The 140,773-nt window shown below is 47.7% G+C and overlaps 4 protein-coding genes, 1 long non-coding RNA gene and 1 pseudogene across 20 annotated transcripts in view; 3 read left to right on the forward strand and 3 right to left on the reverse strand.

Moving 5' to 3' along the window:
* Positions 1-27,423: 27,423 nt before the first annotated feature.
* LOC101012938 lies at positions 27,424-29,200 on the reverse strand. Its single transcript, XR_639088.3, has 2 exons — positions 27,746-29,200; positions 27,424-27,567 (listed from the first exon to the last, which is right to left on the reverse strand). It is a non-coding gene; the product is annotated as an uncharacterized LOC101012938 (long non-coding RNA).
* Positions 29,201-29,389: 189 nt separating this feature from the next.
* Positions 29,390-33,532, forward strand: TOB1 (transducer of ERBB2, 1). The gene is made up of 2 exons (XM_009190248.3): positions 29,390-29,684; positions 31,583-33,532. Exon 2 carries the CDS (start codon positions 31,728-31,730, stop codon positions 32,763-32,765), a length of 1,038 nt encoding a protein of 345 aa, XP_009188512.1. The 5' UTR covers positions 29,390-29,684; positions 31,583-31,727; the 3' UTR covers positions 32,766-33,532.
* Positions 33,533-52,787: 19,255 nt separating this feature from the next.
* On the reverse strand, positions 52,788-94,606 carry WFIKKN2 (WAP, follistatin/kazal, immunoglobulin, kunitz and netrin domain containing 2). 7 transcript variants are annotated; one of them, XM_031657550.1, is made up of 4 exons: positions 94,349-94,606; positions 76,979-78,027; positions 59,240-60,718; positions 52,788-55,643 (listed from the first exon to the last, which is right to left on the reverse strand). In XM_031657550.1, exons 3-4 carry the CDS (start codon positions 59,447-59,449, stop codon positions 54,123-54,125), a joined length of 1,731 nt encoding a protein of 576 aa, XP_031513410.1. In that variant the 5' UTR covers positions 59,450-60,718; positions 76,979-78,027; positions 94,349-94,606; the 3' UTR covers positions 52,788-54,122. The 7 variants fall into 7 exon arrangements, 6 of the variants coding, with proteins under 6 accessions (XP_031513410.1, XP_031513408.1, XP_031513409.1 ...); XM_031657548.1 differs by lacking the exon at positions 94,349-94,606 and adding an exon at positions 84,926-85,126 and having other exon boundaries at positions 76,979-78,543; XM_031657549.1 differs by lacking the exon at positions 94,349-94,606 and having other exon boundaries at positions 76,979-77,162; positions 77,724-79,353.
* Positions 94,607-96,709: 2,103 nt separating this feature from the next.
* LOC110741607 lies at positions 96,710-98,131 on the forward strand (annotated as a pseudogene).
* Positions 98,132-125,059: 26,928 nt separating this feature from the next.
* Positions 125,060-131,273, forward strand: ANKRD40CL (ANKRD40 C-terminal like). Of its 2 annotated transcripts, none has more exons than XM_017950574.2 (4): positions 125,060-125,146; positions 125,597-125,736; positions 129,022-129,197; positions 131,109-131,273. In XM_017950574.2, exons 2-4 carry the CDS (start codon positions 125,697-125,699, stop codon positions 131,250-131,252), a joined length of 360 nt encoding a protein of 119 aa, XP_017806063.1. In that variant the 5' UTR covers positions 125,060-125,146; positions 125,597-125,696; the 3' UTR covers positions 131,253-131,273. The 2 variants fall into 2 exon arrangements, with proteins under 2 accessions (XP_017806063.1, XP_003912794.1); XM_003912745.4 differs by having other exon boundaries at positions 129,037-129,197.
* Positions 131,274-136,094: 4,821 nt separating this feature from the next.
* Positions 136,095-140,773, reverse strand: part of LUC7L3 (LUC7 like 3 pre-mRNA splicing factor) — a 34,383-nt gene continuing 29,704 nt past the window's right edge. For 6 of the 9 annotated variants that reach the window (XM_017950570.3, XM_009190239.4, XM_009190237.4 and 3 more), the window contains one exon: positions 136,095-140,773. This exon is cut by the window's right edge and continues 790 nt beyond it. Coding sequence is in view for 1 of the 9 variants with exons in the window: in XM_009190238.4 (XP_009188502.1) it covers positions 140,078-140,111 (34 nt within the window). In the remaining 8 variants the exon portion in view is untranslated. The other 3 variants (XM_009190238.4, XM_009190240.4, XM_003912744.4) reach the window with 2 other exon arrangements.

A 140,773-nucleotide genomic window follows, 5' to 3' on the forward strand; every position in this document is an offset into this window, starting at 1 on the left:
ATGGTGGCTCACGCCTATAACCCCAGCACTTTGGGAGGTCAAGATGGGTGAATCGCTTGAGCCCATGAGTTTGAGGCCAGCCTGGGCAACATGATGAAATCCTGTCTCTACAAAAAATAAAAAAATTATCTGGGTGCAATAGTGTATGACTATAATCCCAGCTACTTGGGAGGCTGAGGTGGGAGGATCACTTGAGCCCAGGAGGTTAAGGCTGCAGTGGGCCATGATTGCGCCACTGCACTCCAGCCTGGGTGACAGAGCGAGACCCTGTCTAAAAAAAGAAAAACTACAATATCTGCCCTCAGATAGCTCATAGTCTGGTGAGGGAGACAGATGACAGATTTTTAATGAGGCAAAGTCTAACAGTGGCCTGTTACGTCTCCACAGAGGAGACGCGCGTAAGTGACAGGAGACAAGATGGGGCAGGGTAGTTAGGGGAGATGATATTCGGACTAAGCCTTGAAGGAAGAGTAGGAATACTAGTCAGACAAGAAATGGGGAAGGGAAACTGACTCCAGGCAGCGGGAGCAGCCCGTACAACAATCCTTGGGTGCAAAGAACCATTCCATTCCAGGAAGAGCAAATTGTCTGATGAGGCTACAGCGTGAACACTCTTGGTAAGGAGGCAAGTAAAGAAACTGGAAAGGCAAGCAAAGCCTCGCACCCTGAAGAGACACAGGTGGCAGGTGAGGGTCCCAAGCCTGTCCCAAATCAGGATGCAAAGCCACGGAAGGCTGCAATCAGAGGAGTGATCCTATGCATTAGCGTCTTTGTTCTGCTCACTCTGGAGGCCACATAACTAGAAGGAGGCTATTCCAAAAATGCAGGCAAGACATTCTCACTTGGAGACGTGCAGAGGCCACAAGAAAGGTGATTCCACGATCTAGATCCACATGCAAGCTGGCAAATACATCTTATCCTGCAATACATGCTCACTAAGAAGTGGCATTTGCCGGGTCCCTATCTTACTGACTTTAAAAGGAAAAAACTAGCTGAAGTGGCATTTGAATACTTCCAGTAGACCACCGGGGCACCTATCAGAAGTGTCCCAGCAAATATGGGCACAGAGGTGAATTCTGGAATGAGGGGAGGTCCACGAGATTATACCCTAAAAACGTGCTTTTGTTGTTGTCGTCGTTTGAGAGCAGGTCTTGCTCTGTTACCCAGGCTGGAATGCAGTGGTGCGATTACGGCTCACTGCAGCCTTGACCTCCTAGGCTTAAGCAATCCTCCCACTTCAGCCTCCTGAGTAGCTGGGACCACAGGTGCACACCACCACGCCTGGCTTATTTTTTACTTTATTTTTTTGAAGAGCTGGAGTCTCATTTTGTTGCCCAGGCTGGTCTTGAAGTCCTGGGCTCAGGCAATCCTCCCACCTTGGCCTCCCAAAATGCTGGGATTACAGGCATGAGTCACCATGCCCCACCCCAAAAACGTTAACAGAGATTATTTCTGAGTGGCAAGATTATAATTGATTTCTTTTTTCTATAATAAACATGACTTATTTATATATAGTTTTAAAGAATAAAATAATTTCTTTTTAAAAAGGATCAACCCAAGAACTTTGGATTACAGGGGAACTGGCAGAGCCAGGCCAGGCACTAGGATGGACCATTCAGAGGTCTAGATCCAGGGTGGGGTCAGCGAGGGTGAGAAGACTTCAGCGCGGAGGGAGAGGGAAAGAACCAAATCCGCCAGCATGCGGGCTCAAGAAGGAGAGTAAGTCCCTCCATGTTAGAGGAAGCCAGCGCGAGGGAAGTGGATGTACCCATTAGAGCCAGGGATGACGCGCCAGCCAGGCATTTGGTAGAGGGATGGGGAGCGCGTGCTCAGCGCACAGACAGATTTTCAGTAGGTGGCTGAAAGACGCGAGGGGAAAGATTGTGTAACTGAGTTGTGCGGAAGGAGAATAGTGGCCTATTGTTGGAGACCCGATAAACAAATTGAGAGCGTTCATCTTGCGGGTGTGGGCCTGAAATAAGTTCCAAGACAGCTTAATGATCCATCACAGGTTCTTTCCTGGGAGTGAGTCACCAGCACATTATATTAACCCAGTTCACCCTTGGTTGCCCCAGCGCCTGCAACAAAGCAACCGAGATACCGCAGCTGAGCTGCTCCCGTCATGAAGCCTCTGGCCTATACAATGGGGAAGATAAAACCAGCCAGCCTCATCAATCGTCCCTGGGCAGGCCAGTCTCCTCTTCAGTCCCATGTTCAGGGTTTACATAATTAGGCGCCTGATGGAGGCGAATGTCTGGCCCACCAAAGGTCATCATTGTGCAGCACTCTGTCGGGGAGCAGTGAGGTACAGCAGCCCGGGCCTGCTCCGCACAGCAGCAGAGCCTGTGAGGAGGAGCCTAGCTTTTGCAGAAGCGCATTAATCAGGTTGGAAACCCGTGGCTTGGGAATTAGAGCCAATTGCAGTCATGTCAGAAATGGAAATAAGAAACTCCTGGATGAAATGGAGGAGCCAGCAACCCTGTAACCAGAGGTTCTGAATTTCAATTTGGGGTCCACTCTGCAAAAGCGGAGGGATATTGAGCAAATCCTTCAACCCCTCAGTGTCTTTGTTTCCCGGACTGCAAAATGGTGGTGACATACCAGTTCCCCTTATCTCAGGGACCAATCAGTTTACACTTTGAAGAGCTTACTCTGTGTTCGGGGCACTATTCTAAGGCTGTTACATGTCTATTAACTCTATAATCAGCAACAACCCTCTGCAAGGTAGTGCTATTATTATTATTCTCCCTCCGTTAAAGATGAGATAACTAAGCTATAGGGAATTTAAGAAACTTGCCCAGGCTGGGCATGGTGGCTCATGCCTATAATCCCAGCACTTTGGGAGGCCAAGCTGGGAAGATCACTTGAGCCCAGGAGTTCAAGACCAACCCTGGCAACATAGCAAGACCCCTATCTCTGGGGAAAAAAAAAAAAAAAAAAAATTAGCCAGCTGTGGTGGTGCACGCCTGTAGTCCCACCTACTTGGGAGGCTAAGGTGGGAGGATCTCTTGAACCCGGGAAGTCAAGGCTGCAGTGAGTCACGATTGTGCCACCGCACTCCAGCCTGGGAGACAGAGCAAGACTCCATCTCCAAAAAAAAAAAAAAGGTGGGGGAAGGAATTAAAATGAGAAAGAAACTTGCCCAAAGTCACACACAATTGTGGAATCCAGGCTTCAGCTTCGGTAGCCAGCCTTTAGAGTTCATGCCTCAAACCTTCAAATGCAGCATGCACTTCACTTCCTCCATCGGCAGTAAAATGCTTTACAAATAGAGCTGGCTTTATTTTTTTCAGCTGTTACTGACATTTCCAGAGTGTGGAATTAAGTGCCTTAGGCCCTGCTCACAGCATGTTTGTGGTTGCTAGGGTTTTCATGCAGGAAAGGTTGGGGGTGATGGTTGTGTCTACTGTGTACTGAGGGTCTAATGTCACTTCTTACAAAGCCATGCAAGATGAGGGAGCTGAGACCAGGAGAACTAAAGTGACACCCCACAGCCACGGAACTCATAAACTGAACATCTGGGATTTGAATTTGAGTCTCATCTGATTCCGCACTTTCCATGCAGGGCTTCTTAGACTGTAAAGAGAAGCTGGGTAACTTGATAGTTAAGAGTTGGGCTCTAGAAACTGAGTTCATAGCCCATTTCTGCCACTTCTTAGCTGTGTGACCTTGGGCAGATAACTTTGCCTCTCTGGGCTTTGGTTTGCTCATTTGTAAAGTGGAGATGACAATAGTATCTACTCATAGGGTTACGATGAGGTGCCTGTGTGTTAACACAAGGACAGCACGGGTCAGTGGCACATGGTATGCTCTCAGTGGTTATTAACGTAACAATCCCAGGCCTGGGGCAAGAGCGCAGTACTTGACTCAAGGTTTGCATTGCTTAGGGGAGGCATGAGACACAGAAACCAGAAAGATTCACACACAGGTGGGGAATTTTTTCAGGGAAGACCTGACCAGGAGGCAAGCAGTAAAGGAAGAACTTCTGGGAGGGTGGAATGAAGCCCAGGAGACTCAGACGCGATAAATGGGAAAGAGTCCAGTTGGGCCGGGGAGTTAGTGTCGGGGACCCAGAGTTAGGTGGCACCTAGTGCTCCTTCCTAGGGTTGTGCACAGTGTTCGGAGGGTCTGACAGTGTCGGTGGGAGGCCCAGACAGTCAGTTTAAGGGTCTGGAAAGGGTTTGACAGTGAAGAGTACAGACATGGCCACTGGCTAAGAACTTTGAGGCAGGACTCTACTTTCTGGATAAACAAGGGCCAGGGAAGCAATGATGTGAGCTGATGGGGCTGGTATCAACTAGCTAATCTAATGAGCTAAGTATGTTTATTAGAGTAGGAGCTTGGTAACAGGTAAATCTTATTAGCCTTTGTAGACATCACTGCGCCAAGACTGTGACAAGGAGAGTGAGGCCCTCACCTTAGGCACAAAATTTAAGGGAGTGCCTAAAAAACCCAATACTCCAGATAAATAATATTTTAATGCAATATTTTCAACATCCAAATTAGTGCAAAAAATCCATGAGAAGTAAAATATCAAAATAATCAATGAAGACAGAACCTGTATTATTGATTTTTCCTTTTTCCCCAGGCTTCAGTAGGTCCAGCCAGGCACTGCAGACAATGCCTCGAACACACACGTTTTGGTGAGTCAGATCGTGGACCTTTTGGCTTTTATTTCTTAGAGATGAGGTCTTGCTATATTGCCGGGGCTATTTACAGGCGTAATCATTGTGCACTGCAGCCTTGAACTCCTGGGTGCGAGGGATTCTCCTGCCTCAGTCTCCTGAGTAGCTGGGACCACAGGCATGGACCAGCATGCCTGGCTTAATCGTGGGCTATTTATGTATTTATTATTTATTGAGACAGAGTCTCACTCTGTCACCTAGGGTCGATCTCGGCTTACTGCAACCTCTGCCTCCCGGGTTCAAGGGATTTTTGAGCCTCAGCCACCTGAGTAGCTGGGATTACAGGCATGAGCCACCACACCCAACTGATTTTTGGATTTTTGTATTTTTAGTAGAGACAGGGTTTCATCGTGTTGGCCAGGCTGGTCTTGAACTCCTGGCCTCAAGTGATCTGCCTGCCTCAGCCTGCCAAAGAGCTGGGATTACAGGCATGAGCCACCGCGCCTGGCCAATTATGAGCTTTTTAGACGTCAAGGCTCAGGCAGACCTTGGTGCCTTGTTGGCAGGAAATCGAAAGCTTGTAGGTACTAGATGGTGGAGGCTTTGACCAGTTCTGCCACAGTAGATTCTTCTAAAGCCAGCTCCCAGGATAGGGGCCTTTCTTTCCTTATGAATGACCAAGACCATACTGGCTATTTCAACCGACTAGCGTTTTCTTCTTATTTGTAATCAATAGCCTCATTTTCAGCATCCTGGTTCTTCTTTTTTATGTAACATAAAATAAATAGGGTCCCACAAACTTTCTTTTTTTAAAATCACACCTTCTTTAAATCTCATACACCATCTATATGCAGGACTCAGAGATCATCCTCCTTAACCTCAGGCAGCTTGACTGTCATTTGGATAAAGCTAGGAAAGAATGAAGAATGTGATTGGGTGTTAGTAGGTACCAGATCTCCGAAGGAGAGGGGCCTGCAAACTTCTAGGCAAAGTCAGCCTCCAAGTAGGCAGCCAGAGTCCAGGGAACACATATTTGCTGAAGGTCCACAGAAGTCAGTGGGTCAGATTCCTAGCAGCATTGGGAAAAAGGGACATTTTGCAGCAGTGACAAAGAGAGTTCGAAATGGAGGTTCCTTCTACCTTAGTGGAGAAGCACTTTCGTTTGCTTCCATTTAAGACAGCAACTAATCTCATGATATGACCTGCAGAAACCTGTAGTAAGGGAGCCATTGGAACTGGCTTTCAGGTGACAGTGGGATCTGTGAGAGCCCAGAGCAGAGAGAGCCGAATCAAGATATCTGGCAGACAGTAAGTGGGCAAGAGGTCAAAACAGGGGAGGAGTTCATTAGTGTATGCAAAAGCTTAGGCTGAGCTTGGCCCAAAGTGCATGCCATATAAGTGTCCTTGTGATTGCTGATGGCAAGGATAATGGTGTTATTTTGGCAGCCAGGATCTGGGTTTCAGGGACAGGATTTCTTAGTTTCTTATAGCAGAGGTAACCAGACTGGGATTTGATGCTTCGTCAAAATTTTTCGGGCTGGATGCAGTGGCTCACGCCTGTAATCCCAGCACTTTGGGAGGTCGAGGCAGGCGGATCACCTGAGGTCGGGAGTTTGAAACCAGCCTGACCGACATGGAGAAACACTGTCTCTACTAAAAATACAAAAATTAGCCAGGCGTGGTGGCGCAGGCCTGTAATCCCAGCTACTCAGGAGTCTGAGGTTGGAGAATTTCTTGAACCTGGGAGACTGAGGTTGCAGTGAACTGAGATTGTGCTACTGCACTCCAGGCTGGGTGACAGAGCGAGACTCTGTCTCAGAAAAAAAAAAAAATTTCCTCAAGTCGGGGAAGCAATATTGTCAACTTTAAATTTAGCCAAGTGAGGCAATTCCTTTTTTTTCTTTTCTTTTCTTTTTTTTCTTGAGACACCATCTCTGTCACCCAGGCTGGAGTGCAATGGCATAATCTCAGCTCACTGCAACCTCCGCCTCCTGGGTTCAAGCAATTCTTCTACCTTAGCCTCCCAAGTAGCTGGGATTACAGGTACGTGCCACCATGCCTGGCTAATTTTTGTGTTTTAGTAGAGATGGGGTTTCACTATGTTGGCCAGGCTGGTCTCGAACGCCTGACCTCAGGTGATCCACCCATCTTGGCTTTCCAAAAGTGCTAGGATTACAGGCATGAGCCACCGCTCCCGGCCTAGTGAGGCAATTCAAACAACCAGAAAAAGCCCTATCACCTCCCATCAGCATGCCTTCATAAAAGAAAAGCCATCTTATCACCAAAAGTAAAACAGCCATCATATCAGAATTTAAACTAGAAACAAAAATTAACATTACTAAACACTCATTTATGGTTTTTTTTGTTTTGTTTTTTGGTTGTTTTTTTTTTCCAGTTTGTAGCTGATGAACAAAAACTTTGTCATGGATCAGGGCTGATGGGCAGAGTTCAGGATGCATTCACGCCCAGGGCTCCTCTGCCTAGGCCCGGGGCTACCTTGTGGGGCTTGGTTATGAGGACCATGGCCAAGGCTGGGTGGCCAGGGATGAAGTGTCTGTCCTGGCCGGAGCACCTGTGCTGACGTAGCCCATCCACGCCATCACAGTGGGCACCTGTGCAGTCCTTCTGGGAATGCTCCCGGTCACTCGTGGGGGTGATGGTTTTCCCACTTCCAGCCCAACCTGCTCCCACTCCATTCTAGGGCCCCCTGGGTCCTCTCCCTCTGGCCTTTGGGACCTGACACCTGAACTCGCTTTCTGCGGTTTGCCCTTTGGCATTCTTCAAGGGCTTTGGCTGATCCTGCCTTCTGACTGCTTCTACTCCTGCCCAGTCCCCACCTCTGGACCCCAGCCTGGGCTTTGTCCTCAACTGTCTGGAAACTGCTCAGAATGTTAGATCTTAAATCACCTCTTGCAGCTACTGCAGTGTGGACTCAATCTTTTTTCCATTCATGTTCTGCTGTTCTGCAACTGGGCTGAAATGACTGCACAGGGGGGTGAGGGAGAGAAGAAGACTGAGTCTCAAGTGAGGACGCAATCTGGAAAACAATAGGCCCCAGGACAGGGAGCAATATGGGCAATTAGCCCAGGTCTGTGTTGAAGTCTGTCCCTTGGACTTACCTGGAAGCTGTCTAAGGCAGGATGTATTCAGATCATCTTTCCATTTCTTAAATTTCCTTCCTCCTTCCAACTCTCCATGTTCACCCCTCCGCAAGAAAACTAGTAAAGCTCATTTACAGTATATTCGTTGCTTTGAATTTTTTTTATTATTTAGTATTTTGAGACAGAGTCTCTCTGTCACCCAGATCGACAGGGAGCCCGATCTTTGGTTCACTGCCATTTCCGCCCCCTGGACACCTCCCTCAAGGAGGCTTCAGTGTGACAAGGAAGAGGTCACACACACCCAGGGAGTTAGAAATAACTCAGAAAATACAGCGTGCTTCCAGAAAAGTCTGAAGGCTGGGCTAAACTGGTTTCACCTCCAAGCGATTGGGTGATGGCCCCTGTGGGTCAGTCCAGCCTGGGAAAGAAATCTCCCCACCGGGACTCCAGCTTGTCCCATTCAGCCCTTAACATAGCTCTGAGCTGGGGGAGGAGTCAGCATCGCCAGCACCTTTTGTTTTCACAGGTTTTTTTTTGCCTTTAATTCTCCTTTTGTCTTGGTCTGCAGGTGCTCTTCTCCCTGACCCTCCTTCCATATTCATCCTAAATGACAAGACCTTTCCTTAAAAACAAGCATCTTCTTCTCCCATCCTAAGACAAGGCTGCCCTTTGTGTGTTATTTTCATTAATTTGTTGATGCTTGTTTTCATGCTGCATTTTATTGGGCTTGTACTTAATTTGCTGAAGCACAAAGGTTGTTTAAGCAGAAGGGCACAAGAAAGTGGAAAACTCCTGACCTCAAGGGATCCGCCCACCTCGGCCTCCCAAAGTGCTGAGATTACAGGCGTGAGCCACCACGCCCGGCCACAGGTCTTCCTGCCTCTATGATCACCTTCTCATAACCTTGAGACCACTGCACCTTGATGAAGTTCAGTTAATCTACAATGACTGTAGCCATTGGAGTGACTCCAGGTGAGACCAATAGAACTCTCGAAATAGCCAACACACAGCATTGTGAGAAACAATAAATCATTGTTTTAAGCCATTACGTTTTGTGGTGGTTTGTTACACAGCGGATAACTAAAACAACCTCAAAATCTGGATAACATGTTAGGGCCTGCCTGGAAAGCTGGCTGCCCCCCTGCTCTTCCTCGGCCCATGGTGGGAACCCTTGGCTATAAACAAATCTTTACAGAGTTGATAAGTGGTCAGGATTTAAGGCAGTATTCTTCCCAGGTACTCGTACAACTTCAAAAAAATAAAATTCTAAGAGTGGGATTTCAGGCCCTTATCAAGGACATATTTATGGCCAGGGACCCTCCTGTCCACTCTTCAGAAACCACATCTTGGCTTTTTCCTTCAAGAGCTTCCAGCCACCTGTTAAAGATCTGCCTTTCCCAGATGAGAAGGCAAGTCTAATTCAGAGGAGATTGAGCTGGTTGATAATGCAGAAGAAATTTCAAGGAGACTCTGAAGCACATCTAGCCTTCCTTGTAGCCAAACCAAAGGAAATAATCTCAAACCCCAAAATATTACAGAAAAAAATAAAATCAAGAAGGATTGCAAAGATGACAAAATGTTGGGTCATGCATTATAGATCATGCATTATATATAGCAGTTACCTATAGATAGTAAAAAGTCACACCTGTAATCCCAGCACTTTGGGAGGCCGAGGCGGGTAGATCACTTGAGGTAAGGAGTTTGAGGCCTGCCTGGCCAATATGGTAAATACCCATGTCTACTAAAAAGACAAAAATTTGCTGGGCATGGTGGCATGCACCTGTAGTCCCAGCTACTCAGGAGGCTGCGGCAGGAGAATCACTTGAATCCGGAGGTGGAGGTTAAAGTGAGCCGAGATAGTGCCACTGCACTTCAGCCTGGGCAACAGAGTGAGACTCCATCTCAAAAAAAAAAAAAAAGCATATGGGTTCCCCTAGAATTTGACCTCTTCTGAGGTCTTTACATTGTTCTGAAAGGGTCTGTTTGTGTTGATTTCCCTAACTAGACTGTAAGACTCTTGAAAACATCATAAAGTATTCCTTGGCTGGGCAAGGTGCCTCACGCCTATAATCTCAGTATCTGGGAGGCCAATGTGGGAGGATCAGTTGAGGCCAGGAGTTCGAGACCAGCCTAGGCAACAAAGACTGACTGTTCTCTATTTTAATAAAAGAAAAATTTTTCATCTTTATGACTCTAGAGCCTAGCACATTAGCACAGGGCTTTGCACAGAGCTGGCACTCAATGAATGCTGTTGAGAGAAAGCACAATTTAAACCTGAAGAGCAGGATGGGGAGCTTAGAAGCCAATAAGTCCCATGGTTTTGAAATTCTGAAAGATTTGAAACGTCCCTCAGCAGAGGAGGGAGGAGAGCAGGGGTCTAAGCCCATGGGAAGTGCTGGCCTAGCCTGGTGGACTCTTGTCTCCCTCAGCCTCGCCTCAGGCCAGGAGTTTGTACTTTCACCTGGGAACTGGTGATGTCAAGGCAGCTGCGAATCCTGAGTGCAGTGCCACCCTGAGCTCCTGTGACCCAGCGACCTCTGCTCAGAGAGAGGAGCCTTTGCCTGGCTTTGAGCAAAGTGGAACCTGTCTGTGCCCCAAACCTGGAGCTCTGAAGACTGAGGACTTCCAACCCCTCAAGAGTACCAAGGCAAAGCAAACAGCTCAGAAGCAGCACAGGGAGGTGGCACACCCCCAGACACTTGTCAACTCGTCATTCTCACTGATGGGTGCCTGCTCCCTCAACTCCTCCCTCCAACATCCACCTTTGAGGCTGGGGTCCTGGGTGCTTCAGGGGCTCCCAGACCCCTGCTGGGTGAGTGTGGTGGCCCTGAGGAGCGTGTCTCCCTTTTTCTACGACTCTAGCTCTACCTTACACATCTGGGGACAGGGCCAAGAAAGGGGTCCGTTGAGTCAAATGAACCCAACAAGTCCTGGTCATGGCCTTTCCAACCAGAAGCACCTGCCTGGCCCCTGGAGACCTTGCTCCCTATTTCCAGGAGGAAGGAAAGCAGGGGGAGAGACGGAAAGAGGGAGGGAGTGGGGGAAGATTGCCTAACACCTTCCCAGGCTCCCCCACTACCTACACAAGGTTCAGTCCTTATTTTGGTATGCAGAGCTCCTCCCAGGCTGAGCTCACCCACAATCGCAGCCTTATCTCTGCCTCTCCCTACTCTGACCTGACAACCATGGGAGTCTGCCTCACACTTGTGTAGGGGCTGAGTCTGGAATGTCATTTTCCCTTCCCTGCCCATGAAGCAACACTCTCCCTTCAAGGCTTCTTTAGGCTCTGCCCTGCCTTCCCTACCTCCCAGGCAAAGACAGCCTCCCAAACCCCCACAGCACCTGTTGCCCCTACCACAATCTGTCTGGTAATACAGCCAGATCACTCACTCATTCATTCACTCACTCATTCATTAAGTCCTGTATGAGCCAGGCTCTGTGCTGTGGTCCCAGGATACTGCAAGGAACAAAGCAGACACAGATCCTATCCCTTTGGACTTCAGTGCTCCGTGGTGGAGACAGCTACTGAATAAATAACTGCATAGGAAAAATGGGAGCAAATAGCTGGGGGTTTGCTGTAATAGGACTGGGGCAGCTTCCCCTGAAGAAGGGAAATAAAAGCCGAATGCTAAGCTCCGTAGGGATGATTGAGGTGAGAGGAGTAAGTGAGAGGCTGCAGGCAGGACTAGCAGAAGGCCCTGAAGTGGGAGGGAACATGGTGTATTTGAGGAAGTAAGAGAGGGTGGAGGAAGGTTGGGCAAGCTCTGGCCTGCTGCTGGGTAGGCAGGCAGGGAGCAGATCCTCAAGGGTCTGTAGACGGCAGTGAGGGCTTTGGTCCTCACCCTAAGAGTCATGGGAGACACTGATGGGTCCAACCCAATGGGGGCAGGGCGAAGGGAACATGACTGATTTGCAATTTTTTTTTTTTTTTTTTTTGAGAAGGAGTCTTGCTCTGTTGCCTAGACTGCAGTGCAGTGGCACCATCTCAGCTCACTGCAACCTCTGCCTCCTGGGTTCAAGCAATTCTCATGCCTCAGCCTCCTGAATAGCTGGGACTACAGGCATGTACCACCACACCCAGCTAATTTTGGTATTTTTAGTAGAGACAGGGTTTCACCATGTTGGCCAGGCTGGTCTCAAACTCCTGACCTCAAGTGATCCCCCGCCTCAGCCTCCCAAAGTGCTGGGATTACAGGTGTGAGCCACCGCGCCTGGACTGCATTTTTTTTTTTTTTCTAATAGAGTCTTGCTCTGTCTCCCAAGCTGGAGTGCGGTGGTGCGATCATAGCTCACTGCAGCCTCAAACCCCCGGGCTTAAGCGGTCCTCCTGCCTCAGCCTTTCGTATACCTGGAACTACAGGTGCATGCCACCATGCCTGGCTAATGTTTTTTTATATTTTATTTTTTGTAGAGACAGGATCCTGCTATGTTGCCTAGGCTTGACTTGCATTTTTAAAAGATCCATCCCTTGGCTGTGGGGTGGAGAAGGTGTTAGCAATGGGGGCAGGAGTGAAGGCAGGGAAACCAGTAGGCGGCTGGTGCGGTGGTCCAGGGAGGAGGTGCTCATGGCCTGCAGGGTGGGGAAGGGACGAGATCAATAGGTAGGAGATCAGGCGGATGGGTCCAGCTTGAGATTAGGGACAGAGTGAGCAAAAGGGGGTGTCCCAGAAGACTCCTGGGTTTCTGGCTTGGGAAGTGTCTGTCCCACTAGCCTGGGGCTTACTCAGCCTCCTATTCTCCTGCACCCAGCAAGCAGAGTAGTCCTGTGAGCGGTGCTTATGGAATGGGAATCCAGATCCTGGGAAACAGGACAAAAGATCTAACTCTCTATTAAGGAGTATGTTAGGATTGAATTAAAGCCATGTTAGCCAACCATTTACAGAGTTCTTATAATAAATAGGTATTTCAGAATGCACAAAAATCGATTTCTGTTCACAGAAGAGACCTAGAGAAAAAAACAAAACATCTCTTCCAATGTGATAAATTAATGGTTTTGGAATGTGGGGCAGATAGGTGTGGTGTGTGCATTCTGTTCTCATTTTTGTGAGAGATAATAAAGGAAGCTTTTGGAAACAAACACTACATAAACAAAGAAGTCAGCCCCAAATATAAAGATGATATATGTATATATTCAAATTATACAAAAAGTATATATAATACATAAATATAATAAATGTTACAATATATTTAATATTTGATTTTAGGCCAGGTATGGTGGCTCACACCTATAATCTCAGCACTTTAGGAGACCAAGGCAGGAGGATTGCTTGAGCCCAAGAGTTCAAACCAACCTGGGCAACATAGAAAAAAAAAAAAATTAGCCAGGCATGGAAGACTAGACATACCTCTAGCCCCAGTTACTCAGGAGGCTGAGGCAGGAGGATCACTTAGAGCCCAGGAGGCTGAGGCTGCAGTGAGCCATGATCATGCCACTGCACTCCAGCCTGGGTGACAGAGTGAGACCTTGTCTCAAAAACAAAAAACAAACAAAACAAAACAAAATTTTCTTTTTAATTGCAAAGGTAACTGACCACTGCGGAAAATCCAAGCAACATATAAAGAGAGGAGCCAAAAGTGAAGTGTCCCTTCACTCACCCGCAGAGCTACCCCTCACCAAATGTAACTACTTTCTTCTATGCACCAAAACATGTTTTCTACTTTTTTCTTTTCTTTTCTTTTTTTTTTTTTTTGAGACAGTCTCACTCTGTCGCCCAGGCTGGAGTGCAGTGGTGCGATCTCGGCTCACTGCAAGCTCCCGCTCCCGGGTTCACGCCATTCTCCCGCCTCAGTCTCCCGACTAGCTGGGACTACAGGTGCCCGCCACCACACCTGGCTAATTTTGTTTTTATATTTTTAGTACAGACGGGGTTTCACCATGTTAGCCAGGATGGTCTCGATATCCTGACCTTGTGATCCGCCTGCCTCAGCCTCCCAAAGTGTTGGGATTACAGATGTGAGCCACTGTGCCCGGCCTACTTTTTTTCTTTTCAGAGACAGGGTCTTGCTCTGTCACCTAGGTTGGAGTACAGTGGTGCAATCATACTTCGCTGTAATATTGAATTCCTAGGCTCAGTAGATCCTCCTACCTCAGCCACCCAAGTAGCTGTGACTACAAGTGGACGCCACCATACCTGTTTTTTGTTTGCTTATTTTTATTCTTACCATCTGTCTAACCAGATGGATTAAAAAAATATATTTGTAGAGACACGGCTTCATTGTGTTGCCCAGGCTGGTCTCGAACTCCTGACCTCAAGCGATTCTCCCTCTCATCCTCCCCAAGGGCTGGATTGCAGGTATGAGCCACTGCACTCAGCCTACTTTTAATAAAGGTGAGATTACTCTTTTTCTGTGACTTTCTTATCTTCCAAGGAGATCATATCATGTGACTAAGCCATAGGCTCTACAGCAAAATGGTTGAGGTTCAAATCTCAGCTCTGCCACTTACCAGCTGTGTGCTTTTATATGCAACCCAGTGCATACCCCACTGTGCCTCAGTTCCCTCATCTATAAAATAGCATTAATTATGGTATCTTCTTCATAGGGTTTTTGTGAAAATTTAAATGTAAGGCAGGAAGAACAATGCCTGGTACATAGTATTTTCTCCATCTATGTGAATCCAACTCACCAACAGCCACGAAGTACAAGATGCATCAAAATTATTCAACCATATTAAAAAGTATTATTCTTCTAGGCCAAAGGCAGTGGCTCATGCCTGTAATCCCACCACTTTGGGAGGCTGAGGTGGGTAGATAACCTGAAGTCAGGAGCTCGAGACCAGCCTGGCCAACATGGTGAAACCCCGTCTCTACTAAAAATACAAAAATTAGGTGAGCATGGTGGTATGTGCCTGTAATCCCAGCTACTTGGGAGGCTAAGGCAGAAGAACTGCTTGAACCCAGGAGATGGAGGTTGCAGTGAGCTGAGATTGTGTTGTGCCACTGCACTCCAGCCTGGCAACAAAGCAAGACTCTGTTTAAAAAAAAAAATATATATATATATATATATATATATTCTTATTCTTATTCTTATTCTTTTGAGACAGGGTCTCATTCTGTCACCCAGGCTGAGGGAAGTGGCACAATCACAGCTCACTGTAGCCTTGACCTCTCGGGCTCAAGTGATCCTCCCACCTCAGCCTCTTATGATATATACCTCTTATTTCCTTTTCTTGTGTTATTAAAATGGCTAGTTACTCTAGGCTTGTTTAATAATGGCAATGGCACCAACCCTGTTTGTCTCAATACTGACTAATGGCAAACGTATCAACCCTGCTTGTCTCAGTATTTTAAATATTTTTAAAATGTTTCTAGGCTGGGCACAGTGGCTCACGCCTGTAATCCCAGCACATTGGGAGGCAGAGGTGGGCAGATTACTTGAGGTTAGGAGTTCGAGACCAGCCTGGCCAACATGGTGAAACCCCATCTCTACTAAAATACAAAAATTAGCCAGCTGTGGTGGCAGGCACCTGTAATCCCAGCTACTTGGGAGGCTGAGGCAAGAGAATTGCCTGAACCTGGGAGGCAGAGGCTGCAGTGAGCTGAGATCACACCACTGCACTCCAGCCTGGGTGATAGAGTGAGACTCCATCTCAAAAAAAAAAAAAAGTTTCTAACATTCCCCCATTAGTACAACCTTTGCTGTAGGTTTCTAATGGATACTTTATCAAGTTAAAGACATGTCATTCTCTATTTCAAAACAAAAAAAGAGTTTTGTTTTGTTTTTAATCATGAAAGAGGATTAGATTTCATTAAATGCTTTTTTGGTTGCATCAGTTGAAAAGGTCATTCCTCCCTTTTGGTTTATTAATATAGTGAATTGCATTAACAGACATCCTAATGTTCAGCCATCCTTGCATTATACTTTTAGTACACGGATCCAATTTGCTAATGTTTCATTTAGGATTTTAAAATCTGTATTCATAAACAAATTTAGCCTTTGGTTATTTATTTATTTATTTATTTATTTATTTATTGAGAAAGGGTCTTACTTTGTTACCCAGGCTGAAGTGCAGTGGTGTGATCTTGGCTCACTGCAGCCTCGACCTCCCAGGTTCAAGTGATCCTCCTGCCTCAGCCCCCCAAGTAGCTGGGACTACAGGTGCACACCAGCACACCCGGCCGATTTTTGTATTTTATTTTTATAGAGACAAGGTTTTGCTATGTTGCCTAGGCTGGTCTCAAACTCCTGAGCTCAAGCCATCTGCCTCTCTCGGCCTCCCAAAGTGCTAGGATTATAGGCATGAGCCACCGCGCCTGGTTTTATCTTCTGTTGTTGTTGCTCAAATCATTGTTCACTTTGATATCAGTGTTATACCAACTCATAGAGTGAGTTTGTAAGACCTTCATGCTTCTCTAAGCTCTGAAAGTTCAAACACAGGAATTTTTTTGGCAGAGCTTACCATAGAACCACCTTGGCTTTGTGTCTTTTTCAGAGGTAGATGTTAAACCAGTTTTTTTCCCATTATTGGTGGTCTATTTAGGTTTGATACTATTTCTTAAATCAATTTAGATGATTTACATTTTCCCTAAGCATTGTAAATTTAATGTAGTTGTACACAGTATGCTCTTAATCATTTAATAAGCTCTGTTTCTATTTTTTATTTTTGTAATTTTTAAAAATTTTTGTAAAGGTGGGGTCACACCATGTTGCCCAGGCTGGTCTCGAAATCCTGGGCCCAAGCGATCCTCCTGCCTTAACCTTCCAAAGTGTTGTGATCACACCATTGTACTCCAGTCTGGCCATAGGTTGAGACCCTGTCTGAAAAAACAAATGCAAGTAAAGAGATGTTTTGCTATATTTGTTGTTAATTTCTAGCTTTGATGATCTATGAACAGTATGGGTCATAAGGTTTTTATTTGGGGGAATTTACGTAAATTTTCTTGGTTACATATTACACAGGCAATTTTAAAACTAGTTCATAGGTTGTTGAAAAGAATGTCTATATGTGGAAAGTCCTATAAGAACACCGATATCTACTAAGTCAAGCTTATTAATTATGTTAGCCAAAACTTTGTTACTTAACTGATATATCAATTTTTTCTCCTCTGAGTTCTTTAGTTATTTCCTTCCCCTTGGTCTCTCTATTCTTAGTTTCTGGAATCCCCGTGTTGGTCAACATCAAATCTCTTGGAGCTAGTTTACATGTCATTTAACATTTTTTCATTTTAACCATATCGAGAATAGAAGGATAATGATTTGGCTTTAGACTCCAAATGCCACTGAGCATGTGAAATCAGCTGGCGATTGATTGTATAAGTACTACTCAAACGATAACATTTAACAGGTTAATAAAACAGCACAAATTGCGGAAAGCACATTGGGATGCAAATGATCAAATAGCAGAATGCTGAACTTTATGAAGTCAGTTCAGTCAAATATTTACTAAGCATTCTGTGGATGGTGTAGGCACAGGGCAGTAGAAGCTACTGGCCTGCTCTCATGACAATGCAGGCCTCTTGGAGAGACGGGACACACACCCATGCAATAAATACAGTTATGCAACATGGCATAAATTCTTTGACCAGCGGGAGATGGGAACCAATGGGTGAATTCTCCCCTTTCTTTTCTCACATATAAAGGGATACAGTTTATAGGGCTTCTTGGAGGACTAATCCATGGAATCAAACCATTGTAGTTAACAGCAGTTGGTTTAATAACGCAACCTGGAATAGGTTCTCCTCCTCTGCTGTTTTACTCTCTTTGCCCCTCTCTCCTGCTTCCTGGGATTTCACTCCCTATTAAAGTGGTAGCAAACTGAGGTCAGGAGTTTGAGACCAACCTGGCCAACATGGTGAAACCCTGTCTCTTCTAAAAGTACAAAAATTATCTGGGTGTGGTGGTGGGCACCTGTAATCCCAGCCACTAGGGAGGCTGAGGCAGGAGAATCCCTTGAACCTGGGAGGCGGAGGTTGCAGTGAGCTGAGATCACACCACGGCACTCCGGCCTGGTTGAGGATAGAGTAAGTCTCTGTCTCAAAAATAAAATAAAATAAGGCCAGGCACGGTGGCACTCGCATGTAATCCCAGCACTTTGGGAGGCCAAGGCAGGTGGATCGCATTGAGGTCAGGAGTTCAAGACCAGCCTGACCAACATGGCGAAACTCTGTCTCTACTGAAAATACAGAATTAGCTGGGAGTGGTGGTGCGCAACTGTAATCCCAGCTACTCAGGAGGCTGAGGCAGGAGAATCGCTTGAACCCAGGAGGCAGAGGTTGCAGTGAGCCGAGATAGCGCCATTGCACTCCAGCCTGGGTGACAGAGTGAAAATAAATAAATAAATAAAAATAAAAAATGAAGTGGTAGCACAAAACCCTTTGCCTCAGGCTCTGCTTATTTAGGAACCAATGCTAAGACAGCCTGTAGCTGAAAGTTCAGGTAAAGTTGATTCAGGCGCTGCTCAAAAGGCTGTTTCTAGGACTTGGTGTTTCTTGGTTTTAACTGGGTTAGCTGCATTCTCTGACAGGCACTCTCCTGGTAGTACTAAGATGGCCCTGGGAACCTCAACAACGAAGACCTCCAGGTTCATATTTCATGGGAAAGAGTCCTTATCCCAATACCTCAGACAGAAGTCCCAGAATTGAGTTATTGGCTCTGACCAGCCATCCCTAAACCCATCACAGTACTTAGGAGAATGCCATGCTTTCCCTGGCTTTTGCCTTGGCAAGAGTCCCAATGGAAGCTCATGGATGAAGAGTGGGAGAGGTATAGGTTCTCAAACAAAAACCGCAACTGTTGCTAGAAGAAAGGGGAATAGATGTTGTCTAGGCTAATAACAAGGAAAGATAGAAGAAACCAACCCTCCTGGTACCACAGTAGAATTTTCTACAGAAAGGTTTTAGTGTTTTCAGAAACCAAAAACTTTTTTGACTTATACCTTGCGACATAATTTTTTCTTTTTTCTTTTCTTTCCTTTTTTTTTTTTTGAGACAGAGTCTCGTTCTGTCACCCAGGCTGTAGTGCAGTGGCATGATCTCGGCTCACTGCAACCTCCACCTCCTGGGTTCAAGCAATTCTCATGTCTCAGCCTCCGGAGTAGCTGGAACTACAGGTATGCACCACAGCAGCTGGCTAATTTTTGCATTTTTAGTAGAGATGGGGTTTTACCATGTTGGCCAGGCTAGTCTCAAACTCCTGGCCTCGAGTGATTCATCCACCTCAGCCTCCCAGTGTTGGGATGACAGGTATGAGCCACCGCGCCCAGCCAAAACTTTTCCTTTTGTTCCCAAGTGGATAGAAGTATTGGTCTTCAGGTGGGGTCTATGTCTTCCTTAAAAGACAGTAAGTATTTCTTCTTCAGAACAAGCAAACAATTGAAGAATATTCCATTGGGTGATAAAACTACGTCTAGCAATTGAACACACATTGGCAGGGCAATTCCTGAGTATCAAGTACTGTACTAGGCTCTGGGGCATTTAGGGATAAATAAAATGTGCTCCAAACAGAATTCCAGTCATGTCATTTCCCAACTGAAAAATCACCCAACATCTTCCCATCTGTTAAAGGCAAAATTCCAGATTTCCTAATACAAGACCCTTGGTAATCTGGCCTCTGCCTACCAACCAGCCTCCTCTCTAGATTCTCACCCCGGAACCATCCACAGCAGCCACTCTGAGCCGCTTACCCTTCCTCAAATATTCTGTGTTCTTTCACTGGATTAAGCAGTGACCTAGCAAAGCCATCAGTCAATACTGATTGACTGCAAGGCACTATAAAGCTCGTGTAAAGGTACATGCTTTCTGCTCTTAAAAAGCTTAGAATCCGGCCGGGTGCGGTGGCTCATGCCTGTAATCCCAGCACTTTGGGAGGTGGAGGTGGGCAGATCACGAGATCAGGAGATCGAGACCATCCTGGCTAACAAAGTGAAACCCCGTCTCTACTAAAAATACAAAAAATTAGCCGGGCGTGGTGGCAGGTGCCTGTAGTCCCAGCTACTCGGGAGGCTGAGGCAGGAGAATGGCGTGAACCTGGGAGGCGGAGCTTACAATGAGCTGCGATTGTGCCACTGCACTCCAGCCTGGACGACAGAGCGAGACCCCGTCTCAAAAAAAAAAAAAAAAAATGCTTAGAATCCAACAAAGGCTAGGACATAAACACACAGAAGGCTAAATAAACTAATCATTAAATAATAATATAAAACATCAAGGCATGGGATTTTAAGAGGTGTTTTGAAGGTGAAAAGAACTGAGTTGGCAACACCATATCTGACAGAAGTGTTAATAATACTTGTTTGTAGTTTAAAAGCAATTTCACATGTCTTTTTGCTTGAGCTGAATCAAATGGTACTTGAATTTCTGCCAGATGTAAGAAGCAAAGAAGGAAGAGGAGGAGGAGAGGAGGAGGAGAGAGTAGGGAAGGAGGGGAAGAGGGAGGAGGAGAGGAAGGAAGAAAATATTCACATTTATCGGGGGCTTGACGGTTCATAGAGCATTTTCACAAGTGTCACCTCATTTGATTCTCACACAACTCCGAGGGTAATTATTGCTTCTAATTATTTATAAGACGAGGGCTGAGACTCCGAGCAGCCATACCTAACTAATACCAGGTATGGCAAGACCCAAACACAAATTCTCTGATTTTAAATTCATAATTTTTCTTCTATGCTCCACTGCAGCTGAGATAGGAAGTGGGGGCCATGTTGGGACATCCAATGTCGATACAATGGGCAAAGTCTTAAAAGGGAATATTTGAAGCAGTTATTAGTAAACAGTGTGAAATGTGACAGAAAGATCAAGAAGACAGAGGCCTAAGTAAAGACCATTAGAACTGTTTTTGTTTGTTTGTTTTTGAGAAAAGGTCTTGCTCTGTCACCCAGGCTGGAGTCCTGTGGAATGATCGCTTTGCCACTTGGAACTCCTGGGCTCAAGGGATCCAAACTTCCTGAGTAGTTGGGACTACAGGCGCTCGCCACTACACCCTACTAATATATATATATATAAAATATTTTTTTTTGTAGAGACAGGGGTCTCGCTATGTTGCCCAGGCTGGTCTCAACCTCCTGGCCTCAAATGATCCTCTCTGCTGTCTCAGCCTCCCAAAGTGCTAGGATTATAGGTGCCACTGTACCTGGCTTGCTTTTTTTTTTTTTTTTAAAGCATTTATTGACAACCCAGGAGTTGGTCAGAACCTTATAAAGTGAAATAGTAGATCAAAAATCAAGGTTCTAGGCATCAAAATCACATGTTTAAAATGTTTGGGCAAGTTCTTTTTTTTTTTTTTTTTTTGAGACGGAGTCTCGCTCTGTTGTCCAGGCTGGAGTGCAGTGGCCGGATCTCAGCTCACTGCAAGCTCCGCCTCCCGGGTCCACGCCATTCTCCTGCCTCAGCCTCCCGAGTAGCTGGGACTACAGGCGCCCGCCACCTTGCCCGGCTAGTTTTTTTTTGTATTTTTTAGTAGAGACGGGGTTTCACCGGGTTAGCCAGGATGGTCTCGATCTCCTGACCTCATGATCCGCCCGTCTCGGCCTCCCAAAGTGCTGGGATTACAGGCTTGAGCCACCGCGCCCGGCCTGGGCAAGTTCTAGAGTGAGGTTTATGACCAGCATCCTGTTCAGCCACATATCTGGTACACAATATGCAAGATACTCATACAAATTGAAGCAAAACATAAAGACCTCTAAGAGAAACATGGAGAAAAGGCATAGATAAAAAATTTATAGAAACAGTAGTACACGGAGCTGACAAACATGTCAAACTCTCTTCATCCTACATGTAATCAAAGAAATAAAAATTAAACAACAGATATCATTTTACCTACCAAATTAGCCAAGGATAGAAAAAAAATTTTTAGTAGGCAATGCTGGCTAAAAATGTAGTGATTTTGCAGTGCGTATCCTCTGGGAAGGTAAAAAAGTACAATCTCTCTGGAAAGTGGATTGTCATTATGTTACGAGCCTTAAAAAATGTTCCTTCTCTTCCACCGGCTAACTTTGCTTATGGAATCTAGCCCGGGGAAATAATTAGAGCGGTAGTTAAAGATTTACATATGAAAATGTCTGTTAAATATGTTTGTTTTTAATACAGAAACGGTTTCAACAACTTACATGCCCAGCAATGGTTAAATAAATCATTCTAAATCCATAGAGTGGAATATAATATGCAGTCATTAAAAATGATGATTGTGACAAATGCTTGATGTCAGGAGAAAATAGGAAAAATGCAATGTTAAGTGAACTGCAGGATAGAAAATTGCGTATTTGATAGAAACTCATTCAGAAAGAAATGGAGCAAGATGGTTAGCACTGCGTGGAGAGATTAAAGATGATTGCTATTTTCTTCTTTATTTCTATGTGTTCCAAATTTGCTATAATGAGCATTTCCAGGTTTTATAATGAGAAAGAAGCCCTGATAATTTAGACTAGAGGAAAAAAATTTATTTTGGCTTTTTTGAAAAGTTCAGTTTTCCTTAAAAGATGTAAAATTAGTGTTTTTGCTGAAAATACTTCAGCTGCAAGTCATGGAACACTTAATGTCGGTTAAAAAGCAGACCAGACCTAGGCAGTGACTAGCATTGGTGAGAACCCCTATCCCTGTGATTAACTTGCATTTTATTCATGGTTTATTCAGCAGGAGCTGCTGCAGCTCCTGCCATGAGATCCATGTTCAAGGCAGGAAGAAGGGAGAAGTGACCCAGTGGTGATTTTTTTAAATGGTCTCAAATTCTTTGGCACTCCTCCTTGAGAGGTGGCGGTTATGTCCCCTCCCCTTGAATCTGGTTGGTGGTTACTTTGACCATTAGGGTATAATGGAAGTGATGCATCGTTACTTATGAGACTGGGTCATAAAAGGCCATGCAGCTTCCATGGGGGCAGCTTCCATGGTGGCCAGGCAGGGTAGCTCGTGCCTATTATCCCACTGCTTTTTGGGAGGCCAAGGCAGGAGGATTGTTTGAGGCCAGGAGTTTGAGACCAGCCTGGGCAACACAGGAAGACCATATCTCTACAAAAAACTTAAAAAAAAAAATTGTTCTAATTTGTAAAAAGTTCACGCTCCAGAAACTCCTCTGCTTCCTCTCAGCTGCCACGCTGTAAGAAGCCCAAACCACAGGGGAAATTCAGAGGCCATGTGGAAATGCTCCAAACAACAGTGCCAACTAAGCCCAGCCCTTGAGTCACTGCAACCCAGGTGCTAGACATGTGCTTTGAAAAAGCCTCCAGATCCGTGCTGTCCAATTCAGAAGCTGCTGTCCACATGTGGTTATTTAAATCTAAATTTCATTAAAACTAAATTAAAGTAAAAATTCAGTTCCTCAGTCACACTGGCCACATTTCAAGTGCTCAAGAGCCACATGTGGCTATTATATTCGACAGCATGGATACAGCATATTCCCATCACTGGAGGAAGTTCTGTTAGACCTGCTTCAGATGATACTTGAGCATTTGAGTCTTTCCAGCTGAGGTTCCAGACATTGTGGAGCAGAGATAAGCCATCCATCCCCTTGTGCCCTGTCTGAATTTGTTTTTTCTAGACGGAGTCTCTCTCTGTCACCCAGGCTGAAGTGCTGTGATACTATCTTGGCTCACTGCAACCTTTGCCTCCTGGGTTCAAGTGATTCTCCTGCCTCAGCTTCCTGAGTAGCTAGGACTACAGGCACAAACCACCATGCCTGGCTAATTTTGTTGTATTTTTAGTAGAGATGGGGTTTTGCTGTGTTGGCCAGGCTGGTCTTGAACTCCTAACCTCAAGTGATCTGCCCTCCTTGGCCTCCCAAAGTGCTGGGATTACAGGCATGAGCCACCAGACCAAGCCTGAATTTCTTACCTACAGGATCCAAGGGTTTAATAAAATGGACCTTTTGTGCCACAATAAATGGGTATTTTGGATAGTTTTTCATGCAGCAGCAGTAACTAGAACAAACCCCTCTGATAAGAAAAGCATTAGCACTCTCAGAAACCATCCCAGCTGACTTCTGTTTACGTCTTATCTGCAGAACAGTGTCACAATGCCACCTCTACTGCAATGAAGCCTGGGAAAACATGCATTTAGCTCTTCTAGCCTCTTAGGAAGACAGGGGAATGAGGATGGGACATGGGAAACGGGTGAGCTGGCAACAGTGTCTGCCACAATTGGTTATATATATAAAATTACATTCTATTTTAGTTAGCAGAGCTGCATAATAACATATGCAACCCATGCTTTAAATGTATTTAAAGTACTCTAATAACATTTGCTCTCAGATTACTTTATATAAATGTTCTTTGTACTTAGAATGTCATGAACACTGTATCACTCCTAGAATCCGCACTATAATCTCTTTACTGAAATCAAAATCTTCCTCCTTGGCTAATGGAAAGAAATTGCAATATTTGGTTTGGATTTTGTTCATCAAGATAATAGAAAGTGAGCAAATTATAAGGAGATATTCTCCTATCAGACCACGTTGCTTTAGTAGGCTTGTTCAACGTTATCTAGTTATCTTTTAATTACAAATGTCTGTGTGCCAGTGTCTTCTGGAGACTACATAGCCCTCCACTACAAACCCATGTGAAAAGCCACAGGAAACCACACTGAGGTTTCCTCAGACGTACTGGATTGCCTTTTTTTGAGAAATGTTTAGAAAAGAACTGGTTTACTTGGTTTTCAATAACTCAATGATTAGCGCATGATTTAACAAGTTAATGTTAGGCCAGGCACGGTGGCTCACATCTGTCATCCCAGCAGTTCAAGACCAGCCTGGCCAACATGGTGAAACCCCATCTCTACAAAAATACAAAAATTAGCCAGGCACGATGGCAGATGCCTGTAATTCCAGCTACTCAGGAGGCTGAGGCAGGAGAATCGCTTGAACCTGGGAGGCTGCAGTGAGCTGCACTCCAGTCGGGGCACAGAGTGAGACTCCATCTCAAAAAAAAAAAATTAATTTAAAAATGTGTGTGCTATGATTTATGTTGCATGACCGTCTAAAAAGAAAGAAATAAAAATCACGATAAGAACATTATGGGTTTTTGTTTGTTGTTTGTTTGAGACAAGGTCTCCTTCTATTGCTCAGGCTGGAGTGCAGTGGCGCTGCTCACTGCAGCCTCGACCTCCTGGTCTCAAGAGATCCTCCCGCCTCAGCCTTCCAAGTAGCTGGGACTACAGGTGTGCACCACCACGCCCAGCTAATTTAAAAAATAAGAATAAAATAAAATAGAGACAGGGTCTCACTATGCTGCATAGGCTGGTCTCGACTCCCCCTGGTCTCAAGAGATCCTCCCACCTCAGCCTTCCAAGTAGCTGGGACTACAGATATGCACAACCACTCCTGCCTTTTTTTTTTTTTTAAATAAAATAGAGACGGGGTCTCACTGTGCTGCATAGGCTGGTCTTGAACTCCTAGGCTCAAGGGATCCTCCCACCTCAAGCCCCCTAAAATGCTGGCATTACGAGCATGTGAGCCACCTCACCCTGCCTGTCTAATTTTCAAATAAAGGTAAAAGGTTGATTCCTTAGAAGTGAAATGAGTCGGCTGGGCACGGTGGCTCACGCCTGTAATCCCAACATTTTGGGAGGCCGAGGTGGGCAGATCACGAGGTCAAGAGATCGAGACCATCCTGGCCAACATGGTGAAATTCCATCTCTTCTAAAAGTATAAAAATTAGCTGGGAGTGATGGCACACGCCTGTAATCCCAGCTACTTGGGAGGCTGAGGCAGGAGAATCACTTGAACCCAGGAGGCGGAGGTTGCAGTGAGCCGAGATTGTGCCACTGCACTCCAGCCTGGTGACAGAGCGAGACTCCATCTCAAAAAACAAAAAACAAACAAACAAAAAATGAGTCTTAATAATTACACACCATGTGATAGCTATTCTCCTGTAACCCTGTCTCAATTTACAGGGAAACATAAGAATTAGAAAGCTTAGGATGTCTGTATCTCAGAAGTCAAGGGGTGTGTGTGTGTGTCCTTGCGTAGATTAGGTAATAATTCAAGGCATTTTCAAGAACTGTATTTTACAAAGATATTGGAAGTTATTTTTTACCAAACGATTACCTTTGTTGTAAGGGCCCACTGGGAATTGTGTAGAATGTAGGGATGTGAAAGGCAAAGGCTGTAGTTTCTAGTGACTGTCATTTGCTGAGAGAGAGGAATACCTCTTGACTGTGATACACTTGGAGCCTAATATCAAATTCTTTCTTCCTCCATAAGTCTAATTCCCTGCACAACTAGCAGTTAGCCCTCCACTCCCCTGCACAATTCCAAAGTAAATGTTAGATAGTAATAAGCCATATGCAAAACTTGGATAAAGAACATTTTATACCTCGTGACTGGCAATGTTCAGAGATGTGAATCGGTTTTCCCTTGTATTTGCAGTCCATATATATATTTTTATTTTTATTTTTATTTTTTTGAAACAAAGTTTTGCTCTTGTTGCCTAGGCTGGAGTGCAACGGCGTGATCTCGGCTCACTGCAATCTCTGCCTCCCAGGTTCAAGCGATTCTCCTGTGTCAGCCTCCCGAGTAGCTGGGATTACAGGCATGCGCCACCATGCCTGACTAATTTTGTATTTTTAGTAGAGACAGGGTTTCTCCATGTTGGTCAGGCTGGTCTCGAGTTCCCGACCTCAGGTGATCCACCCACCTTGGCCTCCCAAAGTACTGGGATTACAGGCATAAGCCACCACGCTTGGCCTTGCAATCTGTATTTGAAAAAAGAGCTGCATTATATATGTTAGGAACATTGAGTTTTAAGGGCAGATTTTTTTTTTTTGAGAGAGAGAGTCTCACTGTGTCGGCCAACTGGAGTGCAGTGGCACGATCTCAGCTCACTGCAACCTCGGTCTCCGGGGCTCAAGCAATTCTCCTGCCTCAGCCTCCCAAGTAGCTGAGATTACAGGCGTGTGCCACCACACCCGGCTAATTTTTGTGTTTTTAATAGAGATGGGGTTTCACCATGTTGGCTGGGCTGGTCTCAAATTCCTGAGCTCAGGTAATCCTCCCGCTTCAGCTTCCCAAAGTGCTGGGATTACAGGCATGAGCCACTGCGCCCAGCCGAGTGTGGAATTTTTTTTAATTGAAGGAGACATTAGACATGATCTAATTCAACCCTTTTTATAGGTGAGAAAACTAAAAGTTGATAGAAACTGGTGTGAAACTCAGATCTCCCAGTATCCACCCTTCATTGCTTTTTCCAGTATGCCATGGGGCCTTCGTGTGTGTGTGTGTGTGTGTGTTTGTGTGTGTGTTTATATTTGGTCAGACATCTTCTTACACTCCTGGGCTAAGCAGCAATAACTCATAAATTTTTGACATCTACATTTCTGACTTAAAAATGCTTTTAATGCTACTGATATTTAATCAGTACCTATCAGATGACTGCTCTCATATTTTAAACCTGGAATTACAGATTGAAGACACTCAGAAAAGAGAACTTGTACCTTCTCTTGAGAGAATTCTTGAAAAGTACAGATAAGTTTGACAAAATTACAATTCATGTATCTTTACACATTTTAATCTCAGCCACGCCTAATATGCAGCCCCCAAATATAAAATTACTAATCAACACACATGGTCCCGCAATTCTAGATGTTTAGTATAGTACCATTATTTGCCTAATGGTAAGAGAAGTTGTGCTTCTAGAACACGTGAAAAATTAAGTGTTTCTTTTGATAAGGCATTCCAAGAATATCCTATCTAGTTTCTTGAAATTTCTGTGCTTAATTAGAAAATTTAACTCACTTTTATTACAGATGGAATTGTCATTACAGAAAACCAAAAACAAATAATAAAACTGAACAAATCATTTATATTTGACGTTTTGATGACATTTCAATGCAGAGGAAGGGACATTTTCATTTAAATGCTTTCACAGTTTTGCCATACTTTCACAGTTCAATTCCACTCTTGTTTGCAACTAAAAAACCCAAACACTAAAAAAAAAAAAAAAAAAAAATCACATTAATCATAATTTAAGGACTTAGTAAAACTATGTTTTAGGAATTTGTACAACAAACATGAAATAAGTCACCTGATCACTCCCCACCCTCAGCCCATTCCACAAACCCATCTTCCCTCCCCTTCTCCTACGCATTGAGCCTTCAGAAATACCCTTTCTCAATGCGGTTCCTTCTAAAAGGGAGAGGCGGGAGAGTCAGGGTGGAGAAGGCGGCTCCAACCAGATTTTGCGTCCATAAAGTCGAAAGCTTCTAGGCCTGACATGTACAGCGGGTTTGTGCCCGAGGAGCACAGCTGGTCTACACGGGCCTGCACCGTAGACACCCTACTCCTCGGTGAGCTGCGGTTTAACTTCCTTATAGCAGGTTGAGAGTGCAGGCCCCGTTTGGAGGGGAAGGCGGCGCCCCAATGGGTGTTTTCCCAGGAAGTGCTCCAAGAATGGAGAGGAAAGGGGAAAGGGGAAAGGGGAAGGCCAGGCGATGGGCGTTTCATTCATTGCTTCTTTCTCCCCATCCCCTCCTTGGTTCCCCCCCGACTTTCCCCTTTTCCCAGTCGGAGTTTGACGTCGGTCTCCTGGATACCAGGCAGCCAATCGCTTGGTTGCGAAGGGACCAGCGCGGCCAATCAGGCGTCGTTGCTACCTGTGAGTAGTATTTTTAGCTGAGAGGGACGCTCGATTCCACTCTCGATGTAATTTCGTGTATTTCTCTGGGGCAGGTTGTGAAAAAGGCACTTACCGCCCCCCGCCACGAGTCCCTCTCTTACCCCACTCCCTAGGTACCCGCACATATTTCAGCAGAGAATGATCTTAAACGCACTCTACAGGCAGGCACCGCGTTTATTCTGTGTACCTGCGTTCCAGCAAGCCCTAGAAATGCACACATGCGTGTGTGTGTAGACATGGACACAGATACATACGCAATTTGGCCTCGTGTCGCCACACCCTGGGCACGGCGTGGGCTGGGACATTTGGAATAAACGGATCCGAGTCGCAGCCAGGGTCTCACCGGGAGGCCTGAGGCTGCGGAAGCAGTTAAACTGCCGGCGGGGCGGGAGCTGTGGCGGCCTCCCTTCCCCACCCCCAGCCCGGCTCCACAGCTTTGGGTTCTGCAGCTGCCACTGTCTGGGTGGCCGTTGGCCTAGGCCTTAGGGTGATTAATATTCAATTAATCGGGTGCACGAATCCCGGTCACAGTTTGCCCTTTCTCTACCCCGCCCTGGGGTGGGCTGGAGGCTGATTTAGTAGCTATTCCACGAGCGGGATCCTCCTTGGCTGCAGCCCCACGCGGAAAGGGCATTTTCTGGGTACCCTTGCCGCCCTCCCAGAGTCCTGGGCTCCTCCAACCCCGGTTCTCCTCGGCCGCTTCGCCACCGGCTTCGCCCTCCTCCCCGTCTGCCCGGCGCCCTCTGCCTAAACCGGGCGTCAGCCGCCCTACCCCACCCCTTTCTTTTTGGCACGTCTCCCCCCATAGTCTCTTTCCAAACGTTCTCTTCATTCCGTCCCCAGTGCTCCGATTGTCGGTTCATTGGCCCTCCTGGAGCCCGGAGGGTGCGGCTTCCCCACCCCTGCGTCCACCGCGCGTCGGGACAGGGGCAGGCGGGACTTGGCCAATGGCGTCGGGGGGCAGGGCAGGGGCGGAGCCGGCCGGCGGGGGACCGGGGTGCGGGGCGGGGAGCGCGGGGAATGGCTGCGCCGCCGGAGCTGTGTGACGCTTGGCGGGCGCGCGCACCCCGACGGAGGGGGATGGGGGCGGGGAGGAAGCCATAAAACGAGAGGCGGGGCGCGCGCCGCGGCAGAAGGAGCGAAGCTCTGGCCCGGCGTGGAGCGGGCGCACTACGGGGACGCTGGGCCGGGCACCGGGCTGTGTGGAGAAGTGAGCGCGCTCGTCTGACCCCCGTGCCCGCCACCCCGAGCCACCATCGGCGAGCTCCCAAGGCCCGCCCGAGGCCTCCGTCCTCTGCCCTCAGCCCCGCAGCGGCGACGTCTTGCACTCGGCAAGCTCGCCGCTCCCGACCCTCCCGCGCCCCCGCCCTGCCGCGCTGCTCCCCGCCCAGCCGCGGGTCTGTGGTCCAAGCCGCCCCGAAGCAGCCCGTAAGTATCTCGGGGCGCCGGGCGGGGTTGGCAAGGAGACAGGAGCCCCGGGCCCAGGCGGCGGAGGAGGGGCTGCAGCGGCGTCGAGCTCCGGGCCCTCGGGAGCTCGGGGACTGCGGGGTCGCGGCCCTGGGCGCCGAGGGGCCAGCGCCGGGACCCGAGGGGAGCGGCTCCGAGGGGCCACCGACGCGTCGGGCTCGGCTCGGGCAGTTGACCGGGGACGGGCGGCCCGGGGCGTGCTGACGGGAATCGGGGGGTTGGGGCGCCCGGGGGAGCGACGAGCTCGCGGTGGAACGCTGGGGTTCGAGGGGCCGGTGGCCGCGAGGCTGAAAATGGTGCCGGGGAACCGGTGCTCCCCCAGGCTCTGACCGGGTCCCAGGAGCCCGGGGCGGGGGCCGCGGGGCGGGGAGCGGCGGGTCGGGTTACGGCGGGGGAGGGGAGCGGCTGACCCGGCGCCCCGACCTGCTCGGTGCTGGGTGCCCAGCCGGGAGAGGTTGCTCTTCCATTTCCCGGGCCTTCCTCCTCCTCCTCCAAGGAGGCTCGTACTCTCTTCCTCCTCCACCTCCACCTCCTCTTGCTGTTGCTGCTGCTGTAGCGCTTGGGCTCCAAGGGCTGTGAGCAGAAATCTAATGAGATCTAACTGGCTGTTTATGTAATTCTTCACACTCCTGCCTGTCTTAAGGCGTTGCTTTGTAACTACCTTCCACCGAGCCTGAATTTTGCTCGGCTGCACCTTCAAGCAATTGGGCTTAATCAGCTGCCTCTGCCGGCACTCAGGCTTTTGACTTGGAAAGTGTTTGTAGTTTGGGGGTAGCCAGGGATTCTTTTTCCCTTTGTTACCACGAATATGGAAAATAGAACAGACGAATTAAAACCAACTTGATTTTTAAACGTCCTTTTAAATCAACTTCAGTGTGCAAATAGATCCCTTTCACAAATATCTTCTGTTTGCCCTTGATCTTTTCTTATCCCCACCCAGTGCTGATCCAGCAAACGTTTAAAGGTCGACCTTACCATACTTGCTTCTCCGGCTGTTACCGTGAGAGGGAGGGAGGGAGGAAGGGAGGACGGACGGAGGTTTTTAAAAATCAGACTAAAACTCAGAAACCCTGGCCTTTAAACAGAATAATCAGTAGTTTTAATTTGTGTCGTTGCTTTTGTTATACTTGCTACCTAATAGGTATTTTCAGATTTAGAAAAATACACATTGAAAACAAAAGACCCAGAGAAGCTGGATTTGGTTATATTGTGTGCTCTTTATACACTTAAGGCCGAAACTATATAGAATAATTTGGTTCATAATTATTCACTAGGATGAAATTCATTTAGTACTCAGTGTCTTTAATTTTAGCATCATGTACTATGGAAATTAAAATGATTTTCCTAACTTACCAGATTTTTAAATGTCAATGACAGAGCAGATTTAAATAGTATATGTCCAAAGTAAACTAAAACGTGGATTCACTTCTAAGTTGGTGAATAACAATAAAAATTACTACCTAAAAGTGGCATCTATATATATGGGGGTGGGGGGAGGATGCTGAGTACAATAAATATTCTTGTGAGAATTGAGGGGAGAAGAATACATGTTGTAGTGATATTTCTTCTTAGAACTCTATTCAGAAACAGGCTTTTAAAAACATTATTTCATCTGTAAATCTACATTTTCCTGTGTGATTTTAAACTTTAATCAACAATTTTCTATTTTATATTTTGTACTATTTACAGTTTTCAGGCTTTCTGTCCTAGTAGACATTTTCTTCTTCTTTTTATCCTTAGCAAACTAACACTGGATATTAGACATTTTTTAAGGTGAAATTACTTTGTGGGGGGAAAGGTCGTGGGACTTATATTACCTTTATCTTATTTGGATATGTTTGCTTTTGTTTTGTTTTAAGGAACAAGATCACTCAAGGTGAAGGATAATCTACTAATACCAGCACTTTGAATGAAAATTTGTTTCTCTGCCACAAACTGAACATTTTTTTTTTTTTTTTTTTTTTTGGTGGGGGAGTTGAAACCTAATTTTGTGGCGTAGCAGCTATGCAGCTTGAAATCCAAGTAGCACTAAATTTTATTATTTCATATTTGTACAATAAGCTTCCCAGGAGACGTGTCAACATTTTTGGTGAAGAACTTGAAAGACTTCTTAAGAAGAAATATGAAGGGCACTGGTATCCTGAAAAGCCATACAAAGGATCGGGGTTTAGATGTATACACATAGGGGAGAAAGTGGACCCAGTGATTGAACAAGCATCCAAAGAGAGTGGTTTGGACATTGATGATGTTCGTGGCAATCTGCCACAGGATCTTAGTGTTTGGATCGACCCATTTGAGGTTTCTTACCAAATTGGTGAAAAGGGACCAGTGAAGGTGCTTTACGTGGATGATAATAATGAAAATGGATGTGAGTTGGATAAGGAGATCAAAAACAGCTTTAACCCAGAGGCCCAGGTTTTTATGCCCATAAGTGACCCAGCCTCATCAGTGTCCAGCTCTCCATCGCCTCCTTTTGGTCACTCTGCTGCTGTAAGCCCTACCTTCATGCCCCGGTCCACTCAGCCTTTAACCTTTACCACTGCCACTTTTGCTGCCACCAAGTTCGGCTCTACCAAAATGAAGAATAGCGGCCGTAGCAACAAGGTTGCACGTACTTCTCCTATCAACCTCGGCTTGAATGTGAATGACCTCTTGAAGCAGAAAGCCATCTCTTCCTCAATGCACTCTCTGTATGGGCTTGGCTTGGGTAGCCAGCAGCAGCCACAGCAACAGCAGCAGCCAGCCCAGCCGCCACCGCCACCGCCACCACCACAGCAGCAACAACAGCAGAAAACCTCTGCTCTTTCTCCTAATGCCAAGGAATTTATTTTTCCTAATATGCAGGGTCAAGGTAGTAGTACCAATGGAATGTTCCCAGGTGACAGCCCCCTTAATCTCAGTCCTCTCCAGTACAGTAATGCCTTTGATGTGTTTGCGGCCTATGGAGGCCTCAATGAGAAGTCTTTTGTAGATGGCTTGAATTTTAGCTTAAATAACATGCAGTATTCTAACCAGCAATTCCAGCCTGTTATGGCTAACTGAAAAAAAGAAAATGTATCGTACAAGTTAAAATGCACGGGCCCAAGGGGGATTTTGGTTTTTTTTTTACCTCCTTGAGAATTTTTTTTTTTAAGCTTATAGTAAGGATACATTCAAGCTTGGTTAAAAAATAATAATAATAAAACATGCATCATTTTTCATTTGCCAACCAAGCACAAAGTTATTTTATACTGACTGTATATTTTAAAGTATACTCTCAGATATGGCCTCTTACAGTATTTAAGATATAGCAAGGACATGGCTGATTTTTTTTTTATAAAAATTGGCACTAATAAGTGGGTTTATTGGTCTTTTCTAATTGTATAATTTAATTTAGTACAAAGTTTGTAAAATATCAGAGGATATATATATATTGTTTCTACGACATGGTATTGCATTTATATCTTTTTACTACAGTGATCTGTGACAGCAGCAGCTTCATGTTGTATTTTTTTTACTGAAATTGTACAATATCCATCTTAAAGACATCAACTATTCTAAAAATTGTGTACAGGATATTCCTTTAGTGGTGGAATTAAAATGTACGAATATTTGCTTTTTTCAAAAAAATGTATTTTCTGTTAAAAGTTTAAAGATTTTTGCTATATATTATGGAAGAAAAATGTAATCGTAAATATTAATTTTGTACCTATATTGTGCAATACTTGAAAAAAAGGTATAAAAAAGTATTTTGAGTCAGTGTCTTACATGTTAAGAGGGACTGAAATAGTTTATATTAAGTTTGTATTAAAATTCTTTAAAATTAAAAACGCCTATTGTGGTCTTTGTTTTTAAGTGTTTTCTAAAGATCGACCTCTGGAGTTATTCCGTTGTAAATGCTAATGATGGAAAAAGGCCTGACTCATGGAGTCAGGAAGGAATAATGGAAAGCAGTTGCTCTACTAATGCACCAGATCGTGGTTTGCCACATAAAAAATGCTATCAAAACTATAGCCTGACCAGTGCTTGGGACAACTTTATTTTTTTTTAACAGCCTTCTTCAGCCCACATTTGTCTACCCCATGATAGAGATGGTATGGTAAGGTTAGCTATACAGCAAGTTTCAAAATGTCATGCTGACATGGGGGAGTCAGGTGATAAGATGAAATTTCTTCGTGTAATCTGAGATGATTTGTTTGAAATTTATATGGAGAGAGCATTGGATCAGTTTTCTGTTTTTGCTCGGACAAAGTGGCTGACTGAACTTTAAAAAGAAAAATTTACATCAGTTTACTAATCTTTAAAGTTTAGCCATTGCACGTAGCTAGAGAACTTAAGGTCAAAATCTATTCACAGTTGGACAGATTGTTAGATGTTAGGATTTTCATTTTCCCAGCAAAAACGCTTATGTATTTAATTTTTTGTGAGTGGCCTGCTGGTTTGAAGGATTTAGAGAGATTGACATTGTATCAAATTGGAGAGACTTGGTAAGGATGGAATTTTTTAAAACTGAGGAGTTGGAAGACCACTAAAGTTAAATGAGTCATTTCACTAAATGTCAATCGATACAGTATTGACATAGTATTGGTGAGAAAAGTTAAAAATGTCCATTGATACAGTGTTGACACAGTATTGGTGAGAAAGCTGTCTTAAAAAACTTTATATGTACTTTTATAGTAAGAAACCAGCACTGCCTGGGTTACCAGTGAAATAAATTTGGTCTCATGAGCTTTTTGGACACCAGTCTACAAAAGCCTTTTGTCATTTACCCATGCAGTGTAGAGCAATAAAAGGTTTTAAGGAAACAAGCACTGGAAATAACAGAGCTAAGCTGTTTGTCAGCTCCATGGTGAGGCTTTTGTTCTTTAGTGGACAGAATGAGGCTATGAAGAAGTATTGGAATACTGGGTGCAAGCAGCAGAGATCTGGTCTGCCAACACCACTTACATGCTTTTGTGATCACGAAGTTTGAATAGCTGTAAGAACAATCGGGGTAATGGCTTTAAGCACTAGTTTCTGCTACAGACTTTGATAAAGTTACAGACTTGGGAGAAAACTCTGCTTATAAATGAAGAAAGGCTCAAGTATAATGTGCTTTTTCTGAAAATCATAAGGCAGTTGGACAGTACATAAACAATAGAATTTTTTTTTTTTTTTTTTTTTTGAGATGGAGTCTTGCTCTGTAACCCAGGCTGGAGTGCAGTGGCACCATCTCGGCTCACTGCAACCTCCGCCTCCCGGGTTCAAGTGATTCTCCTTCAGCCTCCTGAGTAGCTGAGACTACAGGTGCCTGCCACCACGCTGGCTAATTTTTGTATTTTTAGTAGAGACAGGGTTTCACCATGTTGACCAGGCTGGTCTCGAACTCCTGACCTCAAGTGATCCCCCGCCTCAGCCTCCCAAAGTGCTGGGATTACAGGCGTGAGCCAATGCATCCGGCGAGGACTTCATAATTTTTAAAAAAATGAACAAGGGCCCTGTTTTCATGCCCTTTTTGTTCATTAGGAATGGGAATTTTTTAAAAGGTGCTTTTGTCTGGCACATCTGAGAAAAGCTTACATCTTAGTTCCAAGTCATTTTCTCCCCATGGTGCTATCACGCTTTTGACTCTGTGTGGAGACTGTTTCGGTTGACAATTTGATGAATTCATTATTTTCATAGGCCTTTCCCATTTTTTTGACTCCTATAACTACAGATACTGTAGCAGCCTCTGAGTACCCTCAGTGTCCAAAATGTTGCCTTACAGATTTCATAGCTCATGGATGAGTAAGGAATATTATACCAAAAAAATGGCTTTCTAAGTTTAGTGTATTCCTTCTCTGCCCTGCCTTGTCTTTTCTGAAATCAGGTACATTGTGAAATCTCCTTTTTGCCTATAATAGATGGCAAATGTAAATATAGGCCTTCTTCAAAATGCCTCCTTAAATATAACAATATATACTGTGATTAACTTAGGTTTTAAAGGTGAAACTAAAGGTACTCTGAGTTTAAAATGTTTTTCCAGGGCAGGTGCTGTGGCTCATACCTGTAATCCCAGCACTTTGGGAGGCTGAGGCAGGTGGATCACTTGAGGTCAGGAGTTTGAGACCAGCCTGGCCAACATGAAGAAACCCATCTCTACTAAAAACACAAAATTAGCCAGTGTGGTGGCGTGCGCCTATAGTCCCAGCTACAGGCTGGCAGGGTGAGGCAGGAGAATCGCGTGAACCCAGAGGCGGAGGTTGCAGTGAGCCAAGAGTGCGCCATTACCTTCCAACCTGGGTGACAACAGCCAAACTCAGTCTCAAAAAAATAAAATAATGTTTTTCCAATTGGGTGTAAATCCCATTCCCATATACATGTCTTAGGTACTGGCATTTTAATTGAGAGACTTAACAAATCTTCAGGACTTTGATTATTTTAAAATAAGTCACTGTAACACAGAAAGAAACAAAGTATGTCTCATTGGACATACTTAAGCTAATGAAGTAAAATGCCAGTTGGTAACCTTCCTTTATATCCTTTCCCTACACAAACAGAAAATAGCATAGGCATGGAACATCAGATATGTATCCTTGCTTGACTGGAAATGCATGTTTTTGTCAGATGCTGGGTAACAACTCTAGTGCAAGAACAGATACAAGGAAAACAGAAGACAAGTATGTAAAATGGTCACTGCTGAATAAAACCCATTGCGTTGTTAAGTGTATCAATCAGTTGATGCTTAATCAGTTTGGCCCAGGAGGTCATTTGAGATCAGAGTGCTTTAGTTTTTATGGTATATTAGGAAGATTACATCTTGTTGTTTAAAGGATTTAGGATCAATTATCTGTGGGCATACAATTGGAAAATTAGCACATTTTCCAATTGCATGCCCAGTTTGAAGCCATTTTTGAGTGGCTTATGTAAACATGTAGTTGGAGCCATTTTTTTTTTAATCTTTTAAATCAGGAAATAAACATATAGCACTTACTGTGTGTCAAGTGTAGTTCTAACCCAGTTTACAGACTGGGTTGGGGGCAGAGGGGTGGGACTGAGGCACAGAAAGCTTCACTGACCCAAGATTGCATGGCCAATACATGGCGGACTTGGCGATTCAAACTCAGGTAGTGAGTTCCAGAGTTCATGCTCCTAAGCACTATGCTTTGTTCCCTCAGATTAGTTGTTATTCTGATTTGAAGTCAGGGTAATAGCACCATTTTTGATGTATTAGCTATGTAATTTGCAGAATCTTTACAAAAGTGTTAATGAGAAGGGTCTAGTGGAAGGCTGTTAACCATGCTCAGAATATGCCATGATGATGTTTTGAGTGAGACTTTGTATTTCCATTGGTTATAAACTGAACTCATAGGCAATAGGGAAATGTTTTTAGAAATCATTGTTATATCAATGCTCTAGTTTTTTTTTTTTTCTTTTCTTTTTTTCTTTTTTTTTTTGAGATGGAGTCTAGCTGTGTTGCCCAGGCTGGAGTGCAGTGGCGTGATCTTGGCTCACTGCAACCTCCACCTTCCAGGTTCAAGTGATTCTCCTGTCTCAGCCTCCTGAGTACCCGGCTAATTTTTGTATTTTTAATAGAGACAGGGTTTCACTATGTTGGCCAGGCTGGTCTCAAACTCCTGACCTCAGGTGATCTGCCCGCCTCGGCCTCCCAAAGTGCTGGGATTACAGGCGTGAGTCACTGCACCCAGCAATGCTCTAGTTTTGTTGGTTTTCATAATTCAGTCATATAAATTACATCTCTTTTCAGAACCACTGGATGATTCCCTGACTGTAGATTTAGTGGCCGGTTACAAGTAAAGTTGTAACCGTTAACCTCCTGTGGCTATTTTCACAACCATTCCTTGTCTGTGCTTATTGATAAACACTCTAAAGCAAGGCCAAGTGACCTACCTTCAAACAATGTGTTTCTAGTACCTATGATTTGTTTTTAAATTACTTTGAAAAGCTACCTTAAGGATTTCTGTACATATAAATATTGTGATTCATGGTCTTTTTACTTTTATTTCAAAACATTAAAAACTTTTTTTTTTAAATTATAGTTTTTAAAGTAGATTTGGGGTCTCACCATGTTGCCCAGGCTGATTTTGAACTCTCCCAGGCTCAAGTGATCCACCCACTGTGGCCTCCCAAAGTGCTGTAATTACAGGCGTGAGCCATCATGACCAGCCAGTTTTAAAACATTAAAGAAACAAATTGACTTCTCATTTCAAACTCATTCTGAAAGCCTTTCTTGAAAAAAAAAAACCAATTTGGTTTAAAATAAAAAGTCACATTTTAGAAGCATGAGCTGTTGTGGACAAGCTTACATACCTTTGATTGTTGCTATTAGTTTTGAACATGTTTGCACAGTAAAGAGAAAAGCCCATTTTAAAAATGGCTCAGGAGAACTTCTGTAGTTTTTATGTGGATTAAATCCTGTTATACTAAATACTATTTACATTGTTGGGTTAGTTGGCGTTTGACTGGAGCAAATATGGCTGACCCCTTAAGTGAGCTTTAGGTGGTTTAGATTGGGCTGAAAGTCTTATTAATGGAATTTGAGTTGTAAGTATTAATAGTAAAACCTATATTAACCATTTCTCCGTATTTGAGTTTTAAGATTTTATATCTTAGAGGACTTGGTTTGTATATATAGTCTGTTAGTGAGAACTTTGAGATTATCTCACAACTAGGCAAGCCTCAGATGAAACCATTTAATCAAGAGGCTGTCCCTGTCTAGTGGCTAACTGAAACTATGGGTCTAAATTCCTTGCTTAATTGTATTAAGTCATTTGATTCAGATGGCTCAGTTTATTCATCTGCAAAATGAGTACAGTGATACCAATATGCTTCCTTGAGGAGCTATGAGAACTAATCATTTGCTATTAAGAGTTGTCAGTGAACTAATAGAACATGTGTCCATAGGGGCTCACAGTATTTAGAAGCCATCAAGTCCAGAATTCTAGCCATGTTTGCTGCCCTTTGAAATCAGGAAAGTAAGTGAAGATCATAACTGCCTTCTTATATGCACATTTTGCTGTCAGTTATTTGAGTCAACAGAAAATTGAAATTCTACAGTAATATTCTAAAAGCTCATGTTTCATAAAATACATATAATTATTTTCATAAACATAAATATCGTGGAGTTTGCATTTCTAGTTTGGAGGCACTGAAGGAAACCAGTGCATTCTTTTTCACACAATTGGCAAGTTGATTATTTCATACAATTGGCAACCCAGTATACTAGTTGACATTTCCTCTTGGGAGCAGCCATAAGAGTTTGCTAAGTTAAAATGTCCATGCTGTTGTGAAAAATATTGACATAGTTGTTCTTATTTAAACAATATTGCCTGAGGAATAGTAGTTAAAATGTAACTTGGTGGTGGATACCTCATATGGATAATGGTGCTAGCTTTATTTTAGTGCAGGTAGAAAAGAAGAGGAGGTTTGCTTTACCAAAGGGAAAAACATAGAGGACTTGGAAGGAAAAACACATTCCGTCTGGCATGATGAGTACTTACTTCACTGATAAAATATGACCAGTGTGCAGTACAGAGAACAGGTGTAAAATATTTTTAGACAAACCTTGGCATATACCGTAGGTCGCATCCCTTCTGCCTATACACTCTTCAAGTGTTTCAAAAAATAATTGTGGAAAAACCACATTGACAAAATGAGCTAGACATTGATTTTATTTTATTTTATTTTTTTGCACTGAATGTTAAACATAAACTTCCTTCCCAGCCATCAGGTTGCAGCTATTTTTAAACGCTGATTCTCCACATGCCCTTCTACAGCTCTTGAGGTCTTTTTTCCTCTTTCTTAGTGCTAGTGAGAAAGCTGGAAAATTATGGTGCACACCCTTTTGGAGTGGGAAGGCTGACTTAAAACAATTTCATGCTTCCTTTAGGCCAGAAAGAAAGAGTGTCAAGAATGGACATGGCATCAGTCTAGCTTGTTTTCTAGCAAATGGTGAGTATAAGTGGATGACTTCTGGATACTGATAGAAAGGAATACTATCAGTATCATGTCAGTATGGTTTAAGAAATGGAATTATTGGCAGGGTGTGGTGGCTCATGCCTGTAATCCCAGCACTTCGGGAGGCCGAGGCAGGCGGATCATGAGGTCAGGAGTTTAAGACCAGCCTGGTCAACATGGTGAAACCCCATCTCTACTAAAAATACAAAGATTAGCCAGGCATGGTGGCATGTGCCTGTAATCCCAGCTACTGGGGAGGCTGAGGCAGGAGAATTGCTTGAATCCAGGAGGTGGAGGTTGCAGTGAGCTGAGATCGCACCACGGCATGCCAGCCTGGGCGACACAGCAAGACTCCATCTCAAAAAAAAAAAAAAGAAAGAAAAGAAAAGAAAAAAGAAATGGAATCATCGCGCCCTGCAAATATTGTACATTTTAGTACAGGGTCCAGATACCTTGTGACACAGGTTCTGTAGTTCTTAGGCATAGGAACATCTTTTTCTGTTTTGCACTAAATGTAGGTATTCCTTTCAGATGGCTTTCCCTTGCCACCCCTCCACTAGCCATCAATGCATTTCTTTTTTCTTTTTCTTTTTCTTTCTTTTTTTTTTTTTTTTTTTTGGTGGGGAGATGGAGTCTCGCTCTGTCACCCAGGCTGGAGTGGCACAATCTTAGTTCACTGCAACCTCTGCCTCCCGGGTTCCAGCGATTCTCCTGCCTCATCCTCCTGAGTAGCTGAGACTACAGGCACGTGTCGCCACGCCCTGCCAATTTTTGTATTTTTAGTAGAGATGGGGTTTCACCGTATTGGTCAGGCTGGTCTCGAACTCCTGACCTTGTGATCCACCCGCCTTGGCCTCCCAAAGTGCTGGGATTACAGGCGTGAACCACTGCGCCTGGCCCCATCAATGCATTTTTAGTAAAGATGAAGGTTGAATTTTGTTTTGTTTTGTAATGAGAATACCTGTTCTTTCTTCACTCTGATTATCCAGATTTGCCTACTGCCCTCAAAGCTCTTTTTCCAAAAAAAACTCTCCTAGTTTTGCAAACTACCTGCCATTCTAAAGTTTTGTGGAGCCCCGGTGACTTACTTTATTCTAATTTCTTTTTATTTCCAGAAAACATGATGGGAATCTCTTAAACCATTTTAATACAAGGCTTAAGATAGCTGCAATCTTTGCAGTCAACCTTTCTAGAAACTAAGGTGTCACCAGAGGCTCTTTATAGATTTTGAGAACAACCAGTTTTCACACAGCTATAAAGGATTTTACCTGGGGAAATTCTGCTTTGTGAATCTTGAAAAAGTCTGGAAGAAAGGAAGGAAACTTTTTTTGGTGACTTAGAAAGAAGATTCTTGTTTATTTTCTGAACCACTAAAGTTCAAAGAACTTTTTGTGTTCCGTGTAAAAGAAATAGCTGAAAGTGAGAGCTTTTCTCCTCAGGAGCATCTGCCAAAGGAGAAGGGTCTGGCAGTGGGCAAGGGACCAGGGTGTATGTCCTCTATCTGCTTTTGCTTCCAGGCCCTGGGAAAGGTGGAAAGGATAGTAAAGGAGAGAGCTTCCGCATACACTGCCTGACAACTTGCCCTGGAGATCAGTTTCCCCGGTAGGAGGCTTTGCAGAAGTTCTGACACCACAGTTTCCTGAAGACTGTATGTATGCTTTTTTCCAGATTTTCAAGGAGGATGGGGAGCTGCTCCTATGTAAAGCACTGGCCATTTGAAGGATGCTTTTTATACTATCACAAAGTCTGACAGAATCCAGAGGGAATGACGAACCCCAAAAGCTCAGTAATAATAATGGCAACCCTTATATGCATCTACTATGTGCTAGATACTGCCCCATTTAAATTTAGTTCAGCTTCATAACAACCCTTTGAAGGTTGTACTGTTTCTCCCATGTACAGATACGTAAGTGGAGGCAGAGAGCTTGCAACAGTCACAGCCAGTGGAGCTAGGATTTGAACTGTGGGATTCTGTTTCCAAAGTCCATGGTCCTTAACCATTACACTATCCTGCTCCTTTGGTTGACCTCAACAGGTCGATTTTCTAAAACGAGCCACACTTGGTTGTTCAGAAGTCATCTAAGCTGCACTTTGTGCCTGGTCCCCCTCTCCTGCAAACCTCACTTGTGATTGTTCGCTCAGCAATCCCAAACTTATTTTACTATCAGCCTTTGCCAGGCACAATTAGGAAAGGGAAATCGGCTACAAAAACACAATGGAATAAGATATGAGTTTGAGAGCTACGTGCTAGCTTTACTTACTTACATCACTACTGCTCTCTGGATGATTAGATTTGTTGAGAAGCAGCTATACGCACTTCACATACTGAAGTCTTGGGTCCTGAGCTTTACTAGTACTTGTGGTAGCAAAAGGGTGATGTTGACTCAAGTGGCTGCCCTGGGGTCAGATTCCATTCTTGTCTCTAAATTCTTTCTCAAACAAGGTGAGATATGATTAGAAACAGCTCCTGTATTCATCCACTCAACACATTTATTAAGCATCTCCTGCGTTAGGAACTGGTAGTGATATATATAATCCTTCAGAACCGCTGAAGGAGCTTACGCTCTAGCAAAGAACAACACACACGCCCAGATAATCATAACACACAGGAATATGTAGGGATATGAACCAAAAAAAGGGAGAGACTGTGCCTATCTAAGAGATTCTAGATCTGGGAGGAGATATCAAGCTATGAAGAATGGGTACAGTGTCCACTGGAAGCACCTGGAGAAGTCTGGGCTCCCTCAAATTCCCAGCTCCAGTAAAAGAACAGGGAGTTGAGAGGAAAACCTTGGTCCTGGTGTGTGTGTGTGTGTGTGTGTGTGTGTGTGTGTGTGTGTGTTCTTCATCAGATGTATCCACAGTAGGAAGAATGTGTGCTGCTAACCCTTGGGGAAAAAGGCAGAGGAAATCAGAAATAGAAGCTCTGCTGCCAGTCCATCTCTCCTGGGAGAAGCTGCTTTGAATTTGAACATTTTAACTTATTTTTTCACTGTTTCAAGCTTTGTACAGAAACATTATGAAAGAGAAATAGTTTAAAACTTCTTTATTCATCAAACCCAGGAGTGAGATGGGGAGGACCGGTAAGAAGTCCAAGGAAGGAAGAGGTGGGAGTGAGAGGGGCGTCAGGCTGTGTCAGAGGGATGTCAAATTCCTTGCTTTCAAGACAGTTTCAGTTTCATGCTTAATCTAGAAACCTCCTCAGGCTAGAAGCTCCCTCTAGGGGTCATCTCATTTGTTTTCCTACCTTTAGTGACAAAGCCTCTTTTGGTTTTGTGATGTCAGGGCTCACAGCAGGTACCACCCTTCCAGAAGTTGGTGGTGGTGGAAAGTGTGTGTTCATTGCAGAAACTCAGACACCCCCAGCTCACTCCCAGTTGCCACTCCCATCGCCACACCCTACCCTGGCCGAGGTAACAAGTCTGTGGAGCTCAGTAGTTTCCTTTTCCAGTTTGGCTTTTTGGGCACCTGTAATATCTTCCGGTTTGAACATAAATCAAAGAATGAGGCTTTGAAGGGAAAGCTTTGTACAAATTTCAGCCAGAAATTAACATTCCCAAATAACTTTTCGCCTGGGTCGCTTCCCTGGGCAATGTCCTTCCCCAGGCTTCCCTAAGTTCTCTGTGGCTGAACACTCTGTCATCCACTGAAAATACCACCACAAGCTGGCCAAGCTCCTTCATGTGACCTGGGACTGTTCAGGGAGCATCACTACTCTGTACGGAGCGTGGATCCTGCTTTGGCACAGAAGACACCAGCGTCTGACCCTTGTCTCGCACCCACTTGACCAGCAGGGACACATGTTTCCACTATTTTCCCTGCAGATGTAAGAATGCTCTAGAGTGGTGTAGGGGGCTTCATTCAGCCTCCAAGTAACATTACTCCTAGTGATCCTCTATGAGAAAGAACATGGGCTTTGGGGTCAGAGTTGTTTTTTTTTTTTTTCTTTGAGACAGAGTCTTGCTCTGTCACCTGGGCTAGAGTGCAGTGGTGCAATATCAGCTCACTGCAACCTCCACTTCCCAGGTTCAAGGGATTCTCCTACCTCAGCCTCCTGAGTAGCTGGGATTACAGGCGCCCACCACCACACTTGGCTGATATTTTTGTATTTTTAGTAAAGACGGGGTTTCACCATGTTAGCCAGGCTGGTCTCGAACTCCAGGCCTCAGGTGATCCGCTGCCTCGGCCTCCCAAAGTGCTGGGATTATAGGCGTGAGCCACCATGCCTGGCCTGGGGTCAGACTTTGAATCAAATCCCAAACTCAACCTTAAGTAGCAGTGCACTGTTAAAACGATTCCACCTCAGATTTCCTATCTGTAAAAGAGTTCCAAATTCTACTTGTTAGGGTTGGTGTGATGAGTATGTAAGATAAATAAAGCATTCAGCATCATCCTCTTCCCTACATTGAATAACCTGAACTCTCTTTACTCTGGTGAGAGAGGGCTCAAATCCTCCCCTTCTCCCGCCATGGCTTAGCCTCAAGGACATGTGCTCAGCCTATTTAGGGGAGGTCAACTGGCCATAAACGTGCCTTTTCATGAGAATCCTAGGAAGTAAAACTTCCTGGTATATTAGCAGGGAGAAGGAAGGACACAAAAATGAGACGAAACCAGACTTGACTGCTCTTGAATCTGTGGTGGAAAATATCACAAATGGGGTTGAGTATGTGGCCTTTGGAGTCCTGTAGACACACCTAGGTTTGGGAAAATTTTTCAATCTCCCTGAGCCTTGGTTTCATTATCTCTGAAATGGACAGACTATTAAATGGAGGTGAAAATATATACACATGACAGGGTTGTAAATATTTAATGAGACAATGCATGTTGAACACATATTAAGTGCTGTAAGCTCTTAGTAACGGAAATTATTAACCCTGCCAAAAGGGCATCTAATTGGTAAAGGGTGCCCACCTTCTATGAGGCCCGGGACAGGGATGGGTTGCCATCTGTGTGAGTCTCACTAAAGCTGTGTTCTAGTCATCCATAAACACCAGCTTCAGCGCTTATTAGGGTCACAGGGTAAAATTGCTGGTTGTAATGATTGTGAAGATTGCTTTGAGTCTGTTATTGATCATACTAGGGTTCTAAGGCTGTTTCCCCTTTTATTCTGTTGCCCCTTGTGGTACATTGAGATAGAGAGTGGCACTTGAAATAAAGGGTCAATGAGAGATTCGTTCTGTGCCCCAAGGTACTGGAGCCAAGAATGAAGGGTTCAGAATGTTCTTAGGGCCTCCATGGAGGTCTCAGAGGTTCCCCATCTCTAACCAAATTACTACACTTTATCTCTGCTTCCTGGGCCTCCAACTGCACAACCCCAAGTGTGTGCGTATGTGTATGCGTCTCCCTGTCCCTCTTCTCCTTTTTCTTCTTGTTCCCTCCCTCCTCCTCTCCCCCCCTCTTCTCCAGCTACCCTCCTCCTGGACTCTTTCCTTGTCAGCAAAGGAGACTGCATCTGTTCTGGCTTTGCTCTGAGAGAGGGGTCTGTTCTCCCCTCCTGGTTCTTGCTCCAATCATGGGCAGGGACATGCAACAGCAATTATCACCAACAAGCTGAAGCAATGAGGCCCAGGACCGGCTACCCTGGAGAGGTACTATGGCTACCATTATTATTCTGTGCTATAGATGATAATACTAAGGCACAGAGACGTTAACTACTCAAAGTCACAAAGCCAGTATTTGAGCCCATGCTCTGCCATGACTGTGATCTTTTCTCACTGCCACCCACCCTGGATAGCAAGGAGATTTGGGGACCTTGAGGCCTAAAACATCTGGTCCCTTATTAATTTATTAATTAATTTATTTACTTATTTATTGCTTAATATGTTGATTGTCTTTATCTGAAATATCCTCATAGAAAATTGTTGTCTCGGGTCGGGAGTGGTGGCTCACGCCTGTAATTTCAGTACTTTGGGAGGCTAAGGCAGGCAGATCAACTGAGGCCAGGCGTTCGAGACTAGCCTGGCCAACATGTCGAAACCCCGTCTCTACCAAAAATACAAAAATTAGCCTGGTGTGGTGGGGTGTGCCTTTAATCCCAGCTACTGGGGAGGCTGAAGCAGGAGAATTGCTTGAACCCGGGAGGTGGAGGTTGCCCTGAGCCAAGATCGCACCACTGAGCTCCAGCCTGAGTGACAGAGCAAGACCCTATCTCAAAAAAAAAAAAAAAAAAAAAAACAGAAAGAAAATTGTTGTTTGGTTTAGTCCCCAGCAGCCTGCTCCTTTACTCTTGTGAGAGCAGGCTCAGAGAAAACAAGCTTGCCTTCTTTTGAGCTACCCAATCTTTCTTCTGGGCAGGGGACATTTGGGGACAGTTCTATCTCTACTTTTTAGCTTCTTTCTCGGGCTTCTTCTCATGGACTGGTGATATGGTTTGTATCTGTGTCCCCACCAAATCGCATGTGAAATTTTAATCCCCAGTGTTGGAGGCGAGACCTGGTGGGAGATGATTGGATCATGGGGGTGGTTTCTCATGAATGGTTTAGCACCATCCCTCGGTGCTGTTCTCGTGATAGTGAGTAAGTTATTAGGAGCTCTGGTTGTTCAAAAGTATGTAGCACTTCCCCCCTCTCTTTCTCTTCCTCTTGCTCCGGCCATGTAAGACGTGCCTGCTTCCCCTTTGCCTTCTGCCATGATTGTACGTTTCCTGAGGCCTCCCCAGAAGCAGAAGCCGCTATGCTTCCTGCATAGCCTGCCAATTAAACCTCTTTTCTTCATAAATTATCCAGTCTCAGGCTTTTCTTTATAGCAGCACAAGAACAGACTAACACAGCTAGAGTCTCTTGTATAGCAGCATGAGCTTCCTTACACATGTCCTCCACCATGTCTGGAGTTATGCTGTTCTTTATGTGTTGAGAGAATTGTTTCTTGTAAGTATCTTTGTCTTCTTCCATTAGGTAATGCATCCAATCTGCAACATTCTGACCCATGATGTACTTCTGATGCACTTCTACATTCAATTCCTTGCTTTCAGAATCATAAACAGGGAATCATTTGGTACTGTGAGGGCTAGACAAGCCTCCATCCACAGCTCCCTTCAGGGCCCCAAAAACTTTATTGCCAATGGTAGTTCTGGCAAAGCCTGCATCCAAATAGCAGGTGAAGGCACCGGGCTGACTATCAATGCTTTCCACATTACAATTCATCTCTGGTCACCTTCACTTGGCCATCATAGATCTTGTTCATGCCGAACCTATTGAGAAGCCTGCGGGCCAGCACTGGCTGGTACAACAGGCTGCAGCGTCATCTGTCAGGCCAACCTTCACACTGCATTTTGGCAGTTCATGTGTGTAAGCTGTATAGACTATCATATCCCCTTCTATATGAGCATAAGTAATCTGACAAATGATATCTCTACTAGTTACATGACTTTTCCTGTATTTGGGCATGTTGTACTTGTTTTTATCCTATATCACCAAGTGTTTCCAAGGATAGCAATCAATTTTACCCTCTTGTCATCTTCTAAATTTCCCGTGCATCTCTTAAAGTAGGCCTTGTTCTTGACATCTTTAACCACCCCCATCCTGCGGAACAGAGCCCCAGGCCCTCTTTTTAAATGCTTATGCAGCTCACTTATAGCAGCAATGACCACTAACAAAATAATTATTAGACTTTTAGTCAGCACTTCCATGCAAGAAACGAGATGACAGCTGCAGCATTGGTGTCTCTGAAGAGCTGCTGAATAACTGGCCTGGTGGCAGACTGATTCCTGGGAGGCAGCAGCCGTCATGGGCACTGTGCTGTGCCATGGGAGGACTTAGCCTCTCATTCCCACTGTCTCCTTCCTATCAGCAGCTCCCCTACCATATTCAGCTAAAAGTTTGGAGAACTCATCTTCACCTGCATGTCGTGACTGTTGGTATTGTGTGTGTGTGTGTGTGTGTGTGTGCGCGCACTTATTTGTGTCCCTCTTTGGGAACTCTGGGGTATTGAGGGAGGCCATCAAGAACTTTATTTGCATGAAGATGTGTACCTGGCCGAGCGCAGTGGCTCACGCCTGTAACCCCAGCACTTTGGGGGGCTGAGGCAGGCGGATCACCTGAGGTCAGGAGTTCGAAACCAGCCTGGCCAATATGGCGTAACCCCATCTCTACTAAAAAATATGAAAATTAGCCGGGCGTGGTAGTGGGCGCCTGTAATCCCAGCTACTTGGGAGGCTGAGACAGGAGAATCACTTGAACACAGGAGGTAGAGGTTGCAGTGAGCCGAGATTGCACCATTGCACTCCAGCCTGGGTGAGAGAGTGAAACTCTGTCTCAAACAAAAAAAAAAAGAAAAAAGATGTATAAGCCTTTCAGGAGAAAAGATGAGGGGATACTGAGGCTGAGACCAGGGTCATGAGACAATGGGAGTAAAGAGAATTTCGTGTCAATCTTTTATAACAGGGGTGTGCAATAGAATTTCCGGTAATGTTGGAAATATTCTATCTGTTGTCCAATATGGCAGCTACTAGCCACATGAAACGTGGCCCTTGAGACATAACTAGTGTAACTGAGGAACTGAATTTTATATTTTTATTTAATTTAAATTCATTTACATGAATTCAGTACTAACAATATTGGAGAGTATGGCTTTATAAAACTTCTATAAACCCTTGGTACTCCCAGAGGTCAAGGACCAGTTGGAAGTGGTGGTTATGGGTGTTTAGAAGGGGGAACTGCCATTTGGGGTCCTCAACCTTTAACTGCGATGGTTAAAATACATATGTGACATCATGAGAAGAGTATAGGCACCGAACTCAGACAGACTTGGCTTTGAATCTTGGCTCTTTCATTGAATGACCCTATGGCCTTGGGTTCTTTAAACATTTAGAGTCTCTGGTTCAGCACCTATAAAATAGCACCTAAGAGGGCCTCTTTTCCTCCATAAAGCCTATAGGGCTTGCCTCATTCATTCATTCATTTATTCATTCAACAAACACCTAATGAACATGGTCAGGTTTGTGTTTGGCGTACAGGTGAACAAAGCATGGTCTTTGCCCTCCTGAAGGTTGCAGCTTAGAGTGTGATCTGCCAAGTGGTGAAATAGTAAAATAATATGGTGCCTTCAGAGGGTTGGGAGGATTCAACTGGACAGTCCACGTAAAGTGCCTGGCGCAGGGGTTAGCATCCTCACGTCCACCCCACTGCTGGCACTGTGCTTCTCCCCTGCCCAGGGTCCTTGAGAAAACCCCAGGCCCCTCCTCGCTTCCAGGCTACCCACACAGAAAGGAGATAAAGTCACCACCCTCTGCTCTCGCTTAGACTATGGACAGAATTGGATGCATCCCTCACACCAAAACAGAAAACAAGTTATCGGGGTGGGTCCACCTCCTCCGGTCGGGTCTCTGGCAGTGTCCTCAAGACCTGAAAAGGGCCAAAAGCACACAAGTGCCTGCTTTGCCCCTGACAGACACCTGGGAAGAGGCCCCACCTCCGGGAGAGGCTAGTCTGTGTTGGGCTGGGTTCTGCTTTCCCTCATCCAAGTGGGGTTGAGGGTGGCCAGAGTATTGCTGGAGACCTAGTGGAGTTCCGTGTCCCGGGGTAATTTGGGATGGAACCACAGGGACTCCAACGTGACCCTGAAATGGGTCGAGGGCCTCGGGAGCCTGGGAGGCAGGCAGGAGAGGGGTGAGGGGTTTGCCTACCTGCCCACCCTGCCCTCTCCCTCAGGAGATGCCGGCTGGAGGTTTACTCTTCCTCCTGACACAGCCTGAGTGAGAAGTGTCACCTGACCTCAGGGCACATTCCAGAATGAGGCCACAGCCAAGAATAGGGCCCAGGAACCCTGCCACCCTTCCTGCCTGCATTAATCACAAATTATCCAGAGTAGGAGGGAAGCTTCAGACTCCTCGGAGAGGTCGGAGGAAGAGGAGGAGGAGGAGGTAACAGGAGGTGGAGCTGGAGAAAACAGGGAGGACCCCAGAGAGGCCCCTTCTAGGCTTGTGGTTGTTCAGCGCAGCAGCACTGCATGGCCCCTGCTCCCAGGACCCTCTGTTTCACCCAGCAGGCCCCTCCATGAGCTCTGAGAGCTGGGCTCACAGCTTCCTGGAGGCCCTAGGCAATGATTCTGATCTGGATCAGCACAAACACAGAGGGAGAGGGACTCAGAGAGGAGTGCTCACACAGCCGGGGGACAGCAGAGGCTTCCCCAAGGAGCTGAGTCTTGAAGGATGAGTAGGCAGAAGGCTGATGAATGTAGGCCAGGACTGCTTGTGTGTGTGATAGAAATACTTGTCACACGGGGAGGTTGTAAACAGCCCTGGGTGGCTTGTGTGTGCTGACGGGAGGCAGCCTCTTTAGAGACATTTGGGGTCCTAATGAGACTCCAACTGCCCAGCCCAGAGCAGGGTGTGTGTGTGTGTGTGTGTGTGTGTGTGTGTGTGTGTGTTGCGTGCTAGGAGAAACAACATAACATGAGCATTATGAGCTCTGGGCTGGGCGTGGTGGCTCACGCCTGTAATCCCAGCACTTTGGGAGGCCGAGGCAGATGGATCACCTGAGGTTAGGAGTTCGAAACCAGCCTGGCCAACATGGCAAAACTCTGTCTCTACTAAAAATACAAAAATTAGCCAGGCATGCTGGCACATGCCTGTAATCCCAGCTACTCAGGGAGGCTGAGGCACAAGAATCTCTTGAACCCGGGAGGCGAAGTTCGCAGTGAGCCGACCTCACATCACTGCACTCCAGCCTGGGTGACAGAGTGAGACTCCATCTTAAAAACAAAACAAAACAAATTAAAAACTCTGAAGTCAGACTGGCAGGATTCAAGTCTTGGCTCTGCCACTCACCCGATTTGGGGCAGGTTTCTTATCCCCTCTAGCCTTAGTTTTCCTACCTACAAAATAGCCTTCTGTCTTCTCCAGTTGCAGTGGGCCTTACAAGAGCTGGTACCTGGCACATAGGACGTGCTCACGCATGTGGCTGTTTTACAACAGGACAAGGGGACGGAGGGAGTTCCCCACGGCTTAAGGCAATCACCAAGGCTGTGGACTTATTCTCCCCCTTCCCTAGTCGGGGTCCACTCCATCCCTGGTCTCCAGCCCCACTGTCCGGGGGATGACATCAGACTACAGAGCAGCTGGCTAGACAATGGAGCAGAGTGTCCTAGCAGGCTGGAGGTGCTGGGGGAGGGGGAGGGTGGAAAAAGCCAAGCTGCCCTGCCCCAGAGGCCCTGGGGACTGATCTGGAGACAGGCCGCTCAGGAATAGGCCTCTGAAGAGGCAAACTGAGGGTCAGAGCAGGAAGGAGAGAGCCAAGTGCGTGCAGGAAGGTGAGGAGTGAGTATCTCGGGCAGACAGGAGACAAGTGAGTTTAGCCTAGATAAAGGGGCCTCATTTTCGTTATGTCCCGGGACCTAGGCTGGGGCCAAATCTCCTCGATTTGACTGAGCAAAGCAACCTCCCGAGACTGGCTGGCAACCAGGCCCCGGGAGCTCCATCCACCCTTTCCTGAGCTCCTGCTAGATGCCAGCCTTTGTATAAGGCCTAGGGTAACAGAAAGAAAGGACTCTGGCTTGGTTTCAAGGATAGAATGCCAGGTAGTAGGTCAGAAGTTATAATAGGTTCGAAACCACCCATTCTCTAAGTGCCCATATTTTCTGAACCCCACCTCAGCTTATAGTGGTGCTCAGTTTGGATATACTCTGTGAGCAACAGAATAAAACATTTGAAGCTGCAAAGCCCAAGACCCAGAAACGCGAGGGGAGGGCTTTCAGTTCTAGGGTCTGTTCTGAGTGGAGAGCTGCTGAGGGTGGGAGGGGGCAGCCACTCGGCACCAGGCCCTCCTTCCTGGGCTTTCCAGTTGTACCCAGTTAACAGGGCCCAGCTCCCGAGCCTCTTGTATAGAGTGATCTTACTACCCTCTGTTCTACAGATGAGGAAACAGAGACTCAGAGAGATCGCAGGTAAGCAGCAGAGCCTAGATTCAGACCTAGGCAAGTCTGACTTCACGGGCTGAGTTTTCTCGCTCTGCTAGGTGGGGCTGGAGTGTGACAGGCACCCCAGGTCTGGGGCTGTGAGTGGGCAGTGGTCTGGTTAGAGGCCCCGAGATGGGATTTTCCTGAACCTCACACCTTCATCGGGGAAGCAGACATGCGACTGGGGACCCTGCTGTCCCGGCCCAGCTGCAGTGCTCAGGTCCCATATCTGTGCAAATGGGGGTGAAAGGGAGGTGACAGGCGCTGGCATGTGGACACTTGCCCCCACAGCTTGCATGGCAATGTGCTGGAGCTTGAGCTGGAAGCAGGTGCACAGAATGTCCCTGGGTCTCTGAGGACAGGATGAGACCATCCTCACCTTCCTTGGTTACCTGACCTGAGCAGGGTGGGGGCCCGTGGCTGCTGCCCACACCACTTTGGTGGCTCAGTTTTGTGCTCAGTGTTCTCCCGATGTCAACTTGAGAAACCTTGGATCCTCTGCCTCTGTTCTTCCTGCTCCCGACCTCCTCCTCGCACCCTTATTGCAGATGAGATGGGGTGGGCCAGGCTAGGCTGGGCCTGGATTCTTCTTTTGGGTTGGGGCCCAGGAAAACATAGGCAAGTGTGCAGGGGAGTGGTGCCTCTTGGGGACAAACAGGCTGTGGGGTGTGCCACGGCTTCAGGGCTCCTGAACACATCTCCAGGGCTGGGGAGCCGCTGTGGGCCTCCCTGGGGCCAAAGGCACTGCTGTCCCCATTCTGGGAACTGAGCCCCATGACCTGAGCATACCTAGGGCTTTGACGCAGAGTCTTCCTGGGACCAGGCCTCACCTAGAGGCCCCCTAGTGAGTCACAGCTGGCAGCTGTCCTTGCCTGCTCCGTTCCCATCTCCTCTACCTTCTCGCCTCTGAACTTGACACCATTGGTGGCAGGGTCTGGACCTGACCAACTGTGCTGTCACGCTGGGGTGACAGCAGGTTACAGATCAGAACACCTGGACTGGGCCCCACCCCTTCCCGCCTTTGTGTTCTTGGCAAGTCACCTCACCTCTCTGACCTCAGCTTAACTCACAGAGCTGAGCTGAGCAGCAGTTAAGGGGCCTTGGAGCTACAAAGGGGGCCCAAATATTACCAGCGTCTCTCCAACCCCCAAAGATGCTCCCACTGGCCAGACTTCCCTCTTGTAAGGTCACCAAAGCAAATGACACTACCCATCTCCCTCCCTTCCCCATCATAACCCAAATGAAACACACAAGCAGGGCCATTGATACTATGAGCTTTTAATTAGTATCTTCTTCCTTATATTTGAGGAAGAAATGAGGACGCCCCACAAGGACCTTCTTCAGCTTGGAGGGGCAGGGACAGAATAGGGCAGAGGAGGGTAGTGGGGGCAGATGCAGAGCTGACAGTGCGGCTTCCCAATCCTCTCTCTAGTGGCGGGATGGCCAGGCCTACACAGGAAGTCTGGAAACACACAAAAAAATCACCAACGAGCTGCCACATCCTTTGCCCAGGTCTCACAGAGAGCCTCCCTCCAGGTTCCCATGGGCTCCCGAGGCCGCCACCAGATGGGAGCATTGAGCAATGTTCCTTTTCCTTCTCCAGCCACCTCCCTCCTCTCTCAGTCCTTTACTACCCCCTTCCCTGCCTGCTTTTTCCTCTCCCTTCATTTCTCCTGCTACCAAACAGATCCCGGGGCTTTTGTCTGCTCTATGTTCAAGGAAGCCAGTGGATACGAAAGCACACCATCCATCAGATAGAAACTCCAGACAGCTGTGAGTCCAGCAGAGGGGTGCGTCTGGGGGCCCCAGGACGAGGGCATCTGTGTTGGGGCACTAAGAGCTGGGCAGTAGCTAACATCTCTCTGTGGTCCTGGCACCCAGTAAGCATTCAGAGAACGTCCACTGAGTTCAACTGAACTAGATCGACAAACCAATGCAGCCAAGGAGAAGAAATATGTATTCTGCTGGTGCCGTGGTGGCCTCAGCGGCAAGTTGACCACCACCCAAAGGCACCCGTTCCAGCAGCTTCCACTCAGGGCAAGTCATGTCCTGGGCTGGACTCTGCCTCCAGCTTGCCACTGCCCATGCCCCTAACCCCAAGTGGCCTCTGCTCACAGCAATCGAGGATGCTGTGGGAAAGGTGTCCCATTAGTCCCTGGGCCCTCCTATCTCTCCCCACCTACCCCCTTTGCAAGCCAATCCATTCAACTGTTCCTGTGACCAGCACACAGCGACCATCGCTTAAACCCTTTCTGGGAGACTGGCTGGGGGAGGGTGGCTGGGAGAGCTAGGGGTGTGGGGCCAGTGAGGGGAGGAGGAGAATGTCTGAGCAAGTTGGTGGTCAGGAATAACTTCCGTGTGTCCACTGACTTCTCCTTTTGTCCGCCTGAGCTAAAAAAGATATGAACCCCTTATTGAACCCAAAGAATAGACGCTGATCTGAGACCCTCTGTGGCTTTTTCTCTGACACATCGGTTGACGTTTCCCGGCTGGCCCAAGCCTGTCTAATCTGACCTCGCCCAGTCTGCTGAGAGGCATTGGGGTGGATAGGTGGAGGAAGGCCAGGGAGGGGGCCAAGGAGGTGGGGGAGCTTCAGTGCAAGCCAAGAAACTCCTTGAGGACGTCACAGGTCTTCTTGTGCATGACCTCGCGGAGCTTCCTGACCCGGCGGGCACTCGACGCGCCCACAAAGCTATCGGGGCGCAGCATGGCCATGCCGCCGTCCACCTCCCCCATGATGATGAGTGGTGTCTCGCTCACGGTCACGTTAGGGCAGGGGCATGCCCAGTCCACGTGGAGCAGAGTGACCTCCAACGGCTCCCGGCCCAGGAACTTGAGGCCCATTTTCTCATCCTTTAAGACTTCGTCCACAGTCACCAGGGCGCGGCCTGAGTCAGGCTCCTCGGTCAGCTCAGAGACTCGGCCCAGGATGACAAAGTCGCTGCGACAGAAGCTGGTAACGAGCTTCTGCCTAGGCTTGCAGGCCCGACAGCGCTGGTTCCCTCTAGGGAAGGGGCACGACTCCTCACAGGCCTCACGGCTCTCAAAGTTGTTGCCATTGCCCTCGCAGCCACCATAGACAAAGGACTGGCACTGGCCCGTCTGGCTGTTGTAAGCCCAGCGAGGCGCGTAGGCTTTGCAGGGCCCCTGCAGGGCGGGCAGGCTGCACGCGGCCAGCGGCCCACTCATGCAGGCCAGCATGCAGGCCTCATAGGTCTCAAAGTGGTTGAGGTTGCGGTGGCAGTGGCCAAAGGTGAAGGTCAGGCAGTTGTTGGCCTGGGCGTCGAAGTGCCAGCGGGTCTGCTCTTCACCACAGTCCTCGCTGTCGGGGGGCTTCAGGCACTCGGCTGCTGGGAAAGCCGTGCCATTAGGGCTGCTCTCTGAGGTGGCCGCAGCCTGATGTCCCCTGACCACCGACAGCGGGAAGTCGGCCCTCAGGACCCCGGCCGCGTTCCTGGCCGTGCAGGTGTAGATCCCAGCATCCTGCAGCTGGGCGTTATAGATGACCAGCTGGGCAATGTTGGTGACCACCACGTTGCCACGCACATGGTTGGGCCGCATGACCACGTTCTCCCGATCCTCCAACTGCTTCTCCCAGGTGATCTCAGGCCGGGGCCGGCCCACCACATCACAGAGGAAGCTCACCGTCTCACCCATGGTGACCGACTGGTGCACAGGGTGGTTGAGCAGGGCCGGGGCTGCCATGTCCAGTTCAGGGGTCTCTGGGGAGGCTGTGGTGGGGTGCATGGTGGTCTCAGGTGGTGGGGGGCTGGTGTTGGGCCAGGTGAAGTGATAGCGGCAGGTTACAACGGCCAGCGTGATGCCTTTGGAGCAGGCCTCGGCATCCATGTAGCAGCGGTTATAGTAGGTGAGACCGTCCGAGGCACAGGTAAAGCTGGGCTCCTTCTCACAGCGGTCTTTGCATTTACACACGGGCTGGCCATCCCAGATGTCACACTCAGAGCCCTGCTGCAGACACATGAAGTGGTCACACGTGGCCTCCTTGGGCATGCCCACTGGGCCCTTCTTCCCTTTCACGTCCATGTAGCGGGCCGCCACACAGCTCTTGGTCCCACACACATTGGGGCAGCACTTCTCATAGGCCTCACACTCCTGAAAGAGCCAGAGAGAGTGGCCTGAACAGGGAGGAGGAGGAAAGGAGGGGCTCCCTATCCTACCCCATGGTTTATGGGGAGGTGAACTAACAGGTACTCCCTATCTAGTGGGAGCAAAACATTTGAAAATAATGACGAATGCATACATAGCATCTCCTACGTGCTAGGCCCTCGTGTAAGAACGTTGACATCCGTGAGCTTGCTGTGCTCATCACAAGCCAGAGGAGGTTACAGCCATTATCTCCACTCTACAGACAATGACTGAGGCACAGAGAGGCTAAGTAGCTTTCCCAAGGTCACACAGCTGGCAGGGTCGGAAGGGGTGGGCCAAAGACTCTAAGAGAAGTTTTCCTACAACCATTTGACAGATGAGACTGCAGAGACTCAGAGAGGCGATGCCCAAGTTCACAGAGATGGGAAGTGGCAGAACAAGGCTCCAAGCTCCCAGTGGAAGGGATCGATAAATGGCGTTTTTTTTTTTTTCTCCTGCATCATATAGCACAAATGAGGTCTAGCTTGAACAAGTAGGCCTGCCTTTCATCTCTTTCCCATGGGAGCGAGGATGCCTTGCCGACTGGAAGAGGTCACGTCAGAGGCTGAGAAGGGAATGCCCCGGGACTTTATCTGAGGTGATCCACACCTCTCCTCCCCTCAAGGAGACCGACACACACGGGGAACAGAGGCTGTGAGAGGGCCCAGACCGATCCACAGCCAACAGTCAGGGCAGGCATGACAGGTCCCGCACGCTGGGTCTCAGAGTCACAGGCTCTGCCAGGCCCAGGTGTCAGCTCCATGTAGGACCTTTCACGGGGAAAACAACAAGAAAAAATGTCCCCTTGTGTGGCAAAGGTCAGCAAGGCCGTCAGCGAGGACTTGCCAGGCCGTAATCCCCTCTGATTTTCTGTGGAGCCACGTAAAGCATTAGTTTAATTCCTCGAAATTAGCAACATGCTCCTAGAGCCGACACAAACAAGGATTTCACGTGGTGTTTTCGACAATAACACATCGTACCCACTGGGCAGGCAGGCAACGCTCCTAATCCTCCACCAGGTAGTAACTCTGTGAATTACTCCCCACCAGGGCTGGCCTCTTGTCATTCCAACTTTTATTTCAGCCTCTTTGACATTCCACATCAGCTAAGAGGGGGGAAGTGTCCCCCCACCCTGGCTGCACGGAGCCTGCCTGCTTGACTTGTTTACTGTTCTACCTCTTTCGGCTCAGAATGGGGACTTTGTTTTGCAGCCCTTATTTGGCATAGTCTTCTAGGCCACACCAGGGGAGGCTTTGGGACAGGGATGGGCAGCTCTCAGGAGAGGGACCCCGCAGGGAATGGAGGGCAGGAAAGGGAGTGGGAGCAGGAGAACCTTCTCCTTGGCCTGAGCCTCATCCCATTCCCTAAGACGTTCAGGACCCGGAGGTCCATGAAAGCCTGGGTCCTTGGGCACCAGAAGAAAGGTACTTCTGGCCACAGGGAACCTAGAGGGGGTCCTTAGAACACTTCCGTGTAAGGAGGTCAGAATCTCCCCAAGGGCTGTCTAGATCCGCAGCCCTCCACAGGTGCCTTCTCCCCAAGACACACAAAATCCACCAGAGTCTCACCATCCCCAAGCCCTACCTGGTTTATCAGACCAGCCTGTGCCTGCAAATGTAGCCAACTAATGGCGTGACCTTGGCCAGATGGGAGCAGCCACCACTCCTCCTGACTTCTCATCTTCCTTTCACTTGGCACCACCATTGCCCACTGGAGGCATCTGTCCTGGGAGGCCTAAGAATTGTCCCTGGGCACTGTGAGGTTGAGGCCACTCTCTGCAGGTCAGCCCTCTGCTCTCCTGTGAGTAAACCAGGCATCTACGGGGGCACCATTGTCTCTCGTGTTCCCTAGAGATGCCCCAGCCTGGACCTGGAGCCCGGGGAGACTCGGTGCTGCCCTCAGAGCCGGCCAGGCTGGGCAGGAAATAGCTCTGCCTGGAGCAGGTACAGGTCCCACAGCCTGTTGCCCCAGAGGGGGCGGGCAGGAATGGCCCTAGGGAATGACTCGGGAACTAGAAGAGAACCGGCCCTGCCCTGTGGCATTGCCCTCTGATGCAGAGCAGAAGGCAGGAACAAGGAAGCTGACAGGCTGAAACGTGGTTTCCTTCCTCCCAGGGACACCACAGCATCCATTCAGAGCTGCTCCTGCTTGGCCTGCCATCAGCCTGGTCTGCTCTCAGGCTCAGGGTCCAAACTCCTGGGGAGGTGGCCTGGAGTCCAAGGCAACCAAAGCTTTGTTGTTAAACATGGGTTCCAAGCCCACCGTTCCCTCACTGGCCATGGCACCTGTGCCCTCCCTGCCTGACTCTGTGTCCACTCTCTCACCTGTGAGTGGGCTTCTGATGCCCACCATGCTGACCTGTCGTGTCAACACACATGACATGCCTGGCACGGTGCTGGCCCACAGCAGCCCTCAGCATGCATGAAGGAGGAATCCTCAGGTTTCAGTCCCTGATGAAGTGGGACATCGCTCCCACCTCTCCTTCCAGGCTTCAGTGTTAATAGACAGGATGGTGCCCTGTTTCTCTCCAGGTGGATGGGGCCTGTGTTCCTTCACCTTCCTGGGCCCTGCAGGGCACTACTGCATGGTCCCCACCCTGTGGCTCCCACCCCCATCACTCACAGGCTCACATGGTCCATCTCTGGCTTCTGGACCTCACTCACCTGGTCCGCCTCACACTCCAGCTTCTGGATCCCACTCACCTGGTCCGCCTCACACTCCAGCTTCTGGATCCCACTCACCTGGTCCGCCACGCTGCGTGTTGCTTCTGGATCCCACTCACCTGGTCCATCTCACACTCTCGCTTCTGGACCCCACTCACCTGGTCCATCTCACACTCTCGCTTCTGATCCCACCTGGTCCACTTCACCTGTGCTTCTGGATCCCATCACCTGGTCCTCACACGCTGTGCTTCTGGATCCCATCGGTCCGCCACGCTTGTGGTTTTTTCGATCCACCACCCGTCCACCTCACACCTCGCTTCTGACCCCACTCCACATCCCGGTCCACCTCACTTCGGCTTCTGACCCTCACCACCTGTCCCCACATTGTGGCTTCGACCCAGTCACCTGTCCTCACTGGCTTCTGGACCCCACTCACCTGGTCCACCTCACACTGCGGCTTCTGGACCCCACTCAACTGGTCTCACCGCCTCACACTCCCGCTTCTGGACCCCACTTACCTGGTCCATCTCACACTCTGGCTTCTGGACCCCACTCCCCTGGTCCATCTCACACTCCCGCTTCTGGATCCCACTCACCTGGTCCATCTCACACTCCCGCTTCTGGACCCCACTTACCTGGTCCATCTCACACTCCTGGCTTCTGGACCCCACTCCCCTGGTCCATCTCACACTCCCCGCCTTCTGACCCCACCTCACCCGGGTCCTGGCCCCACACTTCACCTCCTCTGGATCCCATTCACCTGGTCCATCTCATACTGCGGCTTCTGGACCCTACTCACCTGGCCCTCCTCACACTCCCGCACAGTCCCCACCCCACGGCTCCCACCCCCATCACTCACAGGCTCACGTGGCCCATCTCTGGTCTCTGAACCCCACTCACCTGGTCCGTCTGACACTCCCGCCTGCAGGTGCTCTGTGCGTCCACCCAGAGGTTGGGATTCATGTCGTTGGGGCAGATACCGGCGTGGGAATAGCGGATGGGTGGCAGCGCCAGGCTTCGCGGGGGCACCCCGAGCAGCAGCAGTAGCAGCAGCAGCGCTGCCACCTGCTCCCAGCGAGACCAGAACCGGCGACACCTTAGGGCCCACATGGTGCAGGCTGGGGCGGCTAGAGACCTCCCCTGAAACGATGCCAGGATCTGGGGCCCACCAGGACCTTCCTCTCAGAGGCTGCAGACACCTGCCCTCCCCACCCCAGCAGGTTCCTGCTCAGGCTGCTGCTCAGGCTGCTGCCGCTGCTGCCTCCACCAAGTCAGCACAGCCTGCAGGGCTGTGCGGCTTCAGATAAAAGAAAGGTCTTTGGAAGGAAGCTCCCTCTCCTGAGTGTGCAGGGAGAGGAGCCGCAGCAGGGGCCCGCGCCCGGATTTATATCCTGGGCGCGCCACCCGAGTGGGAGCCAGCTAACCTGATGCCTGTCACAGGCAGGCTGCTGGCGCCTCTGTCCCGTGGCTGATCACAGACTTATTGCAGAAGGGGAAAAAAAAAAAAAAAAAAGAAGCTGGAAGCAGTTTAGGCAGCGTATCTGGCACGGTGGGACACCTGCTTGTTTTTGACTCCAGGAGGCCTTTAACCCCTTCAAGGGCCAGAAATGGCATGTGCTTTGCGGGGAGCTGGCTCCAGGACACGCAAGCTCACTCTGAAGGAGGGCTTGTTTCCCTTTCCCCCACCTCCTTGGGGCCGGGCCCCCTCCTCCCCTTTGGCCACCTCTAAAGAACACACAATCGCTTGTTACGAGGAGGGACCTGCAGCCGCCGGGTTAGCATCGCCCGGCTTGATAGTACATTTGAGAGCAAATGACGTGGAAAAACAACAAGTTCACGGCCATTCCAGGGCGGGCCTGCGCCGCACTGTGCCCTGTAAGCCGACTCCCACCCCGGCCCCGGCCCTTTGTAGGGGGTGTGCACACGGACAGTTCCGTATCTCTGTGTCCAGGGCAGTTTGCGTCTTAAGTTCCAACTTCAGTTAATTTCCCCCAAATCATTCCAGAGACACATACCAGATATGCTCTGGCTCCCCCGGCGGCTGGGACGGATCACATTCCTCCCTCTTCCATCGACACACCAAGAAAACCTCCGCGGTCACAGTGTCTCGGGACTGTGCCGGAGTCCAGCTGCCCTCGCTGACGACCACAGTGGCCACTCTTCGGTGAGCTCCTTCTGAGCTGCCAGCCGTGTCTGGCCTCCCCCACTTCCCAAAGGAGGTCTGTGGTCAAAGAAGGAAAGCGACTTGCCCAAGGTCACATACACTGAGCAGTCCTGGTGGCACCAGCTGTCAGATGCACTGGGCTCTTCACACGTGCGGGTTCTCTGAATGCATCATCTCATTTAATCCTCACAACAAACTGCACCTCCATTTCAGATCTGAGGAAAGGACGCACAGAGAGGCTAAGCAACCTGCCCATTTCGCACAGCTACCCCACCACGGTACAGGAAACAGGGACACCAGCTTGCTGGGTGTGGGCAGGGGCCTTTTAAAACCACCCCTCCCCCATCCATCTGTCAGAACTGCTGTCAAGGCACAGCCCAAACTCTGGTTTTCACAGACTGGACAAGAAATTTTTGAAACATCAGGGGCTATATTTGTGGAGGGGCCGGGAAGAGAGCCAGAAGCTGCCAGGGGCTGGGGGCGATTTCTCCCCCATTTGGCAGCAAATGGCTTGTATCTAAAATGCCACAGAGCAGCCTGCAGTCTGAGTGTTTTCGCGTTGGTCACTCGATCCCGGGGGTGGGGGGTGGAGGCGCATAGAGCCCCGAAAGAGAGGTACCTTTCCAAGGCCAAACCACAAGGGCCTTGGGGACAGTAGGTGGGGTGGCCCCCACACGCATCAGAGACATAAGGGATCCTGAAGGTAATCTCGCTTTACAGCTAAGGAAACTGAGGCCTGAACCCAGGCCACTCCTTCCCCCACGTCCACTTTCCCCTTCAGGAACACAGCTCCCCGTCTCACAGGACTGTAAAACGGCCATGGGACCCTTGCTTCCACACCCAGACCCTTCCCCTTCCCAGCCGGGTGGGCGCTGCCTTCTCCTCGCCTGAGCTGGTTCCTTCCCGTTGTGCGGCCATTCTGCAGGATCTGTCTTTTCTGCTTATGTCAAATCGCTAATGAAGGGTGTCAGATCCTAATCCTCTAAATTATTGGAATAAACTTCCCTTCGAGGCCAGTCCCCGTAATGAAGCCAGACAGCGGGCGACGCCGGCTGCTTTGAATTCCCTGTAATTTCATCAGCCCGCGTTCCAGCTGCTCTGCGCGGGGGCCTTCACACAGCCCTTGGACAAACGTGGTTTGCGCAGCCTCCTTTGATAGCACAAAGGGAAATGGACAGTGACACATTTCTAAGCAGGACTTAGAAAAACTGTCACAGCCCCATTAGGCCAGGACAAGTATCCAAGGAGAGGAGGCTGATTTCTGGGCAGTCCCAAGACACCATTAGAGGGCGTGGGAGAGATGAGAGAGGGTGGGAGGAGGGGAGGTGCCCAGCAGAGGTGTGGGGGTGCTGAGGAGAGTGGGAGAGGGGCACAGGGCAGGGCAGGGGAAGCTTGGCCTTCCCACCCCCACTGCTGGTGCTGATGGAGAACGCCCCTGCACCCAGCCGGGTCCTGTCTCAAGCCATGGGCCTCTCCTTTCCGGGCCCGGTTCCTGGACATTCTGCCCAGAGAACTCTCAAAGCAGCATCGGGGAAGAGAGGGGCCCAGAACACCCTGACTCTCCCTCCAGCCCTTCCAAGTCTCCCACCAAAACACAGCTCAGAATAATAAATAACATCTGATCGGCCTGGAGCCCACACAGCGTTTTCACCTGCACATTGCTGCTGACCCCACCGCAGCCCCAGGAGGGTGCTCTCTGGTGCGGGAGAGGAAACCAAGTCACAGAGAGGTTAGGCTGGGCCCTCCTCCCGCCCACTCCAGGCCTATGGCCTCCACACACGCCGTGCAAGCTTCCAGCCCCTCCAGAAAGCGACCCCCAGCCCACGCTGGCCGCCCCACCCACTGGCTTGTTTATAAGCTGTTTGGGAGTGCTTTGAAGTTTCCTCCTCCCTCCCAGAGGCCCTTGGAACTGGCTCCGGATCTGCCTCCTTCTCTCTCTCCCCTCGGTGTGTCTGTCTGTCTGTCTGACTCTGTGTCCCTCACACTCTTCCCTGTGGGTGGTGTGGGCCCCACTCTCACCAAACCCACAGTACCAAAGGTGGGCCCAGCGGGAGTGGCTCAGCGGCACATGCCCACTGTCCACCGGGTCTCCTCCACTCGGGCCACTGGGAGCAGAGGCTGGGCTGGGTCTCCTGAGCAGAGGCCTGGCCTCGGGCATGATCTGCCTTTTCCCCTTTTCCCAAGAACACCAGGCACAGCTCTCCTACCACTCAGGATGAGAGGTCAGAGAGCGCTGGGCTCAGCCCCATCTTGGAAGGGCCCCTCCACCCCCCACCACTGTCACAGAGTGGAAAACCACGGACTCTTCACGCCTCCCAGGGTGGGTTCAAACCTGCTCTAGGAGCGGTGAGAAGAGGTCACCAGGTCACTCTGGGTGACCCTTGACCTCAGGTTCACCTTGACATTAACAACTCCTGAGCTGCTAGGGTCTTGACAGGACAGCACAGCTGACACCATTTCCCAAGTCAGCCAACCCCCAGCAGCCATGATGGGGAGGCACAGAGGTGCCACAAGAGTATCTTGGGTGCCACGTGGCTTATGCACACCCCACACCCACACTCCTACCTCACACTGCACGTGCTCCCTCTCTTTCTTTCCAGAAAGGTTTTTTAGAGTACCTACTGTGTGCTAAGTTCTGGGCACATCGAAACCAGTAACAGGCCGGGCATGGTGGCTCACACCTGTAATCCTAACACTTTGGGAGGCTGAGGTGGATGGATCACTCGAGGTCAGGAGTTTGAGAGCAGCTTGGCCAACATGGTGAAATCCTATCTCTACTAAAAATAAAAATAAAAAAAAAATAGGCCGGGCGCAGTGGCTCATGCCTGTAATCCCAGCACTTTAGGAGGCCGAGGCGGGCGGATCACGAGGTCAGGAGATCGAGACCACCCTGGCTAACACGGTGAAACCCCGTCTCTACTAAAAATACAAAAAATTAGCTGGGCGTAGTGGTGGGTGCCTGTAATCCCGGCTACTCTGGAGGCTGAGGCAGGAGAATGGCGTGAACCCAGGAGGTGGAGCTTGCAGTGAGCCGAGATCACGCCACTGCACTCCAGCCTGGGCGACAGAGTGAGACTCCCTCCCCCCGGCCAAAAAAAATAAATAAATAAAAATAAAAATAAAATAAAAAAATAGCTGGACGTGGTGGTATGAGCCTGTAGTCCCACCTACTTGGGAGACTGAGGCAGAAGAATTGCTTCAACCCAGGAAGCAGAGGTTGCATTCAGCCAAGATCACACCACTGTACTCCAGCCTGAGCAGCAGAGCGAGACTCCATCTCAAAAATAAAAAAGAAAGAAGAAAAGAAAAGAACAACCATCTTTGTCCACAGGGCGGGTACCGTCTAGTCTAGAAAGCCAGCATGCAGAAATAAGAACGGGGAATGCTGGTGGGGAGCCCTCTCAGCGCTGGGGAACAGAGAGGAGGGAGAGGCCTGGGGTCTGCTTTTGCACATCCATGACATTGGGTGGGGCCTGAGCAGAATCTCAAAGGAGAGAGGGCGTTTCCTACACCTCTCCTTGGAAAGGCCTGGCCCACACCACAGTCTCCTCCGCCAAGGCCCTTCCTCCACAGCGCCCAGGCCTCCGGAAAGGGGAGGTGACAGGGACGTCAGCAGGTTTAGGAAATGGGGTGGGGGTGGGAGCTGCAGGTCTTGCAGGCGCTGCACGGGGTGGCCCCAGCAAAGTACACCCCAGCGGCCCATTCTGGTCTACCCTGCTTGGGCCCCAGACCTGAGCCAGCCACATTTTCTCCCAAATGGATGGGGGAAGCCAGCCCCCCAGGAGCCCCTCCCACCCTGATCTTGGTCATTTAAACATGTTTGGGGAGGAGGGGCAGGAATTGGGGTGCTGAGAAAGAAGGAAGTCCTAGTCAGGGTGCTGAGACGGCAGCCCAGGTTGCCTCAGCTAAAGGCAGTGATTAGTCAGACCTAAGCCAGAGAATTCAATAAAGCCAGCGGCTCATTACCCAGCTGGGGACCCCCTGCCTGCGCGGCCTCGGGCCTGGGTTACATTACAGGACTGCGTGAACTCTCCCCTCTGAGTGAGGCTGCACCGGGCCTTGGAATAATTATGGGGCCTCAGCAGATGGTGGAGATGGATGGGGGAGGCCTTCAGCTGTGAGACACGTGACCCATCTGCATCTGTGTGGAACAGGACATGGGAGGGTCCTCGCTGAGCAGAGAGGTAAAGCAGGGCCCGTCCTGAATCCAGATCTGAGAATGATGGGGTTGTCAGGGGTGGGGCATGGCCCAGTGTCCCTGGCCAGCTGGGCCTCCTTGGAGACCGTTGTCTGGGCCAGGGAGGTCTACAGGTGCAGTGAGCCTCTAGAAGCTGGAGTCCTGCAGTCTGTGTGTCAGGAACCCAGAAGAGGAGGCACTTCTGGGACAGCACAATTCTGGGCTCCTTTGGGCATTCGAATGTCTTCCTAGAGGATTTGGAGCCTGTGTCGGGCTCCTCGCCCACTCGGGAAGCTCCATGGTGCTTGGGTTGAGCACTGTGCAAGGAGTCGGGGCCCTGGGCTCTCCTGCTGGTTTGCCATCATTTCACTGTGGGACCACCTCTATTTCCCCATCTGAGGCCCCTTCCAGCTGCCTCTTCTGTGATCCCGTGTCCTGACTCCTCCAGCTTTGCCTTGATTGAATCAGCTTCAAAAAGCCATGTGCAGCTCTTAGCCAAGACAAACACCGGAGTGCAGAAGGCAGAAGGCCGTGGGGCTGCGGGGCTGGGGCCGGCTCCACACCCTGTTCTGCTGGGACACAGCGAGGGCGGGTTTCCACTCTTCCCAGGCCTGCAGGAATGCCACAAACAGAGGCACGGCCTCTCTCCGGCTCGGGTCTCCCCCACCCTAAATGCTTCCCCAGCTACTCTACTCGCCACACTCTGGAGCTCCTGCCTTCCTCCCTTCTCCCTTTGAATGACAGGGAAATGAGAAGGTCTGAGACTCTTGGGCCTGTCTGCTTCCCTGCCTGCTGCTGGGCAAAGGAGGACAAGCTCTCTAAAGTCAAATGCACCTCTCACACTCATTCCAACAATACAAAACGTCCAATGAAGCCTGGGTGCGGTGGCTCACACCTATAATCCCCGCACTTTGGGAGGCCAAGGTGGGCAGGTCACCAGAGGTCAGGAGTTTGAGACCAGCCTGGCCAACATGGTGAAACCCCGTCTCTACTAAAATTACAAAAATTAGCCGGGCATGGTGTCGTGCGCCTGTAATCCTAGCTACTTGGGAGGCTGGGGCATGAGAATCACTTGAACCTGGGAGGAGAAGGTCATGGTGAGCCAAGATCGTGCCACCACACTCCAGCCTGGGTGACAGAGCGAGACCCTGTCTCAAAAATAAAAATAAAAAATAAAAACAGAATGTCCAATGGCTGCGTGGGGGTGAGCTGGAGTGGGGGTGAGCTGGAGTAGGGATGAGAAACAGGTTTCTTTCTGACTGATCGTGATTCCAAGACTTGTGGCTTAAAGATAGCTTCCCCATGCCTTCGAGAGGAGGCCAAAGCATTTTTCTGGACTGCTGTGACCTTCTGCCTCAGTTTACTTCTCCGGTCTTATCATTTGTCCCTCTTACTCTCAAACTCTGGAGGCTGCAACATCGTGCTTCCTGACCTTTAAAAGCTCTCCACAGTACTCCCCCTTCCGCCTCACACGACATTGTCCTCTGTGCTAAACAATCTCACCCCTGGCCCGCTCTGTCTTCTCCCAGCCCACTGCTGCCTGACCCACTTCAGAAACAACATCTTTCAGGGGGCCCTCCTGACTTTAAATGACAAAGCAAAACAAAACAAAAGCCATAACTGGGTTGTAAAATACAGGTAAAGTTTAAATGTTCAATGTAGCGGGCTGAGTGGTGCTCCCCCCCGGCCCCCAACCCCGCCAAATAGATCTATGTTATAACCCCCAGAGACGGTGGCCGTGACCTTATTTAGGAAAAGGGTTTTTGCAGATGAAATTAAGGATCTTGAGATGAGATCATGCTGGATTACCGAGGAGGGCCCTAAATCCAGTGACGGGTATCCTTACAAAGGCAGCGAGAGAATGGAGACACAGAAGACGGGAAAGTCATGTGCAGATGGAAGCAAAGATTAGAGCGATGCACCCACAACCCCAGGAACACCTGAGCCCCCAGAAACTGGAAGAGGAAAAGGAGTCTCCCCTAAAGCCTCTGGAGGGAGCGTGGCCCTGCCAACATGGTGGTTTCATACCTCCAGCCTCCAGAACTGTTAGATAATACATGTGTGCTGTTTTAAGCCACCAAGTTCCTGGTCATTTGTCAAGCAACCCCAGGAAATGAACACACCTGCCTAAAACTCTTCAATGGCCTCTCCTGGTCATAATTAAATGCCACAACTACCCTGAGTTGCCCCTTTTAGGTTCATCCTAAAAATACTCAATGAACTGCCTCTCCAGAAGTGTGTTGTTTTCTGAGAACTGTGCTTTTTTAAGCACTGAGTTGATAGACTTAGTGTTTTAAAAATCTTTAAAAAAAAGAGCTGTGGTTGTTGTTGTTTTACTCTTTAACAGAAACCGAGAGTCAAGATGATCTCAATGTAAAGACACTCGGTAGAATGTGGGTGGCCAGAACAGTTGAGAACGGAGCTCAGCTGCTGAGAGCTTTGATTCACCCCACAGGGCCGGAGGTGCTGGTGGCATGGGACGAACTTTTGGGAGGCAGGTACTGAGCGAGGGGCTGAGCTGAACGGAGCCCACCTCTCATCTGTAATCCTTAGGGAAGAAAACCCCTCTGTGGCAGGGGCTTTCAAATGTTTCGAGTGCAACACATAGTGAGAAATACTCTTTTTTTTTTTTTTAATTTGAGATGGGGTCTCGCTCTGTCACCCAGGCTGGCGCAATCTCTGCTCACTGCAACCTCCACCTCCTGGACTCAAGCGATCCTCCCACCTCTGCCTCCTGAGCAGCTGGGACCACAGGTGCACACCACCATGCGCAGCTAATCTTTTGTATTTTTGATAGAGATGCGGTTTTGCCACGTTGCCCAGGCTGGTCTCGAATTCCTGGGCTCAAGAGATCGCCTGCCTCAGCCTCCCAAAGTGCCGAGATTACAGGTGTGAGCCGAGGCACCTGGCCAGAAATACATTTTTCACTGTGATTCGGTACACATATTCATGTGAATAACTGAAACAAAAGTTTCACAAAGCCATAGTTGCCCTTGCTATACATGATGCACTCCATCCACTGGTGTGATTTTGCTAGGGCCACCCGTGCAGAGCCGGCAAGACCTGCAGCTCCCAGCCCCACCCTGTCTCCTAAACCTGCTGACTCCTCTCTCATCTCCACTTTCCAGAGGCCGGGGTCCCATGGAGGTGGGGGCCTTGGCCGAGGAGGCTGTGCTTGGGTCAGGCCATTCCAAGGAGAAGTGTGGGAAATTCCTTCTCTTCTTTGCATGCAGATTCCAAAAGTCGAAGATCACTTGGGAAAGTTAGGAACAACCAAAGGCCAAGGGTTTGGGGGCTTCTATTGTCATCATCTAAAAAGCCAAGGTGGCAGGATACAAAGTTAATATACAAATGTCAGTTGCTTTCCTTTATATCAGCAATGAACAATTGGAATTTGAAATTAAACAGAAACCACTTACATTAACATAAAAAGTACTTAACGTATACATCTTTTAAAAATATGTACAAGAGCTATGCAAGAAAAACTATACAACTGATAAAAGAAACCAAAGAAAATCTAAATATGGAAAGTCATATTCCAGCTGGGTACGATGGCTCATGCCTGTAATCCCAGCACTTTGGGAGGATAGGGTGGGTGGATCACCTGAGGTTAGGAGTTCAAGACCAACCTGGCCAACATGGCAAACCCTGTGTCTGCTAAAAATACAAAAGTTAGTCAGGTGTGGTGGCTCACACTTGTAATTCCAGCTACTTGGGAGGCTGAGGCAGGAGAATCGCTTGAACCTTGTAAGGTGGAGGTTGCAGTGAGCCAAGATTTAAAAAAAGAAGAAGAAAGACATGTTCCATGTTTATAGATTAGATTAGATTCAAAATTGTCAAGATGTCAGTTCTTCCCAACTAGATCTATAGATTCACTGCAATCCTGATCAAAATCCCAGGAAACTATTTTGTGATATCAACAAAATGATTCTAAGTTTATATGGAAAGGCAAAAAACCAGAACAACTAACACAATCCTGAAGAAGGGAAATAAAGTTGAAGGACTGACGTTACCCAACTTCAAGACTTGCTATATATTAAGCTGCAGAAATCAAGGCAACATGGTATTGGTTAAAGAATAGACATATAGATAAATGAGACAGAATACAGAGCCCAGAAATAGACTCATACAAATGTAGTCAACAGGTCTTTGACAAAGGAGCAAAAGCAATTCCATGGAGAAAGAACAATCTTTTCAACAGACAGTGCTGGGCCAAGTGGACATCCATATGCAAAAAAAAAAAAAAAAAAAAAAAAAAAACAGTCTAGACATAATAGACCTTACATCTTTCACAAAAATTAACTAAAAACGAATCAAGGGCTAATTGTAAAACACAAAACTATAACATTTCTGGAAGATAACACAAAAGAAAATCTAGGTGACCTTCATTTTGGCAGTGACTATTTATTTATTTATTTAGAGATGGAGTCTTGCTCTGTCACCCAGGCTGGAGTGCAGTGGTGCAGTCTCAGCTCACTGCAACCTCCATTTCCCAGGTTCAAGCGATTTTCCTGCCTCAGCCTCCCGAGTAGCTGGGACTGCAGGTGGCCACCACCACGTCCAGCTAATTTTTGTATTTTTAGCGGAGACAGGGTTTCATCATGTTAGCTAGGCTGTTCTCAAACTCCTGGCCTCAAGTTATCCACCCGCCTCAGCCTCTCAAAGTGCTGGGATTACAGGTGTCAGCCACCACACCCAGGAGCAATGACTTTTTAGATACAATAATCAAAACACGATCCATGACAGAAAAAGATTGATGTTACTTTTGCCCTGCAAAATATATCATTAAGAGAATGAAAGCCTAGGCAACATGGCCAAACCCTGTCTCTACAAAAAATACAAACATTAACCTGGCATAGTGGCACCATGCCTGTAGTCCCAGCTACTTGGGAGGCTGAGGTGGGAGGATTGCTTGAGCCCAAGAAGTTGAGGCTGCAGTGAGCTGTTATTATGCCACTGCACTCCAGCTTGGATGATGGAGTGAGACCCCGTCTCAAAAAAGAAAAAAGAAAAACACGAGCCACAAATTGGCAGAAAGTGTTTGGAAAGCATATATCTGATAAAGAACTTGTATCCAGAATTCTAGAATATGTAAGAACTCTCAAAACTCAACCAGTGAAAAATGGGCAGAATATTTGAACAGACACTTCACCAAAACAGGTATATAAATGGTAAATAATTGTAATAAAAGATGTTTAACATTGACCAGGTGCCGTGGCTCATGACTGTAATTCCAGCACTTTGGGAGGCTGAGGCAGGTGGATCACTTGAGGTCAGGAGTTCGAGACCAGCCAATATGGCGAAACCCCGTCTCTACTAAAAACACAAAAATCAGCTGGGTGTGGTGGCTCACGCCTGTAATCTCAGCACTTTGGGAGGCTAAGGCAGGAGAATTGCTTGAACTCGGGAGGCAGAAGCTGCAGTGAGCTGAGATTGTGCCACTGCACTCCAGCCTGGGTGACAGAGCAAGACTCTGTCTCAAAAAAAATAAAAAATAAAAATAAATAAAAGATGCTCAACATCATTCATCATCAGGGAAATGCAAATTGAATACACATAAGAAATCATTACACACTAATTAGAATGGTTAAAATGTAAAAGCCTGGTCATACTAGGTATTGGCAAAGATGTGGAAGAACTGAAACTCTCATACACTGTTCCTGGGAAAATGAGTGCATTTGGCACCATTGTAAATGGTACAATTACTTCATAAATCAGTTTGCTTCTTAAAAAATAGGGAAGTTAAACATACTTCTACCATTCCCCTCCTGGGTGTCTACACAAGAGAAATGAAAGGATGGTTCACAGAAGGCTTGAACATGAATATTCATGGCAGCTTTATTTGTAATTGCCAGAAACTACAAACAACTTCAAAGGTGAATGTTTAAACACATTGCAATGTAGCCATACAATAGAATCCTACTCAGCAATAAAAAGGAATAAACTACTCATACATGCAATAATACAGGTGAATCTCAAAATAATTATGCTGAGTGAAAGAAAATTGACCCAAAAGAGTATACTTTAAATATGTGCAGTATATTGTTTGTCGGTTGTACATAAGTAAATCTGGTTTTTATTTATTTGCTTGTTTGTTTTTTCTTTGAGACAGGACCTTGCTTTGTCACCCAGGCTGGTGTGCAGTGGTACAATTATGACTCACTGCAGCCTTGACTTCCCAGGCTCAAGAGATCTCCCAACTTCAGCCTCCCAAGTAGCTGAGACTACAGGTGCATGCCAGCATGCCTGGCTAATTTTAAAAATTTTTTGGCAGAGATGGTATCATTATGTTACCCAGGCTGGTCTTGAACTCCTGGGCGTACGCTATCCTCCTACCTTGGTCTCACAAAGTGCTGGGATGACAGGCATGAGCAGTCACACCCAGGCAAATCTGTCTTTTAAAATGTCAAACTCTGACCTTATCTATGAGTCTGCCTTTTCTGACCCCATCCAGCCTCTCGGTCCTTATTCTGTCCCTCTCTGCTACCACTCTGCTCCAGCCTCATTGGCCTTCCCTCTCAAACATGATGGCTGTGTTCTTACCTCAGGGTCTTTATTATTAATATTATTTTATTTTTTGAGATGGAATCTCACTCTGTCACCAGGCTAGCATGCAGTGGCGTGATCTCGGCTCACTGCAACCTCCACTTCCTGGGTTCAAGCGATTCTCCTGCCTCAGCCTCCTGAGTAGCTGGGACGACAGGCGTGCACCATGACATCCAACTAATTTTTGTATTTTTAGTAGAGATGGGGTTTCACTATGTTGGCCAGGATGGTCTCGATCTCCTGATCTTGTGATCGGCCCACCTCAGCTTCTCAAAGTGCTGGGATTACAGGCGTGAGCCACCATGCCCGGTTGCCTCAGGGTCTTTGTAATGTGTCCTTTCTGCCCAAAGAGCTTTTCCCATAGTGGTGTTTTCTATTCATTCAAAGACTTCCCTCACTTCCTTGTCCATTGTTACACACACACTCATGCCTAGATTTTTGCCACCCTTTCCCCAAGTCACATGGCACTTCACCCTGTTTTATTTTCTTAAAAGCATTCACCATTGCATCAAGTGAGGTTCTTTTGGCTGCAAAAACAGTAATGGAACACTCACCCAAAGTATCTCACATGTCAAGGGGTCCAAGAATGGGCAGTATCAGGGCTGGTTCAGCAGCTCAACAACACTAGGGCTTCAGGTCAGCCTTCCTGGAATTCTCTTGATCTTCTCCTCATAGTCACAAGATGGCTGCCATCACCAGAAGTGCTCACATGACAACGTTCAAAGGCAGGAAGACAAGATGTGGCAGAGGCCATTTGTGCACACCAACCATCCCATGTGCTCCCTACATTTCCCAGCCTTCCTTGCAGTTAAGTTGAAGCCCTGTAACTAGTTCTGGCCCATAAACTGTGACTGGAAGCAATGTTGGTGGGTAGAAGCCCTTAGCAGGAGCTTGAGGTCTTCATGCATTGCCTGATTCAAGCTCCCATGCTGGTATTTGGTGATGCCTCCAAACTATTTACTCTCCACATGAACACCAGTTTTAAGGGTTATAAGATGATGAGATGAAGATGATGATAAGGGAAAGCCACTGCTTTGCCCAGGAATATGTCAGACCATAAGGCATGCACTCAAGTTAGAATTTCAAGGTTTAAAGTAAGCAATTATGGATAAGCCCTGGGAGTGTTCCTATGGGAAGCTCTTCCAAATGCAGCCTGAGGCTCTCATCTCTGGTTCAACAGTGCCAAATTAGGCATCGTGGTGGATTAAAGATGGCCACAAATTCTTTGCCATTCCTTCAGTAGAGAGATGGGCTTTCCTTCAATCTGGCTGGTCCTACTGACTTTGGCCAACAGAATGTGACGGAAGTATAACTTCCAGGTCAAGCATTAAAGATCATGACTTCCACATTTGCCCCTCTTTGAAGGTTTCCTCTTAGAAGCCAGCACTGTGTGAGAAGTCCAGCTACCATAAGACCACCATGTCATGAGGAAGTCCCAGCTAGCCACTTAGAGAGAAATACTTAGTGGATCTATGGAGGGGCACCAAGATACCAGACATGTGAATGCATTTTTTTGGACCTTCCAGCCTAGCCCAGCTACCAGCTATGTAGTTAAATGAATTTAACTATTATGTAGTTGAATGAATGATCCCTAATATTTTTACCATTAGAAGTAAAGGCAAAAACCACAATTACTTTTGCACCAACCTAACGTCACATAGAGCAGAAGAACAGCCCAGCTGAACTCTGCCCAAACTTCTGATCCATAGGATCATGAGCAAATAAAATGTTTTATACCACTAACTTTTGGGATAGTTTATTACAGAGCAATATACAGACTGGATGTAGTGGTTCATGCCTATAATCCCAACACTTTGGGAGGTTAAGGCAGGAGGATCACTTGAACTGAGAGTTTGAGACCAGCCTGGGCAACATAGCAAAACCCTTGTCTCAACGACAAAAAAAATTTCTTTTAAATCTATTTAAAAACAAAAAATAAAATGTAGAGCAATGTACAAATGGAATAGATATGAGGGAACTGTGGTGGAAGCCAGTTTCAGCTGCTCAGCTTCACTGCTCATGATGAATCAGGAGGCAGAGACAAGAATCCTGCCAGAGTTCTCTTTAAGATATAAGATAGAATATCTGGGGCTCTTCTCAAAGCCTGTGCCCCTGGCAATGCTCATGACAGGGGTCTGAAGTGTGGGCTTAGAGGAAAGCACCATCAATAGCCTCTAAGCAAACAGACCATGATTATGATCCAGACCATAATGTTGGCTGGAGTAGACTTGAACTATGTGGCCAGCTCGGATTCTAGGGAACAGCATTAGAGGTTAAAAGCCCTATTTCCCATTAAAAGCAGAGGTCAGGTAAGGGCTTCTAGAGGAAGTGACATCAATACTGAGACCTGAAGGATAAATCATAGTTAGCTGGACAAAAAGGGGACATTATATGCAAAGGCTGTGAGATGGGAGGTGGCACAGAGCATTGGAGGAACTGGAAGACAGCCAGGGTGGCTGAAGAGGAGGGAGTCCACACAAGTCCAAGCGGGACTCAGAGGTAGAATCTCTCACCCATGCCTACACCACCATCAGGAAGGAGGCTTTGATTTTACCATCTATTTTAGAAAGGCTTGCTTTGCACTTTGAACTCTGCTTTGGGTAGATCTTGGGAGTGAAGATTTGAGGGAAACAACAACAACAGAACAGTATGTAGCTAAGTGAAGAGCTAGACCACAGAAAATATATATTAGTCACCACTCTAGCTTGTAGCAAGCAGATTGAAAGTCTCACAGGAGGCCGGGTGTGGTGACTCACGCCTGTAATCCCAGCACTTTGGGAGCCCAAGGTGGGCAGATCACGAGGTCAGAAGTTTGAGACCAGCCTGGCCAATATGGTGAAACCCTGTCTCTACTAAAATACAAAAATTAGCCAGGCGTGGTGGCAGGCACCTGTAGTCCCAGCTACTTGGGAGGCTGAGGCAGGAGAATCGCTTGAACTTGGGAGGCAGAAGTTGTAGTGAGTTGAGATCGCGCCACTGCACTCCAGCCTGGGCGACAGAGCGAGACTCCATCTCAAAGAAAAAAAAAAAAGTCTCATGGAAAAGGTTCCTTTGTCCCCCTCAGAGGGTGTGCAATGGGGGTGTGACTCGCTTCTTCAGTGCCCCACTGCTCAAACCTCTAGGGGAACATACAGATGGGCAGGCTGTGGGGCTCTGACCCCACGGCAGTATTGAGGCGTGAATGTTTACAGCCGAAGCTCCAGTGGGCGTGTGTTACAGGATGCTCCTTTAGTTTTGCCATCTATAGGCAGCTTGGGTTAGTCAGCTCGACTAGACCTTCTACTTTGTCACTAGGACAGAGGATTTTCTGTATCCCAGGGTTTCTTGCCTTGGTATACCAGAAGCATCAGATCACATGTGGGCTTGGAGAATGAGTGCAAGGTTTTATTGAGTGGAAGTAGCTCTCAGCAGATGGGGGAGCCAGAAGGGAGATGGTTTTCCGCTGGAGTAGGGCTGCTTGGTGGCCCAGGCTCTCCTCCAACTGCCCCAGCCAAACTCTGTGTCCTTCTGCTGGTCAGTGGCCTGCTAGCATGCCGGTGCTAGTGCATTCCTCTTGACATCCAGCCGCCTGTGTGTTCCTCGGCCAATATGCTCCTCTCGATGTCCAGCCGCTTCTGTCTCTGCACTGCTAGGGTCTCAGGTTTTTATAGGCACAGGATGGGGGTGTGGTGGGACAGGGTGGTCCTTGGAAATGCAACATTTGGGCACGAAAGCAGGAGTACCTGTCCTGACCTAGGTCCATGAGGGTGGAGCCCTAGCCAGGGACATGCCCTTCCTCTCCCCAACACTTCCCTTCCCCACTTCCGTATCATTTAAAGGGACCATGCTCTTCCCTTCCCAGCACTTCCATATCAAAAGCAAAAGAACCCATGACTGTCCGCATTTGGGCCAAGTGAGCATAAAATAGTAGAGTGATAGAAAGCTACTGCATGTTTCATGGTGGAATGATTGGGGGCACTGCTGGGAACACAGGATGGGCAGAAAATGGGCCAGGCTCATTCATCAGGAGCCACCAGGAGGACTTTCTGCCAACGAGGAGCCGGGGGAAGGTGCTTCTCTCCCTAAGTCCAGCAGGCAGACACCATGGTAGACGGCAGGAGAGGTGTTTCCCAAAGTTTGGAGAGGCTCTGTTCCTAACTCTGAGTCGGCAGAAGGGAAACAGGAGGGAATTGGAGGATAAAGAGGGGGCCCATGCAAGGGAGCCAGCCCCTCAGTGCCTGCAGGGCACAGGGCAGGTACAACCTGACCACTGTGGCCTCAGGTACATGAGGATCAGAAAGGCAAAGACCCCACCATTGAGGGCAGAGGGTGTTAGGGTGCTGGGGTGAGGCCTCAATGCCTGAGTATCCCCTTCCCTCTGGCGTTTCTCAGGGAGGGAGTCATCTTCGTGCCTGAGCCCTGCCCCCAATGCACGGACCCTTAATATGGTAGACCCTGATGAACCATGGGGCTTAGGCTGGCAGGCTTAGGCCAGGCTTCAACCTTCCAGCTTCCTTCCCCAAGGGTCCAGCCACAGGTGGAGAAGATAGGCCAGAAAAAGAGGGTGGCCAGCCCTTACACTGCCCCAGCTACCTCATCACTGGGACAGTGGCTCCAGGTCTGGCTGCCCTGAGGGAGACAGGAAAAAAAAGAGAGGACATAGAGGGAGGCCTCTATCAAGGCCACATGCCTCTGAAGATCCAGTCACCGCAACCATGAGTCAACTTTGGGTGATGGATGTTCTTGACCTCCACCAAATAAAATGAGCCACCCTGCCCCCACCACCCCCTCTCCACCTTCCACCCTGTCACAACTGAGGAGCGGTCCCTCCTATTTAAGGTCAATGCTGCCAACAGCGTGTTGGATCCCAACACTTCCCTTTCCTTCCACCTCCTTAGGAACTTCATACCATCAATTACAACTTCTCTCTCCCAGATACCTGCCACCTTTAGACACGTTCATATCTCATCCTCAACAGATCATTACATCATTCCCTCCACCCCGCATTCCCCGTCCATGAACAGCCCTGCCTCTTTCTACCTTCCAAGTCAGTCTGCTCCATTTTCTCACCTCCCAAGTCCCTGAACTCATTCTTCTAAACTCTGTGATCCAGCCTCCCACACATCACTTTGCTGACAAGCCTGCTGCTAAAGTCACCTGCTGCTAGTGACTACCATGGTCTTAAATGACACAAACAGTCCTCGTTTTCTTGCCTCTCTGCAGCTTGTGACCTGTTGACCACATCCTCCTTCCTGACCACTCTCCCCCTGCATCTGTGCTATGACCTTTTTTCTCCTGGCTTTCTACCCACTTCCCTGGTAGTTTTTTCTTCATCTCTTTTACAGAAGCTTCCCCTTCCACCCAGACATTGCACCCCAGCCCCAAACAATTAATATATCAGTTGCCAGAGCGGTTGCTACATGTGGTAGCTTTAAGAAGCTCCTAGGTGGCCGGGCATGTAATGACTCATGCCTGTAATCCCAGCACTTTAGGAGGCCAAGGTGGGTGGATCACTTGAGGTCAGGAGTTTGAGACCAGCCTGGCCAACATGGTGAAATGCCATCTCCACTAAAAACACAAAAATTAGCCGGGCGTGGTGGTGCATGCCTGTAATCCCAGCTACTCGGGAGGCTGAGGCAGGAGAATCTCTTAAACCTGAGAGGCAGAGGCTACAGTGAGCCGAGATCATGCAACTGCACTCCAGCCTGGGCGACAAAACAAGCCTCCTTCTCAAAAAAAGAAAAAAAGAAAAAAACTCCCGGGTGATTCTTACCTACAGTCAGGGTTTCGAGCCACCGCCTTCAAAGTTGTATCTGCAGCTCCTGGAACATCGAAAGACAACTCTGCTACCCTAAAGGCATCCACCCAGATCCAGTGATTCCTTCTCCATTTGCATATAAGCCATTCCGGAGACTGACACAGAAGTTATGCAGGGCCTTCCCATATCTGTAAATAATCTGAATACACATTTCCATAGTGGACTAATTAGGGAAGTAGTTCTCTTTGCGACCTTAGTCATATATCTAGAAACAAACTTATATTTTAATCTCTTGAATCATGAATTTTAAAGATAATCTGGAATGCTAAAATGCCTATGCCCAAATTATGATGCTTTGGTTCAGTTCTCCACTTCCCTCCACCCCCCACCAGAATTGTCACTGCTCTCTGCTTTCGGACTTCCTATTCCTGGGGAGTTTTCCTGCTCATCCTGCTAGTCTCCACTGAGAAATCACCTCCTCCTGGTGATTCCCCAGATTCCAGCCAGGTAAGCCAGGCATCCACTTTTGTGATCCTACCCTGAACTGAGCGTAGCGTTTTGCTTTTCCTAGCATTCATCACGTTGGAATGTATTGACACGCCTCCCTAGCCAGACCTCAAGGCAGGAACCGTGTCTTATTCACCCGGGCATATCTGGTGCCTGGCATAGGGCGTTCCATAAAGTTCTGTTGAACAAATGAATGAATGAAGATTTCTCAGGTGTAAACACAGAATAAGCCGTTGCTCTGTGGTTGGTTTACCTGAATGGATTGTTGAAAAAGAGAGATGAGCCCGCAAGCAAGACGCTGCAGCGCAGAAGGCAGAGGTGTGGTGTCTGCCGAGCATGAACTTGAAGGAGGGCCGTGTGGAGTCCCAAGCCTGGGCATGAGAATCACCTGGAGGCCTCATGGACTCTGCCATGGTTCCACTGGGATCCTGTCCAGGAATTTGCCTTTTCACACGCTCCCTGGGTGGTTATGAGGCGGCCAGTACAGCACTAGCTGCATCCCAAAACTGGGGAGCCGTCCAGACTCCCCAAGAGCAAGTAATCCTCTGCAAAGTAAACTGAGGAAGAAGACACTGCAGCAAGGTGGAAATTCACAAGCAGCCCAAGTAGGAGAAATTCACAACAGCCCGGGTAGGAGAAAGGACCCTGGAACCCGACTTGTCTCAGCGCCCCCTGCTGGGGGGAGCCCCGCATGGGCTCAACCCGGTGTTGCTGACGGCGGCACCGCGGGGCACGGAGCTCTCAGCCTCCCCTGACGGAGGAGGGGACCTCCTGTCTCCCCGGGGAGGTTTGAAGAAGCTGCCTGAGGCATAAAAAATGTGGGGCTGTGGGACAGAAAGCTCGGACACTGGATAATCTCACCCCTAATGACCCCGTGGCTGTCAGCCCTGCAGCACTCACCTCAAGCCCTCACCACGGTGTGGGAAACCACAGATGGGGTTGACAGGTGACTCAGGGGCTGCAGCACCCCCAGCCACACCCCAAGGAGCTGGCATCGTTGTGCTCCTGGTTGAGTTTTTCCAGCCCCCAGCATACATCTGCCCTGCCATGGAGCCTCCACTCCCTTCCAGTTCCTTCAAAAACAGATACAGAAATGTGGTCCATCCACACAATGGAATATTACTCAGCCTTATAAAGGAAGGAAGTTCTGATACACACCACAACGTGAAGAACCTTGAAGACATTATGCCACGTGAAAGAAACCAGACACAGAAGCCCACATATTGATTCCATTTATGTGAAATGTCCAAAACAGGCAAATAGGTGGAGACAGAAAGCAGGTTAATGGTTGCCAGCAGCTGGGGGAAGGAGGGAATTGGGCAGGGAGGCCTGTTGATGGGTAACAAGTTTCCTTTTGGGATGGTGAAGATGTTCTGGAACTAAATCGTGGTGATGGCCACACAATGTTGTGAATGGACGAAATGCCACTGAACTGTACAACTTAAAAGTTACCACTTCAGGTAAATTTTACATTATGTGTATTTGACTGCAATTAACATAACAGATATGATTGCTCAGGCTTAGATGGTCCCCTGGCTCTAAGAGGACACCGAGGGCTTGGGCACCAATGGCCACCCAAAGGCAACTGTATAGAAGTTTAGCCCAGGGGCAGTCAGTTCCCCAAACCAGGTCAGTGGCCACAGCCCTCGGAAACAGGAAGTACCACTGTCCCTCCCAGCCACTCACCATCAACAAACCATGTTGAATACCCATTCTATGCTGCTCCAGAGACAAGGAAGAAGCAGGGAGGAACAAGTGTGGAAAGGAGAGAAGTGAAGATTCTATTTGGACAAAGCTAAATTCAAGATGTGAATTTTTGGCTGGGCACAGTGGCTCATGCCTATAACCCCAGCAGTTTGGGAGGCTGAGGCGGGCAGATCACCAGAGGTCAGGAGTTCGAGACCAGCCTGGCCGACATGGTGAAACCCTATCTCTACTAAAAATACAAAATTAGCCAGGTGTGGTGATCAGCACCTGTAATCCCAGCTACTGAGAGACTGAGGCAGAAGAATCGCTTGAAGCCGGGAGGCAGAGTTTGCAGTGAGCTGAGATCGCACCATTGCACTCCAGCCTGGGCAACAGGAGTGAAACTCCGTCTCAAAAAAAAAAAAAAAAAAAAGGATACTAATTTTTTATTTTATTTATTTTTGAGACAGGCTGCTCACTGCAGCCTCAGGTGAGACTCTGTCTCTACAAAAAATTAAAATATTAGCCAGGCATGGTAGTGTGCACCTGCTACTTGGGAGGCTGAGGTGGGAGAATCACTTGAACCCAGGAGGTTGAGCTGTGACCACGACACTGCACTCCAGCCTGGGCAACAGGGCAAGACCCTGTCTCAAAACAAAAGAAAGGTATTTACAGCCATGGCCTTGGCACTGTCACCAGGTGGGTGAAGAAAAGGGCCTTTCCCACGGTCCAAGACACTACTACATTTAGAGGTCTAGAGAAGAAGGAAAAATAAGCAAAGGAGAGGAGGAAAGCCAGGAGATGGTGGAATCATGGAAGGCAAGGAGACAAAGCACTTAGAGAAGGAGAAAGTGGCCATGCTTTGGTTAATGCTGCTAGGAAGTGAATAGAGGAGGGCAGAGTCGTGGTCCCCAGGTTGGAAGAGGGGATCCGCGTGCAGCACCAAAAGCTTATACAGTATGGGGAGATGGGCAGGCTCTCCTTATGAAAAATAACATAAACTTACAAGTAAAAGTGTGCATTAAAGTTTTTAGAATACAAAAAAATTCACAAATTACACATTTTAAAAAACTGATAACACAAACCTCACCAAATCTAGAAAATTAACATAATGTTTGGTTCTTTTTTTTGAGACGGAGTCTTGCTCTGTCACCCAGGCTGGAATGCAGTGGCGCAATCTCGGCTCACTGCAAGTTCTGCCTCCCGGGTTCACGCCATTCTCCTGCCTCAGCCTCCCGAGTAGCTGGGACTACAGGTACCAGGTACCCGCCACCACGCCCAGCTAATTTTTTGTATTTTTAGTAGAGATGGGGTTTCACTGTGTTAGTCAGGATGATCTTGATCTTCTGACCTTGTGATCCACCCGCCTTGGCCTCCCAACGTGCTGGGATTACCAGCATGAACCACTACACTCATCCAGCAAATTCTTTATTGCAGGAAAATCTGTGAATCCTCCTTTCTTCCTCCTCCCTATCCAAGAGACCACCAGATCCTACTGGTTGTGCGTCTAAAATATCTGTTGCCTGTCTTCTCTCTGTCTTCCTTGTTATGAATTAGTTTACGATGCCATTGCCCTGTCTGGGATTGACTCTCCTACTCATCCCTCTCCACTCTGGTTCCTGCATCTCTGCCACCAGGAGTCATCGTCTTCCCCTGAGGACCAACCCCAGGGCCTCTTAGCTTCATCTTCCTTCTCCTCCTCCTCCCAGGGATCTGCTCCAAGATGATGGATGTGACCAGGCCTCTCTGTGGGAGCTGCCACCTCCTCCTTGCCGTGTGGCCTTGTTTCTCTCCTCATGGTCACAACATGGCTGCAGCAGTTATTCTGTCTATCTTTCTATCTATCTATCTATCTATCTATCTATCTATCTGGCCTATCATCTATCTATCCACCATCTATCTATCTAATATATCTATCATCTATCATCTATCCCTTAATCTATCATCTGTCTCTCTAATCTATGATCTATCTATCCATCACCTATCTGTCTAATCTATCATCTGTTATCTATCTATCTAATCTATCATCTATCTATCCATTATCTATCTAATCTATCTATCATCTATTAGCTATCTAATCTATCATCTATCTGTCTATCCATCATCTATCTAATCACCTATCTATCATCTATTATCTATCTGTCTATTATCTATCATCTATCTAATCTATCATCTATCTATCTAATCTATGTATCTATCTATCTAATCTATGTATCTATGCATCTATCTATGTATCTATCATGTACCTACCTATCTATCATCTATCCATCCACTCATCCATCCATCTATAATGAATTTTACTCACATGAAGGTAATAAACACTCAAGACTCATCACTTCCTAATTCTTCTACCACCTGGAACTAGAAAATGAATAAGAGTGAGCATACTGTCAGCAGAAGGGATGTCTACACTAACAGATGTTAGTTAGCATCATTCAAAAGTCCTCCTGATCTGGCTTCTGCCTACTTCTCCAGCCCCATGTCACACCCTCGCCCTGTTGGACACAGTTCCACGCCATACTGATCATCCTTCAGTTCCTGGAATTCGTCAAACTCTCATTCACCCCTGGGTGTTTGCACGTCTTCCCATCCTGCCTCTGACTCCTATCCTCTGCTGGGTCTTAGTTCAAATGCCACTTTCTCCAGGAAATCTTCTGCGACCTTCAGACTGGGCTGTTGACCACCTATGAGCTCCCATATCTGTCTCTATCTTATTTAATACATAGGTATTCGCCACCTCGTCTGTGCCAAGACCTTCTGCCCTACTGCTTGTTCTTGTCTGTTTCCCGCTGGAACATATGCCCTGCAGGGGCCAGCATTGCATGCACCTTCCTCATCAGCACGTCCCGTGACAGCTAACGGTACACAGAGCACAGGCCACAGTGCCACACATTTTTGTTGGAGAATAAAAAAATGAATTAATTGTTTTAGTTGAGGTGAAATTCACACAACGTAAAATCAGCCATTTTAAAGTGAACAATTCATGGCAGCGCAGAGTGGCTCATGCCTGTAATCCCGGCACTTTGGGAGGCAGGTCACCTGAGGTCAGGAGCTTGATACCAGCCTGGCCAACATGGCAAAACCCCGTCTCTACTAAAAATACAAAAATTAGCTGGGTGTGGTGGTGCACGCCTGTAGTCCCAGCTACTCAGGAGGCTGAGGCAGGACAATTGCTTGAACCTGGGAGGCAGAGGTTGCAGTGGGCCGAGATTGTGACACTGCACTCAAGCCTGGGCAACAGGGTGAGACTCTGTCTAAATAAATAAATAAAGTAAAGAATTCAATGGCATTTCATACAGTCACAGTGTTGTACAACCACCGCCTCTGCCTAGCACCAAACACATCCATCACCCTCCAGGAAACCCTGCATCAATTAAGCTGTCACTCCCCACTCCTCCCTCCTCCTGGGTTCAAGTGATCCTCCCACCTCAGCTCCTGAGTAGCTAGGACTATAGGCATGCACCACTACACCCAGATAACATTTCGATGTTTTGTGGACTATGTTGCCCAGGCTGGTCTCAAACTCCTGGGCTCAAGAGATCCTTCTGCCTTGGCCTCCCAAAGCACTGGGTTTACTGGCATGAACCACTGGGGCCGTCTTGTTCTTCATTTTTAAAAGGAGACAAAAAATAAGGCAGTTGTGTCACTTTGCCTCTGAGTCTGAGGGTCTGATGCCTGGAACTACAGGAACTCTCTCAGGCCAGGAGCAGCGGCTCATGCCTGGAATCCCAGCACTGTGATCCCAAGGCAGAAGGCTCGCTTGAGCTCAGGAGTTTGAGACCGGCCTCAGCGACATAATAATACCCTGTCTCTACAAAAAAATAAAAAACATCAAACATCAGCTAAGCATGGTGACACGTGTTGTAGTCCTAGCTACTTGGAAGGCTGAGGTAGGAAGATTGCTTGAGCCCAGGAGATTGAGAGATTCAGGAGCAGTGAACAAAGATCGCTCCACTGCACTCCAGCCTATGCAACAGAGCAAGACCCTGTCTCAAAAAAAAAAAAAAAAAAAAAAAAAAAACTGTCCTTGAGTCCAGGGGAGCAACCCAAGAGGAAAGACACGAGGCAAAGGGTACAAGGGACCAAATGAGGTTTCAGTGGTATCACAGAGCTGCTACCTTTACCAACCTTGGACCTGCCCTCACTCCAGGCAGGGTTTCAAATTTGCAATGGTTTCATATATGCAAGCGCATCACCAATTCATCTATCCACGGGTGTTCTATGCTGCCCTTTGCTCTGTCACTCCCCGTCTGTGGCCCTCAGGTCCCTCTGTTGACTCTGAGCATCCTTGCAGCAGCTCTGGTTCCTCATCACTGTTCCAAGCCTCTCCCCATCCCACGCTTGTTTTAGCATCACAGTTACCCCTCTCCTGTTCCACTCCATCAAGAAGGAAGTCACCATGAAGCCCCACAGAACAGTGTCACCAGGTCTATACACTGGGTATGAAATGGGTAAGCTTGGGTTGTGCTACGTGGGTGTGGGGGAAGGGGATTCACTTGGAGTTGATAGATCCCTGCACAAGGAGGAGACCTTTTTGGTTGTCACTCAACTGGAAAGTTGTTCTCTTCCTGCCATAAGTCAGGGTGGTCTACACAGCCCCTCCTATGGCTGGGAGTGGAGCAGAGACAAAGCCCAGAGAAGTGTCCAGTAGCTGGAAGCCACAGCAGGGGGGAGAAAATATTTTACCATGCTCAGCCTCCTGCGGATGGGGTAGGAAGCACAGCCCCCAGAACATCAGAGCACAGTGGGTGAGACTAATCACGTGATGAGGTTGGGGTTGTAGGAGATCAATGCCAGGCGGCTAGGAAGTGTCTGTGCTGTGCTTGCCCAGTGCAGGCCACTGAGAACAGACAGAAGGGTCTGTGGACAACACAGAGCCAGGAGAACCAAGGATGAGAGGATCCCAAAAGCCAGCCTGGATGGGGGCAATTTACTCAGGCTCCTGTGCTGCAGCTGTGCTGGTCATTTCTGGGCAAGTGTTTGCAGTTAAGACCCAAACTGCCTTCCCAGTTACTTGAAATCATGCAACTATATAGTGTGCATTGGATCAGCCATGCTCCTGGAATCTCGTGGAGTCCCCCGAGTCCCTTAGGCAGACTCACCAGTTATCTCTGACCACCCTCTTTCCCTCTTTTTGCCTTCCAGCCAGTCACCAAGTCTTCTCAAGTCTGCCTAGGAAAACACGCACACGGCCGGGCACAGTGGCTCACGCCTGTAATCCCAGCACTTTGGGAGGCCGAGGCAGGCAGATCACCAAAGATTGGGAGTTCGAGACCAGCCTGACCAACATGAAGAAACCCCGTCTCTACTAAAAAATACCAAAAAATTAGCTGGGCATGGTGGCGCATGCCAGTTATCCCAGCTACTTGGGAGGCTGAGGCAGGAGAATCACCTGAACCTAGGAGACAGAGGTTGCGGTGAGCAGAGATCGCACCATTGCACTCCAGCCTGTAGTGCAATGCAAAACTCCATCTCAAAAAAAAAAAGGAAAAAGAAAAACACACACACACACACACAGACATACAAATGCACACATATATACACAAATGCATGCACACACCCACCCACACACACGTATATGTACACATGGATACAAACATACAAATGCATGTATACATATACACACATACAAATGTGCGAATACATGTACACACATACACAATTAAAAGCAAATACACACATGTACACAGGTACATACACATATACACACACTTAAACACAAATATGTAGGCATGCACACACATACATACACGTGTGCTAGGCACATACTTGGGGTGCTGGTTAGAAATGGAGATTCCTTCATCTCACCCCATCTAGGCTGGAGGATCGGGAAGCTGAGAGGAAAGTCGAAATCTATCTTAGTCTGTTTCTGCTGCTATACCAAAATACCATAGACTGGGCAATTTATGAACAACAGAAATGTATTTCTCGGCCAAATACAGTGGGTCACACCTGTAACCCCAGTGCTTTGGGAGGCTGAGGCAGGAGAATGACTTGAACCAGGAGTTTGAGACCAACCTGGACAACATAGCAAGATCCCATCTCTATAAAAAAATTTTTAAAAAAATCTTTTTAAAGGATTGTATTTCTCACAGTTCTGGAGGCTGGGAAGTCTAACTTCAGGTGCCTGCAAGATTGGTGTCTGGGGAGGGCTACTGTCTGCTTCCAAGAGGGCGCGTGTTGCTGTAACCTCCAGAGGAGGTGAACGTTGTGTCCTCACATGGTGAAAGGGGTGGAAGGGCAAGGGGAGCTCTCTTCAACCTTGAGCCGTAATAATAATAGGCCCTCAAGACTTAATCACCTCCCAAAGGCCACACCTCTTAATACTGTTGCATTGGGGATTACATTTCAACATGAATTTTGGAGGGGACACCATCATTCAAGCCATATAAAAACTTCCCTTTCAGAGCCCCAAAGCTGCTCCTGTGCCACACAGCAAACTCTGTACATAAACAGGCCTCCAGATGGCATGGCACTTTCACAGCCTCCATTCTGAACCACTAGCCTTGACCTCCCTTCCTGGTTTCTAAATACCTATTCTACTGTCAATAGCCTTATCCCACTGTAGCCTGACACTTGGCCTTGTTTCTCTGAAAACTCTTTCCCCTTCCCCCACAATCCAGACTGTAGCTCTGGCTCCAAATGCCTTTATCTCCTGGAGAGGCGCAAGTCTACAAGTGCACAGTCCCAACAGTACTGACCTCAACCCTACAAGCAGGATTTTGTTCCCTCAGAGAACCTATCAGTGTTGCCTGGCTGGGAACAGAGGATCCAGTGAACTGAAAGAACATTGCCAAGTTCACCCACCTCCAAGACAGCAGCAGGAAGGATCTCTCCTGGCCCCATTCCACAAGGGCTACCGTTCACCCAGATTAGCTTCTCTTGGTGTGAGTTGGAGTCCACAAAGTTGAGGTCTCTCTCTCGCTCTCTATCTCTCTCTCTCTCTCTCTCTCTCTCCAAGTACCTAAGGCAGAGGTTCTCATGCGTTAGTGTGCTAGAGATTCCCTCAGTATCTTCCCAGATCCCTGGCCCTGCCCAGGCAACCAACAGACTCTCTGGAGCTTGAGAATCAGGCGTGTGTGTTGGACAAGGGGAGCAGGAAAGGGAAGAAGACAGAGTTGGTGACTTATACGGCTCGGAAAGAACCCAGGAATCTTTGTTGAGGTTGTCGCTGGGATGGTGGTACAGATGTGGCTGGGGGAGGCCCGGCCAGCTCCTGTGGGACTGTCTCACTGGGTGCACGGGACACCTAGTGATGGTCATCAGTGTGCCAGCATGGAAGAAATCTTCCCGGGGCGTATGGCGTGGACCAGCCAGGACCTCTCAGAAGCCAAAAAAGGCCCAGCCCACTCCCTTTTCTGAGGGTCCTAGTATATTTTTTAAAGTCAGGACATTTCAAAACAGAGTTTCTAAAACGATGGCATATTTTAAATGTTTTAGTTATTAAATTAGTGCTTTTGATGCATATATACACAAACAATGAAATATTATCTCTGCCCAAAAAAAGTATGATAATATAGTTTTGAGTGATGCAAAATATCAGGTTTGCAGAAAAATTACATTTATTTGACATTTTTCTTTTTCTTTTCTTTTCTTTTTTTTCTTTTTCTTTTTTTTTTTTTTTTTTGAGACAGGGTCTTGCTCTGTCACCCAGGCTAGAGTGCAGTGGTGTGATCATAGCTCACCACAGCCTCCACTTCCTAGGCTCAGGTGATTTTCCTGCCTCAGCCTCCCAAGTAGCTGGGACTATGGTGCTTGCCATCACGCCTGGCTAATTTTTGTGTTTTTAGTAGAGATGGGGTTTCACCATGTTGGCCAGGCTGGTCTCGAACCTCTGACCTCAAGTAATATGCCCGCCTCAGCTTCCCAAAGTGCTGGGATTACAGGCATGAGCCACTGTGCCCAGCCTAATTTTACATTTTTAATAAGACAGAATTTTATACTAATGATGGTTTCATGATAACTGTATTAGTTTCTGGTGGCTGCTGTAACAAATTGCCAGAAACTCAGTGGCTTCAAACAACAGAAATTTACTTTCTCACAGTTCTGGAGGCCAGAGCCTGAAATCCATTTTTACTGGACCAAGGCTCATGGGCAGAATCCATCCCTGGCTCTTCCAGCTTCTGTTGGCTCCCAGCACCTTGACCACATCACTCCAGTTTCTGCCTCTGTAATTTGTTGCCCTCTCCTCCTCTGCCGCTGCCTCCTCCTCCTCCCCCTCCTCCTCCTCCTTTTTCTTTTCTTTTTCTTTTTCTTTTATTTTTTTTGTTTGTTTGTTTGTTTTTTGAGTCGATGAGTCAAGGTCTGGTTCTATCACCCAGGCTAAAGTGCAGTGGTCCAACCTCTGCCTCCCAGGCTCAAGCCATCCTCCCACCTCAGGCTCCCAAGTAGCTGGGACTACAGGCTTACACTACCTAACCTGGCTAATTTTTGTAATTTTTGTAGAGACAGATGGGGTTTTGCCATGTTGCACAGGCTGGTCTTGAACTCTTCACCCAAGCTATGGAACCCACCCATTGTGCGGATAACCGCCTCACACACATCTTCTCCCGAGTCTCCAAGCTGCAAGCCCCCATGTGTTTGTCTGAAGGAAGCTCATCTTTTTTCTTATTATTGTGGTGAAACACACATAATATAAATTTGACCATTTTAACCATTTTAGGTATGCAATTCAGTAGCATCGAGGACATTCACATTGTTGTGCAACCATCACCACTACCTAGTTCCAGAACTTTTTAATCAAACCCCAAAGGAAATCCATTAGCCATCACTCTCATTCCCCCTCCCCACAGCCCCTGGCAACCATGAGTCTACTTCCTGTCTCTGTGAATTGCCTATCTAAACATTTCACAGAAATGGAGTAATACCATATCGGCCTTTTTGTGTCTGGCTTCTTTCATTTAGCATGAGGTTTGTAGGGCTCATCTATGGGTGTCAGTACTTCACTCCTTTACATGGGTGAATAATATTCTGTTGTTTGTAGGGTTTTTGTTTTTGTTTTTGAGACGGAGTCTCCCTCTGTCACTCAGACTGGAGTGCAGTGATTCGAACTTGGCTCACTGCAACCTCCACCTCCCGAGTTCAAGTGATTCTCCTGCTTCAGCCTCCTGAGTAGCTGGGATTACAGGCACACACCACCACGCCCGGCTAATTTTTGTATTTTCAGTAGAAACAGGGTTTCATCATGTTGGCAAGGCTGGTCTCAAACTCCTGACCTCAAGTGATCCGCTCGCCTCAGCCTCCCAAAGTGCTGGGATTACAGGCATGAGTCACTGCGCCCTGCCTGTTGTTTGTAGGTTCTACATTGTGCTGATCCATTCATCAGTTGATGGATATTTGGGTGGTTTTCTACTTTCGGCTGTTCTGGCTTGGAACCCCACAGCGCCCCCTCTAGACCCTCCATACTCATCTCTGAGTGGGGCAGCCAGCGGGCCTTCGAGCTTCTGTGCCAAGTCAAACAGAGCTTGACCCTAATCCAACACAGAGAAAATTTGACAATGCTAAGCCAAGTTCCTTGGTGAGGCGCACATTTGCCTCTTGGTCTGCCACATGCCCTCTTCAGGGAACACCCCTTCCTCCTGGAGGCGGCTTCCCCCCCCCATTCCAACCACGTGGCCCTAGGGGGGCTGCCATGCCCCCAGAACTCTACCTGATGGAGGGTCTCTGCAGCTCGGCCCTTCCCACATGCGGAGCAGCCAAGTGTGCAGCGGCAGTTTTTGGTCGATTCTAGCAAATTCTCCCTTTTTGCTCAAGCTGGCTTATGTTGGATTTTGTCACTTTCAAGCCAGAGTCCTCACAGGGGTAGCTCCCGCCTCCCACCACAAATCCCAGGTGCTCCCTGAAGTGGAGAAAATGGGGCATCCTGCCTTAGCCCAGACTAGCAATCCCCCCACTCAATATAATAATTCTGTGGGGTCCCCAGGTGTTTCATTTAACTTTGAGCTTCCTGGATGAACAGCATGGAGCTCCAATATTCATAAAACTGGACCTCTGGGGACACACCCAGGCTTGTCGAGACCCTGGAGGTCAGAAAGTGCAAGAAAGTTCTCCAGATGCTCCTTGGACAGTTTGCACCTGGTAACTGACCCTTAGCTTGTGGGATTTCCCCCATTCCATGTCATTTAGAGGCTAATGAATGGATCCTGCAGGGAGTTGCCATTCACCTGGATAACATCCTTGGGTGCCATCCAGTGGGTTCTGGAAAAAGTTGCTGGCTTAGGCAGCATCGCCTCCAAGCCAGGTGATCCTAAGGACTGTGTTCCCACATGCAGAACACCGGGCCCTCCTCTGTCCAGCCAGGACTTCTGTGTGCATTGAACTGGGTATTGACACTTCCTAGGTAGCTTCCCCAGTGTCTTTGATCAGCAACCCTCCTCACCTCCTCCTCAGAACATATTGTGCGATCAGAAAGTATAAGATTTCCCTTTTGGGATGAGTAGTACAGAATGAGGCCCAGTGTGGTGGCTTACACCTGTAATCCCAGCACTTTGGGAGGCTGAGGCGGGGGATCACTTGAGGTCAGGAGTTCGAGACAAGCCTGGCCAACATAGTAAAACCCTGTTTCTACTAAAAATACAAAAATTAGCCAGTCATGGTGGTGCGCACCTGTAGTCCCAGCTAATCAGGAGGCTGAGGCAGGAGAATTGCCTGAATCTGGGAGGCGGAGATTGCAGTGAGCCCAAATCATGCCACTGCACTCCAGCCTGGGTGACAGGGCAAGACTCTGTTGAGACTCTCTCTAAAAAAAAACACACACACACACACACACGCCCACGAAAAGAAAACTGCCAGGCGCGGTAGCTCACACCTGCAATCCCAACACTTTGGAAGGCCGAGGCAGGCGGATCACCTCAGGTTGGGAGTTTGAGACCAGCCTGACCAACATGGAGAAACCCCGTCTCTACTAAAAATACAAAATTAGCCGGGTGTGGTGGCGCATGCCTGTCATCCCAGCTACTCGGGAGGCTGAGCCAGGAGAATCACTTGAATCAGGGAGGCAGAGGTTGCAGTGAGCTGAGATTGCACCATCGACTCCAGCCTGGGCAACAAGAGCAAAACTCTGTCTCAAAAAAAAAAAGTACAGAATGACAATTATGAAAATCTATTTTGTTTAATCTTCTCTAAAAGGGAACAATGAACCAAGCAATTTCCTGGGCCCAAAAAAAGAAGTAGTATTGCGGTTATTAAAATAGTGTTTACTTAGTGCTGATGGGAAAAGATGTGAAATATTAACGACTCCGTGGAGCCCCAATTACGTGACTCATTAGGCAAAGGCCCTATATGCAATTAAAGTAGACTCTTCAGCCTCTATCTTAAGTGACTTTATGTTTTGTCCAGCCATTCCATACACAAAGATGAGTGGCCAGGTGCAGAGGCTCATGCCTGTAATCCCAGTACTTTGGAAGGTTGAAACAGGAGGATCGCCTGAGCCTAGGAGTTCGAGACCAGACTGGGCAACATAGTGGGACCCCCATCTCTACAAAAAAAAATAATAATAATAACAAAGAGAAAAAGATAATTTTTGTTGTTCCAATTTTTTCTACAGAGCCTTTTTCATATAAAATATAGTCCTTAATATAATAACTTTGTGCCTCTGTTTCCTCATCTGTAAAATGGGATAATAGTACTTACTCCACAGGAATATTTTGAGGATTTACGACATATAACTCACTTAAAAACTGTGCCTGATGCTGGGCGCGGTGGCTCACGCCTGTAATCCTAGCACTTTAGGAGGCCAGGGCAGGCGAATCACTTGAGGTCAGGAGTTCACGACCAGCCTGGCCAACATGTTGAAACCCTGTCTCTACTAAAAATGCAAAAAATTAGCTGTAAATCGCTTGAACCTGGGAGGCAGAGCTTGCAATGAGCTGAGATCTGCCACTGCACTCTAGCTTAGGTGACAGAGCGAGACTCCATCTCAAAAAAAACAAAAACAAAAAAAAATGTGCCTGAAAAGTAGAAACAATAAAAAAAAGAGTCATAGTCATCCCCACTATCATCATTACAAATCTCGAGGTTGTAGAACACACTTTAGGTAATTGAGTGAAATGAAGCTTCCATAGCACAGGACGCAGTCATGGTTCAGGACCTGCACCCACTATCAATCACTTTAGCTGCAAATAAGCCCAGCAAACTCACTGGATTCTTGTCTTTTGTTTTGTGTTTCTTTTTCCCCATCTAAACTAGGTGCCTCTATTTCACTTACTAAGCGAGACCAGTCTGCCATTTTGCTCTGCAGATACTGGTTTTAAGATAAAGGTGTCTGGCCGGGCATGGTGGCTCACGCCTGTAATCCCAGCACTTCGGGAGGCTGAAGTGGGCGGATCACGAGGTCAGGAGATTGAGACCATCCTGACTAACACGGTGAAACCCCGTCTCTACTAAAAATACCAAAAAAAATTAGCTGGGCGTGGTAGCGGCAGTCTGTAGTCCCAGCTACTCGGGAGGCTGAGGCAGGAGAATGGCGTGAACCCGGGAGGCGGAGCTTGCAGTGAGCCCAGATCTCGCCACTGCATTCCAGCCTGGGCACAGAGCAAGACTCCGTCTCAAAAAAAAAAAGATAAGGGTGCCTCTGGCTGTTTCTGAGTTTTAATGAAAGCAAAGCGTCTTTCTTTCCCCCAGACTCTGCCCCACGCTGCAGGGTGAGGCCTGTGATTCAGACTGAACTCGTTTCTCCTGGCTACAGAAGTTACAAGCCAGACCCTTTGGATCTCTTCCTCCGGACTTTTCTGCCAAGCTTGCCTCACAGGTGCGGGGCAGGACTGGAAGGAGATCACCTGGAGCCGCTGAAGCCCACAGGGGCTGGGTCTCTAATGGTGGCCTGTGAGGTCTTCAGAGACAGCCCAGTTGCTGCCATTCTCAGCTTCCTTGGTGTCCTTCCAATTGGGGCCCGTTGTTTGGTTTGGTTTTGACTCATTTGAGTATACTTCCTAGGGTTCACCAGAGACACAAGAAACACCTGGCCGGGCGCGGTGGCTCAAGCCTGTAATCCCAGCACTTTGGGAGGCCGAGACGGGCGGATCACGAGGTCGGGAGATCGAGACCATCCTGGCTAACCCGGTGAAACCCCGTCTCTACTAAAAAATACAAAAAACTAGCCGGGCGAGGTGGCAGGCACCTGTAGTCCCAGCTACTCAGGAGGCTGAGGCAGGAGAATGGCGTGAACCAGGGAGGCGGAGCTTGCAGTGAGCTGAGATCCGGCCACTGCACTCCAGCCTGGGTGACAGAGCGAGACTCCGTCTCAAAAAAAAAAAAGAAGAAACACCTACAGCCAGTCACGGTGGTTCCTGCCTCTAATCCCAGCATTCGGGTGGCCAAGGTGGGCTGATCACTTGAGCCCTGGAGTTGGAGACCAGCCTGGGCAACATAGTGAGATCTTGTCTCTACTAAAAATAAAAAATTAGTCGAGTGTTGTGGCGCACGCCTGTGGTCCCAGCTACTTGGGAGGCTGAGGCAGGAGGATTGCTTGAGGCTGGGAGGTTGAAGCTGCAGTGAGCCATGATTGTGCCACTGCACTCCAGCCTGGGCCACAGAGCAAGACCCTGTCTCATAAAACAAAACAAAACAAAACAAAAGTGAAACACTGTCATCTTTTGTCCACCTCTCCTACCTCACAGCCAGCCTCCTAGAGAAGGAGAAAGGCCTGGCAGCAGCATGAGCTGCCAGCAGCTGAGAAACCAGTTTCTGTCTGCCCTCCTTATTCCCTGAGTCACTTCACCCAGGGGAGTGCTGTTTGTGCTCTGGTGGGGACATAAAATTGCAACAGGAAGCCAGCACAGGTGACCTCTGCCCCTGTCTGTTTGGAGAAAGTTGGTTCTAGCTGAAGCCAACACCCCAGACACAATTACAGCCACCGTAAAGGGGGGATGAACCACTTTACAGGGTCTGGCTCCCCAGGATGGTGCGTCAGCACATCATAACATAATCATCCAAAGAAAATGGCTTGTGCCTCGTGAGAGTTCAAATTCCACATCTGCTCCAGGCTGGGGAGAGCCAAAACTACTGAACAGATACAGAATAGCTGGAGATGAAAGCTAAGAGATCACAGGACCTAACGGCTTTGTGGCTATCTGTATTAGACAGGATCAGTCAATGCTGCAAGAAACAACCTGAGAATGATAATGGCACAAGCGTAGTGAGGGGGAATTCTCATTCACATAAACAGTCACAGGTGGGCCCGGCCCCTGGAGTTGGGGGAGGAGCTCTCTGCCACAGAGCTCTTCAATTACCCGGGATCTGTCACCTTCAACACATGGCTCCCAAGGTCACTTAGGATGTTGACATCCAGCAATGAAAGGGGAAAGGGCATGAAGAGCCAGTGAAGTGGGGAAGGCTTTTATAGTTACAGGCAGGCCTAGAAAAACAGTCACATTTCCCCAGACCGTTCCCTCCACTGGGATGGAACTCAGTCTCACGGCCACATCTAACCACAGGAGAAGCTGGGCATATGGTCTTGCTGTGTGCACAGATGAAAAGAGAGCTCCCAGCAACACTTGTCACACCATCCAGCTGTGGTTGCTGCAGATGTGAAGGTCACCTGTGTGCAGCGTCCATGCTCCCAAATCACAGAGCCACTGTGGCAGCCTTAGAGGATGACTGCTAGGGAGCACTTGGCTGTCCTAGACCACCAACACCACTAGCTGCACCCTCTTTCTCTCCAGAGATGGCCACCACTCACAGCTTCACTCCTCAGAGGACCACCACGGTCTACTGTGAATTACCCTCCAGGATTCTGGAGGCTCCTCCCATCATGGAGGACCCTATCTAGCACTCGTGACCCTTGACCTTGACCTCAGACAAAGAGCCCATCTAGGGTCCCAGGGCTAAGGATTTCATTGCACCTGCACCCCACTGCCTCCATGGTTCTACCACCACCCTGAGAGAGAGGACTCCTCAAGAAGACGGCATCAGCTATCTGTTACCTTGACTCATGCCAACCCCAGCCACTGCCGCTCTCTCCATGAATGATCCAGCCACCTGAAGTCCAATTCCTGGCCCAGATTGGATAAGCATAGCCACCTGTCAACCGCTCACCACCCAACAGCCGAGGACCAAAGAGAACTTCTCAGCCACATCTCCCAGGAGTTAGGACAACAGCAGGATGAAGCTGCAATAGCCTTGGGTTCAGGTTGTCCTGGCTTCACATCCCTTCTCTGCTACTGACTAGCAGAGCTTCTTGCTTAAGTCACTTACCTCTCTCTGAACGTCAGCACATGGGCAATAATACCTCTGTGCAGGACTCGATGAAATCGTGTGCGCAAAGCCCTGGTTCAGTGCCTGGCGTGTAGTAGGCCATCAGTCAAGCGCTGTTATAATGGGGGCTCTTTGCTGCTGCAATGGAGCACCTTAGACCCTGGGGGTAACAATTCACTCAGGCTTCTGTCCAGGGTGAACGGTCCCAAAGCAGCTGCAAGCTGAAGCTCCTGCTTAGCCAGCAATGCCGTTGGGAACTTGATCACCAGCAGCTCTCCCTCCTCCTCCTCCTCCTCCCCCTTCTCCTCCTCCTCCTTCTCCTCCTCCTCCTTCTCCTCTAAAAAGGCTGCTCCCCAGCCTTCATAACTGCTGTGCACAAGGAACGAGTTTCCAGCTGCCTGCCAGCTTGTGGCAAGCCCGCTGGCTTCAAACCCCCTCATGCTGCGCTCACAGAGGCCACCTCCCAATCACCAAACCCAATGATATATTCAGTTCTTGCATCGCGTGACGTCTTGGCTGCATCTGATGCTACTGACAATCCTATCTTCCCTAACTGCTCTCTATCTGCCTTCTGAAGGCCACGTTCTATCTCTTCTGGCCACTTATACACTCTCTCTGACCAGCTCCTCTTCCCCGGTCTTCCCTCCCCATGCTGACATTCCCAAAGGTACGTCCTGGGCCACTCCTCTGCTCTGTGGGGTCATCCCCCCAGATGGTCACACCACTGCCATGCATTGGACCAATGACTTCCAAACAATTCCCGGCACCCCAGCAGCTTGCCCACTGCAGCCAGGATGATCCAATTCACAAATTGGATCAAGTCTTTACACTGCTTAAAACCCATCAGTGCCGTCCCATGGCTCAGAAGATTAAACCCAAGCTCCCTGGTACAGACTCCATGTCATCTGACTCCTGCCTGTGTCCTTGGCACCTGCCCTTCCTGGCATCGGGGCTCATCCCAGTCCTGAGGGGTGGCTGGCACCCTCGGAGAGCCCCAGGATCTCCAGGTCTCCGTTCCTTTGACTTGCATGCACTCTACTTGAAACACGTCCCCCCTGGACAATGCTCCCTGCCTCTCCAAGCCAGATCCAGGGCCCTCTCCCAAGCCCTCTCCTCTGAGCATAGCTGACCTCAGCATCTCTCCTGTTGTTTTACGCTGGTCTCCCGGTCCGCATGTCCCTGCTATGTAATAAGTACTGGGTGAATGTTGGTGGAGCAAAGGAGGGAATGAATGACCAAGCCAACCTGACTCTGAGGTGGGCTTGGGCTGTCTTAGGTCCTCCTGCTGGAAACCTGGCCCAGAGCTGAGCGGGCTTTGCACCCCTCCCCGACCCTAGCCTCACAGCCACCTCCCCCAGGGCCCAGTGGCCGGCCAGGGACTGTTGGTCAGGAATGCCAGGCTGGAAACCAGGTTCCCTCCCTCCCTACTAACTCCTTAGAGCAGATCCGTGGGGAGAATTCTCCACTTGAAAGAAAAGCACCAGGCCTCCCCTCCTTCCCTGCCTTCCTGAGAGCCCCTGTCACCGCCACATTCTTGCTGAGGCTGGAGGAGATTAACCGGGGGCTGGTGGCAGCAGCCGGTGCCCTAAGCTGCGTGCTGTGTGTTCCCAGCACGGCACCACTCACGAGCCGCCCTGGAAGGAAGGTTCTGGTGGCAGGAGCTGGATTTGGTCACCCAGGCACGGGCTGTGAAAGCCCCCACAGCTCCTGGCTCTGCCAGGTCAGCCATTGCTGGAGGCTGGTGTGAGGGTGGGGACCCCACAGTCCAAGGGTGTTCAGGGTCGGGGCTCCTTAGGGAAAGGTAAATTACCCCGCAGGGTGTTACGGGTAACACCGTGTTCCTCTCACAAGATATGCTCAAGACCTAACCCCTAGTATCTCCGAATGTGACATATTTGAAAATAGAATTGTTGCAGATGTCATTAGCAAAGGTGAGGTCATACTGGAATGTAGGGTGGGCTCTTAATCCGATAGGACTGGTGTCCTTATGAAAGAAGAGAAGAGACACAGAGAGACAGACATACACTCCTGCTCTGTGGGAAAGAAAGAAGAGGCGGAGACTGCGGGGAAGCAGCCGCAAGCCTGGGCCTGCCAGGAGGACTGGCAACCACCGGCAGCCAGAAAGAGGCACCACGTCTTCCCCTCCAGGCTCGGAGGGAGCAGGCCTGTCCACACCTGAATTCCAGACTCCTGGCCTCCAGAACTGTGAGACAATCCACTTCTGTTGTTTGCAGCTGCCTAGTGTGTGGTACTTAGTTACAGCAGCTCTAGAAACGCATACACAGGGCCTCAGACGGGGAGGCCTCGGATTAGGGGGAAATGCCTCTGACTCCCTACGGTGATGTTAGAGACCCAGTCATATTCGTTCCTGTCCCCAGCCTTGCTTGTGAGGCCAAGAAAAGCAAAGGCTGAGTGATGACAGTGCCGGGCAGAGGGAAGCCCAGCTGACATCAGGCCTGCTGCTCTCTCCTGATCCAGGGGTAGAAGGAAACAGACCGTGGGCTGCTGGACGAGGCGTCTCCTCACTCCTGGGTCCACCACTCCACTCCGGCCTCTCAGGGCTGCCCGACAGCTTGAGCGTCGGCTGCAACCAGGCCTGAGCTCACCCCTGTCTCTGCCATGTCCTGAGCAAGGCCCTGCCTCGTTCCCTGCCTTGGGTTCTCCTCAGCCCTGAGGCTCCCACAGCCATGCCACCTGCTGAGCCCAGACATCCCCTCCTCCCTGAACCCTCCCCTGACCCCTTCCTGAGGTGCCTTCTGTGTTGCTGGGGATGCCTTGGGATGGCTGAAGAGGCCCCGTGCTGAACGCTAAGGGAACAGGACAGTCAGACACACCTGCCTTCAAATTCAGGCGTCACGCTTGTAGCTGTGTGACTCCAGGCAAGTTCTACATGGCATCTATTTCCTCCTTTGTAAGGTACGGATCCCAGCAGGGTTGTGGGAGGCAGCTAGTCAAGGTTGTAAGAGACCCTATAAGGCCGAGGCTCTTTCCCTGGACCCCATGGGCCGGCCTCAGGAGGCCCATGAAATTCCCGAGGCTGGGAGTGAAATAGCGCGTCCAGCTGCCTACATTGCTCTCAGGTAGGGGACTTAGCTCTTGCCTTGTTCTCAGAGGGGTTCATGACTCCAAGAAGTTAAGACCCCCATGTAAATCTCCCAGCCCAGAGCCCCCAAACACCACTCCACTTTGGACTGAGCGTGTCTCCTGAGTCCTGCCCCTTGCATCTTGCCGTGAGCTGCATCTGCCACGTGGTGTGGTGGCCTGTCCCAAGAAGGAAAGGGGCCCTCGCAAGGCCAGCCTCAGACCCAGTGCCTGACCCAGGGCTCCTTTGCAAAACAAGTTCTTAATACTGCGCCTTCCCGAGGGGCCCTGAGGCCCAGCTTGCCAAGCGCCCACAACGCACCTCCGGCCAAGGTTTCAACAGATCTCACGAGCAACCCCGGCCCAATGGAACACACCATGGAAACCGTGTTGTTTACGTTTCACAGATTTGCTGGGGATAAAGGCTACTTAATGAAGGAGGGCCTGAAAGTACTCATGGGAAAGGAGTTCCCTGGATCTTTGGAGAACCAAAAAGCCCCTCTGGCTGCGGACATAACAATGAAGGACGCGGACCAGCGCCAAGACAGCACACTGAACTTCCAGAACTTGTTTTCACTCCCTGCGGGGCTCACCGCTGTGGACAACAACTATTTTGTAGTACCTATGAAGCAGAAGGGGACGAAGCAGGCAGAACTAAGCAATTACTCGGCCCGTGAGAGTTCTCCCAAAGAGTCGCTATAGGAACCTGCCCGCAGCTTCCCCCGTAGAAGGCTTTCATGAGCAGACAGGGCCAAGAAAACAGACACATCAAATCCAAATCTCATCTAACAAGCAAAGAAAGGAAGTTAATTAAATAATAGGCTTTTGATCTTTGGATTGTTTGCATCCTCTTGGCCTCAATAGACACATCCTTTTTAGTTTGGGAAAAATATATATATATACTTTTAAAATTATTTTTTAAGCCTTTGCCTTGGTACATATATGTTTTATATTTTATATATAATTTTTATATATATACACATATATACACATATATATTTTATATATTTTATATATATACACATACATGCATATATATATATATATATATATGTAGTGTTTGGTTGGGCTCAGTGGCTCACGCGTGTAACCCTAGCACCTGGGCAGGCTGAGGTGGGTGGATCTTGAGCCCACGAGTTTGAGACCAACCTGGGCAACATAGTGAGACTTCATGTCTACCAAAAAAAAAAAAAACCCAGCCAGGTGTGGTGGCGTGCACGCCTGTAGTATCAGCTACTCAGGAGGCTGAGGTGGGAGAATTGCCTGAACCTAGGAAGTTGAGGCTGCAGTGAGCTATGAACACCCCACTGCACTCCAGCCTGGGTGACAGAGTAAGACCCTGTCTCAAAAAAAAAAAAAAGGTACATGTATGTATGTATGTATACATATGTATCTAGAGTTTCTTCTCACTATGGTTTGAATGTGTACCCCCAAAAGCATGTGTTGGAAACTTAATCCCCAATGCAACAGTGTTGAGAGGTAGGGCCTAATGAGAGGTGATTATTCCATGAGGTTCTGCCCTCAAGAAAGGGCTAATGCTGTTATCTCAGTGGGAGTGGGTTCCTTACAACAGGATGAATTCGGCCCCTTTCTCTCTCTCTGTCTCTACCTCTCTCACCCTCGCACTGTCAGATGATGTGGCAAGAAGGCCCTCACCAGATGCTGGCCCGTCAATATTAGACTTCCCAGCTTCCAGAACTGTAAGAAATAAATCCCTGTTCCTCATAATTACCCGGTCTCAGGTACTCTATTATTGTAGCATAAGACAAACTAAGACACTTCTCTCTCCACCACAGTCCATTGTTTTTTTGGTTTTTTTTGAGATGGAGTCTCGCTCTATCACCCAGGCTGCAGTGCAATGGCACGGTCTCAGTTCACTGAAACCTCCGCCTCCCAGGTTCAAGTGATTCTCCTGCCATAGCCTCTGGAGTAAACTGGGATTACAGGCGCCCGCCACCATGCCTGGTTAATTTTTGCATTTTTAGTAGAGACGGGGTTTCACCATGTTGGTCAGGCTGGTCTCGAACTGCTGACCTTATGATCTGCCCACCTTGGCCTCCTGAAGCACTGGGATTATAGGCATGAGCCACTGCACCTGGCCCGTTCCTTTTTTTTTGAGACGGAGTGTCACTCTGTCACCCAGGCTGAAATGTAGTGGTGTGATCTCAGCTCACTGCAACCTGCGCCTCCCAGGTTCAAGCAATTCTCCTGCCTCAGCCTCCCAAGTAGCTGGAATTACAGGCACACACCATGACTCCAGTCTAGTTTTTGTATTTTCAGTAGAGATGGGGTTTCACCATGTTGGCCAGGCTGGTCTCGAACTCTTGACCTCAAGTTATCCGCCTGCCTCGGCCTCCTAAAGTGCTGAGATTACAGACGTGAGCCATCGTGCCTGGCCACCATGTTCCTTTTCTTCCAGAAGTTCACTCTGCCCTCATCCTCCGCTTGCTTCCTTCTCGGTCTCCTTTGTGCCACCTCCCTGTCACCCACTCTTTAATGAGGTGTCCCCAGGGTCCTGCCTCAGTTCTCTTCCTGCCTCTCCCTGCTCTGGCTGCTCTGCTCCCATGTCTTCAACTCTAGTTAAGGTGACACCAGCTGCTATTACAGGCAAACAGCAAGGTTTCTGTGGCTTAATGTAATAGAAGTGTACTTCTTCATATGAAATCCAATTGGCTTGAATTCCATAAAGTCACAAATGTTTATTTATTTATTTATTTATTTATTTATTTATTTATTTATTTTTTGAGACAGAGTCTTGCTCTGTCACCCAGACTGGAGTGCAGTGGTGCACTCACTGCTGACTACAGCCTCAACCCCCTGGACTCAAGCAGTCCTCCCACCTCAGCCTCCCAAGTAGCTGGGACTACAGATGTGAGCCACAGTGCCTGGCTAGTTTTTTATTTTTTTATTTATTTATTTTTTTTTGAGGTGGAGTCTCATTCTGTTGCCCGGGCTGGAGTGCAATGGCACGATCTCGGCTCACTGCAACCTCTGCCTCCTGGGTTCAAGCGATTCTCCTGCCTCAGCGTCCCGAGTAGCTGGGATTACAGGCGCCTTCCACTATGCCTGGCTAATTTTTTTGTATTTTTTAGTAGAGACGAGGTTCCACTATGTTGGCCAGGCTGGTCTCGAACTCCTGACCTTGTGATCTGCCTGCCTCAGCCTCCCAAAGTGCTGGGATTACAGGTGTGAGCCACCACACCTGGACCAGCTTTTTAATTTTTTGTAGAGATGATGTCTCGCTAGGTTGCTCAGGCTGGTCTCAAACTCCTGGGTTCAAGTGATCCTCCTGCTTCAGCCTCCCACAGTGCTGGGATTACCAGTGTAAGCCACCATGCCCGGCCCCCTGCCATCTTTGACACATGGCTTCCACATTGGCCTTGGGCATCTGTATCCAGTCAGCAGCCTGGAGAGAACAAGGAGAATGGTTTGGAAGGTTGTGTGGGCTTTTATGATAGACAAGTACCTCACTTCCACCCACCTTCCACTGGCCAGAACTCCGCCCATGGCCGCATCTAATGCAATGAAAGTGGGGAATCGGATCTAGCAGTTCATCTGGCAGTAGAAGGGCTGGCGTTCGATATAGCTTGGATGTTTGGCCCCTCCAAATCTCATGTTGAAATATGAGCCCCAGTGTTAGGGGTGGGCCTGGTGGGAGGTGTTTGCATCATACGGGTGGCTCCCTCAGGAATGGCTTGGTGCCCTCCCCAGGGTAATGAGTGAGTTCTCAATCTATTAGCTCATGTGGGTGCTTTGTTTTTGTTTGTCTGTTTGTTTTTTGAGACAGGGTCTCACTCTGTCATCCAGGCTGGAGTGCAGTGGTGCAATCATGGCTCACTGCAACCACCTCCCAGGCTCAAGTGATTCTCTCACCTCAGCCTCCCGAGCAGGCCCACACCGCCACACCTGGCTAATTTTTTTTTTTTTTTAGACAGTCTCACTGTGTCACCTAGGCTGGAGTACAGTGGCACAATTTTGGCTCACTACAACCTCTGCCTCCTGGGTTCAAGTGATTTTCATGCCTCAGCCTCTTGAGTAGCTGGGACTACAGATGCCTGCCACCATGCCCAGCTAATTTTTGTATTTGGAGTAGAGACAAAGTTTTACCATGTTGGCCAGGCTGCTCTTGAACTCCTGGCCTCAAGTGATCTGCCCACCACGGCCCTCCAAAGTGCTAGGATTACAGGTGTGAGCCACGGCGCCCAGTCTAACTTTTTTTTTTTTTAGAGATGGCGTCTTGCTATGTTGCCCAGACTGGTCTCAAACTTCTGGCCTGAAGCAATCCTCCCACCTTGGCCACAGTGCTGGGATTACAGGTGTGAGCCACTGCACCAGGCCTGGTTGTTTAAAGGAGCCTGGCATCGTTCTTGCCATGTGGCGTGCCTGCTCCCCCTTGTCCTGCGGCCACGAGTAGAAGCCTCCTGGGGCCTTGCCCAGATGCAGGTGCTGGTATATCATGCTTCCTGTACTGCCTGAAGAACCATGAGCCAAACACCCCTCTTTCTTTATAAATTACCAGCCTCAGGTTCCTTTACAGCAATGCAAAATAATGAACAAAGACAGTGTTCGTAAGCCTCTAGCCAGTCTCTGCCACGGGTTGCCCAATGGCCACTAAGTAGCCATCTCACTCTTCCTCTCCCACATGGAACACACTCACTGTTTCCCAGGGAGGCAGCTGAGTCCACACCATCACTGCCTCCTGGGGGGCCTCCGCCACATTTCAGGATCTCGAGCACACACAGGATTCTCTCCTCCAGGTCCTCTGTGACTCCCTGTGATCTGGAAACCAATGCCTAAAAGAACAAGTTATCTGTGTCCTTCCTTTCCCCACCCCACTACAGACACACAGCACACTTCCGGATCCAGTGGTGGGGCGCAGATAGGGCAAGCACAGGACAACATCCTCTTCAGAGAAGGGAAGAATAGAAGATGCAAAGCAGGCTCTGATGACAGCGATGATGCCATTTGGCCGGGCGGGTGCTGGGAGAGCCCCCATTCTTGAAGGAATTGCCCTGTCCTGTTCTCTATGGCTCCCTGCCCTGCCCTCCACACCGTCCTCTTGCCACATTGCTCAAGGCCACATTCACAGTGGCTGTTGAGGGGTAGACCCTTCCCGGTTGCCACTTATCTTTTGTAGCCTGCAGCTCCTTCAGGTAAAAGTTTTAAGACCTCAAAGTGGTGTTGTTTTGTTTTGTTTTGTTTTGTTTTGTTTTTTGAGATGAAGTTTCGCTCTGACGCCCAGGCTAGAGTGCAATGTCGCAATCTCAGCTCACTGCAACCTCTGCCTCCCAGGTTCAAGCAATTCTCCTGCCTCAGCTTCCCGAGTAGCTGAGATTACAGGCATGCGCCACCATGCTCGGTTTCACCATGTGTGTGTCAGTGCTGTGTCTCGAACTCCTGACCTCAGGTGTTCCACATGCTTCAGCTTCTCAAAGTGCTGGGATTACAAGCGTGAGCCACTGCACCCAGCCTCAAGGTGGTTTTAAGGCCCAGAAGTTCAAACACTTTCTCTCTCTCTCTTTTTTATTTTTATTTTTTGAAGTTCAGGTTTATGGCTTATTTGACAATACAGTTCCCGGAAAATCTGAAAAGGCTCCTTATCTACTTGCTTCAGTCATTTCTGGATGCCAGCAACCAAGTGCGAAATTCATAGTTAGACACAGTTCTCCAGCCTGGTTTTTCTGCTGTCTGCCCTCAGGCCACTCTCTCTCAATGTGCTGATGGCAATCTTGAGGTTCTCAGGCCGGGGGAAGGACACTCACTGACTCTGACCTTGCGTAAGGTTGAGGCTTCATGGGCCTTTGCTACTCAAAGGCCTTTAAGCTATGACTTCCTTCTGTTTGGCATCTAGAAGCAGTCAATGTTCCTAACCAAGACCCCAAATTTCTGGAGTTCCTATTTCATTTCAGTTTTGCTTGCAAATCAGCCAGTGCTCACTGGTCCCATCTTATTCTTCTGAGACTTTTTAAGTGCTGCCTGTACTTTATGACTTCTTCCCTTAGAGCTACAGGGTCAGAGGACAGCTGCCCTGACAAAGGTTTTCTTACCACCTTCCCCAACTACAAAAACAATGCCACACATTTCAGATTTTCATTATGGCAATATCCCGCCCCTAGTAACAATTCTTAGTTAAAGTAACACTAACTTATGGAAGAAATAACCCCCCACCAAATTTCAGTTGCTAAACACAATACAGGTTTCTTTCTTACTCCATAAAAGGAGGATGGGGGCAAGGAATCAGGCATCTCCGTTTCTTATAGCAGAAATGGAGACCCCCCAATTCCTTGCACCCCATCTGGGTTTCTTGTCTGGGTTTCTTACAGTGTCTCAGACAATGGGAGGCTGTGCCACTTTCAACACGTGGCTTCTAAGGGTTACCTGAACATCAGAATCCAGGCAGCAAATAAGAGACAGAGAAGAGTAGCTGTGGCCCTACTTTAGTAGATAAAGTTTTGTTTTTTTTTTTTTTTTTTTTTGAGACGGAGTCTCGCTCTGTCGCCCAGGCTAGAGTGCAGTGGCCGGATCTCAGCTCACTGCAAGCTCCGCCTCCTGGGTTCACGCCATTCTCCGGCCTCAGCCTCCCGAGTAGCTGGGACTACAGGCGCCCGCCACCTCGCCCGGCTACTTTGTATTTCTTAGTAGAGACGGGGTTTCACCGTGTTAGCCAGGATGGTCTCGATCTCCTGACCTCGTGATCCACCCGTCTCGGCCTCCCAAAGTGCTGGGATTACAGGCTTGAGCCACCGCGCCCGGCCTGATAAAGTTTTATTGAAACACAGACACATTTATATATTGCTTATGGCTATCTTCACATAACAACGGCAGAGGTGATTAGGTGCGATAAAGATGGCAATGTTCATGAAGTCTAAAACCGTTGCCATCTGGTCCTTTACAGAAAAAGTCAGCCAACACCTAGAGTAGAGGATTGGAGGGCTGAGGGTAGATTTTCATGGGCCAGACCTGGAAGTGCCATTACCACTTTACTCACATTCCACTGGACAGAAAGCAGCCCCCTTGATGGAGGGAGGCTGCAAAATGTGTTCTTTTGTTTTGTTTTGTATTTGGAGACCGAGTCTGCCTCTGTTGCCCAGGCTGGAGTGCAGTGATGTGATCTTGGCTCACTGCAACCTTGACCTCCCAGGCTCCAGCAATCCGCCCACCTCAGCCTCCTAAGTAGCTGGGACTCTAGGCACACGCCACCATGCCCAGCTAATTGTTGTTGTTGTTGTTGTTGTTGCTGTTGTTTTGTAGAGACAGGTTTTCGCTCTGTTGGCCAGGCTGGTCTCAAACTCCTGGACTCCAGCGATCTGCCTGCCTTGACCTCCTAAAGTACTAGGATTACAGGCGTTAGCCACTGTGCCTGGCCCAAAGTGTATTCTGGATGTGTCCGTAGAAGGAAAGGGAAACAGCTGGAGTTATCATCTGGTCATTCTCTGCACAACCACCATCCAGGCCCTGAGGATTTCTGACTGGGCACTTATGGGTCCAACTTCCTTCCTCAGATTCACATCCAAGTTTCTAGCAATTGGCCAATCATCTCACCCTTAGTGTCCTCAAACAGAACCTGATCCTTTTCCCTCCGAGCTGGCTTCTCCTTCTGTGCGCACTCTCAGTTAATCATACACTCCAGTGCCCAAACTGGAAACCCCAGGAATGCCCATGGCCCTCCCAGTCCCTCAGCCCCCATAACACAACACTCTCCTGGCACACATCGCTGCCCCCTCTTCTCCGTAGCCTGTCACAGCCTCAGCGCAGCTTCTAGTATTCGTCTTATTACTTGTCTCAATGACCAGAACCATCCCTGAAGCTTGCTCACAATTGTCTGAGTTCAGCTTCTTCAAAATCCCTTTTAACTAAATTGCTCCCCGATATTAACTCTTGCTGTTTCCAAAGGACATGAACACATCACCTGAGGTCACCCATCCATGCAGTGGCAGAGCTCAGATGGGAACTTTGGTATGAGCCTTCACGGGCCTCACTCTCCCATACTTTGCAGGATAAAGCACCAGGAAGCACAAAGAAAATTCTTTGCATAGCAGAAACTCTGAAACGGTAGAAAGTGAGGAAACCCATTTCCATACACTCGGAGAAGAATTTTGCAGTGGTCTGAGCAGTTTTGCTCTGTGGGAACAGAGCATGTACCTCTCACAGGTTCTCTGTATCCTTTTTTTTTTTTTTTTTTTTTTTTTTGAGACAGAGTCTCACTCTGTCACCCAGGTTGGAGTACAGTGGCATAATCTCAGCTCACTGCAACCTCTGCCTCCAGGGTTCAAGCGATTCTCCTGCCTCAGCCTCCTGAGTAGCTGGAACTACAGGCATTCACCACTACTCCCGGCTCATTTTTGTATTTTTGGTAGAGATGGGGTTTCACAATGTTGGCCAGGCTGGTCTTGAACTCCTGACCTCAGGTGATCCGCCCGCCTCAGCCTCCCAAAGTGCTGGAATTACAGGTGTGAGCCACTGCACCCAGCTGTTTCCTTTTTTTTGAGACAGGGCTATGCTCTATCTCGCAGGCTGAAGTGCAGTGGTGCAATCATAGTTCACTGCAGCCTCAAACTCCCAGGCTCAAGTGATCTCCTGCCTCACCCTCCTGAGTAGGTGGGACTGCAGGCATATGTGCCACCGCGCCTGGCTAATTTTTGCTTTTTTAATAGGGTCTTATTCTGTTGTCCAGACTGGAGTGCAATGGCATGATCTCAGCTCACTGCAACCTCCGCCTCCTGAGTTCAAGTGATTCTCCTGCCTCAGCCTCCCGAATAGCTGGGATTACAAGCATGAGTCAACACACCTGGCTGATTTTTGTATTTTTAGTAGAGACGGGGTTTCACCACATTGGCCAGGCTGGTCTCAAACTCCTGGCCTCAGGTGATCCACCCTCCTTGGGCTCCCAAAGTGCTGGGATTACAGGCATGAGCCACCGCGCCCTGCCAAGAGATTCTTCCTCTAGGACAAAGCCCTCCCCCAAAGACCCCTGAGGGTCACTTCGGGGCCACTCCTCTTCCCTCCCCTTCCTAATGGTATAGCAGCCATTCTGTGGGACAAAAAGAAGATAAACTGAGGCAGGTCCTCCTGGGAGGCTGGGACTGGTCCTCAGGGCTGCCTGGGTGACCTCTGACCCAATTCCAATTCCCTGGCACTCCCCACCACCCTCTACTGCTCCTTGTGACACCGTCCTTCTGTAAGATCATCTTCTCTTTCACATGTGTTTGCTTATTCATTACCTGTCTCTTCTACCTGGAGGTAAGGAACCAAATTAGACTGGCAACACCGCCTCTTGTTCTCTGCTATTTCCAGCATCCAGAAAAGTGTCTAGCTTATCCTCGGTGCACCATAATTTTTTGCTGAATGAATGAATAAATGAATTCATGAATGAATAGGATGGCTAGTGAAACTCTGATGACCTCCTGCTTCGCCCACACTGTGGAAGGTGAGGCCTCCCAAGCCCCCACTCCTGAGATGCCAGTCTCTCTGTCTACCTCGGACACCAGGTTCCAAAGACCCTGTCCTCTCAGAGACCGTTTCTGTCTAAAGCAGAGGCCCTACCCCAGCACTCCCCATCTCACTAGACAGTAACTCCATTTACCCACTTGTTCAAGTTCAAAATGTCAGTCATCCTTGACCGGGTGCGGTGGCTCATGCCTGTAATCTCAGCACCTTGGGAGGCCGAGGCGGGCAGATCACCTGAGGTCAGGAGTTTAAGACAGCCTGGCCAACATGGTGAAACTCACTCTCTACTAAAAATCACAAAAAGTAGCCGGGTGTGGTGGTGCACACTTGTAATCCCAGCTACTTGGGTGGCTGAAGCAGGAGAACCGCTTGAACCCAGGAGGAGAAGGACATAGTGAGCCAAGATTGCGCCACTGCACTCCAGCCTGGGTGACAGAGTGAGACTCCATTCCAAAAAAAAAAAAAAAAAATAGCGTCAGTCGTTCTTGACTCCTACCTCCCTTTCCTCCAATGCACTGGCGAGTCCTGTTTGGGCCCCCTTCAAGGTACATCCTGAATCTGACCGCCATGGCTACCACGAACTCTCACCTTGACGATGGCAATATCCTCCTAAGGAGACTCCCCACTTCCCTTCCTCCCCTTCAACCCAGGTTCTGTCTGCGCGTGGAGTGGCCTTTTGGAAACATCATTCAGGTTGCCTCACCTCCCTGCCTGCCACCCACTAACATTCCTCTCTCTGCTTTGCTCACTCTGTTCCAGCCACTGAAACTGTCTCCACAGGGTTAACAAGAATCACATGTCAGGTTCTGGACAGAAATAGTTATAATTAAGCTTTAATTCGGCTGCACTCTGACCCACTTGCTTGTTGCTGAGATTCACATAGCACTAGATATTGACCACTTGCCTCCCCATTGTACCTACACAGAATATTTCTTTTTCTTTTTTTTCTTTGAGATGTAGTTTCACTCTTGTTGCCCAGGCTGGAGTGTAGTGGCATGATCTCGGCTCACTGCAACCTCCACCTCCGGGGTTCATACGATTCTCCTACTTCAGCCTCCCGAGTAGATGGGAGAATCACTTGAATCCAAGAGGCAGAGATTGCAGCAAGCCGAGGTCGCACCACTGCACTCCAGCCTGGGTGACAGAGAGAGACTCTGTCTCAAAAAAAAAAAAAAGAAAGAAAGAAAATCTTTTAAAGGGCAGAGACTTCATCTACTTTATGTGCAGCTGCCTCACAGCGTCTAGGCCTGCACACTGCGGGTGCTCCACAAATGTTTGCTGAATGAAAACGGGATGGTGGCTGGTGGAGAGAGTTACTGATGGTGGCAGGTCTCTGTGCTGGAGGAGGCCTGGGATTTGGAGCTCAGATCAAGGGGCTGTAATCAAGTGTGCAAGGGCCCCAGTGCTTTTTTCCCTGTGTCTTTACTGTGTGCATCTACCATCCTGGTGCCCTCCCACTCAGACTCTGGGCTCAGCCACTTGCTCGCTGTGGCCAGTAGGATGTTAGCAGACCAGAGGCAGGCAAAGGGCTTAGCATCTCCCTCTGTTCTTGCCCTGAGCTCCACTATGAGAACATGCCTGGGCAGGCCTGCTGGAGGGTGAGAGGCCCATGGATATGTGAGGAAAGAACATTCCGGGCCAAGGGAATGGGCAGTGCAAAGGCCCTCCTTCCAGACAGGGGCTTGCCTGGTGTACTTGAGAAGCAGCACAGGGTCAGTGGGGCTGCGGCCAAGTAGGAGAGGGGACCCCGTTGCAGGAGCTCCTGGGACCCAGACTGTGGAGGGCTTTGTAGACCATTGCAAGACTTAGGCACTTACTCTAAGCAAAATGAGAAGCAGAGGCCTGGCAAGCTCTGACTTCCATGCTAAAAGGATCACTTTATTGCTGAGAACGAAGAGATATGGGGGTGGTGCAGAAGCAGGGAGACCAGTGGGAATGGGAGGGGACATTGCAATAATCAGACTAGGGTGGCCACAGTGGAGGTGGGGAGAAGAGGTTGCATCTGACTGTGCTGTGAGGTCGGAGCTCAGAGGTTGGGGTGGGGGTCAGTGAGAGGAGGTGAGGAGTTCTGAGCTGAAGAGCACCAAGGCCCAGCCTGGCCCTGCCTGACGGCCCCACCCAGATATCCCTAGCTCCCTCTGCTCCTGTGGCAGAAACTGCCCTTGTTTCCCTCCCCCGAACACATTCCCCTCTCTCCTACCTCAGAGGTCTCGGTACTTGCCGCTGCCTCTTTCCCCTCACTGTTGGCCTGGCTAAATCCATCATTCGGGTCACAGCTTAAATGTTCTTCCAGGGGCCTTCCCGGGACCCCCCCCCCCCCCCCCCCACCCCTATGAATTGTCTTCTCTGTCATTCTTCCTCCTCCCACCCTGTTCTTTCCCTTTCCAGCCCTCCTTGTAATCATGTACGTAAACCTGTGGTTATTGGTTTAATGTCTGCTCCATTAGATCACCAGGGAGCAGGGCCTGACAGGCTGTGTGGGTTCAAGTCTCTGTTATTCCCATCTAGACCTGTGTGAACTGGGGAAAGCTACTAAACCACTGGGCCTCAGTCTCCTCCTTGGAAAAATGGCAGTAAGGCCCAAGGCAACCCTCCAGGTAGAACACCCAGCTCAGTGCCTGGCCCACTGTTCAGTACATGTTAGCTACGATGGGGGCTGTGGAAAGAAGGCCGGTGTATTTATCTGGAAGCGCTCAGGCTGTTCAGATGACTTCACTGTATTTGGCAAGCTCTCCGAGTGGCATAAACAAACAGCACTCTGAGTATCAGACTGCTCAAATTAGGCAGGTTTGAAACTGCCTCTTGGCAAATGCAAATTCAGGGAAATTAGAGAGATATGTACATTTGCTGATTTTAGTTGCTTGTCATCCAAATACCCATTGAGAGGGGAGGATACAAACCTCACGATGGGCTGGAGGCAGCGTTCCCCCTATGGAAGCCCTAAGGGGGCCAAAGATCCAATTCCTGCAGGGGGTGCTTGGGCACTCAGCCTTGGTTCATCCTGCCTAGGACTTTGACACTGATGGAGGGTCATTGAGAAGCTGGGACCATTGAGGTGTTGCTCCTCTAATGCTGGGGTCCCAGCTGCCACCATCAAAGGGCAGTGGTGGTTCTGAGGTTGGCACGATTGTCCTCATAAGCCCCTCCCTGTGATTCTGCCTCCCAGCCTTCTGGGTTCCTGCCCAATTTGTGAGGCTGGTTCTCCAGCTTACCCTGTGATTCTATGAACCACTCATCATCCTTCCAGAAAATTCTTTTTGGGCTACAGTTAACCAGGGTTGTTTTCTATTGTTTACAACCAGGATTGTCTCCCCTCCCAGAAGGAGCTGAGTACCAACCCTCAGAAAACCTCTTTCACCACCCTTGGCTCCGCCCTACTCATTACTGGGAGCACAAACTTCCCTATGGTGCCATAGGGCGGGCGTGAGTCAGTTTGTACTAGGAGTACCCTGAAAACAGGGCAAAAGGTGTGGCAAGCTACTACTAGGAAATGTTAACCAGGCTTCTTTCCTTAGCATGTCATACCACCCTGCCCCAACGCAGATGGCAGCAAGGATGTCCTTGGGGCAGGAATGTTTCAGAAGAAATGAAGAGAGATGCCAATGGAGCTAGGTCTTGGATATTGAGCTACAAAGTTGAGGTCCTTGCCTCAGGAAAAACACCGATCACGCGATGGCTCTCTCCTCCCCACTCCAGCCCTGTTGTCTGGGCTACAGTAGGGGCACTGCAGAGCTCAGGGAGTAGAGGGGCCTGCTTCCTGGTGAAGGCACTGAGGTACCATCTCCCAGAACACCCTCATGTCTCTACATGTAAGGAGACGTCCTGCTGTGGCTTGTCTGGGCAGAGAGGGCCTGAGACAGCCCCCTCCCCACAGTTTCCCATTGAAGTGGCTGAGAGAGGGTTCTGGGACCACATGAAGCTCAGGATCAGGATGGTATAACAAGGAGGCCGGCTGGGCCGCTGACGGGGTGGACACGGGTAGTAATGAATCCAGTGTGAATGGACATCAGCAATGATGCCTGATAGGGCCAGAGACCATCTTTACAGATACCAGCAGAGAAAACAAGAATGACCAAGATCAAAGCCGTCTCCCTACTGACACCATTAGCTGGGACCCCAGGGCAAAGGGGGAGGCAAAACCTTAGAATTGACTGAAGAGGCCGGGCGCGGTGGCTCACGCCTGTAATCCCAGCACTTCAGGAGGCCCAGGCGGGTGGATCACAAGGTCAAGAGTTGGAATCGAGTGTGGCCAACATGGTGAATACAAAAATTAGCCAGGTATGGTGACCCATGCCGGTAATCCCAGCTACTCAGGAGGCTGAGGCAGGAGAATCACTTGAACCTGAGAGGCAGAGGTTGCAGTGAGCTGAGATCGCACCACTGCACTCCAGCTTGGGCGACAGAGCAAGACTCCATCCTGGAAAAAAAAGAATTGACTGAAGAAACCCTGAATTCTGTAACAAAAATGTTTCCACGTCATGCAACATGGGAAATGGAGGTAGAAATCCAAGTCAATTATAGAAAATAAAAACGTTCACACGTCTGACTTTGTAACCCATGAAGCTTGTGCCCCTACAAGGAGATCTCACCCCCATGTAACCCAGGTGCCACCCCATTACCTAAGAAAACAGACAGGCCTGGAGAGCTTTAGGGAGAGTTGTGGAGGGATGGACTTTGAACCCTTGTAAAATGACTTGCTTTTATTAGGCACCTACTGTATACCAGGCACATTGCTAAACACTACATATTATTTATTTTCCTTTTCTTTTCCTTTTTTTTTTTTTTTTTTTGACAGAGTCTCACTCTGTTGCCCAGGCTGGAGTGCAGTGGTACAATCTCAGCTCACTGCAACCTCCATCTCCCAGGTTTAGGCAATTCTCGTGCATCAGGCTCCTGAACTATATATTATTTCTTTGGTTTTTTTGTTTGTTTGTTTTGTTTTTTTGTTTTGTTTTTGAGACAGGGTTTCACTTGGTTGCCCAGGCTGGAGTGCAGTGGTGCGATCTCAGCTCACTGCAACCTCAGCCTCTCGAGTAACCGGGATCATAGGTGTGTGTCACGACACCTGGCTAATTTTTGTATTTTCATCAGAGACGGTGTTTCACCGTGTTGCCCAGGCTGGTCTCAAACTGCTGGCCTCAAGGGACCCGCCCACCTTGGCCTTCCAAATTGCTGAGATTACAGGCGTGAGCCACCGTGCTCTGCCTACATATTCTTTCTAAGTGAGGTGGAAATTATTATTCCCATTTTGCAGACAAGAAAACGACAGCACAGTTGCTGAATGAGGGAGCCAAGGTGCACTGGCTGATGTCTCACAGGACAGTTTATGGACTCCTTGGATAATCAGGAATACTGCTCTGGGGCTTTACACCCAAAGGTGGTGCTGGGCGAGATGGGAGGTCAGGGAGGAACTGAATTAAAAACGCAGGTTCTTGGAGGGAACTCAGGCAGGAGTGGGGCGGCCCCTGGTGGACATGGGGAGAATGGCAACTCAGTGGGGCGGACCTGCCCTGCCCAGTGGCCTTGCAGGCCTTGCATGGGAGTGGCAGGGAAGGAAAGGGGCAGGCTCAAGAGGGGCTGTGGAGAGGGGCTCCCATGTTGGAGCTCAGTCCTGGCACAGCAAAGGCTAATCCTGGGGCAGGGGGGCGGTATGGGGAGGGGCATTTCATGAGGACAGACAAGAGGAAGGAAGCTGACCTTCACTGAGCGTTGACTATGCTCACAAGATACAGGTGGAAAACAATATCGACTTTTAAAATGGGCAGGCTGGGAGTGGTGTCTCATGTCTGTAATCCCAGCACTTTGGGAGGCCGAGGTGGGCAGATCACTTGAGGTCAGGATTTCGAGATCATCCTGGCCAGCATGGTGAAACCCCATCTCTACTAAAAATGCAAACAAATTAGCGGGGCATCATGGCACATGTCTGTAGTCCCAGCTACCTGGGAGGCTGAGGCAGGAGAATCACTTGAACCCGGGAGGCAGAGGGTGCAGTGAGTCGAGTTCGCACCACTGCACTCCAGCCTGGGCAACAGAGCAAGACTCCATCTCAAAAAAAAAAAAAAAAAAGGGCAAAGATACCCAGGCATATGTGAACCAAAAGAAAACCAAGGTCATGACATGAAGCTCAAAAACTTATATGAAATACGACAGATCTCTTTGTACTGCTATGAGGGAAAGACCCCAGAAAATAAAATATGCACCAAGTAACATAATGTAAAAATATGTGCACATAGGCCCGGGGCAGTGGCTCACGTCTGTAATCCCAGCACTTTGGGAGGCCACGGTGGGCGTCATGAGGTCGGGAGATCGAGACCATCCTGGCTAACACGGTGAAACCCCATCTCTACTAAAAATACGAAAAATTAGCTGGGCATGGTGGTGGGTGCCTGTAGCCCCAGCTGCTTGGCAGGCTGAGGCAGGAGAATGGCGTGAACCCAGGAGGCAGAGCTTGCAGTGAGCCAAGATCGTACCACTGCACTCCAGCCTGGGCAACAGAGCAAAACTCCAACTCAAAACAAACAAACAAACAAACAAACAAAACGTGCACATCAAGAAAGTGAAGAGACAATCCACACAATGGGAGAAAATATTCATAAATCAGGGACTTGTATCCAGAATATGTAAAAAGGCTCTTACAACTCAATAAGAGGACAACCCAATTTTACAATAGGCGAAGGCCAGGCACAGTGGCTCACACCTGTAATCCCAGCACATTGGGAGGCCAAGGCAGGCAGAACACTTGACGTCAGGAGTCCTAGACAGCCTGGCCAACATGGTGAAACCCCATCTCCAATTAGCCAGGCATGGTGGTGCACCCCTGTAGACCCAGCTACTCAAGAGGCTGAGATAGGAGGATTGCTTGAGCCCAGGAGTTTGAGGATGCAGTAAGCTATGACTGCACTACTGTACTCTAGCCTGGAAGACAGAGTAAGACTTTGTCTCTTAGAAAAGAAACAGCATAACTTGTTGGATGGCGGGATGGCCTGTCTGTTGCAGTGCCGCCTATATCACAAGGCTTCAGTGTGTAAGAATTCTCCATGCCATCTGGGTCTGTCTCCTTATGGTGCTGCTGCTGTTTAGTTTCTCCCGGGTTGTGGGTATCTTTCTAATTCCAGAAGATTTGAGCAGACAGGCCAGCTGAGAAGAGCTCTGGGGTGAGAGTCTTATCACCTGTCCACCGAGCCGTGATGTTCTCCGACTGTGGGACTCTCCCTGCCCTGCTCTGTTTCTTTCCATTTGTATCTATGTGCTTGTTGGTTTAGTTTGTTTGTTTGTTTTACCATGTTGTTTTTTATTTACAAGGTAATACAGAAGCCCTGGGAAATTTTGTTGTTGTTGTTGTTGTTGTTGTTTTGAGACGGAGTCTCGCTCTGTCGCCCAGGCTGGAGTGCAGTGGCCGGATCCCAGCTCACTGCAAGCTCCGCCTCCCGGGTTCACGTCATTCTCCTGCCTCAGCCTCCCGAGTAGCTGGGACTACAGGCGCCCGCCACCTCGCCCAGCTAGTTTTTTGTAGTTTTTAGTAGAGATGGGGTTTCACCGTGTTAGCCAGGATGGTTTCGATCTCCTGACCTCGTGATCCGCCCATCTCGGCCTCCCAAAGTGCTGGGATTACAGGCTTGAGCCACCGCGCCCGGCCTTTTGTTGTTGTTTTTGAGACAGGATCTCGCTCTGTCGCCCAGGCTGGAGTGCAGTGATATGATGATGGCCTGCTGCAGGCTTGATCTCCTGGGCTCAAGTGATACTCTCACCTCAGCCTTCCAAGTAGCTAGGACAACAGGCCCATGAAAACATGCTTGGCTAGTTTATGTTTTAATTTTTTTTCTAGAGACAGGGTCTCACCATGTTGCCTAGGTTGCTTTAGAACTCATAGGCCCAAGCATCCTTCTGCCTCAGCCTCCCAAAGTGTGAGAATTATAGGCATGAGCCACTGTGCCTGGTCAGAAAAAAAAAAAAATATATATATATATATATATATTCTGATCAGGCACGGTGGCTCATGCCTGTTTATATATATATATACACACACACACACATACACATATACAAATATATACACACACATACATACATATATATATATATATATATATATTTTTTTTTTTTTTTTTTTTGAGACGGAGTTTTGCCTTCCCAGACTGGAGTGCAGTGGCATGATCTTGGCTCACTGCAACCTCTGCCTCCTGGGGCCAAACAATTCTCCTGCCTCAGCCTCCCAAGTAGCTGGGACTACAGGTGCGTGCCACCACGCCTGGCTAATTTTTGTATTTTTTGGTAGAGACGGGGTTTCACCATGTTGGTCAGGCTGGTCTCGAACTCCCGACCTCAGGTGATACACCAGCCTTGGCCTCCGAAAGTGCTGGGATTACAGGCATGAGCCAGCGTGCCCAGCAACGTGCACCTGGCTAACTAAAAAAAAATTTTTTTTGTAGACAGAGTCTCACTATGTCACCCGAGATGGTCTTGAACTCCTGGCCTCAGCCTCCCAAAGCTCTGGGATTAACAGGCATGAACCACTGTGCCGAGCAAAGTTAGCCTTTTTGATTTGCCCTGGTTTCCTTCTATCCCTTGTTCAAATCGCCATCTTATGAAGTCAAAACCCAGCAACTGCCGTGGGGCTCTCCTCTTCCACCTATTCTTGTGGCCCCAGCACTATAAGGCAGCCAACAGCCCATATGTGTGTTCAAGATGAAGTCATCATCCTACTCAATCCAGCCTTCTTGCTGATTCCAAGACCAAAGAAAAGAATGGTATGGCTACAATAATGCCCCACTCCCAAGAAGAAAACAAAACAAAACGGCGCAGGGAAGGTGGGGCTAGCGGGTGAAGGGTCTTTGGTGAAGAGAGCTGTCCCTGAAGAAACATCCAGTCCTCTCCTGACCCCTAGTGGTTGCCCAAGATCTTTATCTGAATTGGCTTCTCTAAGGCCTCCAGGATTCCCAAGGAATGGCGATAGACAACAACTGATACAGGAGTTTAAAATGTATAGAATAAGCGGGCACGATGGCTCACGCCTGTAATTCCAGCACTTTGAGAGGCCGAGGTGGGCGGATCACCGGAGGTCAGGAGTTCGAGAACAGCCTGGCCAACATGATGAAAACCTGTCTCTACTAAATATACAAAATTAGCCAGGCATGGTGGTGCGTGCCTGTAATCCCAACTACTAGGAAGGCTGAAGCAGGAGAATCGCTTGAACACAGGAGGCAGAGGTTGCAGTGAGCCAAGATTGTGCCGTTGCACTCCAGCCTGGGCGACAAGAGCAAAACTATGTCTAAACAAAAAATTCACAGTGTGTATTTTTGTATGTTCTATCTTTGAATCGTCCTCACAAGTAGAATAGATGGTATTATTATCTCCCATTGTACAGATGAAGAAACTGAGGCTCAGAGAGAATATAAACAAATTGCCTATGGCTCCACACTCAGAAGTAAGAATAGGACTTCTACCCCCATGACAGTCCCGCCCTCTCAGAGCTGCCATATTTTTTATACAACCAAATTGAATTATTTGTTGAGTCTCCAATCTTAGAAGTTGGTATAGATTTTTATTTTTTCTTTCTGTCTCTCTCGGGTCTCCAATCCTAGAATCTGGTACAGATTCTATTTTCTCTGTCTCTCTCCCCACCCCCCACCAAGCTGGAGTGCAGTAGCATAATCATGGCACAGTGCAGCCTCAACCTCCCAGGCTCAAGCAATCCTCCTGCCTCAGACTCCTGAGTAGCTGGGACTATAGGTACATGCCAACACACTCGGCTATTTTTTTAATTCTTTGTAGAGACAGGATCTCACTCTATTGCCCAGGCTAGTCTTAAATTCATAGGCTCAAGTGATCCTACCCCCCTAGGCCTCCCAAATTCTCAGGATTTCAGGCGTGAGCCACCATGCCTAACTCTATAGATTTTCTTCGTTGATTCAATAAATACAAGGGTCAGCTAGGAGCCAAGTACTATTTATCAGGTTGGTACAAAAGTTAATTGTGGGTTTTGCCATTACTTTTATTTATTTAGAGACAGAGTCTCGCTCTGCCACCCAGGCTGGAGTGCAGTGGCATGATCTCAGTTCACTGCAACCTCTACCTCCTGAGTTGAGGCAATTCTCCTGCCTCAGCCTCCCGAGTAGCTGGGACTACAGGTGTGCACCACCACGCCCTGCTGATTTTTGTATTTTTAGTAGAGACAGGGTTTCACCATGTTGGCCAGGCTGCTTTTGAACTCCTGACCTCAAGTGATCTGCCCACCTTGGCCTCCCAAAGTGCTGTGATCACAGGCATGAGCCACCTGCCTGGCCTGCCATTACTTTTAAATGGCAAAAACCACAATTATTTTCGCACCAACCTAATAGTTGCTTTACAGTCTTATCTCCTAGAAGCAAGTAGCCAAAGCTGTTTTTGTCTAGTCCCTGTATTGTTTATCACAGAAACAGGAAAGTGTGTTGATTTCAGTCTCACCCTTCACTGCAACCTTGGACCCAGTGGTTTCACAGGGCTTCAAGGCCTTCTGGAGGTGCTGAGAGCCCTCAGTTGTCTTCACTGCACAGGTGTGCGGGGCTCTGTGAGGCTGCCTTCTCAACTGTGTCAGCTGAAGAATGATGGGGTTCATCCATTTGGAGAGGAGAGCCTTCTTTCTCACACAGGGTTGCAGCCTGCAGGGTGGCCATTGGGACAGGCTGGGAAGCATAGCCAGAAGCCACCACCTCAAGGATGGGAAGAATAACACAGGGATTTACGATGAACAAGGTGGCCAGATATACATATTCAATAAGGTATTGGAGGAGTCATGAATATTTATGAATGGAGAAATAGGCCCGTGTGCAATTGTGCTTCCTGCTTCTCCACGAGACCCATGTTCAAAAAATGGCAGCATTAGTATGATTGGAGCATGGAGTGTTTAGCCCTCTGACGTCAAAAGGTAACGCAGAGGACAGGAAGACCTTCCCAGCACATTCTCTGCAGAATGGCCAAAGTACTCCCCGGTTGGTGGTCTCCTATCAGAAGGAGATGCTAATGGCTTGTTTTCTCAAAACCACAAAAGGGAGGAGCAGTATTAGGTGGTGAGTTAAAATCAGGCTTGTACGGCCAGGTGCGGTGGCTCAAGCCTATAATCCCAGCACTTCGGGAGGCCGAGGCGGGCGGATCACGAGGTCAGGAGATCGAGACCATCCTGGCTAACAAGGTGAAACCCCGTCTCTACTAAAAAATACAAAAAACTAGCCGGGCGAAGTGGCGGGCGCCTGTGGTCCCAGCTACTCGGGAGGCTGAGGCAGGAGAATGGCGTGAACCCGGGAGGCGGAGCTTGCAGTGAGCTGAGATCCGGCCACCGCACTCCAGCCTGGGCGACAGAGCCAGACTCAGTCTCAAAAAAAAAAAAAAAAAAAAAAATCAGGCTTGTACGGCCAGGTGCGGTGGCTCAAGCCTATAATCCCAGCACTTCGGGAGGCCGAGGCGGGCGGATCACGAGGTCAGAAGATCGAGACCATCATGGCTAACACGGTGAAACCCCATCTCTACTAAAAATACAAAAAAATTAGCTGGGTGTAGTGGCGGGTGCCTATAGTCCCAGCTACTTGGGAGGCTGAGCCAGGAGAATGGCGTGAACCCAGGAGGCAGAGTTTGCAGTGAGCTTAGATCGCGCCACTGCACTCCAGCCTGGGTGACACAGCGAGACTCTGTCTCAAAAAAAAAAAAAAATCACCCCCGTCTTGCAGGCCGGAAGGGCTGGGCATGGTGGCTCACACCTGTAATCCCAGCACTTGGGGAGGCCGAGGTGGGGGGGATCACTTGAGGTCAGGAGTTGAAGACCAGCCTGGCCAACATGACGATACCCTGTCTCTACTAAAAATACAAAAACTAGCTGGGTACAGTGGCACGCGCCTGTAATCCCAACTACTGGGAAGGCTGAGGCAGGAGAATCATGTGAACCCAGGAGGCGGAGGTTGCAGTGAGCTGACTGTACTACAGCCTGGGTGACAGCGGGAGACTCCATCTCAAAAAAAAAAAGTCACATGGAAAAGTAAACATGCAAGAATAGTTAGAAAAATATAGAAAAATCAAAACTAAGAAGGGATCTAACTCTTCTAGATATAAAAATATACTAAAACTCCTCTGTAATTAAAAAACAGTGTTATATTAGCACATGAATTAGCCAACGAGACCAGTAGACAGAATACAAAGTCCAGGAACACTCCCAAGGACATATGGAAATTTAGCATACAATAAAGGTGACATCTCAAATCAACAGAGCAAAGATGGACTTTTAAATAAATTATGCGGGGACAACTGGATAGCCATTTGTAAAATGGATAAAATTAGAACCACATCTCATGGTATACTCCAAGAATAAACTCCAAGTGGATTAGAGACTGAAATGTATAAAGTGAAAATTATACAAGTACTAGGAAAAACAACATAGTTGAATTCCTCTGTAATCTGAAGGTAAAAAAAAAAGGCTTTCTAACTGCAAATCAAAACACAGATCCAATAAAAGAAATAATTGATAAATTCGCTATATAAAATTTTTAAAAACTTACCAAAAAACACCATAAGCAAAGTCAAAGCATAAATGACAAACTGGGAGGACATATTTGTAATATATTATCTCTGTGTATCCCGAAAAACATTAGCATTGTACAGTATATGTGAAGAACTCTCAAAATTTGAAGGAAGAAAAATCCCACAGAAATAGGGGCAAAAGACACAAACAACAAAAGAAGATATATCAAATGAAAATGGTCCTTAACATATGAAAAGCTGTCCAACCTCAATGACAAGACAAAAACAAACCCAAACTGTGATATAATTGATATTAAGCATGTCTTGTTATTTCGGTATTTTGACATCTGGAGCCTCACTCACTGGCCCTCCCAGGGCTGGTCAATTCCTGGACATAGTAAATGACTCACCTGTGAGCATGCCTTTCATATACAAACTACCCAGTCTGGAGCATATAACCCGAACCTCCTCCCTTACTACCCAGTCTGGAGCATATAACCCGAACCTCCTCCCTTAGTAGCCTGTCACAAGACTGCTACACTCCAAACCACTCTTCACCTTCCCTCATCACTGCATGGCTAAGTAACAAACAACTAGGACAGCCCCTGTACCCCAGAGCCCATTGAAATTATTCAAACTAACCAATCCTACATCTGCTTATCCTGCCTCACCCACTTCCTTCCTAGGAAAGACAGGCTTTTGCCCAGTTTCTCCTCACTCCCTCTGCCTTCTGACCAACCCTGGTGTTTGCCATGTAGCCCTGCATGCCCTGGTGTGCCCCCTCCTCTTGGAACTGCGAGCAACAAACTTATCTTTTCATTACCAGTCATCCCCGGATCTGTTGGTCTCACCACACCTGGATAATAATCAAACCCACATTTTACATACTATCTCTTACCATCTGATTGGCAAAAAATACAAAGCTTGACAACTCACTATTGGTGAGGCTCTGGGGAAACAGGCACTCTCACACATGCCTAGTGGGAATGCAGAATGGTTAAACTTCATGAAGGAAAAATTTTTAATGTCTAACAATACTACCTATGTGCTTACTGTTTTTTTTTTTTTTTGAGATGGAGTCTTGCTCTGTTGCCCAGGCTGGAGTGCAGTGGCTCTATCTTGGCTCACTGCAACCTCTGCCTCCCAGGTTCAGGCGATTCTCCTGCCTCAGCTTCCCGAGCAGCTGGGATTACAGGCATGCACCACCACGCCGGGCTGATTTTTGTATTTATAGTAGAGATGGGGTTTCACCATGTTGTCCAGACTGGTCTTGAACTCCTGACCTCAAGGGATCCCCCGACCTCGGCCTCCCAAAGTGCTGGGATTACAGGTGTGAGCCACCATGCCCAGCCTTGTGCTTTTTGACTTATCAATCCCACTTCTAGGGACTTACCCAGAAGATACACAATACAAAACATATAGACACAAGAGTATTGATTGCAGCATTGTTTGTAATTGCAAAATATCAGAAACATACTAAATCCCTATACATAGGCTATTTGTTGAATAAACTACAGAATAGCCACACTATTGGATGAGAGAAGTGAGAAAGGTCTCTATGAACTGATATGAAATGATTTCCAGGATATATTATTTTGTGAAAAAAAGGCAAAGTAGAAAAGACTATATGTAGCATCTTTTGTGTAAGAAAGGAATAAGAAAAAAACTGTTTTTGTTTTTGTTTTGATACAGAGCCTTGCTCTGTCACCCAGGCTAGAGTGCAGTGGCGTGACCTCAGCTCACCACAACCTCCGCTTCCAGGGTTCAAGTGATTCTCCTGCCTTAGCATCCCAAGTAGTTGGGAGGTGCCCGCCACTGTGCCTGGCTAATTTTTGTATTTTTAGTAGAGACAGGGTTTCACCATCTTGCCCAGGCTGGTCTCGAACTCCTGACCTCGTGATCTACACGCCTCGGCCTCCCAAAGTGCTGGGATTACAGGCGTGAGCCACCACACCCGGCCAAAAAAGTATCTATTTAATTTTGCAAAAAGAAACATAAAAAGGATAAGTCAGAAACGAGTGAGATTAGTTTCCTACAGGGGATAAATAGATGGGGATGAAATGGAAGGGATAAAAAAGTAAAACGACACTTTTTAAAATATCAATGTTTTGACTCTACCTACAGAACCATTTAATGATTAATATGTTCAAGAAATAATAAATTGACCAGGCACAGTGGCTCATGTCTGTAATCCCAGCACTTTGGGAGACCGAGGCAGGCAGATTGCTTGAGACCTGGAGTTCGAGACCAGCCTGGTCAACATGGCGAAACCCTGTCTGTACAAAAAACACAAAAATTAGCCGGGCATGGTGGTGCAACCTACTCAGGAGGCTGAAGCACGAGAGTTGCTTAAGCCCAGGAGGCGGAGGTTATAGTGAGCTGAGATCACGTCACTGCACTCCAGCCTGAGCAACAGAATAAGATTCTGCCTTAAATAATAAATAAATAAATAAAATCAACTGGGAAAATTCCTCATATACAAACAGAAACAATGAACCTAAATACATTTCAAATGAACAATTCTGAAACTTTCTGTGTATTGGACTGAGCAAAGGAGTAAATGTATCAAAGACGTTAGGAGCCAGATTTCACCCTTGGGAGAAGAGAGTTTCAATATGAAACTGGAGACAGCTAGGCCAGTAACACCAAGGATTTTGGCAACCACCAGAACAGGAGAGCGGCATGAAACAGATTCTTTCTCAGAGCCTCCAGAAGGAATCAACCCTGCCAACATCTTGATCTTGGGTTTCTGGCCTCTACAACTGTGAGAGAATAAATTTCTGCTGTTTAAAATAGAAAGAAAGAGAAAGGGGGAGGAAGAAAAGAAGGCAAGCAAGCCAGCAAGGGAGAACCCTTCGGTGTTGGAATGGAACTGGAAATATGAAGTTGTTCTCTTAAATACACACACACACATAAAAGAGGAAACTAAATAAATTAGATTGATTTTAAAACATATATCTATATACAGAAATAGATGCACGCGTTTATGCGTTTATGTGTTTATGTGCGTATGTGCACATGTGCATGTGTGCTCCTAGCTCTGCACACGGGAACAGCCTAGAAACACTGACATCTCCATGGGAATGATCACACCTGTGCCTCATGGAAAAGAACCTGGCTCCTTGAAGAAAGGCCTGATTGCAGGGCTGGGGCAGGGAAAATATAGTGGAACCCAGAACATCTTGATGTGCCAGGAAATAAGAAAGCGCTCACAGGCCGAGTGAAGGGGCTCACGCCTGTAATCCCAACACGTTAGGAGGCCAAGGAGGGCAGATCATTTGAGGTCAGGATTTTGAGACCAGCCTGACGAACATGGTGAAACTCCCTCTCTACTAAAAACACCAAAATATATTACCTGGCCCTGGTGGTGCATGCCTGTAGTTCCAGTTACTCGGGAGGCTGAGCCAGGAGAATTGCTTGAACCTAGGAGGCGGAGGTAGCGGTGAGCTGAGATCGCACCACAGCACTCCAGCCTGGGCAACAGAGCAAGACTCTGACTAAAAATAAAATAAAAAAAGAAAGTGCTCACAAAATAATGGGGATACATCAAAGGATATGGGAAACAGCTGTTAGGACAGAATGCTGGACAACGTTGGGATGATTAAAGCATCAAAATAGATCATGATAGTGATGGATTATGACCCACTGAATAAAATAAGAATCCATGAGTTCACAATGATAATAAATGAATGAATGGATGGGAAGAAAAGCTCTTTCTTTTTTTTATTCTTTGTAGAGATGGGGTTTCACCATGTTGGCCAGGCTGGTCTCGAATTCCTGGGCTCAAGCAATCCTCCCACCTTGGCATGAGCCACTACTCCTGGCACGACTTTCTGTAAGTTTGAAATTATATCAGAATTAAAAGCTGCCTCTCACAGGCTCACACACACGCAAAACTAATACATGGGTAAAAGGGCCCACTAAATGCCCAGCATAATGAATGGAACAAGTCATATGACAAGGCCTGTGTGGCAGTTGATTGTCCCCCCCAACACACTTTGCTTTCTTCCTTCCTAATCTACCTTGATTTTTAGTACCAGTAGATTTTTTTTTTAACTAGAACATGTAATACTTTAATTTTAAACATTAAAATTCATTAAAAGGCCAGGCACGGTGGCTCACACCTGTAATCCCAGCACTTGAGGAGGCCGAGGCAGGTGGATCACCTGCGGTCAGGAGTTAAAGACCAGCGTGGCCAACATAGCAAAACCCCATCTCTACTAAAAAAAAACAAAAATTAGCTGGGCACGGTGGCACACACCTGTAATCCCAGCTATTTATAGGGAGGCGGAGGCAGGAGAATTGCTTGAACCTGGGAGATGGAGTTTGCAGTGAGCTGAGATCCCGTCATTGCACTCCAGCCCGGGCAACAAGAGCGAAACTCCTTCTCAAAAAATAAAATAAATTAAAAGAAGAAAGTGTGTTCCCCTAAATAAGAAAAAAATGAGTGTTGTTGAGTGAACATGTGAGTGAATGAGTGAATCAGTGAACGGGGAGTGAATGAATGGACTGAACAGGTGAGCAAAGTGAGAATGAACTGAGGCTTCCCCTCAAGTGCCAGACCTTTTCGTCTACAGTTTCCCTGCACCTGTAGCCACACCCACTCAGGGGAGGAGGCCCAGGATGCCTTTTTTATGGCTGACCACACCCTGGCAGCCAGGCTGGCCAAAGTGCATTTTCTCAGAGTCCAGGCCAGGGGATCCCTGCTACTTCCGCCTCTCCATTGCCCCACCCCACCCTGTTCTTGCAGAAAGACACACCAGCGTGCTGGGAAGACAGCGTCAGCCTGGCAGCCAGGTGACCCAGGTCCGGTGCCAGGCCTGTGCCTGACTGGCCACGTGACTAGTGGTAAATATTTCACTTCCTAAGGCCTCAGTTTCCCTGTTTGCTCCTTTAAGCAGTTTGGGCAAATCAGTGGCTCACAGTCTTGGCTGCACATTGAAATCAGCTGGGAACCTTTTGAAGGTTCTGGGGCTCTGATTGCATCCAGACCAACTAAATCAGATTCTTTATAGGGTGGGACCTGGGCATCCACAGTTTTTAAAGCTTCCCAGGTGACTTCAATGCACACCACGTTTGAGAGCCGGTGGGCTACGATCTCCATAGCTGCCTCCGGCTTTTTTTGTTTTGTTTTGCTTTTGTTTTGTTTTGTTTTGTTGTTGTTGGTTTTTTTTTTTTTTTGGTGTTTTTTTAAATTTTACTTATTTATTTATTTATTTTGAGATAGAGTCTTGCTCTGTCGCCAAGACTGGAGTGCAATAGTGCGATCTCGGCTCACTGCAACATCTGCCTCCCAGGTTCAAGTGATTCTGCTGTCTCAGCCTCCTGAGTAGCTGGGATTATAGGCGCACACCACCACACCCAGCTAATTTTTTGTATTTTAGTAGAGACGGGGTTTCACCGAGTTGCCCAGGCTAGTCTCGAACTCCTGAGTTCCAGCAATCCACCCACCTCAGCCTCCCAAAGTGCTAGGATTACTGGCGTGAGCCACCATGCCCAGCCAGCTCCCTCTAGTTTTTTGATGCTGAGGCCCACCCTGATGCCCCGTCTGTTTGCCCATCTTTTGTCATTGGAGGGTTAAATGAAATGTGAGTGTCACCCGAACATCTGGGTTCCTATCTGTGCACCTCCTCCTGTCTTCAGGCTGCCTTTGAGGCAGCAGCCTCACTGGGGACTTTGACCGGCCCCACCCATTCTTCACTGAACCTCCTGCTCCAGCCTCTGCCTCCTCCATTTTGATGTCTAGAATCAGGGGATCCAGGATCATCAACAAGGTCGTTTTCCCAGGTATGGAAGGGTCTTTCTGCTTCTTTCTTGTCATGCACAGCTGCTGAGGAAGGGGCTGGGAGAAAAGACAGCGAAATGGGGAGGAAGATTCCATTCAAACCAAGAAACAAAGTGTTTGGTTTTTCTTACCCCTGATGAAGAAGCTACCAACCTTTTCCAAGGAGGTCCTGGCCTCCTTCTCAGGTCTGACTGGGTGCCTGCTGTGCCTCTCAGGCCTCCCCTCTGAAGGGCACCATTCCCTTGGGTGGGTACTACTGGTTTGCACCATCTTCCAGTGGAGACAGCCTAAGAAGGGAGTCTGGAGCCTTGAACTTCAGTACCTTCCTTCACTGGCCTCACCCTGTGCAAATCATGCCACACACTGGAGCCTCCTTTTCCCTGTCTATAAAATAAAAATGACCCTGCGCTATCTCACTGGGCTGGCAAGAACACACTGTTGTTGCCTTGCAGACAGGTGTGCTGAGGCTGTAGGAAGTGCTTCTCATTTGGTTGGGAGCTTGTGCATAAATGCAAGAGGGGCTGCACATCTGACGGACTACAGAGGTGACTCATGGCTGAACCGGAACAGGATATCGGGGAGAAGCCAGCAGGTGAGTCTGGGAGTCCTGTTCCCAACATGGTCCTCAAGGAGGATGGGGCAGGGGGCTGGGGAAGGCTGGGACAGGGGTGAGGCTGTTTCCAGCAGTGCCCCGTGTCCTCCCCCACTCTGCCAGTGGGGTAGTGAAAAGCAGAGCAACTAGACCAAAGGTCCTTTCAGAAGGAAGCAAGTGTCTATAGCGACAATAAATAATAATAGCAGCCAGCAATTACTGGTGCTTACCACTGCTAGGAAGTTGTACTTTGTCATCGACTTCTTACGATCTGGTGAGGTAGGATGGTTAACCCCATTTTCAGATCAGAGAGGGTATATAACTTGCCCAAGGTATCAAATTTGCCAAGTGGCAGAGGAATTCAGACCCAAATCTGCCTGAGTGCAAAGGGCATGCTTTGTGACCTCTATGAGACCCTGTCCATTCACAGAGCTGGACACTGATCACAGAATAAAATGCTTTCAAACCTAGTGGAGGGGGCAGGGAAAGTTCTCGGGCTGTGTGTTGGGTGAGTTAGCAGTGAGGCAGGAAGGCCTCCTTTCAGGTCAGGTACTGGTATCTGTATCAGGTATCGGTATCAGGTCAGGTACTGGCAGGTGGGCTGCGGCCCAGCTGCTACAGGGGCTGCCTGAGAAGGGGCCACAGCCCTGAGCCACCTCCAGGGTCCAGCACTGAAAGGCAAAGAGAAGACTGCAGATCCCCGCTCACTAGGGGAGGGGACATTATTCCTGTTCTGGGAAGGGGCTGAGTTGGGCAGGAGCGTCTCATCTCCTTGGAGGCATTTGGCAGGGTGGCACAAACAGGGCTGACTTCATAAGGCTATAATCAGTGCAGTTGCCCAGGGCCTTGCATTCAGAAAGGCCCTGGCTTGGGGTTCAACATTCTGTGGTTGTTGACTTGAAATGTATCATAATTTTAGCCTTGAACGTGTTTTGTGAGTGGAGTCAGATGGGACAATGGAGCATGTGCCAGGGTTGGGAGTTGGAGCCTCAGCTCATGCGTATGGTCTCCACACCCAGACCAGCCCCACCACTGCTGTAACCCTCTGCCAGAGTCCCTCATTCCGCTGTCACCTTTGCCCAGGCAAAACAAGGATCAGAAGTTGAGGAGTGGCAGGCAGCCCTGGACACACTCACCCACCCCCATCCAGCTAGTTGGCGCGTTCCAGTGGAGAGGTCGCAATACCTTGGGCGTCACCCATTTGCCCTGGGTTACAGCAGCGGCTGTGAGAAGGGGAAATTGGTTTCCTCTTCATTTTCCTTTTGCACTCGGCTCTGCAAATTATGTAGTTGGCCCTGGTCACATCCATGTCTGGCCATTTACCAACCTGAACAAATTACTTCCCCTTTCAGCCTCAATTTTCCTGTCTGAAAATGAAAATAATAATGTCCATACCCCACAAGATTCTTTTGCGGACAGTGAGGATTTTCTCTTTTCCAGAATTCAAGTCTGATTATGACAGCTCTCTGCTAAAAACTAGAATGGCCTGGTGGTGTTTTAAGACAAAGACCAAAACCTTTCGTCTAGACCAATGCTGCCCAATAGAAATGTAACGCAAGTCACATATGTAATTTAAAATTGCTAGTAGCCACGTTTTAAAAAGTAAAAACAGGTGAAACTAATTTTAATAATATACTTCGCCCACTATATACAAATCATTATATCAACATATAAGTATGAAAATTTTTTATTGCCTCCAAAATCCAGGGTATATTTTACCTTATTGCGTATCTTATCTCATGTGACAAGGAGCTACGTAATTGGACTAACTGGCCCCTGCCAGCCTGTCTGACACTCAGTCCCCCTATGCTCTCTGCCCTGCAGCCATCCTGAACTCTCACAGGGTCCTGTGAAAAGCTCTTCACCTCCTCTGCCCTCTGGATCTAGTTAAGCCTATTCGTCCTTCAGATGTCAGCTCCAATAATCAACCTTCACGGAGGCCTCCCTTGACCCCTAACATGCTTTCAAAGTATTGTGTATTGCACATTCATCATGCCCCCCCACAACTGTGATTTCCCATTTATTAACATCTGTCTCTTCTACTAACCTGCAAACTCCAGGAGGACAGAGACATCTTTGGGATTTTTGAATATTATTTCCCCAGGCCTTAGCCCAGTGCCTGGTGCAAAGCAGGCTTTCAACATGTTCAGTGGATATTGTAAGAAAGAAAGAAGTACGCAAAAGGCCTGGCATATGCAAAGCGCTTTAAATATTCACTCCTTTCCCTTCCCTCTGGGTGAGAAAATTTCTCCTTATAAAGGCACCCTCCTCACTGTGTATCTCTGCTAGAGAACTGAAGACATAAAGCACTCTGTGCCAAAAATATTTAAGTAAAAACTTGAGCTAAGCACAGAGATTATAAATATTTCTTCCCCAGATTACGCACCATTTAAAAATACTGTCTCAGCTCCTTTTCATGATTTGGGTGGTGATTAAAGAAAATTACTCTTCAAGACTGAAAGTCATTACTGCCCTTTTCCTGACTTGCCTTTCCCCTTGAGAAGGGGAGGATAAGCTGCAGGGCAGGAAATGGAAGTGGGGCATCCTTGTCCTTTGTCCGGCGGACAGCCAACTAGTGAGGTACTGCTCCTTCTCAGCTCTCTCCTGATTCTTTCGCCAGTGAATATAAACAACAAGGCACAAATCCACACTTGCCAATGGATCCAAGTGATAACAGGAAACCCAACGACATCTGTCTAGGTGAAGACTCAGCCCCTACGTGACCATGTAGCAAAGCCAAACTGACATTCTGGTTTCCATTTGGACTTTTAGTTCATACTGTATCTTCTCAGGACAGTTAAGTTGGAATACAATGCCATTGTCCTAAAAGATGCTAGAATTATCCTATTTCTGGAGGAGTGGGGGTGGTGGGTAGGAATCTCAAGAGCTATTTGCTCCTCTGCACAGTAGCTTCTTTAAGGACACCAGGGCCCCCAGGGCTATACATTTCCCTGAAGCTTACCAGATAAGGTATGGGCGCCTGCTATGTATTGCCCAAGGGTGATGTGTTTAAATATCCATTGCATATTTTAAATCCTTGGCTGGCTTAAAGCTGCAAGCTTTCTGTTTTCAGTGGATATAATGGGGGCATACATCCTGGAGCTTGCCCAACATTCCAAGAAAAGAAGCCTCAGCTAATGCAAAGTGTGTATGTGCCCGTGAAAGCTCCATGTCTACTTAACATTCAGTTTTTAGGATTATTTATGCCATAATAATAGATATGAAAATCTCTAACGGGTATTTTGTTTCCTTTACAAATTGTATTTGAATTTATGGGTGATTTAGAGCTTGTGCTTAAAGTCAGAATTCAGAACCCCAAAGAAAATGACTTCATTGAAATTGAACTGAAGAGGCAAGAACTGAGTTACCAAAACCTACTAAAAGTGAGTTGCTGTGAACTGGGGATTAACCCAGAACAAGTGGAGAAGATCAGAAAGCTACCAAACACACTGCTCAGAAAGGTAAGAGTTAAGAGTTTCTAAATGCAGAATCACAGTGGGTGACATCATGTTCTCGGAGCCAATCGTTTACACTTTTGCATTTCATGACACCAGAAATCCTGGCTGCAGAATGGCCAAACATGGTAGCTAGGTCATTTTCAATCCCGCGCTTTTAAGATTTGCACATCTAATCCATAAACCTTTTGAAAACCTCTGAATGGTCCGATCACAGTGGCTCACGCCAGTACAATCCCAGCACTTTGGGAAGCCAAGGTGGTGGGATCATAAGGTCAGGAGATGGAGACCATCCTGGCCAACATGGTGAAAACCCGTCTCTACTAAAAGTACAAAAATTAGCTGGGCATGGCAGCGGGTGCCTGTAATCACAGCTACTCAGGAGGCTGAGGCAGGAGAATTGCTTGAACCCAGGAGGCGGAGGTTGCGGTGAATGAGCTGAGATAGCACCACTGCACTCCAGCCTGGTGACAGAGCTAGACTCTGTCTCAAAAAAAAACCAAACCTCTGAATGACAAGTGACTCCCCAATTTAAGACTTTAGTCGAGTGCTTTTGGCCCTACCGATCTCTGCAAAACTGACTGGTTAACATAAAATGACATAGTCCTCAGGAAAGAAAACACAAACCCGTCCTTGTTTGCTTAGCAAAGCGTGGGTTTGCTAAGCATTTGAAATATTAGCAAACAAAAATTGTTTTGCATTTTTATATATTTCCCAGATTCAAAATACAGATCTTAATTTTTAATTTTGGAAAGGAAATCTTATTTCTTTGAAAATTTTTCTTTAAAGCTTTCAAAATTCCTTTGGCAATTTTTTTGTTTTTTATTTTTTTGAAACAGGGTCTCACTCTGCCACCCACAATGGAACGCAATGGCATGATCATAGCTCACTGCAGCCTCGAAATCCTCGGCTCAAGTGATCCTCCCATCTTAGCCTCCAGAGTAGCTGGTACTACAGGGACACACAACCACGCTCTGTTAATTTTTTTTTTTTTTTTTAGAAATGGGTCTTGCTATATTGCCCAGTCTGTTCTCAAACCCCTGGTCTCACCCTCCTAAGTACTGGGATAACAGGTGGTGAGCTGCTGTGCCTTTGGCAATTCTTACTGGCGTCTTGGCTGATAGTGTATATTCCTTGTAAACATGTCAAAGGATGATCATGCCTTCCAGATACCTTAACAATAAAAATCTGCTGGGTGTGGTGTCTCATGCTTGTAATCCCATCACTTTGGGAGGCTGAGGTGGGTGGATTGCTTGAGCTCAGGAATTTGAGACCAGCCTGGGCAACATGGTGAAACCCTGTCTCTACAAAAAGAATACAAAAATTAGCTGGGTGTGGTAGACTTGGGAGGCTGCAGTAGAAGTGGAAGGACTGCTTGAGCCCAGGAGGTTGGAGCTGCAATGAGCTGTGACTGTGCCACTACACTCCAGGCTGGGTGACAGAGCAAGACCCTGTCTCAAAAACAAAAAACAAAAAACAAAAAAACCAAAACACCAGAATTGTCTTATAGGGACCGGGCGCAGTGGCTCACACCTGTAATCCCAGCATTTTGGGAGGCCGAGGTGGGCAGATCACCTGAAATCAGGAGTTCAAGATCAGCCTGGCCAACATGGTGAAACCTCCCTACTAAAAATACAAAAATTAGCTGGGCATGATGGCGTGTGTCTGAATCCCAGCTACTCAGGAGGCTGAGGTTGCAGTGAGCAAGTGAGGCAGGAGAATCACTTGAACCCAGGAGGCAGAGGTTGCAGTGAGCCGAGATTGCATCATTGCACTCCAGCCTGGGTGACAAGAGCAAGACTCCGTCTCAAAAGAAAAAAAAAATATGGGTTCAGAACCCAAGATGCTGAACAATATTAAGTCTTTCTATTACATTCAAATTTATTAAGTATGATATAATTTCTTTTCCACATTAAGGATAACGACATTCGAAGACTGCAGGACTCTCAGGAAGTGGAACTCATTTTAATGAAAAATGGAAGCTCCGGATTGACAGAATATATACCATCTCTGACAGAAAGGCCCTGCTATAATAGCAAAGCTGCAAAAATGACTTATTAAAGAATCCCAGGAATGGCCGGGCGTGGTGGCTCATGCCTGTAATCTCAGCACTTTAGGAAGCCAAGGTGGGCAGATCACCTGAGGTCAGGAGTTCTAGACCAGCCTGGCCAACAATATAGTGAAACCCCGTCTCTACTAAAAAAAAATACAAAAATTAGCTAGGTGAGGTGGCACACACCTGTAGTCCCAGCTACATGGGAAGCTGAGGCAGGAGAATCGCCTGAACCCGGGAGGCAGAGGTTGCAGTGAGCTGAGACTGCACCACTGCACTCCAGCCTGGCAACAGAGCAAGACTCTTTTGAAATAAATAAATAAATGAATGAATAATCGATCCTAGGAATAAAAAACTGAAATCATTATTTCATAAATAATGAAGTCTGGATGTATATACCAATTTGCCTAACTTCATGTTTGAACTGTGAGAAATTATTATGTTTCCTCATCTCCAATTTCTCTGGGCTAGGAGAAGAGTTAAGTTCAGGGTTTTGACAAACAGCTATAAAAAACATCGCAAGGTATATTTACAATAAGGGTAGTTTATTTTGTAGAGTTGTGCCCCAATCCTGATGAGTATAGGTGTGCTTTATGAGATTCAGTCAGGACAAATGGCCAGGGTCTCTTCACGTGAACCCACATGGGCAGGGTGAGCTGACGGTGCTGGGAAAGCCAGGACCCACTTGGCAACACAAGTTCTATTAGTGTTTCTTTTTTTTTTTTTAAGACAGAGTTTCACTCTGTTGCCCAGCCTGGAGTGTAATGGCATGATCTTGGCTCACTGCAACCTCTGCCTCCTGGGTTTAAGCGATTCTCGTGCCTCAGCCTCCCGAGTAGCTGGAATTACAGGCATGAACCACCATGCCCGGCTAATTTTTGTATTTTTAGTAGAGATGGGGTTTCACCATGTTGCCCAGGCTGGTCTTGAACTCCTGACCTCAGGTGATCCACCCGCCTCAGCCTCCCAAAGTACTGGGATTACAAGTGTGAGCCACTGTGCTCAGGCCCCACTAACTTTTTTACTTTTTTTTTTTTTTTTGAGACAGAGTCTTTTTCTGTCATCCAGGCTGGAGTGCAGTGGCGTGATCTCGGCTCACTGCAACCTCTACCTCCTTGGTTCAAGTGATTCTCCTGCCTCAGCCTCCTGAATTGCTGGGACTATAGGCATGTGCCACCACACCCGGCTAATTTTTGTATTTTTAGTGGAGATGGGGTTTCACCATGTTGGCCAGGATGGCCTCGAACTGACCCCAAGTGATCTCTTGGCCTCCCAAAGTGCTGGGATTACAGGTGTAAGCCACTGTGCCCAGCCAATTGTCCTCATTTTTAAACGTGTCCCCATACTATCACTTCCTGTTTACACTTTTTAAAATTCATCTACAAAATGGCATGATTTCTGAGTTGAGTAAATAATGCCTTTTTTTTTTTTTTTGAGATGGAGTCTCACTGTCACCCAGGCTGGAGTGCAATGGCGCGATCTTGGCTCACTGCTATCTCCACCTCCCAGGTTCAAGCAATTCTCCTGCCTCAGCCTCCCAAATGGCTGGGATTACAGGCATGCTCCACAATGCCTGGCTAACTTTGGTATTTTTAGTAGAGACTAGGTTTTGCCATGTTGGCCAGGTTGGTCTTGAACTCCTCACCTCAAGTGATCTGCCCGCCTCGGCCTCCTAAAGTGCTGGGATTACAGGTGTGAGCCACCGCATCTGTCCAAATATGTTTTAAATTTTATTTTTTAAGACAAGGTCTTGGCCAGGCACAGTGGCTCACATCTGTAATTCTAGTTACTCAGGAGGCTGAGGCAAGAGAATTGCTTGAACCTGGAAAGTAGAGGTTGTAATGAGCCTAGATCGCGTCACTGCACTCCAGCCTGGGAGACACAGTGAGTCTCCGTTTCAAAAAACAAAAAAAGGACAAGGTCTCACTATGTTGGCCAGGCTGGTCTGGAACTCCTGGGCTCAAGTGATCCTCCCACCTCGGCCTCCCAGAGGGCTAGGATTACAGACATGGCCACTATGCCCAGTCAACGATGATTAACACCTTTGAGACTATTTTTAACATACCACTTACAGAGTAGGCGAGGCACAGCCCATACCACTGGTCTGTTAAATAAACCGAAACACCAGCTGGTGCCCTCACATACGTCTAAAGTGAGCTGTCATCACATCCCATGCTACATTCCTCCCTAACACACTCCCTAGGATCCTTCCAGGTCAGCTTCCTTGCCAAATTCTAGTTAATAACTCTGCTTGCACCTTGTACAGGCTCATGCAATGGCTTGACCCTATCTACCCACTTTTATTCACACACACCACACTGTCACTTCTTTACATACCTGTTCCTCCTAGACCATGAAGTCTTCTCTAATCCTTGTGGGAGAGGTATACATAAAATACCAAAACTCCTTATGGCCAAAGCATAATGTCTTACTTGCATCCCAGCACATGCCGTCAGCCACTGTTCCTTCAACTCCAATTTCTCAGTAGTTCAACTTTGATGAAGAGCAGTGGACACATAGGCAGCACATCAAGATTTATCTTACCCAACTGTTCAAAACAGAGAAAAATGGTTCCAATAATAATAAGCGTGTCCTGTTTCATTCAGAAAATGTCATTTGAGACCATCTGCAACTTGCTCATTATTTGCGGCCTCCGGGAACAAGGTGACAGAAGCACTTCAGCAGAGTGCAGCTCAGTGTCTAAACTCCATTTTTTTAACTTTGAGGCCAGGCACAGTGGCTCACGCCTGTAATCCCAGGAGTTTGAGTTTAGCCTAAGCAACATAGCAAGACCCTATCTCCTTAAAAAAAAAAAAAAAAAAAAAACTTTGGGGGCACATATCACTGTCACCCAGGCTGGAGTGCGGCGGCACGATCTCGGCTCACTGTGCAACCTGTCTCACAGGTTCAAGTGATTCTCATGCCTCAGCCACCCAAGTAGATGGGATTACAGGCATGCATCACCATGACCAGCTAATTTTTTAAAAAAAATTTTGGCAAGGTTCTGTCAGGTTGGCCAGGCTGGTCTCGAACTCCTGGCTTCATGTGATGTGTCCGCTTCAGTTTCCCAAAGTGCTGAAATTACAGGTGTGAGCCAACGCGCCCGGCCAAAACTCATTTTCTATAACACAAGTAAGTCTTAAGGCTGCAGATTATCAGTAAAACAAAATTTGAAAAGCTTTAAGAGTAATTTGATTAGTCTTCACCTCATGCATTGATTATAAAAAACTAATCCCTGAGTAGGGTGCAATTCCACTAATTTTATTTACCTATTTATTTAGAGACAGAGTCTATGTCACCGAGGCTGGACTGCAGTGGCGCGATCTTGGCTCACTGCAACCTCTGCCTCCTGGGTTCAAGTGATTCTCCTGCCTGTCTCCCAAGCAGCTGGGACTACAGGGGCCCGCCACCATGCTCAGTAATTTTTTTTTTTTTTTTGTATTTTCAGTAGAGATGGGGTTCCACTATGTTGACCAGACTGGTCTTGAACTCCTGACTTCATGATCCACCCACCGCAGCCTCCCAAGGTGCTGGGATTACAAGCATGAGCCACCACACCCGGCCAATTCCACCGATTTTTAAAATGGCCTTAAGTGAAATTAATCAGGTACCAAAATGCCATCCTGAGAAGTCCCAGAACTATTTAGGTTGAAATATGAAATGACCTAGAATTCTTAGTTGTTCATAACCTCTGTGCACTTTTAATAGGGTGATTAGTAACTCACAGCCCTACCCCTTTCCACTCCCCTTTCAGAAGTCCTACGTACAAGGCACAGCCCTGAGGGTGCCACTGCTGCAGTGAGGACAGATTCCATAGTGGAGGGGGCTGAAGCTGCACCTTGGTGTATCCAAAGGTATCAGTTACTCCACAGCACATAGGAACACTCAGGGATGTGTGTTGGACGAACTCACAACCAAGCCCTATGCTCATACTGAGGGGATCCAAGTTTTACCTGGGGCATAGTTGAGGGGTAACAGGGCTACTGTGAACTGACGTAGGGCCTTAGTTATATAAGCCTTATGAATCTGCAAGTGCAATTCAAATTTCCATCACTTTCCTCTTTTTAAAGAGTAAACATTTTTGTGTTCACGGTACCCCTACTAAAATTAGAACAAGGCCAAAGCAGCAGCCTCTCTGAAGTGACAATCTAACTTGGGCCAGGGAAAGGAGTACAGCACAGTCCAGCAGTTTTCCTTCCCAGAATGGCATAAATCTGAGAAAAGCTTCTTTGGAAGCTGCTTAGACAGGAAAACAAAAGCATCAGCTGCCTGGCTGGCAGACAAGTAGAAATTATGTTAAGATGAAAATAAGATATCACACAGAAAACATACATTTAGGTCTTGTTTCTAGCTTTTTTTTTTTTTTTGGAGACGGAGTCTTGCTCTTGTCGCCATTTCTAGCTTTTTAAGAACTACAATTAAGACCTCAATTTGAAGACTGGGCACAGTGGCTCATAGCTGTAATCCCAGCACTTTGGGAGGCCGCGGTGGGCCTGATCATTTGAGGTCAAGAGTTTGAGACCAGCCTGGACAACATGGTGAAACCCTGTCTCTACTGAAAATACAAAAAAGAAAGAGCCAGGTGTGGTTGCACGCACCTGTAATCAATCCCAGCTACTTGGGAGGCTGAGGCATGAGAATGGCTTGAACCCTGGAGGCAGAGGTTGCAGTGAGCTGAGCTCGTGCCACCGCACTCCAGCCTGGGTGACAAGAGTGAGACCCTGTCTCAAACAAAATAAAACCTTAAATTGGGCACTCAAGAAACAGTATCTTTAAATTTGTCCCTCACTGATGGTTTTATGAAATACACTACAGCTTATATATCTATTAGTAACTACCTGCACCAAGACTTTTTCCCATTCTTTTTAAATTTTATTAAGAAATATCGTACATACAAAAGCACATAAACATACAGCTTAAAAAAGAAAATGCCCACAGGGCTTCAGAAACAGACCGTCGCCCGTTCCTCTGAAGACCCCTCTCTGCCCTCATGATCACCTCTCCCTCCGTCAGAACGGCTAACATTACATGTTGTCTTAATCGTTTCCTTTTATCATGTATTTGACAGCCTGTTTTTGACTTTCATCGAAATGGAACCACAGTGATGTCTTCTTCTGACTTTGCTTTTTTTGATCCTTCTGTTGTTGAGTTTTGTCCATGTTCACATACAGAGCTGCAGTTCAGTTTCACTTCTGTGGAATTCCACTGTTGGAATATACCCACAGTATTTATCCAACGCACTGTTGGTGGACACTTAGGGTCTTCCCAGGTTTTTTCTTCTTTTCTTCCTATTACACGCAATGCTTAAATCCATCCCCTGGTACACATGTGTAAGAGCTTCTCTAGGGTATGTATCCGAGAGTGAATGGCTATGAGAGGTTATGGCACACCCACTTATGCCAAATTGTTTCCCGTTTCCCAAAGTTGTTCCTAAACATTCTTAAATCTGTTGACAAATGACCTATTTGGGATGGCTGAGGGGAGGAAATAGATCAGCTACAAAACTCTTGAATTTTTAAAATAGTAAATTCAAAATTCTGATACAACAATGAAAAATACATTTACTTCTCTGCTTTGGCTTACTTGAAATGTACTTTTTAAAACTACAGGTTCAACTTAAAAGTGCTGTCTCCTTTATCTCAAAATAAATGTTTCTAAATATTACCAGGTAAAAACAGCAAGACTCAGAAGATATGTGTATACCGTCATATATTTTGAAAGATCTATACATAAATGTTTATATTTTCTCCCACCTCCCATCTCCCCACAAAGAAACTACTTGGAAGAATAACTGTTAACAGCAGCAAGCTCCTGCAGAGGAAAAACAGAGGGATAGGAGTAATAGGAGACAGATCACTAAACACTTTTTTTTTTTAACCATGGGCAACATTACAATTATAATACAAAATTTCAAAAGTAGACCTGGGGTTCTTTCACAAACAACTAAAAAATCCCTCAGGAAATCAAACTTGAAAACTAACCCTGAATGAAGTCCCATCCCACAGAATTGTATACATAATAATAACTTCAGGTGTTTTATGTTTCATGCACATAACATGTTTAAAAACATATTCACATAGCCCATCGGCAATGCATTTTTAAAAACAGAATGGATGAGGGCTCAGAGAACTTCCACCATAAAAATGTTCAGTTCTTACAACTCTGAAAACTTCAATCAGAAGGTGGCTGAGCTCAACCAATGTGGTCCAAGTGTTCTCAGACCTCGGAAATAAGGTTGATTATCCTCTGTGACACTAACTATATTTAAGGAACCAGAATGCCTAAGGAGAGGGGGTAAAAATATCTGAGCTGAGCAGTATGACTAGGTTATTATAAGCTCAAGATCAAGAAAACAAGAAGGATGTTTCAACCCAAACTGAAAAATGACTGGACTGTGTTTGAAGGGGAAAAAAAGTGTTTTAACAAAAAGAAGCATGATATGTATCATCTCTACATTCCAGAGGAGAGGATGTCTTGAACAGCAGACTGGTCGGTGCTCTTGAAAGGCTCAATGGAAATTAAACTATTGGACCAGTGCTATATAGTTTGATGACTGACAAAAGTTTACCCAATTTGTTTTATACTAATGAACTGTTATTTAAGAGGTCTTTGTCTTTTAGAGTTACATGTTGAATTATTTACAGATTAAATGGTGTGTCTGAGACTTGCTCAAAAATAATAGGGGACAGTGGATACAAATACAATCACTCATGAAGTTTAAGAATGGTCATGAGTCTTGTTGGTGATGAGTTAATAGAGGTTAATTATATTGTTCCTCTTTAGTGCATGTCTTTAAATTTCCAAAATAAAGTTGTTGGTTTTTTTTTAAGACCAACTGATTGCAGATTTCAAACTTCCCAAGCAATCTGATTAAAACTGGTTTGCTCCCCTTAAAGACTTTCCAAAGAGAAAATATATATTCCCCAACTAATAACTTTTTGGTCTGCAAGGCAGAAATGTTTGTTTCTTCTACTGAACTGGTCTGAATACTGGATTCTTATGAGATGGTTACCAAGAATCAGTTCCTCTTCAGCCACATCAATTTTGGGTATAAAATTCAACTTCTAGGTCTCTCTCCATACTAAAGCCAGGCCTTAGTCATAGCTGCCCTGAGGAGGCAGGTCCTCCTCCCACCGCCCCCAAATCCCAGGTAACTTCAATAGTTATAATAGATCTAAGCGTCCATAGAGGAAGCCTTTTCATATGAGCTCATTGATTATACTTCATTTAAGTTAGACGTTGATTCTAGAGGAGACAGAGCAGAACAAATCTTGTATTTTAATAACTTCCTAGATTTTTTAATACTTAGGGACAGAATATGGTTTAAAAACTATCATTTTAAGTCCTTTGCTACTACAACCACAATCTTGTCAAACTACACAAAGCAGTGCCTGGGAGCTATCTTTGTGTTTGTTAGATTTTACCTCCCATTTTATCTTAATCCTCATAGGAATCATCTCTTACAAATTCAGAGATAACCCACTCATCTACTGCTGCATCTCCAGGATCAGCTAGGGAGCCAGGAGGGCTCTGTCTCCACAGCATTGTTTCCAACAGAGCCTCTAAAGTGGGGGCTTCATTATTTTTCAAAGTTTGGTGGAAGAGATTTTAGTAAATTATTTTAACAATTCATCATGCCTATTAGAATCAACACACTGTCTTAACAGTTAGGCAGTGGACCATGAGACAGAGACCTAGCAAATCCATAAACATGAAGCCACAAGACCCTCCCTGGGTACATCATTTAACACACTCAGTTTCTTTACCTATAAACTGATAGCAGTATTTGAAAGTTATAAACCACAAGGAATTGCTATGATATATATGTGCGTGTGTATATACGTAGCTGGAGAGAATACTTTTATACAGTGAAGAAGCTGGCTATAGATAGAAACATGCTGCCAGTTTTCCTAGATGTGACACAAAAATAATCATTTTTGGGGGGGGGAACCCTTGCCATATATACTACACACCCTATACACAAGTACATTTATAAACTGACACGACTGGGTGAGAAGAAATCTTGATACAGGACTTAACAAAAACTAGCACTTGAAAGCTTTTCTACATCATTATTTCATAGCTAGCTAGCTAAAGAGTGCTTGTCAGAAGGATACTTGGAATTTTCTACTAAAGGAATTTCTCAGGGATGTAAAAATATATTCTAGTTCACTGTACATCTTTGCTATTAAAAGCAAAATTCAAATTTATTCATAACCACCTAAAATTGAAGCACCATTATTTAAAACATTAGAAACTCTATAAAAATTAGTCTTAAACAGAACAAATTAGATAAAACTGTACACCAACACCTCTAGTGATAGTGTAACTCTTGTATTTAAAACAGGGGACTAGTTCAGAGTCAATAACTTTATTAGAAAAAGATTAATACTAAAACCTTTCAATGACAGAGACAATCAACTTTGTAACAGAAAGTCAGATATACTTTATTTTTACTTCTAAATCCAAAGGCTAAGTAGAGCAGAGTTGTAAAAATGAAATCCCACTTAGTCTGATTCACACGAATACTAACGTTTAATCCTGTTTTCAAAGTCCAAGAATGAAAACTTGCAATTAAACACTGAGCAAGCCACATGTTTAAGTAATATTTCTTAAAAAGTCTTAAAGAAAAAAGTATGATACAGGACCTAAGTTTTCAGTGGCATATATACTATTAACACATGTTCTGAAATCTGGTAGGTCACATCAGTCCTGAATTAACTTTTAATAATAATAATAATAAAAAAACTAACTGAGCTTTATACTTTTTCTATGCCACTATAGCTTTCTTTCACCTCATTTTTTAAATGTCGATCTTCACTTTATGCCGTTCTCAGTATTCTTCCAAAAATCTTCGAACAGTAGTCCTACAACGCAAAATTTGGGGAAAAATGATAATTAGACAACATGTAAAAGGCCAATTTTTATGAGAAAGTGTTGGCCCAGTCACTAACTGCTAATTAACATGTGTATATGGAATGCTTGTATTCTTTTTAATTATCAAGGCATCAGTGTGGTTCTTAAAGCCATGTGCCTGTGTATGCTCCCCTACGTGTGAATGACACACACAGATATAATCTTACATTGCTTTCCCAAAAGAGGAATGCCATCAACAAATAAACTAATTGGTACTTCCTTTCATTAGGAATATTTTGTCCCACGCCACTAGCCCACAGAATGAAGTTTACAGGTTTTAAGAACACTTACAGTACCTAACTTTTAATAGTTCTTAAAAAACCCAAATTCATTCTATATAGTGCATCAGTTCTTTGATTTCACAAACTGAAGGTGTCTGTTCTTGCTATTCACCCTGCTGCTTTAAATGTATCAGCCAGTGAGTGACTATTCCTACATACCTATGGCTGACTGCAAATTCTCCTACACAGTAGGAAATATTAAGCACATACCTCTTATAGACTTGAGAATTGCATTGAGTGTAACAAGGCGAATAATATGAAGTGTTTATTGTATTTAAAATTCTTTAAAGATATCTAATTCTGGCCACCACTGCAGCCCTACATACAGTTGA

Source organism: Papio anubis, chromosome 17 (genome assembly GCF_008728515.1).
Source record: "Papio anubis isolate 15944 chromosome 17, Panubis1.0, whole genome shotgun sequence".
Taxonomy (NCBI): Eukaryota; Metazoa; Chordata; class Mammalia; order Primates; family Cercopithecidae; genus Papio; species Papio anubis.

Bases quoted from the DNA above. Each gene is read 5' to 3' on its own strand.
- TOB1 (XM_009190248.3), top strand. From the start codon at position 31,728: ATGCAGCTTGAAATCCAAGTAGCACTAAATTTTATTATTTCATATTTG.
- WFIKKN2 (XM_031657551.1), bottom strand. From the start codon at position 59,449: ATGTGGGCCCTAAGGTGTCGCCGGTTCTGGTCTCGCTGGGAGCAGGTG. The intron at 55,644-59,239 runs GTGAGTGGGGTT...TGGCTCTTTCAG, and splicing joins GGGAGTGTCAGACGGACCAG to GAGTGTGAGGCCTATGAGAA.
- ANKRD40CL (XM_017950574.2), top strand. From the start codon at position 125,697: ATGGCTGAACCGGAACAGGATATCGGGGAGAAGCCAGCAG. The intron at 125,737-129,021 runs GTGAGTCTGGGA...TGGGTGATTTAG, and splicing joins TATCGGGGAGAAGCCAGCAG to AGCTTGTGCTTAAAGTCAGA. The intron at 129,198-131,108 runs GTAAGAGTTAAG...TTCCACATTAAG, and splicing joins CAAACACACTGCTCAGAAAG to GATAACGACATTCGAAGACT.